The sequence below is a fragment of the Pogona vitticeps genome, chromosome 15, assembly GCF_051106095.1.
Source record: "Pogona vitticeps strain Pit_001003342236 chromosome 15, PviZW2.1, whole genome shotgun sequence".
Taxonomy (NCBI): Eukaryota; Metazoa; Chordata; class Lepidosauria; order Squamata; family Agamidae; genus Pogona; species Pogona vitticeps.
In genome coordinates this window covers 9,059,477-9,200,915 of record NC_135797.1, presented here as the reverse complement: position 1 = coordinate 9,200,915, position 141,439 = coordinate 9,059,477, and the positions used below count along the sequence as shown (strand labels likewise).

Here is a 141,439-nt window from a genome sequence, read left to right as displayed (position 1 = left end):
TCAGAAGCTGGCTACCTCTTACAGTCCTGCCCTTGTTTTGGCTTGCTTTGGCCTATCGTTATGCTCTCATTTAATTGTCTTGCTTATTGGGTTTCAAAGCATTTAGGCAGCTTAACTGCCGTCATTATTTCCCATTTAGGAAGGAAGAAAGGGCCGTGATCATTAATGCGTGATGTTTAGTTTATCCCCGTGCAGAATCTTGGGAGTTCCGGAACAGAAGGTTGCAGCGCCCTGAAGACAGCGTTGGGATGCATCCTGCACAAAGCACAGAGCGCAGGAAAGCATGGGTTTCTGGTTAGTTGTATCCCCCCAGGTGCCTTTCTCAAGCCCTGGAATGTGCACATACTGTACAGACACAAACCAGGTAGGATGGCCACTGACCCCTCTCCGGGATGGGGTGGGGTGGAGAGACGTGTGTCACCCAAAAAAAAAAAAAGGGGGGGATAAAGAGAGTACTGATTCGCTGCAAGCTGCATTTTCTAGTTGGTATGTCCAAGTGCCAAATTCAAGGGGAAAAAATATAAATATATAATTTAAACATGTCTGACCGGAGTGGGGAAGTCAATACTCAGGTGACTTGTACACCTGATGCTCAGATGCTCTCTGTCCAAGCACAGCTAAGGAGAGATTGGCCGCATCCAGGTCCCTAAATCTCCTTTTTTGCGGTGCCCTTTCTTTAAACCAGGATTTTCTCTCTGAACATTTCTCTGTCGCTGTCCACGCTTTGGCAACATCCAGTCTGGACTACTTTAGTTTGTACATGGGGCTGCCCTTGAGGACGGTTCAAAAATTTGGTCGACCAGACCAGATGGGCGGGATAGAAATCAAATAAATAAATAAATAAAATTATGCTGAAAATATAGCAACTGGGCTCTGCCACATTTGCTAGGTCTGGCTCTGAGCTATCATGATCAGGGAGGAAAAAAAAAATACAGTTTGCTGTCGTTTAGAGGGGCTCCAACATTTATAACAGGGGTGAGCAACCACATACAGAATAATGTTGTCGGTTCCCTCTGATCCCACGTATGGCGGTCGCTGGCCTTTGAGTTTTGGCAAGCAGAGAAGAAGCCCCTGTCCCTCTGGGGAAGCAAGACTTTCGAATCTTAGCCTTTACTTGTGAGCTGCGTGACTCCCTCCCCAGGCCTTCATGGGTGGCGCATGGGGGGGGGCGCGTGTGGAAGATACATGGGGTCTCCCTTCAGGCTCAGCTGCAGCTGCAAGAAGGTAAGGAGGGACCCTCAGCAGGAGCGGAGGCAAGCAAACAACGCAGTCATCCTTGAATGAATGCCTCCGCCCATGAACAACGATCATGCGCTCTCCGACCACAGGAACGGCGTTTTCCTCTCTTTGCTTACATTGGCACAGATCACGCATTTCCGTTCCCTCGCCCACTTCGCGAGGTGCCCAAAGCCGTCCCCACCTTCTCTTATGGGGCCGTGTGCCCTTCCCTGGGCGGCCTCAGCCATGCGACACGTCCAGTAAAGTCAGAAACAGGGCACACCTTCCTCCCCCCCCCCCAGGTCAGGCTCCCTTGCCCTATCGCTTCCCCAAACGACAAATAGGAGAGAGGTGTAGCTTAAACAAACAAACCAAACAACCCGAAGTGAGATCCTTTTCTTCCCTCAAAAAGTATGTCTCAGGTGTGTGTGCACCTTTGCTCAGAAGGAAAGCGCATGTTTTGCCAATTGCGCTTCAGGGTCTCCGGTGGAAATGGGTCAGGCCGAAAGTGAGAGCAACCTCCCCTCTGTCCCTCAGATCCTTGACATCTGTGTTACAGAGTTTTGAATGTTGGTTAATCTTTCCTAGCTGTGCAATAGAAGTGCAGGGATTCACAGAGCAGAATAGCTTCAAGTTCCCCGGAGCAGTCCACCCCTTTTTCTCATCAACTGACACTTACAGTCTCGACAACTCACTCTGAGACATTAGTAACAGAAAGAATAAAAAGATTTTGTTACTTACAATAGAAAAAAAAATAAAACAGAGAGCTAACAAACCACGACTGTTTTCAACAACAGACTTCAACAGACTCTAGAGAGGGGGAAAGAACGGAGCAAAAAGGCCATGCTCTCCTTGAATTCAGAGGCAGGGAAGGAATGAGTGATTAGTGCTGGATAGACTGACAGTTACCCCAGTCCAGAAAAGGTTCCTCCCAATCACACCTTCTCCATGCAGCTTGCGAGGTTGTAAAAACTCCCAACAACCTGCAGGTAGAAATACAGTGGTGCCCCGCATAGTGACGTTAATCCGTTCCGGATTACAGTGGGGTCTCTACTTAAGAACGTCTCTACTTAAGAACAATCCAACTTAAGAACAGCTCCATTTGCTAAATTTTGCTTCTACTTGAGAACAGAAATCCAAGATAAGAACAGGGAAAAAAAACCTTTCCTGCTCTTTTTCAACCTTAGGTCATCTTAGGTTAAAAAAAATTCTCCCCCTAGCGGTAGAGTACGTATTAACCAGCTTTGCATTAGTTCCTATGGGAACTAATGCTTCAATGTACGAACGCACCTCTACATAACAAAAAGACAGCCAGAACGGATTAATTGGTTTTCAGTCCATTCCTATGGGAAATTTTGCTTCAACTTAAGAACGTTTCAACTTAAGAACACCATTCCAAAACGGATTAAGTTCTTAAGTTGAGGTTCCACTGTAGTTTCTATGGATGGAAAAGAGCAGATACGGATTAAATGGTTTTCAATGCATTCCTATGGGAAATGCAGATTCAACATAAGAACTTTTCAACTTGAGAACCACCTTCCAATACGGATTAAGTTCTTAAGTAGAGACCCCACTGTAATTGTCGCTATCCGGAAACATCGCAATGCGGGGGGGGGGAACCCCATAGAAACACATTAAACTTCCTATGGGGCGAAAACTCACTGTTATGCGAAGATCCTCCATAGCGCCGCCATTTTCGCCGCCTCGGTAATCAAGGAAATCACGCAAAAATGGTTGTGGTGGCCATTTTGGGCACCCGACAGCCATTTTGGAACCGCCGACCAGCTGTTCCGCAAACATCGCAATGCGAAGATCGGTAAGCGAAACGCTTATCGATCATCGCAATGCGATGTTTAGGCTATTAAAACATCGCAATGCAATCACATTAGCGATCCCAAAAAATAGATTGCTCGTTATGCGAGGCACCACTGTAATAGCTAATATTGGGTGAGGCCAGGAGTCAGTAACATGACATACTGGGGCCAATGTGGCCACCCAGGAACCCAAATGCTCCCTCTGGAACACTAACTGCCTGGTTCAGAAATCATTTGACTTCATAGAAAGACAGCTCTGTTTTGCCTTCCTTTCTTGACTCACTCCATCCCATGTTACGTCTTCCTCTTTTCCTACGTCTTCAACATTTCCCATCATTATCGTCTCTTCTGGTAACTCTTGTCTTCTCACCATATGTCCAGAAGAACTACATGGGGTCTTTTGATTGGTAAAACCATGCATTTCCTAATTATTTGGAAGCAGTTTGAATTGCTAAGTTGGGAGTCTTGCATCTTGCCAGACCTTCCCTTGATTTGCCGATGTGTGCACACTTGTGGGACACTGCAAAAAGCACAGCCTAGCTTTGGCGCAACAGTTGCTATGGATGCATCCACATTATTTTTTTTCTGGGGTGCTCCTAATCATGCAATCAAATATATGGTGCAATCCATGTGGGCGCATCTTTCTCTGTGTGTTTCCACTCCATGTTACGGGTTTGGAATGCTGAAGGCTGGCACTGAGACTGAGTCACATCAGCCCATGCAAAGAAAGAATAAACACGTTTGACTTGAAGCCAACTTTGCCATTAATTCTGCCACAGTGACTAGTCCTCATTGTTTCAGACCTGTTTGCCTGTCTGTCTGCAGAGGCCAACGTGAGTCATCTGTGCCTCCCGTTGCTTGGGGGCACTTGCTCAGTTTAATTTGCAAGCAAAAAAACGTTGCCAGAAATCCAGACAGAGGTTGGAAAAGTTACCTTTTTCAGACTACAGTTCCAAGGATCTTCCCCTTGTTGTGTGTTTGTGACTGGCCTGCAGAAGATGGTACCTTTCTTCGAACAGTTGAACCCCTGTTCGAGGATGGGGAGGGCAGCCTCTCCCCTCCTTCTCTCCGACTCCAGATCAGCACACAAACCTGTTCTACAATCCCCCCCCTCTGTCTGTCCTAGACAGGCTGAGTCTTGCCTCCTTTCCTGATGATATGCTTGGATTCCTTGGGTGGGGACGGGAGATGGTGAAGGTGTAAGACAGAGAAGAGGAGCAGGGTTATAATTACAGGGCAGCCGGGGTGAGGCACCCCCCCGCCTCCCACACCTGTATTTTGGGTGCCTCCAAACTAGGAATGTAAATCCTCACTTGTCTCATTCTCACGGCCGAGAGTGAGAAGCTGCAATTTTTTCCCTCCACACCTGCCAGGAGGGGAGATACCGTGTTTCCCCGAAAATAAAACAGGGTCTTATATTAATTTTTGCTCCAAAAAGTGCATTAGGGCTTATTTTCAGGGGATGTTTTATTTTTTTTTTCATGGACAACCATCTACATTTACTCAAACACAATCCTGTCTTCTTCTTCTGTTTGCTGCACAAGAGTGGAGGGCGGGGGTTTCACTTCACTGGGGCTTATTTTTGGGGTAGGGCTTATATGACGAGCATCCTCAAAAATCATGCTAGGACTTATTTTCAGGTTAGGTCTTCTTTTCGGGAAAACAGGTTATCTTCATTTGCTGGCCTCAATGAGAGCTTTCACATTTGTTAGAATAGCTTTGGCACAAATAAGGCCCTTTGATTAATAGTTTTGGCTTTGTTCCACAGACTTTGATGAACTTGAAGCGTTAGAGGGGTTACTTGGTCTTTTTTGACCAATCTCCCGATCTTCTGTGCCTGCTCTTTACAGGAGATTGCCTTTGCCAAAGAAACAAGAATGTAGGAAGCAATCTTAAGCTGAGCCATCCCGTTGGTCCATCTGGGTCATTCCTGTTAACTCCGATTACCAGCTGCTCTCCAAGGCTTTATAGGTAGGATTCTTTCCCAGCCCCACCTGCAGATCTTTGATATCTCCAGGTGGTCTCCCATCCACGTGCTAACTTGATTTGACCCTGGTAATCCAACGGAAAACTGGCAAGATTAATGTTTGTAGGAAACGTCTGGTGAGGCACTAGTTTTGCACAAACATTTTCTGCAACCTCGAAGACCTTGAGAGTACCAAAGAGCATCTTATCTCACTCTTATACTGGAGCAGGAGAACCTTGGGAGAAGTGATTTTTTCCCCTTGAGGTGTCATTGTGCCAAAACAGCAGAAATTAACAAGAACAAGGAATCCAGCGAATCTAAAATATTTCAACGCAGGACAGATTAGAAACAAACAAACTTCCTAAACTTCCTATTCCAAGAAAGTGGTTTACTGGGGAACGTTGTAGATGGGAAAAATCAACACCAACCGCTCATATTCTTCACTGAGTTTAGGGGATTCCTAATTATCAATCATATTAGGGCAAACCTCAATGATATTGTATTCTTCACCCTGCTGTCCCTTAAAACTTGGGGACATTTACAACCCGCCTTATCATCTCAGAGCAAAGCCAGGCACCCCGTTAGTATCTGATAGAAGACTTGGCAACGAGATTCAAAGCCAGCCTGGGAGTAGCAAAGAAAAGGTTTTTAAATATGCAATTTACACACTGTCTCCTTACAGATTGAAGAAATAACTTCATACCACGTGGGCTGTTTGTCTTGCACTCTGCAAGACCCGGTTTTGTGCGTTCTGACTCGCAGTTTCTCTGCATGGTCTAAGATGCAAGCCTTCCGCATCGTTGGCTCCCCGAACGTTTAAAACTAGAGATGCAAAGGACAAAATGTAGTGACTTTGGCTTTTCATCTAAACATTAATATAAGCAACAGTTATTACAATAAAATGTTAATGAATATACATGTAATTTTGCTAATAATAATAATAATAATAATAATAGTAGTAGTAGTAGTAGTAGTAGTAGTAGTAGTAATAGTAATAGTAGTAACAACAACAACAACAACAACAACAACAACAACAACAACAACAACAACAACAACAACAACAACAACAACAACAACAACAACAACAACAACAACAATTGTGTGCCATCAAATAGATTCCAAGTTATGGCTATCCTTTCCAGGGTTTTCTAGGTCTCGAATACTCAGGGGTATTCAGGATCTGTCCTTCCAGTGAGCACAATACAGTACTGTATATTTATTAAAACATAAATATACAGTACTGTAGTCTAAAACAAAATGAAAACAACTACTAAATTGCTAAACACCACCCATAATCTTTCAATCACACCCTTTTGGGGGTGTGGCCTTCAAGTAATTAGGAAATCAGAAGAATATTACCCTTGTCCCCACCCCTTTCTGGAAGGGGGGCTCCTGGAATCCTTACAGTCATCTTGGAGGGCTGAGAGAAGGACAAAGAGCAAGGTTATTTTTAGGGACCCTTGTGTGAAATGATGGCCACTAGCCTCAATTGCCAGGTGTTGCATGTGGGGGGGGGAGGCTTAAAAGAGAGTCAGGGGCCGATGACTCTGGTTACCCTAACGAGGTTCCCAAGGATGCCAGTAAATGCCACCAGCCTTGATAGCTGCTAAGTTGGGTTTTGATTCTCTGCCAGTGTTACCCCCCCCCAAAAAAAGAATCGTTTCTGTCCATAACACGCTCAAATCAAAATGGATTTAAACAGAGGACATTTGTCATTCTAACAACATAAAGGTTTCAGAACCGCCTGGACCGTTGTTTTTAAAAAGAGTGAATTATTTAGTACGGTTCTTCTCATTCTTCCCCCATGAAAAGCAGCATTCCCTGTATAGAGAAAAAAAAAAGAAAGGAATAAAAACATGTGAATGTTCTGAATTCCAATTATTTTGACAAATTTCTGCTTTTAATATAATATTCGGACATGAGAGAGAGAGAGAAAGAGCGCAAAGCATGTGCAATTCTGGAAATAGGGCTAGCTGTGGTTTGTGGTTTCTTAGGGGGGAAGGACTGCAACAAAAAAAGGGAAGAAAGCGGGGAGGGGGAGAGAAAGAAAGAGAGAAATGTGAATCCTCCAGCTTGACTTTAGCCTGTCCTTCAGACAGAAACAGGTCCTCAGTGTGGGTGAGGAGGGGGTGGCTGGGCGAAGTGAGCCTCCAGCTGAACCTCTGGAAGAGGCAGCCAAGCCAACGTGGCTTCGTGGTGGATCTTACCAGGAGAAGATCCTCCCCAACGGAGTCATCAGGATGTCTCTTATCAAAGGATTCCTCTGCCCTGTCAAGAAGTCATGGCACACCGTGCTTCTCTGTTGCCCCAGGTCTGCCGAGGCAGCCGTGTGGTCTCTGAAAAGCACAGCCTGCAAAATCAGGCTCCTGGTACGTCCTAGAGAGACCACAACGTTGGGCTCCCAAGCAGGAGGGACTCAACTATGTCTTCTCCTCCTCCTGCTGCTGCTACTGCACAGTGCGTGGTTGCGATGGATACTGGATCATAACAGAAGCAAATATTGAAATCGTTGGGACGGGTTGCCAGGGAACTTGAGCAAATGACAGCACATCAGGCCCCCGGGGCGGGTGGAGCGAGGGAAACCCCATCTCTGCCTACTCACTGGCGGTGCTGACTCAAAAGAGATGTTCAGTAGTAGGACAGCAGACCCGGGGATGCCCAAGAAGTGAGAAATCAGGGAAATGGTTGCAGCGTGACTGGCCGGGACAGCTACCCTTTTTCCTCTCAGCCCTGTTAGTTCAGACCTGCCTACCGGAAGAATTTCAGCGAGGCCAAGGCTTCGTTCCCAAGGGCATCTGCTCCGGAAGGAGGAGGGAAGGAGAGCGAGCAACGTTTACAAGCTCTTGCCTGGCTTATCTTCAAGCTGAAATGGTTCAAAATAAGAATAATAAAAAACACAGGCAAAAGAAAGCAGGGCATCTTTTTTTAGAGTGTTCGGCCCATCTGTTATCCTTTCTGCAGCTCACAATAATTAAAGGTTGTGCTCAAAAACCCAGGTCAGAATGATATGCCTCACCTTTTCCAAATTTATGTGTGACAGGCTCATTTTTCCTCTGGTAAATTATAGACCCGGTTTCTGCCCTTCAGGAAGGCCTGAAGGGCTGTTGTATAGAGCAGGGGTGGTAAGGTTTTCACCCCTAAAGATTTACTTAAACCAATGAGAAAGCAATTCTCTGTGAAAGTCCCCCTGTCATGCATACCCTTCCTCGACATTTTTCTTCGTTCCACCCTTTAGGAAGGGCACCCTTTCTCCCAGTTTAGAAACCGAGGCAGCCGGGCACGGCCTGGTTTCAGGCTCGGAGCTGCTGAGCTGTTGGTCGTATATATTACAAGATAGTTGTGTTTTCCCAACAAATATTCAAGCAAGGCGCCATCGTCACCTCGGCTTTTGAGTCAGTGGAAACTGGAGGAGGAGGATCTTAGCGCTGAAGAGCTGGAAGGGAATCCATAAAATCCAGACCCTCCCAAGGAGAGGGAAACAGAAGCCAGATACCTAAACCTCTAAGCTATCAAGTAAAGCAACACAACATACATCTTTAGCAGCATTAAACAACCTGTTTGTTTGCTTGCTTGCTTGTTTAACACCCTGCCTTTCCTTGAATGGACTCAAGGCTCTTCTCCTCCGCATTTTATCCTTACATCAATCTTGCGCGGTAGGACAAACAAACAAACAAAATGACAGGGCTACATTCACTCAGGGGATTTCCTGCCTTAACGGGGATTAGAACTGGTTGTTTCAAGATCCAGCTGGATGGCATGCTTTGAAGGGTTACTGAAACTGTCCTGATGCGTAGTAGATCATAGGATTGAAGCCATAGGATTTTTTTTATTACTAGTTCGAGCTACGACGTCTCCACCACTTTCCCTGTTCCCTCTCAGTTTAGCTGCAGTCCTCAAAGCAGATGGGGGAGAGAGAGAGTCTTGCAGCGCTGGGAAGCAAAACGCTGTATCTGAGAGTAATTTTGTCTTAAGTCAGCAGCAAGAGCCATTAACTTTACAAAAGACCTGTTCTTCAGTTATCATGGACACGGATCAATCTAGCAGCCTGCATTTCTGAACTCCCTGCCTGGGTGAGGTGGGTATAGGGACTGTCACAATCAGCATCTGTGCTTCCAAATTGACCACTGTTCCATTTTATAGAATGGTAAGCTGCTGGGCTCCATGATCACAGCAGATGGTGACAGCAACCATGAAATTAAAAGATGCCTGCTTCTTGGGAGGAAAGCGATGACAAACCTCAACAGCATCTTAAAAAGCAGAGATGTCACCTTGCCAACAAAAGTCCGCATAGTCAAAGCTATGGTTTTTCCAGTAGCAACATATAGAAGTGAGAGCTGGACCATAAAGAAGGCTGGCCACCAAAGAACGGATGCTTTTGAATTGTGGTGCTGGAGGAGACTCTTGAGAGTCCCCTGGACTGCAAGGAGATAAAACCAATCTGTTCTAAAGGAAATCAACCCTGAGTGCTCCCTGGAAGGACAGATCCTGAAGCTGAGGCTCCATTACTTTGGAGAAGACTCCTTGAAAAAGACTGTGATATTAGGAAAGTGTGACGGCAAGAGGAGAAGGGAACTACAGAGGATGAGATGGCCGGACAGCGTCATCAAAGCGACCAACATCAATCTGACCCAACTCCAGGAGGCCGTGGAAGACAGGAGGGCCTGGCGTGCTCTGGTCCATGGGGTCACGAAGAGTCAAAGAGTCGGACATGACTAAACAACAACAAAGCTGCTGGGGGGAGGGAGGGAGGACAAATTTACCATTTTAATTAGCCTGCCATTTTAAACCAGGTATGTTTCTGCCAATACCCAAACCAAACCCAGCTGCTTTCCAGAAATGGGTCTTTGTAAAGGGAACTGAAAGGAGTGTTGCCTAGAGGCAGGGCGGAGCAGAAATAAAAGCAATGGCTGCTTGGCATAGTAAGTTTAACACTTTCAAGGTCTATGAGGCTATTTGCTTACTATTGATAAATCTTGCAAACACAAATTCACAAAACTGCATTTATATAGCAGACAACGTGAGCAACTGTAACAACAAAACACAACAATTTGTGCATCCAAAGCCTTGGTAACAAGACTAATGCAGGAGTTGCATTAGAAGGTGCAAAGTTCGATTTCAAAGTTAGACTAAAATCCAATCTATCTTCCTCAACTGGGTTGGGTCCCTATAATTCTTCCCAGGAGAATCTTCAGAACCCTTGACTAAGTTAGCGAGAGCCTCAGCAGTCCAAGTAGCAACAGCAGCTCCTGCCTCTTCAGCTCTCCTGGTCTTTTTGAGATTCAAATCTCTTACTCGCAGCCCTGCTCTTTTCTTAGTCCCGCCCCTTTAGGCTGAATCAATATTTCATAGGGAAATATTTCATAAGCAGCTAAGGAAATTTGCAACCCCAAGGTTACTGATGGTCTCTGGTTTGGACAACTTCAAAAGGGGATTAAACAAAATCATGGCAGGTGGCTTTCGATGTCTAAACATCAGGGTGCTTAGATATTCTTCCTAGGGCTGTGTACTTGACCTGGGTTAGGAGGACCTGCCAGGCCTTCTGATTCAACGCAGAGTGTTCTGGACCTGACCCAATTTGATTTCAGCCCTAGAACTGCAGTAACCAGCAAAATGGTGGAATCAATGCATTGGGAAATCAAAATGGTTATGTGGTCTTGATTTTTTGCACAGCTCTTCATGAAATTTGGAGCCACGACAAACCCTCGAGAGGTGAGTCCGTGTGCCAAATTTTAGACAGGTAGCTTTGGATTTATACCCAGTGTGGTGCAGTGGGCAGAGTGATGATGGACTAGGACTCTGGAGACCCGCGTTCAAATTCCTGCTCAGCCATGGAAGCTCACTCTGTGTGGGTGTGTTTAGCAGTTAAAACCACTCCTTAAATGTCTTAAAAGCCCCGTTAGGGTCTCTGTAAGTTGGTTCTGATTTGATGGCACAGAACAGAAGAAGCTTCAGGCATGAGACATACAGTGGTGCCTCGCATAACGAGCGCCTCGTATAGCGACGAATCCGCATAGCGATCCCTTTTCCGGGATCGCTAATGCGGAGGCATTGCCTCGGCCCCAATGGGCGAAACTCGCATAGCGAAGATCAGTAAGCGTTTTGCTTACCGATCTTCACTTTGCGACGCCACGGATCAGCTGTTCGGCAGTTCCAAAATGGCCACCGGACACCAGAAATGGCCACGCGCAGCGTTTTCGCGCCCTCCCCTCGGCGTGAAAATGGCTGCCGGACACAGGAAACTTCGCTAAACGGTGAGTTTTCAGCCGATTTGGAATGCGTTCCAATGGCTTTTTACTTTCCATTTAACGAAGTTTTCACATAGCGAAGGTTAATCCGGAACGGATTAACCTCGCTATGCGAGGCACCACTGTATTTAATATTCCTAGACACACACACACACACACACACACACACCACACAGAAAAACAAACAAACCAGAAGGGATTTCTGCCTGACTCTATGTGTGCCTTAGATGTGAATCCCGTATTGGCCTGCTCAGCAGAGTTCAAGGGGCTTTGCTGAGGAACTTTCCCAATTAAGCCTCCTGTGAGTTAGGTAATAATTAGATGTGCAAATTCCCCTTTCTGGCGCCTGTGTTTCGCAAGTTCAATTCCTGGTTCTAAAGGCCTATGTGCTAGTTAGACCATTGTTTGGGTTAATGCAGGCAAAAGCCAAAAGGGAAGCATCATCGAGGCTGGCAGGGCCACCATGAAAAGGGGCGGGATTGCAGCAAACAGGGCAAGACATTCCAGTTCAGAAACTGGTAGTAATTAGTTACATGCAGCTAGTTATTTGTTGCAGAAGTAGTTACATTTTCTTCAGTCTCAATTTTGTTGTTGTTTAGTCGTTAAGTCGTGCCCGACTCTTCGTTACCCCACAGACCAGAGCACGCCAGGCCCTCCTGTTTTCCACGACCTCCCGGAGTTGGGTGGAAATAAAACCATGAAAACAGATTCCCTTTCCACTAAGAGCACCAAGACCAACAGGGTGTCATCACCAAGCCCAGCAGCCTCTGTCACCGTCCAGCGAAGATCCTCCATAGGGGCGGCCATTTGCGGTGCCTATAAAGCGAGGAATCCATCCAAAACACAGCAGGGAGCCATTTTACACAGCGGGTGGCCATTTTGAAGCCGCCGATCAGCTGTTTTAAAAACGTCGTAATGCGAAGAATTGGTTCCCGAAGCAGGGAACCGATCGCCGTAAAGTGAATTTTGCCTATTAAAACATTGTTTTGCTATCTCAAAAGCGATCGCAAAACAATCATCGTATAGCGGTTTCATCGTTTAACGAGGTAATCGTTAAGCGAGGCACCACAGAACCAGACTGTGGGTGTGAGGGGTGTCGAAGCCAGGGCCTGTTTTTGAAAATGTTCCACTTAGAAGTTTGCTATAACCGGGTCAACGAACTCTACCCAGCCACAAGGACCAGGGGATCACTGCACACAAAAGACCAGCTAACGATACACATCAATCACAGTGACAGATCATCTCTCCCGCTTATCACAACAATACACCCACAAGAAAAACACACTGATCACCATAATCACTCAACCCCCTTAAAAGGACAAAAGCTTTTCCCACCACTATAAATACTCAACTATCCAACAAACTGCACCAGAGCACGGACAGAGTTCTGTCCTCTGAAGAGGCTGGCCACAGAGACCGGCGAAACGTCAGGAAGAACAACCTTCAGAACACAGCCAAAGAGCCTGAAAAATCCACAACCACCATCAGATCCTGGCCGTGAAAGCCTTCGAGAATACATTTTGGAACAGGTCTCAGGAGACCTGGGTTCAGATCCCGACTCGGCTATAGAAGCTCACAGGGCAGGCAGGGTATGGCAATAATAAACCGCTCCTTAGACATCTCACAGAGCTGGAAAAGCAGCTTGCCAGTACATGTCCATGACAACAACAACAACTGTAAACGTTAGTAGTGTTTCTTTTTCTCAGTCAGCTCAAGTGGCATGCCTGCCCCCCCACCCCCGCCCCACTTTATCCCAACAGGAACCCTGTGAGGTAGGCCAGGCTGAAAGGCCCAAGGTCAGGCGAGACTTGGACCTGGATCTCCCAAGTCCCAGAGTGACACTCTAACCACCACGCAACGCTGCCTCTCCTTTTAAGAGTCAACCTAAGCTGGCCAGCCTCGCCACACTTTCTTGTGAGAAAGCGCTGGCTTCTGTCTGAGGCGGTCCCTGCTTGGCCTCCATGGCATCCTTCTTTGCTCCCAAACCTCTTTCCTCACGAACCGTTGATGTTGGTGGCTGGAAAGGAAGCCTGCTAAGCTCGGTCTTTTTCAGGTGATGATGCATCAGGTCCTGATGACAAGGGACCTGGTTCCCAAACGTAACATTATCTCAGCAGCTCTTTTCTCCTCCTTGCGCTGTTCCTAGTCGGCCTGCCTTGAGCCGGCATGTCTGTGAGCTGATGATGTCTGTCCACAGCTCCTGCTCAGCTTGAGGTCTGGACTTTAATCAGCCTTTTCTCTGTTATGACTACAGAGTCAAGGTTCCCGGTGTAATTAGAGACTTTGCCACTGACGAGGGTTTCGCTTAGGCTTCCCAGACTGCTTGGAGAAAGGAGGCTAATTAGCGGTTTCGTGGAATGAAGAGAAAAGAAAAAGAAGTTGAGAGGTATGTTTCGCCCTCTCCCTTACACGTTACCCAGAAAAGTTCATATCTCAAACACTGATAAAAGGAATATTTCCCACTGAACCAATGGCCACCTTATATGTGTTGCAGAAATGCTGAATTTTCAGTTAATTCTTCTAGCAGCCTAGCAGAAGTGCAGAGATTCACAGGGCAGAATAGCTTCACGTTCTCAAAGTAGGCCACCCCTTTCTCATGAACCCACGCTTCTGGGTTCAATAACTCACTTTGAGATGTTAATAGTAGGAAAAAAATTAACACATGTTTCATTTACTTACGGATGAACAGCAAACCTGACAAACATGACTGCTTTCAACCACAGGCCTCAATAGAGGTGGGGAAAGCACTGAGCAAGAGAGGCTCAAATTCCGTTTTGAATTAAGAGGCAGGGAAGAAATGATTGCTTAGTGCTGGATAGATCAACAGTCCCTCCAGGCCTGAAAAGCCTCTCCTAGCAAACCTTTTCCAGGCAGTACCTGAAGTTGCAAAAATTCTAACAGTATGATCGTGTGTCTTTAAAAGATCAAAAAATGTGCAAGTTTTGGAGACCACCTCTCTTTTACAAGAAACACATCACAAAAGGAAGCAGAGAAGTGAATGACAGTGGTTGTTTTAGGTTTTTTTGGGCTATTTGGCCGTGTTCTGAAGGTTTTTCTTCCTAACGTTTCGCCAGTCTCTGTGGCTGGCATCTTCAGAGGACAGCACTCTGTCTGTGTTCTGGTGTAGTGTAGTTGAGTATCTGTAGCTGTGGGATCAGCTTTTTTGTCTTTTTCAGGAGATGGGGTGGTTATGGTGATCAGGGTGTTTTTTGTTATGGGTGTATTGTTGTGCTAAGGGGGGGAGATGATTTGTCACTGTGATTGACTGGTGTCACCATTAGCTAGTCTTTTGTGTGCAGTGATCATCAGTCCTTGTGGCTGGGTAGAGTTTGTTGACCTAACGACGGTAGCTTGATATTAATGCCAAGTAGTTTATGTGGTATTATGCGATCTCTTGACTCTGGCCTCTCTCTTTCCCTTGTAGGAGCTTGTGTGACGAAGACACCTGTGACTTCAAAAGTTCACACCGTTCTTTGTGTCTTTATAGTTGGCTTATCCACTAAGACATCTGGAATTAGTTTTCCAGCTAACCGTTCCTTTTGTATATTTCTTTCAACTACAAAAAGTTGTTGTTTTCAAGAAGAAAAGTAACAATGATTAGTTTTTTTTCCAGTCAATACTAATTAGGCATGGGAACCAAAGAGAAGACGCTAGAAAGTACGGTAGAAAATAATACGATAAATATATGTATAAAGACAATTTTACATTACAGAAATACTGAACAGAATGGGAAAGCTGAAGGAGGGGGGGGGGAGGGCGTCAGGAATTATCTGATGGGAAGGCCTGCCTAAACATCCATGTTTTTAATTGATTCTTGAAAATACCCAGTGAGAGAGCCACGCGAATCTCAGGGGGTAGGTTGTTCCAGAGGCGAGGAGCCACCGCCGAGAAGGCCCAATTTCTTGTCTTCTCCTTCCGGGCCTCCCTCAGCGTTAGGCTCCTTAGCCTCACCTCCTGGCTCGCACGATCAGATTAGACAGGATCCTGACATCATCTGTGCCATCCAAATTTCCTTGTGCTGTCTGGACTATGGTGTACACCTTTCCAGGAAAAAAAATGCATGTCTCTTGCCCCCTGTCTGCTATTAAAAGTTGTGTCCCAAGTATTTGAGGGTGGCTTGGTTTAAAATAGACCATTAGAAGCCATTAGCTTTACAAAAGAGCTGCTCCTAGTGGAGAGGGACAGAGCTGGTCTGTTGATGTGGATTATGGCTATGCTTTGGACTGGAGCAGCCCTTGCATAGCCAACAGAATTGGCCCGACTTGGATCAAGTTTGAATGAGGTGTGAATCAAAGCCGAAAGGCCCCATTTGACTCTTCAGCAAAGCAAAGCAAAGCAAATTTACAAAGCCGTTGGTATCTGGAACACAAATCAAATAGGACGAGGCACAAATAACTTAGGCATTGTTTTCTCTGTCTCCTTTTCCTCAAATGGCCAAACTTTTAAGTTTCCTACTGCGCAGACCTCTAAAACGATCTTGTCTGGAATTTAACAGGTATGGACGACCATCATCCCTCTAGATGTGATATTCATTCGTGCAAAAACAAAACAGAAATTCATGGCCTTTTACATATTCCCAATGGGATACCTCTTAAAGCTCCGAATTGGCCTCCAGGGCCCTTGGAGAGCCCCTGCACAGGCGTAATAAGGATCGACACCCTCTGCTATGGTTTCGGGATTCTCCTTGGTGTGTGCTCGGATGGCGCTTTTTATTTCTCATACAGCTCCAATTCCATTCTTCTGCCGATGGTGGAACAAAAGCTGCTGTGGCTTTGATTAGGCTTCTGTGAATAAAGAGACAAGAACACGAGCCTTGCCCAACGATGGGCTAATCTATCTTGCGAAGCCTTGGCTTCTTGAGTGGGAAGCCACTTCCGAGGCATTGGGAGACCGTGGTCTTTTCCGCTCACCTCCAACCCCAAAGGTTGTGACCCTTTCAGGCCACCTCTCTTCCCACAGCTGATGAAGAGAAGTTGTGATTACCAAAATCATCATGAATTCCCCCCCAGATGTTCCTGGCCTGCAACCCCCATCATCCCTTATCAGCACAGCCATGGTGAGGAATGAGGGGAGTTATAGTTCAACAACTACATCTGGCAGGTCACATGTTCCCTATTCTTGTTCTTATAGGAAATACCTATTTTTCCGTGTATAAGACGCCCCCAACTTTTCTAATCCAAAATTAAGAAATATAAGTGCGACTTAGCAAGTGTAGGGGGAAAGGGATCAAAGCGTTTCAGGATCGCTTTGATCCCTGCTTTCCCCTCCACTTGTTTTTGTTCTCTCTTCAACTTACTTCCGTGTATAAGACGACCCTCATTTTTTAGTCTAAAGATTTTAGACAAAAGTATAGTCTTATACACGGAAAAATACGGTACCAAGAATCGGATCCAAGCCTCTGGTGTAGGGAAGAAACTCCATCCCCTTGCTCCTCATTTTATGGAAGAGAAAATCCTACGTTCTTGCACATGCAACCACTGTGTGCTTTCTAGCATTTGTTTGTTTGTTTGTGTTGTTTTGTTTTGTTTCCCTGTTAGTGCAAGAGCACAATTTCAAGCATACAGTATTAAAAACATTCACTAAGAAGCCCAGATGGTGCAACCCCCCCCAAAACAACAACAACAACAAAACCCCACCCAAAACAGTTTACAATGTAGTAGGACAGGAGATTTAAATAAATAAATTGTGGAGCACTTTATACATAAGAGTTAAAACCTTGATCTGGGGGCATCATGGCTGACTAGTGCAGACGAGCCAGGACTGGAGTGATCGGCTCCAAGTTGTTCATACCAGTTACCCATCTAGCTGCTGCACTTTGGACCTGCTGTAATCCTTGGGCCAGGTTCAAGGGGAGCCCCACCTACAGAGCACCGGAATAGTCAATCCAGGAGACGACCAGGGTTTCCACCGGGTGTCCCCAAGGGAACTCTCATCCAGGCAAGGGCGGAGTTCGTCCAAAAACCTGAGCGGATTGAAAACTGATTGGGACACGCCTCGGATCTGGGAATCCCAAGAAAGAGCTCGGTCCAGAAATTATGGACTTGAACCCTAAACTGGGGGGGGGGGGGAGGAGAGAACCATCCAGTCTAGGGATTAATCCACCCAACGTGTCTGAGGAACAAAATCTCAGTCTTGTCTGGGTTCACTTTAAGCCTCTTTGCCCTGCTCCTTTCCAATATGGAAACCAGGCAGCGTTCGAGCATCTGGATGGCATCCACTGCAGAGGTGGGAAAGGAGAGAGTGTGTGTTGCGTGTCATCAGCCTGCTGGTGACACCTTACTCCAAATCTCCTCCCCTAGCGGCTTCACATAGATGTTGAATAGCACTGGGGGTATATATTGACCACCCCTGGGGCACCCCACAATTAAGGGTCCAAGGGGCTGACAAATCATCCCCAAGCTGACATCTCTAGAGAGGGACCTCAAGAAAGGACCAGCACTATTTCCAGGCCAGCCCCTCTGATCCCCCCCCAGATCTCAGACAGCCTGCCCGGGGGTATCTAACACCACTGAGAAAGCAAGTCCTATCAATCCTGAACATGATGAATTGGGTAGATGCTGTTAAAATCTTTGAAAGCCCAGTTAAATCAAATTATCTCCATCTGCACCAGCTACATTGGCTAGGTGTTGACATTCACAGGACAAAAAGGATCGTGGAAAACGAATTGTTGGAAAAAAAAATCTAACTACGTACTCAAAGGCTTGATGAATAAATTGGTCAGTTTCAGTTTCACCCACCTTCGGTTATTCTTTCACTCAAGTTCTACCCCAGAGTAGGAAATGTGTGAATTCTGGTAAAACTCAAAACATGGGGGATGGGGTTTAGTTTCTGTTTCTATAAGAAATTCTTACTCATCGAGCCCATAAGGCTAATTCATACTGATAGTAAGTCAGAACTGTAACCACTGATAGTGTGACAGGCTACAACTTAGGAGATCTGGGTTCTAATCCCTGCTCTGCCATGGAAATTCACTTAGCTGGTAGAGTGGGTAAAACTACTCCTTTAAAAAAAAACCCTTACCTTAAAAGCCGTACAGTGGACCCTCGACTGACGGAATTAATCCATATTGGAATGGTGGCTGCAGGTCGAAAAGTCTGTAGGTCGAGTCTCCATTGACCTACAATGCATTGAAAACCGATTAATCCGTAATCGTCCGTTTTTGTTCCGTTTTTGTTCCATTTTGGGTATTTTCCGGTCTGTAGGTCGATTCTCCGGCTGCAAGTCGAACCTAAATTTTGCGGCCAGAGAAGTCTGTAACTTGAAAAGTCTGTAAGTCGAGCTGTCTGTAAGTCGAGGGTCCACTGTATTAGTTTGTGTACGCCAGTTTGGTGGCACATGACACATATACACACACAGTGATGTGTTTCCCATACATGTTTAAAGTTCGTGACTCACAGCCATGAATTACTGGGGCTAGCTCAGAAAGGCTACCTATGAATCAAGGTATCTTTCGAGTTTTTTCACATTTTTGCAAGATCATGAAGTATCATTGCAAATCCACAAAGCCAATGATCGGAAAAGGAGAGACGAATCCACCATTACTGCCATTGCCAATAACTAATGACTGTGTGGAAATGATAGATAGATAGATAGATAGATAGATAGATAGATAGATAGATAGATAGATAGATAGATAGATAGATAGATAGATAGATAGATAGATAGATAGATAGATAGATAGATAGATAGATAGATAGATAGATAGATATTACACGAGGGTGTAGCTGTATGACCTGCACTTCATCAACAGAAGAGAGACCTCCCTCTTTCCCTGGATAGGTCTTTGAGATATTTATAACTTACAAACCAGTTGCATTCAAGTCTAGAGGTATTTATAGCGGGTAAACAGAGTAGGTGTCAGGGGAGAAGACTCATTGCTGTGGGACCCAGGGGAGCAGAGGGGCAAGTTTCCCTCCCACATGGGCTACTGACAGGAAGCTTGTGGCCCAGCAACCCACCCCATCACTCCCTACTGTTAGGTGTGATCCCCCCTCCATCTTCTGGAGTGCCTTCTTTCTTTTTACCAAGCAGCTAACATTTGTTAAGGCTTGGTCATTTGTGGGGAGAAGGAAAAGCCCTCTGCTAAAAGTCCCACAAAGCAAAACTTAAAATTGTGTTGCACAAATAAATGTAAAAAAAAAAGTCAACTAGGACCAGCTGCACAGTGTTATGAAGCGATGTGTCTCCTATTTGCATCTCCAGCCAAGCAGGAAGTGTGCATCTACATGATTATTTTATTCAGCCCTCTACATGCTCTTTCAGTCTTCACCCCAAAGATATTCAATGTTTTTCAGACAAACATTAAGTTTGCATTCGGCTCTCTTTCTCTCTCGCTATTTAAGACTTCCTTGTATTTTTGCAACCTAGCAGTTCGAAAGCATGCAAATGCAAGTAGATAAATAGGGACCACCTTGGTGGGAAGGGAAAACGGCGTTCCCTAGTCACGCTGGCCACGTGACAATGGAAACTGTCTTTGGACAAGCGCTGGCTCTACGGCTTGGAAACGGGGATGAGCACCACCCCCTAGAGTCGGACACGACTGGACTAAAAATGTCAAGGGGAACCTTTACCTTTACCTGTATTTTTGCAACAGGTTCACCCTGTTTTGTTTAAATGGGTTGTGATTCAGCACCTGAAGACACTAACACAGGTAGGGAAGAATTGAATGAATACCAGAATCTAGACTACACATTCGGTCAAACTGCTACAAGAGTGAAGCACAGGTACTTTCCACAATTCAGAAGCAGGTGATAGAAGTTGACTTCTGGATGGTCAAAAAGAAAATACTTTAAATGATGGTGCCCTAATGAAGTTTAGAGGAATTCCTTCCCACAGAACATGGTGATAGTGGTCAGCAGCTTAAAACAATCTTGAGAGAGAAATTGATAGGACCCGTTCATGAAGGAGGGTGGGTGTGTTGATGGCTATTAACTACAACAAAATGGGTGTCTTGAGTTTCAGAGAAGCATATCTTCAAATGTCACATGATCAGAAGGACAGCAGTGAGATAACCCTCAGTTTTATATCTTGCTTGGGGGCTCCCTGGAGGAACTGAGGGGTAAACAGAAGGATGTTGTGGCCTGAACTAGTGTGATAATTTTTTATGTTCGTATGTCATCCTATAAAGCACCATCCAAGATGCTATATAAATGCCCAGCGGCAATTTTGGAATCTGAGAGCCAAACATGAAGTTAGGATATCATTAGAAGCAGGGCCCCTTTAAGATATATATATAGATTTAAATCTGTTAATCCTAGCATGACTTTTCATCTGCTCCACATGTCAGAAATTAGTTTGCTTTTGTGATGGATTATTTAGAGGTAAGCCCAGGCTTCGTTTGCAAGTTCCCCTGCTTAGGCATGGAGCTTTGAAGGAATTACGTGTGTTAAAGGAAAACACACTATTAGCTTCTCATGGTCTATTAATGATAACATATAGTTTGAGCCAAAGATTCTCATCATAATACTCACAGTTTGGCTAACTGAGAAAATCCAGACATCCAAGCAACTATGTTAATCCATACCACCATGCCATTTCTTTTTCGTGTCTACCAAGAAGAAGACTTTTATAAAACTAATGGCTCTTGATGCCTATTCAAGACCAAGCAATTCCGAAATACTTTGCATTACCAAAAAGGAAAGCTAGCAAAATAGTCTGGTGTTGGAAAAACAAATCTCTTACCAGCTAATGTGAGAGGGGAACAGGGAAAACCTGAACGAGGTAATGGAGAATTTCGTTACCTCTATCTGTGAAGATTCTCAGTCATTCAGGTGAGGTTATTTGGAAGTTGTGTCATGGCAACGGGACTTCGTTCTTGTTAGGTTGAAACATTTTGCTATTCATTCAGTCTGAGGAGAGTTGGTAGGACACCCCCTGATCGATCCTCCAGGTTGGTTTCACTCCCCCCTGGTCTGGATAGGCTGGTTAGATGGAGAAAGGACTGGGGGGTGAGGGATAATCCCACCTCTGCAGTTCTTCTCCACCCATTGTTGTGGGTCACCCCCTACAAATCGAAACGCCTTGTTGCGTCGATTCAAACCCCACTATAACACTGTGTGTAAATAATATTTTCCAGTTACAAAATCTTGTAATTTAACTGCTTTTGAAACACAGGCCGGCTGTGTTTTTCACATGATGTCTAACAAATGAGCAAGCAGTGGACACAGAATTAGGAGAAAGCAAACTCAGCTAGCACAGACTTGAAATAATACCCTCAGACTATGGGAAAATATCTGCCTTTGCTGAAGTGAATGTTTTTCTTTAAGGTACACTGTAGTGCAATTCTCACACAGGATGCCTTGCAGAATTACAATAATAAAAAGCTTCCTGCCCCAGGTTCCTTGCAGTCTAAAAGTTCACCACACAGCAGGCATCAAAGGAAAGGCAGGATTGGATGAAGGGGCAGGAATTTTCAGTCTTGACTTGGGAGGAACTTCCGTGACCCTTGGAAATTTGCTACGTGTTTCCCCCGAATGGGAAGAATATAACAAAAGTGATCAGGTAGAGCAGCCCACCCCCATTTTACTATTTTTCCCCCATCCCAGTTTTACGGTGATCTGTGAACAATATTTGCACGCTACCCTGTTGCAATGCCTTCTGGATGCCATGAAGTTATTAAAACAATCATAGTGCCATGAAATGATGGAAGGATGGAATTCGAAGGGCCTAAAAGGCCATTGATTCCAATCTCCTGCTCAGTGCAGGAATCCAAGTGAAACGGAGAGAGGGTTGTCCTATTTCCTCTTGAACGCCGCCAGCGTTGGACTGCTCTTACTACTTCCTGAGGTCATTGGTTCCATCGTCGTGCTGTTCTAACAGTTAAGCAGTTTTTTTTCCTGATATTCAACCTAAATCTGGCTTCCTGTACTTTGAGCCCATTCTTACGTGTCCTGCACTCCGGGATGATCAAGAACAGATCCTGCTCCTCCTCTGAATGACAACCTTTCAAGTATTTGAAAAGTGCTATCGTATCTTCCCTCTGTCTTCTTTTCTCAAGGCTAAACATGACGGGGTTTTTCAGCCTTTCCTCCTAGGGCTTGGTTTCCAGCCCCCCCCCCCCGATCATCCTTGTTGCTCTCCTCTGAATGTGTTCCAGTTTGCTGGCATCCTTCTTAAAGTGTGGTGTCCAGAACCGGACACGGTACTCAAGATGAGGCCTAACCAGTGCCAAATAGAGGGGGACTAGCACCTCTCAGGGTTTGGAGGCTATGCATCTGTTAATGTGTTCTAAAATTGCATTTGCTAAGCTGGCATTTAATCTTTCAGTGGTCTCATGTAGAACTTGCGGGCAGTAAGAAAAAGGCATCATTCTGGAAACTGACAAAATCTTATTGTTCAGATTTTGGTTGAATATCAGGGGGAAAAACTCCTAACAGTTAGAGCAGTAAAACAGTGGAACCAATTACCTTGAGGTGAGGCGCTCCAACCCTGGAGGCCTTCAAGAGAAACTTAAGACAACCGCCTGGCAGATCTCCTTTGATTTGCCTTCCTGCCTTGAACAGGGGGTTGGGCTAGATGACCCTGTAGGTCCCTTCCAACTTCATGTATCTATGATTATTTAAGAAATTCATTTAATCCAGGAATGGGCCAATGGTCTATCCGCTTGCCCGTGTGGGTTCTACTTCCTTCATGAGAGCCCCACAATACCAGAAGCAGGCATTGCTGAGCTTATGGGCAGGCTGGAGGGGGGGATGTTGATAGTAGGCCAGAATATTCCCCCCAAAATCATCCTGGCTTCAGGATTTGGGGTCCAAAGCCCAGGATGGAGGTTGGGTACTCAGAGAACTAACTTGTGACATTAAGGTTTCATCTGGTTTTTTTTGGGGGGGGGAATGTAGCATCAGTGGCTTTTCTCCATCTCTACAGACCAGTCCTTCTTGACCGACTTTTGCTGCTTCAGATGTTCCTCAAGTCCCGGCTGGCAATGCCAAAGGTCATGGAATCGGGGAATTGAAGTCTAGAACACAGGGAAGAATAAAAGTTGGGAACCACTGGACTTGAGAAAGAAAAGGCTGCCAATTATTCAGTGCCTTCTCCTGTTTGGCTGGGAGGAGAGGCCCCCCAGGAAGATGGTGGTTCCTTATCAGAAAATGTGGGGGCTTTAGGTGATAAACTAGGCAAACCCTGTCGGTTGAAGCCAAATGGGGACTATCACCCAGCTGAGAATAGGGTCTCTTCCCACCCTGCATTTCTCAGGTGACAACCACGATGACAGAGGAAGATGAAGTCCTCTGTGTCAAGACAATCATTCTTGAACAAGGCTCAGGTTTTAAGATCCTGCCCTGGGAAGCTATTTAAGATATTTTTCAGGGTCAGATAAAAAAAAGTGTACAAAAATGCAGTAGCAAAGGGTGTGTATGTGGCTCCCAAAAGCACAGAATGGGCTCCCAATGCTGACCAAGAAGGAAAGGGTTAAACTCCTTCTGAGTACAGTATTCCCTACCTGGAAAACCCTGGACAGGGTGGCCATCGGTCAGAATTGACTCAATAGCACATGATTATTTAGGAGAGCTAAAATGGTCCGCTTAGGGCTCTGCATTTTTTGCTGTTAAAAGTAGGAGTGCCAGAAGAATCTGTTAGGAAACTTTATAAGGCAATGTTGCATTTCACGTAATAGGGTCTTTAGATATTTTGGTTAACATACCAGCGCTTTACGCTTTGATCAGTTTCATAATATTTGACCTGCTGCTACAGTACTTTTTCTATTGCAGTGGTCCCCAACCTTGGGCCTCCAGATGTTCTTGGACTTCAACTCCCAGAAATCCTGGCCAGCAGAAGTGGTGGTGAAGGCTTCTGGGAGTTGTAGTCCAAGAACATCTGGAGGCCCAAGGTTGGGGAACACTGTTCTATTGCATCCAGAGTGGTCACATTGTAACTGCCTCAGCTGATATACCCTCAGCAATGATAAGGAAGATAACTCCTAATGTGATATTTATTTTGACAATCTTGGACTAAAATAGGGCACTTTTTTTTAAAAAAATTGCCCGATAAAGAGATGTAAAAGCACACATATCCACTGGCAGGACTTGCCAGCCAGTTTCGAGACAGCCCACCCACCCTGGTTTTGAGGAGGAAAGGCTCCCTGCTTGCTGGGGGACAAACGGGGGGGGGGGAGTCATTTCCAGGACAATCTGCTTTTTGGAGCACTGTTGGGGGGGGGAAGAGTGAAAAGCTCGCGCTCTCACGGAGAAGGCCGGATGCTGGAACAGCTGGCTTGGGCCTAATTTTCAGAAGGACATCCTGACCCCCTCTTTCGTTGCTTGGTAAAACTTGCAAATGCTCTTTTGGAGCAAGGGCAGATCCCATCATCCTTTGACAAGTATGTTCATAATGAGGATGTGCCCAGGTTCTGTGTGCAGGATCCTCCTGGAACACTGCCTTCATTGCAAAAATGACTCTGGCAATTTCATTTCGAAACTTTTCTCCTTCCAGCCTCCTGGAAAATTTATTTCCGGATGACGGTTTCCAGAATCCTCAGTCTAGCCAGCACAGCTAAAAAGGATAATTTTTTTTCCTTGTTCTTGAGTTCTCCGATCCTCCTGGAAGAGCTACTTCTTTGGACTCCAAATACCAACGCAGAGGGCCACAAAGATATAGTCTCTGCCCTTCTGGTTGGAACCGGGGCTGTGAAACGTTGCTTTTATTATCATCATCCTAACTCCATCCTTTGCAAGCTCTAGTTGGGAACCACCTGGGAATGTGACTTTGGGGAGGATCGCTTCCATTATTTCCAGACGAGGCTGAGAAAAAGAGACTCCCTTTTTCTCAACACCTGCAAAACGCGTAGGGCCAGTCCGTCTTAAGGGTGCCACAGGTCTCTTCGCCAGTCTCTGCTGCAGGACGACTACCTTGGAGTTGTAGACAAAAGGAGCGCTTCCACGTTCTCCTTCCTCCTGGAAACGTTCCTTCGGGGACCCCCAAGTCCCACGATCCCCCACCCCACACCCGGGCGGGGCGGGGGGGGAGGCTGGGCTTTGTAGTCCTCCTCCTCCTCCTCCTCCGGCGCGCCCGCGTGTGCCTGGCGCGGAGGAGCGCTCCGGCGCTGCCTTGGCCCCTCCCCGGCCGGCCAGCCCGCCCGCCCCACGCCCAGCCCGAGCCCGAGTTACAAGAGCCCAGCCCTGGGCGGGGAGGGTCCCACTCGAGGCGCGCCTGCTCCGCCGCCGCCGCCACCGCCGGGATCCCGTTCCGGACGCGCCCGCCGCCGCCAGGATTCCAGGGGGGCCCCCGAGAGCCAGGCTTCGCACCGACAGACCGGGGACGTCGCCTGGCATGGCGAGCTGAAGGCCACCGGTCCCCCAGGTATAGTACTTTGCCCGCCCGCCTGCCTGCCTGCTGGGGGGGGGGGGACTGGCTGTCGGGGCTGTCTGGAATGGGAGGGGGGAGAGAAGAAAGGGCGAGGCGGGAGGGGGGGCAGCGGGCGGCCGAAAGGGACCAGTGCAGTGCCGTCGACGGGGGTCGGGGTGGGAGCCGCCGTATCTCCCCCCCCCCCAGCAAAAACTCGTGCAAAAGTTGCAACCGTCCAGGGACGCTCTTGAAATGGGCCAGGTCGCCCTTTAACCCCCCCCGAACATCCCTGCTCTGCAAGGGGGGGCCTCCTCCCTCCCCGCCCTCGGGGAGCCCCCTCTGTCTCTCTCCCCCCCGCCTTGGCACCCTCCGGGCAACGCCCTTGGCACCCAAGGCAGGATGCGGGCGGGCGGGGGGGGGGGACGCGCCGGAGGTTTCTCTGCAGAGTTGAGGGAAAGTTGGGAAGGGGCCTTCGGGGAGGAGGGGGGCCCCCGTCCTTTCCGGGGGTGCTGAGAGTGGCCAGGCCCCCGAGGAACGGGGTCGGTGGCCGGGGAGGGGCGCCTCGTTTTGGCCGCCCGCTGGCCTCGGCTGAGGAAACCCAAGTCCAAAGGCTGGCGTTGAGGCGCCTCCCCGTCGGGGCGTCGGGAGTTTTCCAGCCCCCCAGGAGAGAGAGTGTGTGTGGGGTGTGTGTGTATGGGGGGTTTTATGACTCGTCCCCCCCCCAGTAGGACTCCAGGGGTGCGTGTGGACGGGGAATGGGGGGGGAAGCCCGGCGCTTGTTTACCCGACGACGTGGGTTGCTTTGGGCTGGGGAAGGGGGGGGGGCGGCCCTCGGAGGAGGAGGGCGGGGCGTCTGTGGGGCGAGGGGCTGGGAAGAGTTGGGGGGCTACTGGGGGCGCGCCCGCCGGACGGACAGGGTTGTGTGGAGAAGAGGCGTCGGGGCGCGCCTTGGCGCTCGAGGCGTTGGCCGAATCCGGAGTGACGCCTCTTTGGTGGGTTGTGGGTGTGGCGCGACACGGCTTTGGCACGCTGGAAGTTGAAGGAAGGAACGGACTCGGCTGCCCTTTACCGGCGGTGGGATTACTCTGAGGTAAGGAGGGAGCTGGGCGCGGCGTTGCCTCTTTCGCAACCCGCCTTCCCGGCGCGCTCCTGACCGGAGGGGCTCTTCTGCGGGCTTATTCCGGAGTGACTCCCCTTTCGGACAGCTTCCCCCCCCCCCCGGAGGTCGGTCTTTCCCTCTCGGGGCGCCTCAGCCCCTCCTGCTTCGGATCCAGCCCCTGGGCGCCGTGTGGCTTCGCTTCCCGTCGAGGGGGAGGGCGGAATTTGGATCGAGTCCCTTAAACTTGGGGGAAAGTGGAGCAGCGGCCGTGACGGGGGGGGGGGGGAAGAGTTTGGGACGCTGGAAGTATCCGAGACCGCCTTTTTTTTAATAGCTCCTCCCCCCTCCCCCACCTTCCCCCCTCCCCTCTTGGCCCCCCTCCAGCAGCCTCTGGAATGCGGTGGTTGGAAAGACTGACTAATACGGAGCAGCAGGCTTTGGCGCTGGCGAACGGCAGCGGGACCGGGCTGGGGGGGGGGAGAGAGAGAGAGGGCGAGGGAGGGGCCCGGGCCGCCTTCAAAAGCAAGGGAGCTTGATCTGGAAAAGGGGGCAAGTGTGTGTGTGTGTGTGTGTGTGTGTGTGTAAAATGGTGAGCAAGGGGGGCTGCCTTGCTCCTCAAGCGTGCTTTGCAAGACAGATCCGTTTCAGAAGTTTGTCTGCTGGGGGGGGGGAACACCCAGACTTGACACTGGTGTGCAAAATTGGACCGCATCCCACCAGAGGGGAGTGTTTGTGCTGCCTTTACACTGTTCACCCCTAGGAAAGACCCACATGCAAAGGAGGGGGTGCATGCATCTGGAGTGACTTTGGTGGGGGGGGAATTTTGGGGGCAGGGGGAACCTAGGAAACTGCACAGAATTGCAAGGGGTGTTTGTCACCTGCACACTCTCTGTGGTTCCTAAATGCCCCCCCCGCGCAGAAATATCTGGACTGTAACTCCCAGAAGCAGAACAGTCAACCAGTCCAGGCGATGTTGTCCCCAAAACATCTGGAGTCTCCAATTATGGAGCCACTGCATGTGTGGAGCTTTTCCTGGGGGAAGCTGAGGATCTGTGGGGAAAGGTGGGGGTTTGCAGGATCTGGTCTTGTTAGCTTCTAGGGCAGGCCCCTCCCTGAACGTCCCATGTGGAGCCTTGCAAGGAGCTAGGACGCTGTGCAGAGTTCCTTGTGGGCCTCGTAAATTTTTGACATTTTATTTATTTAAAACATGAATTATTTGGCCAACTGGCAACGCCTCTGGAGTGGTTTATAAGCACGAATACGAGAGCAGTCCATAAAACCCTGAAGCACAAAGTCACAACTATTGCAGCAACAAGCACTGCAGGTCTTGACAAATCCGTGGCCTTTTTTTGTAGCGAACGGGGTGTGTCTTGTCTGGAGTATTTTTGAGTTGGAGACGTTTTTTCCTCTCTCCTCTGCGCCCTGGGTCTAGCAGTGGCGTTTTTAGAACCATATGGGGCAGGTGTGGAAAATTTACACGGTGGGTGACTAGCAGCGAAGTTTTTTGTGGGTTTTTTAAAGAGCTTCTTCTGGTTTTGGTTTTGAGGGACCTATATAGAGGTGTGTGTGTGTGTGTTTGTGTGTTTTCTTGGCACTGAGCAACTTGACCTGTGCAGCTGCAAAACTTTGTGGCCGACTTGTATTATATTTGTAATACTTCTGTTGGAGGCATTGCTCTGATGAGTGGAAGCTGCAAACATGGTTTTCTTCCTCCCCCTCCTCACTTTCATCTTCACAACAGCCCTGTGAAGTAGGCCAGGCTGAGAAAGAGCCCCAGGTCAGACTGTTAATGTCCGAGCTCAGAACTTGGGCCTTCAAAGTTTCTGCCCAGCGGTCAACCCGATACACTGGATTCATATACTGTATGTCTGTTCTGCTGTGAGCGCTCCCCTTTGGTCTGTGGCTCGCCATTTTGGAGGGCTGGACTGGATGCATATTGGGACAGACCCTCTCATCTCAGTTGAAAACTCCAGGGATGGGGAGGGAGAGAATCCATGCACAGATTCCTCCCTTCGTTTGTGGGTCTTCTGCAGGGCCACGGAAGAAGCTGCCCCAACTTCTCGCCTGTTCCCGCAAGGAAGCTTATCTCTTGCTGGACTCCTTGGGCGAGGAAGAGATTCGATTTGCAGAAGCGGGCGTGGGCTTTTTCTCCTTCAGGTCGGGCAGGCTGGCGCGTACTGGTTCTGTCGCTTTCTGGAGCGGCTTCCGCCCTTGCTCTTGCTGGCTCATGGGTTTTGCCTGGGTGTGGCGCCCGAGCAGAAAGCTAGCACAACGGCGTGTGTCGCCAGCCGCCAGCTACTTTTCCGAGGGAAGCTTCTGAGTTGGGCCACAAAAGTTTATTTCAATTTAGTTCACACCAAACATTAAGTCCTCTACAGCTCCCCCCCTTTTTTTCTTTCTATCTTCCGTGGCAGACATCCCAGGCTGGCTGGCACAAACTTGGTGGGTTTTCTGCTTCAATTTCCATTGGAACAGTGGCGTCTAAAGAGAGATGCTGGTGGGATGGGCATGGGGGCAGTTCCCTCCTCGTGGCCCTTGCTTTTTAAAATCTTTTGCTTTTGTGCTTGAGACAGAGGTCCTGAGGCGCCCTTGGCCAACCATTGGGGCAGAACAAGTTTACGGGCAGTGAAAGAGAACGGACAAAAGAGTGAAAAAGAGGCAGCTCCTTCTGTTTCGAGGGGGGAGAGATTCATGAGTGGCACCAGCCAGCGGGGATAAGCTGCTTGACGCCGGGCCCGTGGGGTGGGACCCCTGCCCGCATTGGCAAACAGGGTGGACGCTTTATTCTTGAGGCGGACAAATTTCCCAGTGCGCATCCCTCAGGACGTCTCTGCTTAGGCCTAGTACACCTTGAAGGGCTCAAGATTATTTTGAAGTGTTTGTTGATGTCATACAAGGTGGGGGCATTTCTTAATCAAAGGACACTCTATTCAAAACCCCGACGTGCTGGTTTTCATGATGCAAGCAATCAAAACCTGGAAACCCGGACATGCTTGTTTTCGTTATGCGGGGAATTAGAACCCTGACATCTTTTTATTATGCTTGGAATGTTGTTGTTTTTTTAAAATTACATATATATTGATGTGGAGGAATATTAAGTTACTTGAGATGACAGATGATGTGTAGCCTAGACTCAGGTTTATATGCTCAGGGTGTATTAGTTTTTTTTTTAATGCCTGTTGCAAGAACTTCTATGGCTGGGATGTTTGTTCTGTGAAATGTACCCAATTCATCCTGAAAGTTGTCAGAAGTTCCCCACACACCATCTGGATGACATAAGATTTGTCGTGATATGACCAGTGACAGAGACCAGGACTGAGGATTTCGGGGGGCAAAATGTCTCCTGAAAGAGGCAGATTGTTCTGTATTGGCAGGGGTGTGGTGGTTAGAGTCTAGCGCTTTTTGGTTGCTCCTGAGGTTGGAGGCGGTGAAGGGAGGGGCAATTCCCATCTGATCCCTTCCCCTTTTTTTGCATTTTTGTGGATGCATTTCCCAGTAAATCCCACACTTTGAAGGCTAGTGAAACCTCAAGGGGTGGGGGCGGAATACAAAAGCGCTACAAAAGGGCCATCTTGGAGAGCCCTAAATGGTCATGAGTTTGGAAGGACGGGAGTTGATCAAGGGAGCCTTCCCGATGCATAAAACCATATCAGGTCCTCCTCTGACTCCTTCTTCTTGATATTTTATTTCCCTCAACTTTGCATTATGTCTCCCCCCCTTCTTGTACCTAAGGCTGGAATTCCATCACTCCAGGTTTTGTTTTTGTTTCTCCTGATTGCTGGTGTTCCTCCGATGTTCTCGAAAGCACGTGGCGATAATTCGTCTTTCAGCTGTTGCCCCTGTACTGCATGTACCTTCGCTGTGCGGGTTCCTTGAGGGCACAATTAGAGGGACATGCAGGGAGATTCAGGAGGTTACATTCGTTTGTGGTCATATAGGAAGGCCTTTTCCACTAGAGTATTTCTAAAAAAAAAATAGGTAGGAATGGGAGCGGACACAGGGCTGTAGGAGAGGCCGTTTTTGCGGGTCTGAAACCAGATCTTTGATTCTCAGTTTTCCTCCAAAAAGGTGTGCCTTGCACAGGCCAGAAAGGTCAAGCACTCTCGGGCTTTGTGCGTTCTCTGTGGCTTTTGCAAAAATCGATTTTAAGAGTTTGAGAAGTCCTTTGGCCGTCTCCAAAGGGAAGGCAGCAGCCGCTTCTGCGCTCACGTGGTCGCTGCACGTGAGGTTGGGGGGGGGGATGAATGCGTGTTCCTCAAGGAAACGTGGTTGGGAGTGTGTTGCAGGGGCTGGTTCATCCAGGATTGCTGTCCCAAGTTTTTTTCGTGGATGCTGTTTTGGAGAGGGTTGGCTTAGATTGCCAGTTAGTTTCATCTTTGAAAAAGGGTGGCCGGGTGTGTGTGTGTGGATATGGGCAAGAAGAAACCAGAGTGACGTTGGGAGATGCTCGAGATCCTTGGCTGTAAGGGAGAAGAAGATGGCCCCGGCGGATGGATATAAAAGTTCCTGAAGTGAGAGAGAGAGGAGGGAGGAGAAGGAATCTGTAGCGGGGAAGTCATCGCCCTGGGGACATTCAGAAAGAATGAGCTGGTCAACCCCTCTTAGTCATTTCTCCTCCCCATTCAGAAACATATGATGAGTAACGCACAAAAATTCTGCTGAATTCTGTGATCTTTACCCATTATGTAGATCCATTCTCTTCAACCACCCTTGGTGGCCCTAATTGGTATCGTTTTTTTACAATTTTTTTGATAGGGTGTTATGTGTCGGTGCACCGTTCCCATTTTTGGCAAGACCACCGAAGCCTTTTCTTGTGCCGCTTGTGTTTAGTTGCCCTGCAGGGCTTCTGGGTTTTTATTGGCTGGCACAATTTCAGATATATCATTGTGGCCATGAGAGCTAGAAACTTGATTCTTTGTTTTTAAAGGAGCAGCAGCAACTGGAAATCTCAGGATGGTGAATTCCCTTTCTTTGCCTTCTTTCTTCACCTTTGAAAACGGCTATTAACAAGTCATTGTACAGCCTGCCGATCCCTTTATCCTCACAATTAAAAGCAACAAACCTTTATTCTGTAGGACTGAGGAATTTACTTGTTTGCTGAGGGTGTGTCGAGGGATCTGTGAACTTCTGCTCCGTCCTCTTTCTTTCTGCTCCCTTCTGACAAAGGAAGAAGAGGCTGCTTTCTTTACCTTGTCAGAGGGCAAACAACTACAACATGATTTTTCCCTTTCCCCATAGAGGCGGAGGAATCTAGTACTCAGTTGAGGCCATAAATCTGAGCCTGAGCTACTTCCCCTCGCAGCTTGCATAACTGCTTGATCTTCCATGCAGAATCTTTCTACGTCCTTGCATGGAGAAGACCAGCAACTCAGTTTGCATGATCGTGTGATTTTCCATGCCAAATCAAAAAGTAGAAGAGGTGATGCCTTTATTCGTAGACCACTAAAAACAAAACATTCAATGTAAGCTTCCGTGAATAAAATTCACGCACGAAATCAGTGTGTACATCCCTGCATGTGGAAGGCTGGCAGGTCAGGAAACAGGTTCCATCTAACTTCCTCATCTGCTAGTCATCAGTATTTTATACAGTGGTGCCTTGTTTAGCGACATTAATCTGTGCAGGAAAAAAGTCGCTAAACGATTTAATCGCTAAGCGATTTTAAAAAGCCCATAGGAACACATTAAAACGCGTTTAATGCGTTCCTATGGGCTAAAAACGTACCTGTAAGTGAAAATTCTCCATAGCGGTGGCCATTTTGGGTGCCTCTAAAGCGAGGCAAAACAGCGGTTGCCATTTTGTTTTTCTGGTGGCCGTTTTGGAACCGCCGATCAGCTGTTAAAAAATGGGCGCTTTGCCATGATCGTGTCCCCGCGATCATCACAAAGCGATTTTTACCCATGGGGCCATTGCTAAGCGATTGCTCTGGCGATGGCAAAAAGTCCATCGCTAAGCGATTTCGCTGTAAAACGGAGCGATCACTAAGCGAGGCACCACTGTATATTGGTATCAAGGCATCATTGCAAGCAGATAAGTTTCAGTCCTGAAGAGTTTTCAAAAGAGAGCCTCTGTGTTGCTCTTTGAAGAAGTTTGAGGCTGTAAACTTTCCGCCCTGACAAAGGGCAATCTTTTGTTTTGGCAGCTTCCAAAAGAAAGATACATTTCCCCTTGATTTTTTGATTTTTCCTTAAAACCTCAGCTCCTGTATATGAAGAGAATTGCAGTCACTGTGGTGTGCTTTTCACACTATCCGTTCAAATGATCATGTCTTGGAGGTTGAATACCTGTATATTTGCAGCAGTAGGGCTAAGAGCATGGTGTGTGTGTCTGTGGCAGGTTGAGAGCGAAGACAGAGAGAGGGTCAGTCTCAATAGGGAGAATTATGTCCGAGGAGAAATTTAGTGCTGTTACAAGGAGGGCTAAAGCAATGGAAGACATCTTTAGGAACTGCCTGGGCCAGATATATCTTCATCCACCACTTCCACTGGAACTTCTCCAATAAAACCCAAAGCCCCCATCTTGCCCTCTTACTTTTCGGTACGGAGGATGCCAAATACGAATGTTTCTGGCCCTTACGTTTTCCAAGGAAGGAGGTGGAGCGCAGTTTCTAGAACGTGAACGTGGGTTTTTACAGCTTTTCTTAACCCCATCCCAGTTTGGCAGCTTGTGGTTTAGCTGCTCTGAGTTTGCAGTTAATTTTTTAATTGTTTGTTGTGTTTTGTTTTAGTGTCGGACATCCGCAGACCTCCCGTCTCTTTTGCATTTCACTGGCCTTTGGAAGTAAAGCAGAACGAAAAGGGTTCCAAAGTTTCTTAAAGCCCGCTATGCCACGGTGGAAATGAATCAGACTGCATTCCTCCATTGGGTGTGTTTGAATGATCTCCTTGCGCCCCCGTGGTAGAATAGCCCACTTAGGCAGAGGTCAGTGGCTTAGATCCCAAGGCCAGAACATCAGATCATGCAGAGATGCAACAGGCAGCTCCTCCAAGTGTGGGATCTGTGTATGACCTTTGGGGAGTTTCTGCCTCTGTTCTGTGCCTCTTCCCTCCTTGCCTTTGTGTCAGCGGAAGGGAGCAAGTGTTATAATCTGGCCAACTCTGCTGCGCCCATTGGGCCATCTTCCGGGCATCCGTATCCCTGTTTCAGGATTTTCTGCCTACTGCATGCTCTGCTTCATGAGTGGTTGACCTTGGCCAAGGTGACTTAATCAAGGATGGCAGATAGTGAGGACTGTATTCCCCTGTACCAGAGGGTAGGAAGAGCTGCTGGGCTTCGGCACAAGAGCAGCAAAACCTGCTTATGAGAAAACAAAACAAAAAAAGAGCCACCCATGTTTGTCCAAACAGCGATTGAATGATGCAAACACCGGCTCTGTCAGTACGGAATGACAAATGGAGACCAGCCCTTGCAGTTACGAGAGTCTTGTGGTTGTGTGGTTGGGATATTTGAAGGATTTATCTGTTGGGCTTGTGGACTTTTGCTGGCAGTCAAATTCCTTACAAGATAAAGACACTTAGCTTGACTACTGCCACAACTGCCTTGATTGGGGCTTCCTTTGGAGACTACACCTCAGGCAGAAAGTGGTTCCCTCCTTCTTGCTTTCTTTTTTTATTATTTGTGTAGTATCGCCAACATACACGAGGTGGAACAGAACAGTAGACTAATACAACATGCTGTTTCCAAGCATGGCCAAACATACTTCTGAGAAGCCTGCAAGAAGAACCTTCAAGGGGCTAGCCCTGTATTATTTAGAGATTTCTAATGTCATGCATTTTGATTTTTTATGGTTTTAGTTGTATGTTTTGCCTAGTTATGTAAAAAAAACCCTGAGTACTGATCTCACTAAGTTGGGCGGTCTATAAACTAACTAACTAACTAACTAACTAACTAACTAACTAACTAACTAACTAACTAACTAACTAACTAACTAACTAACTAACTAACTAACTAAGATAGACTGTCATTGGACCTGAAAGCTCTATTTACCCGTATTTTTCGCTCCATAAGACGCACCTTTCCATAAGACGCACCAATTTTTTAGGAGAAGCAAACAGGAAAATATAATCTGTTTTCTTCACTCCATAAGACGCACAGACTTTCCACCCCCCTGTTTTATGGGGGAAAAGTGCGTCTTATGGTGCGAAAAATACGGTATATCGTGGCTGAGTTGTTGTTGTTTTAGAACAAGGATGTACTATATGAGGAACGTTCTTTGTTTTGTGTATCCGGAATCTGTAGCTCTTGGCTTTTACTGCATGACTTGCGTTCTCGTTTTGGGAGTGGGTGAGATAAAGATGGGGGGGGGAAAAAAAGAAAATATCTTATTTTCTTTACCCTGTGCTATTGGAAGAAAAAGAAGATGGCCTTTGAATTTGGCAGTGGCCGGGCACAAGGCATGCTTTCTCGAGACATCAGTTATGATGCTTGAGAACCTCTTAGCATAGAGAGGGAGACGCTAGGAACTTAACAAGCAAGGTTTGGCGCACGTCAAAGGAGTGAAGGAGGAGACGGGCCACGAGAACTCTGGGGGTGGAGCAGACGGCGTTGGCGTGCGGCTGGAATGTTGGCTTGCCGCCTTGAGCTCTTCGGGCGGTCGGTCGCACTCTTCCCTTGCTGGTCCCTCTTCTTAAATCTCCCGATCGGCCTCTTGTTTTCTTCTTTTCTTTGGCTCTGGGACGCATCTCCCAAGAGCTGGGGGCTCCCCGAGAAGAGGGGGCTGACTCCGGTGCGCTGCCTCTACGGCTGGTTCGGCTGGTCTGCCCAGTGCCCGGGGAACAAAAGTGTTCCTCCACTGCCAGTCCTTCAGCAGGTTTTGGGAAGAGGCAGGCTGGGACAGGTGGAGGCAACAGAGATGTCAGGATCTGCCTGGGCCAGGTTCTCACGCACTCAAGCCATCACCAAGAGGCGTGTGCTTACACAAGGAGAGCTTCTCTCTCTCTCTCTCTTTGTATGTACCTATGCATCTGTGTCTCGCACCCTCACAGAACTGGAACATCCATGATACAAACAGGAGGTGTTCGCTGTATGTGTGAACAGAGCACTTGCTTGTGTTGATATTATAGACCTACATGGTCTTGTATGAGCTATCTTCTTCTTCTCTCTCTCTCTCATTTTTTTTTCTTCACCAGAATTACCTTGGGCCATCTTGATGTGGTTTCTGATTTACAAAGTGGGGATCTTTTTTTTTTTAAACCAGTTCAGGTGCAGTTTGTGTGTTCAGATCCGAAACTGAGCCTCCCTGAGGTCCCTAAAGAGGGGCTTAGCCCAGAATTGGGCATCCAGGGAAAGGCGCAAGGCTGGTTTTGCGCCAAAAATCCGCCTCACGACAATAGCTTTATTTGGCCCGAATAGGATGAGCTCTTTGTGGCTAGAATGGAGTGGGTGAGGCTTGAGGTAAGAACACAATGTACTCCGTGTGGTTTCTGAAGATGTAATGAGGACGAAATTCTGGACACCAAAATGCCATTTGGGTATATGAGGTGTTTTCCTGAATGTTGTTGTTGTTGTTGTTTCAACTTAGTGCTTAGAGCACTCTCTGGGTGGTTTACAAAATAATTAAGCAAGGAATTATACCTATGGTTTTGTTTGTCTTGAGAGGGTTGTGGGATTATGTGGCTTTAGCTGTTGGCCTCAGGTGCCTCAACGCTTGGGCTGCCCCATCACTCCTACAGCAGTGCTTTGTGATATGAAATTGAGAACTCTTATTTACGACAAATTTCTCTTGATGCATAGTTATGCAGCTCTGTTCCTTGGTACCTCCATGGAGAAAATATTGCATGCCTCAGCTTGGAAATTAGCATGGAAAATTAGATTAGTTGTAGAGGTTAATGGTGTGGACGATAATTAAGGATTGCATACAGTCTGAGCTCTTTGGTAAGTGCTAGGTGGCATCCGCCAAACTAGCCAGTCAAGGACGCTGCCTTTGGGGCGAGGGTGTTTCCGCAGAGGTTTGGACCCAATATCAGGGAGCCAAATTCACTAAGCAACTTTAGGTCAATGAAGATTTAACTGCAAATAAAAGGTGATCTGGTGCATTGTCTGAATATTGGTTGCTCCTACGTTTTCTTAAGCCATAAACTTATCATGATGATGATCACAATTGTTATTTTCTTCACATCATCATCTTCGTCTGAAGGTTTCCGTTCTGGAGAAGAAAAGTTACAGGACAAGAATCCAGAGAGAGAGAGAGAGAGAGTCTCAAGATAAAATACATAGGTAAAGAGAAAGGTTCCCTTTGACATTGAGTCCAGTCGTGTCCGACTCTAGGGTGTGGTGCTCATCCCCATCTCCAAGCCATAGAGCCAGCATTTGTCCGAAGACAGTTTCTGTGGTCACGTGGCCAGTGCGACTAGATATGAAACGCCGTTACCTTCCCATTGAGGTGGTACCTATTTATCTACTTGCATTTATATTCTTTCGAACTGCTAGGTAGGCAGGAGTAAAATACATACATGAGTTATGAGTTAAAAACACATCCCAATGAACTCAATATTAGCCAATGTTTCTTAGGCCATTATCACCAAAGATTCTCAGAAATTTATGCGGCCTTCCATAGGGAGGAGAGAAGGGCCCAAAGGAACTGGAAACAACCCACTGGAGCTAGATGTGAAGGTGAGGCCAACTCTCAGGATGTTGTCTCCTTCCCTCCAAAAAACGGACAGGGCCTTATTACACTTTAGAAACTGCCCAAAACATTTCAGGCCTATCAGTGCCTGGCCTCCTTCAGGAGCAATAATTAAGCAAGGTGTAATGCAGACATCTTTCCGTCTGGTTCTGATCACAAAATTACTGACTTTTTGGGGGGAGGGGGGTAACTTACTGAGAGTTTCTCTCTCCTTCCCTGAGGAGCAGAGAGTAGTGTATTGCTCTCCTCCCCCCCCCCACTTTCTTAAAGGCTATCATTTTCAGAGATAATCATTTTCAAAGACATTCAGAGGGATTAAAGGAAGGATAGCTCCTCTCCCACTCTTTCCTTCCAGGGTCACCTCTAAACAAACAGTATTTCAAGAGATTTTTTGGCCTGTGTGTGTGTGGGGGGGGCATTGCAATCCAATCTGTAAGACCTGTGGTGCAGAGTCATCCTTGCACCACCCGAGCTGCGATCTGGCTTCCAGATTGCTTTCAGCTATGTTCCCATGGTCAAAGCTATGGTTCCTCATAGTGAAAGCTATGGTTTTTCCAGTAGTGATGTATGGAAGTGAGAGCTGGACCATAAAGAAGGCTGACCACTGAAAAATTGATGCTTTTGAATTGTGGTGCTGGAGGAGACCCTTGAGAGTCCCCTGGACAGCAAGGAGAACAAACCTAGCCATTCTAAAGGAAATCAACCCTGACTGTTCACTGGAAGGACAGATCCTGAAGCTGAGGCTCCAATACATTGGCCATCTCATGAGAAGAGAGGACTCCCTGGAAAAGACCTTGATGTTGGGGAAAATGTGAAGGCAAGAGGAGAAGGGGACGACCGAGGATGAGATGGTTGGACAGTGTCATCAAAGCAACCAACATGAATTTGACCCAACTCCGGGAGGCAGTGGAAGACAGGAGGGCCTGGGCGTGCTCTGGTCCATGGGATCATGAAGAGTCGGACACGACTTAACGACTAAACAACAACAACAATGTTCCGATGGGCAGCCTGTTGAGGAAGAACTGCTTAAGGACTTCCCCTTTGCTTGAGCTTTGGGGCTGTCTCAGATGTCTCCTCTTACATTGGTAGAGCTGCAAAACAATGCTTGAGCGCCCCCCCCCCAATTTAAATTATTTTACCTAGTTATGAAGCATGCATGCCCACAGCAGGAGCATCAAGGTGCTGGCTTTGTGACAGAGTTCGAATGGATCCTTGCATTCAGGGCCCTGAGAAAGACAAGAGTGTAATTATTCTATTTATTTTATATATTTTTACCTCGCCTTTCTGCTTAAGGAAAGGTCCTAGAGCCGAGGAAGCCTCCAGCTCCCTGGACAGTGTACCCCCTTTTTATTCTTCTCTGCTCCCACTTCTCTCCTTGCTGAGCGGCGCCAACTCCCAAGCAAATGGGTTTGGAGAATTCTTGGGCTTCAAATGCTGTTTTCAAGGCAGCTCATATGACTTTGGTTTGGTGTTCCTCTGGCTTGCCAACAGAACAAAGCTATAATTTCTCCTCCTCTCCCACACACATCTTGGCTTTCAATTCCTGTATTGACTGGAGAGAGGTGGCCTGCCTCCGAGGTGAAAGGAACAGGGTCTGGCTTGTTTGGGGGAGCTTGGCCTCCATTGCCTTCCCTTCAGAAGTGACCTGCCTTTGAATGCACCCCACAGATGTTAAGGCCAGTTTTTCTTTCTCTAAATAGGGAGCAGAGCATTCCCAAGGCCACGAAGCTTTGTGAATTCCGGGGAAATCTTGTTGGATGAAAAGGTTTTGTTGGCCATGCGGCTGGGGCATGATGGGAGTTGTAGTCAAACACATCTGGGGGAAAGCCAGATTGGAGGAGGCTGATCTAATCCAGCGTCCTGCGTGGGGCAAGGTCTGTCCTGCGCCTCCCAAGCAGAGTTGGAGCATTTGTGTTCCTTAGCTACCATCCACGGTATACTATTCTTGAACAAGGAAACTCTAGTTATCTGCGGTGTTGAATAAACATCTCTTTGACTGTGATGGGCAAGCGTTTCCTCATGAATGTATCATCTCATTCCCCTTTGAAGTCCTTTAAAGTGGTGTGCGCTGCAGGTTAAACCGCAGAAGCCTTTGTGTGCTGCAAGGTCAGAAGACCCGCCGTTGTGAGATCGAATCCACGCGACAGAGGGAGCTTGTCCCAGCTCCTGCCAACCTAGCTGTTCGAAAGCATATAAAAATGCAAGTAGATCAATAGGTACCACCTCGGTGGGAAGGTCACAGTGTTCCGTGTCTAGTCGCGCTGGCCATGTGACCACGGAAACTGTCTATGGACAAACGCTGGCTCTATGGCTTGGAGACGGGGATGAGCACTGCGCCCTAGAGTCGGACACAACTGGACTCAATGTCAATGGGTACCTATCACCACAGGGGAGTGACTGTATTTTACTAAAGCTGAAGATAGTAATAACTGAGCAGCCCAAATCAGTTGCTATTTTAGTTTCTTTTTATTCATTTAATTAATTAATTATTAATTAATTAATATGCCGCCCACACTACCCAAGGGTCACTGGGTGGCTTACAATACTTTAACTACAGTAAAAAGATAAAAACAATTAAAATACAGTACAATTAAAAACACAGTGCTCTAAAAATTGCCATCAGGACCCACAGTTGATATTATTTCCAGAAGAAGTTAGCAATCAAATCATACTAATCAATCTGGATTTGAGGTATTTGTGATAAGAAAAGTATGGAGGAAGAAGCGTTGAGGAAGGAACGATACGGAAATGTCCATTTGTTCTAATAAAGTGATGATGTGGGATTGAAGACCCAAAATCTGTTATGCAAAAAAATGCTGGTATCTCAAGGCTCCAGGACACACCCGATTTCCTCCAGGCATTGCTGAACTAAATTCCCATCAGCCTTCTGATGTTGAGGCATAATTGATATGATAAGACAAATCAAAATCTGGAAGATCTCACATTCTCTGGCTTCTGCAGTGCTATTTAGAACCCAGAACCTCCAACATTCATGCAGTAGTAACACACAAACAAGGACTGTTGTTGTGCTCATTGCTGGCTTTATTCTTCTGGAGCACAGATGCCCTAGGATGGCTCACATCACAAATGAAGCAGGGCGGGAATATCTGATATCCCCCTCTCCCCATCGTTTCATTTCCCCAGCCATTTCTGCAGAGTAAACCCAGGCTTAACGACACGAGACAGCTTGCGCATCTGTAAATCTAAGCCTTAGAATCTCTGCCTTCTCTTTAATAATCAGGAGGCAAGTTTCTACCTCTTTGGATTATTGAAGCATTTTGAATTTTTTGGTTAAATTCCTTCAGCTGTGCAGCAAAAGTGCAGGGATTCACAAGGCAGAATAGCTTCAAGTTCCCCAGAGTAGTCCACCCCTTTGTCTCATTAGCTGGCACTTAAAAGTCTCAATAACACTGAGCTATTAATAGTAGAAAGAATAAAAATGTTTCATTTCATAAAAATACCTTTTTTTTACTTACCACTATGAACAGATCAACAGCAAACAGACTGTTTCAGCAAGAGACCTCATCAAACTTTAGAGAGAGAGGACGCTCTTTGAATTCAGAGGCAGGAGGTAACTGTTGGTTAGTGCTGGATAGATTAACTGTCACTCCAGACAAGAAAGGTCCCGCCTACTAGAAGCGGCATGCAAGGTTGCTCAAACCTCTTTAACAGTGATTACTGTAGAATCCTAAGGAATTCTGATTTTAAAGTCTTAGTGTGCACTCTTCGGTGAAATTTCAGATACTGCGGAGAACTTTCTACAAATATCGATGACATGTTGGGTTTTCTTCTGAACACCTTGCTCCCTTGCAGGCTGGATAGCTCGGTGGTTGCAGTATCTGGTTGCAAAGCCAGAAGTTGGGAGTTTGATTCTCCCGCTGTGCCTCCAGGGTGAGAAGAGCCAGCCTATGTAGCCTTGGTCCAGCTGAGCAGTCCCACACCGCCCCTAGTGGAAGGGAAGGGTAAAGCACCTCTGAGGGTTTTCTAAAATCCTGGAAAAGGTTAATCGTTAGTCAGAATTGACTTGACAACACAGTACACAATACGTACATTATTTTATAGATGTTAATGAGCAACAGAGGATCAATCAAGACTGGTCGTTAGAGCTTATCTGCCTCTCTCTTGCATGTGTTTTCTGGCTGCTTTTTGAAGTAGAGGTGGTTTTGAATTTTATTCTGTTACCACAGTTGACTGGTTGGGAAATTGGAGTAAAATGAGAATCTAGATTCTAGAGAGTCTGCTATTAACCCGGCATCTGTATCTCTGGCTCAGCCTAAATTCTGCAGTCAAACCCAAAATGTTTAGGTTAGAAATTGGTGGGTGGGTTTAGGACGATTAGGGTTTAGACCTGAAGAACAGAGAGTACTGAGGAAAAACTGTGAGGTATTGATAGGGATATGATGATGGAAAAAAGTTACACCAGCTGCTGGCACCACACACTTTCATCCACTGGAAAGCCCCACATCAATTCTTTCCCTATTTATGCCCCTCAAACAGACAGTTGTCACAACATTACATATTTCCATGACAGCGATGAGGTCTAGAAATTTAGAAGCAAGATCTGAATAATAAATGAAACCCGGGGAGGCCTCTTCTATTCTGCCGGCTTTTGTGACGTGCGTTTTGCCGACTGTCTGATCTTGTTCTTTCAGATTGTGAAAGCACCATGTGATTTTAAGAGGTGGGGTTCAAATGGGTGGCCAGGTTTGCCAGCCTCCACAGGATGTAGATAAAATGAATAAAACTGCTCTTATGCAACTGATAACCATCAGCAGTAAATCGCACCAGACATAATGTGTCAGAATTAATTAACACAGGGGGGAAAATGTCCCGCTGCTGTTTTAACATTTTGCATGTGAAAAACAGCGATGTGTTCATAACATCTGTATTCTTAGGCCTGGAGTTGCCACTTGAACCCTTTTCTGCCTTCCAGAGTTGCTCAAGGCTGAAGAGCCTTGTCTGTTTGTGGTATTAATTGCACCATAAGAGCATGCCTTTCAGTAACTGGAAAGCAAATGTGGTTTTGTTCTTAGGTTCACATGTGCTACTAGAAAACTGTGATTGCGCTGTGTTATTATTCCTGTAAACTGAGTCTGTTGGTCCATGGGCGGTCCGCGTCTCTTTTGGCAAAGGAAGTTGAATAGTTAACAGAAGATCTCTTGATAAACAAGAAACACCCACCTCTGGCTCCACAGCCATCTCCCTAAAGCACTGAGCTATCCAGCAAATTCTCTGGCCTTTGAAAAAAAGACATCCATAACAACGGATGGAAAGTCATAACCGCAGCAGCCAAGCAGAAATTTGTACAGTATGTAAGGGAGAGGAAGAAACAGCATTTAGCAGTCGCAAAGAACGCGTAAGAGGCTGAGCAGGCAGTGCATTGCATCTCCTGCATTCTGATATACAAAGGAAACCAAACCTGGTCATGCTACCGCTGAAACCCTGTGTCAGTTTATTGAAATGGGCCAAATCCCCTGTTCAATATCAGGCTTAACAGCTGGTCTGCTTTGTGTGGCCCAAGTGTATGGTTCATGGAGGTGCCTGGTCATTTATGTGCCCTAGTAGACTGTCCCTCTGCCGGGAATGTGGCTTTCGACATGCAAGCTAATTTTTCCAAAAGCAAAAGGAAGATGGCAAAACAAGAGAAAAACGGTGACGGCTTGGATGCTATTTCTTTGCAGCCACCCCCAGCCGATGCTATGGGACAGGACATTTCCATATAATCTCCTTTGAAGATTATCATTTTAATTTTAAAAATAATATTCTAAAATACTGTGTTTTTTTAAATGCAGAGATATTCTCCAATCGAAAACAAGATGTTCCCCCACCTGTAAACTACTAGGCCAGCGATGGCGAACCTATGGCACGCATGCCACCGCTGGCGCAGAGAGCCCTTTCTGCAGGGATGCGAGCCATAAGCCGCCAGATTGCTCCCCCCCCCCCCCCGGCAGCCACACTTCAGGAGGCGGCTGCAGGGGCGGATCCGGAGTAGCTGGTCCTGGCAGTGGATCCGGAGTGGGGTCTCGAGGCACCTCCGTGCCCGGGATTCCCCCTTTTCCCACCACTTCCAGTTCTGCTGCTGTCCTCTGCCTGCTGTGTTCCCCCCCTCCCCCCCAGTTTGGGTACGCGAGCCCAAAAAGGTTCGCCATCACTCTACTAGGAAGTGCTTCTAGAAGCGGTTTGGATCTCACCTAACAGCTTTTTAGGGCCGCTCTGCCCGAGAAGCCCATTTAATAACTGGTCAGTACAGGATGTAGTGGATGGATTAGGACTCTGGAGAGGCACCCACTTGGCGGTCGAAGCTCACTGGGGAGGCGGAATGAAAGCCACTCTTTACGTATCTCACTTACTTTGAAAGTCCTATTAGGGTCGCTGTAGGTCGGATCCGGCTTGACAAGCACGCGCACAACGAATCAAGGCCAAAAGATTCCAGCCAAAGGGGCTGCACTTTGGTGCTTTCCTTTGGTAAGAATGGCTGGACAGCTCAGACGCTTAGGAAAGGTTTGGAATTCGACTCCATGATCCATAGGAGTGTTGGCCCTATGGAGGATGCTCCAGAATGGAGTGGCTGGTGTTCAGTTCCGGACCTGCCTTGTGCTGCCAGATGGACACATACCCCCCCTTTCTAGAGGTAGACCATTTGGTCTGCATCGGCTGCCACTTCCAATTAAGCCAACAGAAAACAGAACAGGCCCAGCATGACATAAAGACCTGCATCCGGAAAGTCAGATCGGCGGCGTGTACTTTGGAGAAAACACTCTGTCCATAAGGACGTGTGGGGAGGGAGGGTAGGAAGGACGAACACGGTTGAGATGAAAAGGGAGTGTTTAAAACAAATGTGTGATCTGGAGATTACACTTATTGGAAATCACCCTTCCTTGTTTGCAAACCCAACCCAACCTGTGTGTGCCTTTCCATACTTCATATCCCCTGTCATGAGAGCTAGAAACCTGAGTTCCAAGTTGAAAGCTAGAATTCATTGTACCTTCTCTATACCATCTGATCTTGCAGCCAGACATTTATGACTGTTTGTTGCACAGATTGGAGCAGCAACACACTGATGATGCTCCGAATCGAATCAGGAAGTTCCCCTTCCCTGGTACAAATAATCGCCACTCCCATGAACTGAGCAGATGATCTTTAGGGCAAGCAATTTCCCCCTTGCCTTACTTTTCCCTCCACAAAAAGGGCATTATAATACTGGCCTCCCTTAACGGATTGATGTCAAATTTGCAAGAAATCAACAGATGTGGTGTTCTTAGGCTGGGCAACTTCTGGAGAGCCTGAATTTTTCTGCAGTTAATTTCTGCAGAGGCTCAACAGTGCTTAATTTTTTGCATGCAGTTAAGCTGCCAGGGATGTTGTTGCCACTTTACTGAGACCCCATATTGCCCCAATATGGGAGTTCTGAGCTCAGGAATGACTAAAATAGATATGGGCAAAGTACAGCTTCTGTGGGCCTAAATGTAACTCTCTAGTCACCCTCTCCAGTCCAAAAAAGTTTTGTTTTATTTTGTTTTATCTTTAGAAAGGAGCTGTAGGATGGCAATTTTGCCTTGTTTGGGGTCCCCGGGCTTACTTAGTTCCTGTGCCACTCCTTAAAATTTTTTGTATTTTATAAAATTGGCCACTAGGGGGTGTGAGAGGGCTTTTCCATTAAAAAATAACTTTTTTTTTTTTAAAAAAGGGGACATTTTAAGGACTAGGTTGGCTAGGACTGGAGGTGTAGCAGTTTTCGGGCCTCTGGAGATTGCCCAGCTCTGCATAGGATCGGGACCTGGTGACCGGAAATGACACGGTGTGGCTGAGATGGCATTTTCTGAATAGGGTGAGTCTTGCCCCCTTCTGTCTCTGTCTTGCCTTAGCAAAGGGAAGAGTAGCAGCTCATTGGCAGAGCAGGCCCTTTGCATGTGGGCAGTCCCAGAGGTGGGGCAGTGTCCCATCATCCTCCACCTAGCCTGCCTGTGCCCAATGGGCTTTACAGTCCAACGTGCCAACAGAATCTCAGGTTGGGAAAGGCTTGGGTTAGATAACCAGGAGGGCCAGATGAATCAGTTGCTTAACACCATATAAGGCAGCTTTGTGGGATCCGTGGCGTAAACAGGCCGGGCAGCTCTTTCCCGGTGCCTGCTTGTTTCTTTATCTTCCGGCCTTGCGAGCAAGGGGGGGGGGAGAGAGTATTGGGTGGGGCAGCAGAGGAATCTGCCTCAGCAGGTCCCACGGCTGAGATGTAAAGGCAGAAGGGATTGTCTGGAACATTGTGGAGGCTTAGAAGCTTCAGTGGGGTTTGTCCGGGGTGTGTTTCAGAGTCATAGTGGGGACCCCCCTTCTTGCAAAATATTAAAGCTGCTGCAAAATGAACGGGTCTTACTTACTAGACCCTGAGAGCAGCCCATTTTCCTTCCCTGGACCTCTTAAAATGCCGACAGGTCACAACAATCCAATTTATGCCATTTACTAGGTCAGCCCTCCGGTTAGGTAGCTGTCAGGCGCAGGTGGAGGTGGCATCCAGCCGCTGGCCTCTCTGACTCTTGTTGTCTAATCTGGGATTTTCCTCCCTCTCTTCCCCCCACCCCCAGATTCAGCCACGCCAGGGGTGGGTAACCTTTAGTTCTCCAGACATTTTGGATTCCAGCTCGGATCACACCTCACACTTGATAAATGAGGCTGCTGGGCGTTGAAAGTCATCCACCCCAAGTCAGCTGTTATTGCAGGGGAGGCTCCCCGCGGTTGCTGGAGGGCCGGGATGGCTCGTCCCCTTAGGGCTCACGGGCTTCGTCCCACTTCTGAGACCTCTCGGGAGCGTGAATGTTTCCCTGCAAGTCTAGGGACGCCCGCTTTTGCTCCTGGGTTTGCCCACCACTGGCTGCTGCGCCGGCCACCACAGGCGCCAGCTGCTCGTATTGGGGAGGAGTCTCCATCGGTCTTAGCCAGCGTAGCCGGGGGTGCACGGAGTTGAAGTCTAGCCCGTGGGGTGCTGCCCGTTGTCCATCCAAAGGTGACGGTCAAAAGCAGCGCAGATGCTGCTTAGGGGCTGGGTTGGCGTGCTATAAATATGTACGTACACACCTCCATACAAAATTGTACTTACAGGGACTGTTGGCCTGTGTCTTTCGTGCAACACAGCTTTCGTAGGAGATGGTTTGGGTTGGGCAGGGTGCTTTACCTATCCCCGATATATTTTTCACAGTGCCTTATTAGCAAAGAAAGAAAGAAAGAAAAAGACTGTGTGTGCAAATGAGGCAGCTGGTATATCCAGGCCCAGGGGAACACCGTCCCTCGCTTAGAAATCTGCTTGGAAGGCAATGAAGCCTGGTGAGCTTGACTAGATAGGGTGAGGTTCCCGGTGTCCCCCCCCCCCCAGTCCCAGCGTAAGGCAAGTTTCCTCCCAAAGCTGACCAGATTCCCAGTTGAATCTTGTGTCGGTATCGGGCAGGGAAATGTGGGAAGCAAACTGATTTGGGCAACCAGGAGATGATCTATTGCTATTTTAGCAGGCCCAGGGCAGGAAAATGGGCGGCTGTCAGTGTCTACTGGGACCTATTCTGCTTTGTTGTGCCTGCTTGCATTGGAGAAATACCGGAGGGTGCAATTCCCGGAGTTGGAAAACTGAGGGAGGGAGCCACCTCCCTCCCCCTTTTAAGTTTTAGTTGCAATTCCCCCCCCCCCGCCCTTCCTCTCCTCGCTGCCCAGCCTTCTCAAAAAATGCTAACATTCCTTTACCCTGACATCATGTGGCAATCAAGAGGAAAGCCAGCAATGTTAAGTAAGCTTGTATGCCTAAATTCCTTGCCTGGTTGTCCGTCATGCACTCCCTGTCTGTTTGTATGTCCCAGAAACAAAGCGTGGAAAAAACTCAGCTGGCTGAAGGGATTCTGGGAATTGTGTTCCAAAATATAATTTCCCCACCCCACCAAACGTCCTATACTGTATTCCCAAAAGTAATGGCAACAGAAAACGGGGAGTGTTTTAAATGGGAGCATTTCTGCCATGTCGTTCTGGTGTTGGTCGGTCATGAGAACAGCCCCGTCTGTGTAACCCTGCTCCCCGTTTCCCAAAGGGCTGACCAAGACAGAGCCAGATGCCTCTGCGAGATGCTCACAAGCCAAGCACGGAAGCCACAGACTTCTCCTATTAATGCATGTTTTGTGTTCTTATCAGACAACAAATGAAGCGACACACACATGCTAACTTTCTGTGTGAACATGGATTGCTGTCTCTCCTAGCTGACTAAACGTAGAGACCTGCCTTGTTTCCTTTGCAGGCCAGGATAGTAAACCATAGTTAATTCTTCACTTACGAATCCTGGCTTGTTTGGGAGCCCCAAGCCATTTTTTCTGAATCTGGGCTTGTTCAATGCACCACTTCTGGTTCCGTGGTTGGTTTAGCCAGTGGGTTTTGCTTCCAGATCCAACGTGTACAGAAGGACTGCCTCAGGCTTTCTTTCTTTCTTTCTTTCTTTCTTTCTTTCTTTCTTTCTTTCTTTCTTTCTTTCTTTATTTATTTATTTATTTATTTATTTATTTATTTATTTATTTATTTATTTGACTTATATGCCGCCCCATAGCGCTACAAGCACTCTCCGGGCGGTTTACAATTTTTAATTATACAGGCTACACATTGCCCCCCCAGCAAGCTGGGTACTCATTTTACCAACCTCGGAAGGATGGAAGGCTGAGTCAACCTTGAGCCGGCTACCTGGGATTTGAACCCCAGGTCGTGAGCACAGTTTTAGCTTGCAGTACAGCGTTTTAACCACTGCGCCACGAGGCTCATCTTTGGCACATTAAATTCAGTTAGGCCTGCTTCAGAATAGTCATGTACTGGACTCCCGTTCAAAGTGCACATGCAAATGTTAGTTTTAGGGAGGAATGCCTATTAATGCAAAAACAGAATGGTTATATACCGTATTTTTCGCACTATAAGACACACTTTCCCTCCACAAAACAGGGGGGTGAAAAGTCTGTGCATCTTATGGAGCGAAGAAAACAGATTATTTTTTCTTGTTTTCTTCTCCTAAAAATTTGGTGCGTCTTATGGAGAGGTGCGTCTTATGGAGCGAAAAATACGGGTATGTAGAAATATGTGCAAGTGATACAGATACACCAAAAACAGAAGAAAAAATAGAAGATAAAGAAGACGAGTACAGTGGGGTCTTGACTTAAGAACGGCTTGAGTTAAGAACATTTTGACTTAAGAACCACTCTCATAGGAAAATATTGACTTGACTTACATACTTAGATTTGAGTTAAGAACTGAAAAAAAAAAACCACGCGGGAGGCAGGGAAAGTGCAAAATTTGAACTTTCAGTTAACTGTTGGCCAGTGAAAAGGGTGCCTGTCTGCTTCCTCACTCCTCCCAGCGTTTAGAGAGTGGATTGGGAGTCTTCAGACTGCCTGGTACTGCCTGGACTGTCTTTTCCCTGCCTTCCCTGAACCTTTCTTGACCTAAGAAAAAAAAGAAACAAAATATCCCCCTCTAGTGGTCGAAGGTGGAATAGCAGCTTCCCATTAGTTTCTATGGACGGAAAAGAGCAGATACGGATCAAATGGTTTTCAGTGCATTCCTATGGGAAATGCAGATTTGACCTGAGAACTTTTTGACTTGAGAACCGCCTTCCAATACGGATTAAGTTCTCAAGTCAAGACCCCACTGTATTGTGGCCCAATTTAAAGGCTGACTACCCTATTTCAATGTGAGCTTTCATGAAAAGTCTACTCCCATCTTTCATTTTTTAATGGAGTGGCAAGAAGCAGCCGGAAGTCTCCAGTTTCTTCTCTCTGTGGGTCCTGATCCTTCCAGACGTGGGAAAAGGGGGAAAGTGGAAGAAAGCGTGGTATATGGTCTTATAAAAAAGGACCTCCATGTGATCTCCTCTTGCAAGCAGGAAACCTCCTCCAAGCAGCCAGCCATAGGAAGTTTCCTTCCCCATCAGGACGAAGCAAAACACGTGGACAAGCTTTGCGTATTCTGCAGTGACTCTGATCTTCGCTGTGTTTTGGAGTGTGTTGTTAGACGGCATGGTGGACGGGGATTAACTGAAACCGTTCTGCTCCTATCCTTCTTTTGTGTTTAGGTCATTTTGGAGCATCAGTTAATAACTGCATCCGCCTGCCATGCTGGTGTCTACAGCAACAATTAAAAATGTCCAGGCGGGATAAAGGGATTACGGCTTTTGCCCAGAAATGAGGCGCGTGGCTTCTGGTGCTCATAACACGCAGTTCTGTTGCCTTGCTTTTTATTCTGTCTCGCCGCCCTTGAATTCTTAGTCCTCCTCCCCACCTCATCTCAGAAACGTTCCAATCTCTGGGTATTTCTTCGCTTCTTCTCGTCCTGAAATGTCCTGCTTTGTGAGATGAGGCCGTTGGATGAAATGGTTTAATTGGAGATCTAAAAGGGGTTTTCCAAAGTCCGTCACCGAAAACTCTTGAGCGGACCTAGCGGTCATGAGGTCATGCGGGTGTTTTCCTCTGGTTTAAGAAATAGTTGTCGGACCAGAAATAGAGAGCAAGGATAACCAGGTGAGTTTTCAGACCGGAAGGCTATAAACAGTGAGATTCCTAAGGATCTTTACTTGCTCATAAATTATTAGGAAATAGGGGTGAGGTGGCTGAGTTTGCTGACAACACTTGATTATTGAGGATCAAGTTTTGCGGAGGTGTGTCAAGAAGAGAATTGGTTTTGTATGAACAAATCTTGTGCTATGTAAAGTAAAACCCCATAACCAACAGTAGATGTTTTAGTTCTTTTTTTTGTTTGTTTTGAGAATCAGGAAAGTCAAAAGCGTTACTTTTCTTTTCAAAACTGTAACTATGTAAGTAGCGAACTGCTTTGAAACCAGAACTAGCTTTTGTTTACCATTCTCTCTGTCTCTTTTTATTCCTTGGCTGTCTGTGTTTGGTGAGTAAGTTATGATTTCTTTCATTGTTGTTAGCCAACCAAAATAGTGCTTTGTCACTAGATAGGTGGGATAAAAATGAAAACAAACAGTCTTTCTATCTGTCTGTCTATCTATCTGTCTGTCTGTCTGTCTGTCTGTCTATCTATCAACTTCTTCATCTGTCCGTCCGTCCGTCCGTCCGTCCGTCCGTCCGTCCGTCCGTCCGTCCGTCCGTCCGTCCGTCCGTCTGTCTATCTATCTATCTATCTATCTATCTATCTATCTATCTATCTATCTATCTATCTATCTATCTATCTATCTATCTATCTATCTATCTATCTATCTATCTATCTAATCTTTTAAAAAATAACTTTCCAAACAGGGGCTGACCAAGACAGAGATTGTGAAGTTGTATGGTGTCCATCTAGAGTGTGGTTGATATGAAAACAGGAAGTGCCACTCTGTATAAAAGTAGAAAGTGATTTTAAAAAAAGATGCTAATATGCCACTGTCACAGTATTAAGCAATGATGTAACTTCATGTGAAATATTATGTACGGCTGTGGCTGCCGTAGCAAAAAAAAGTATATTGAGGGGCTGGAAAAGTTTCAGGAAAGGGCAGCTTAAAAAAATTCAAGAGACTCAGATCACACCCCTCTTGAGGAAGAGTTAAGAGATTTATCTCCTAGCCTCAAATATTCATTTATTTTGTATTCTTGAAGGCGTTCACTGCCAGGATCCGATGGTTGTTGTAGGTTTTTCGGGCTGTTTGGCCGTGTTTGAGGTTTTTCTTCCTAACATTTCGCCAGTCTCTGTGGGGCCAGAATCTTCAGAGGACTGGAGTAGGAACTCTGTCCATGCTCTGTTGCTGTTTGTGGGATAATTGAGTATTCAGTTATTTTAGGGAAATAATAAAAGCCCCTTCCCTGTTTTAGTTGCTGTTTTCTCTCCATTTTCCAGCATGTGTTGTGAAATGGGGAAAACCAGAGCAAAAGCTTGGAAGTGCTAATCCGGGGGGAGGGAGGTTGTTTCCTCCTCTCTTGCTGGCTGGAAGATTCTGGAAATTATAGCCCAGAAATGGAAAAATATGTCCAAATTCTGCCTGGAACTAGATGATGCTCTCCAAAAATGGCTGGTTCGTGGATTTAAACAAAGGTGGCATCATCGGGGCACCTTGGGTTTTATGTTTTAAATACATCCCTAGCATATGATTTGAGGAAGGTGATGCAATGAACGAGTTGGAAAGAGGGTATCATGGGTGGCTTGCGGTCTGTGGTTTGTGGTTTTTGTTTGAGCCGCACGCACGAGAAGAACCCCCTCGAGCTGGTTGTGAAAGCAGCTCTTCTTTACACAGGTGTAACAGCCTGGATTGTCCTTCGTGGGCCCTGCCGTGTGCCTCTTTTTGGGGGGGGGGCAGGGGAAATGAGCCAGGTATCCCAGCCAAATGGATCCCTAAGGGGTGTCCCATCCGGCTTCTGTCACCCTAGGGAAATTCTGGAAGCCGGCGCTTGGCGTGCTCCAGAAAAGAGATCCATAGTCGTCAACTCTGCACAGAGTTTTGAAGCACTTTTAGAAACTTCCAGATGTGTGGCAGACCTCAGGTCTTTGCAAATTCTTGCTGCCGTAGATCCTTTTTTTTTGGGGGGGGGGTTGCAGAGAGCCTCTTTCCTGGCAGGATTTCTTTTTGGAAACAACGGTGACGTGTACTCTTGCTCAAGGGCTTTTTTTAAATAATTAGCAGCGTCTGTAATGCTTTCCTGAGAATTCCATGTTAGATTTTCCTGCTAGGCTATGAAGGCTGATCTCAATGCAGGAATCCAGATCATGGCAGATTGTCTTGTTCTCTTCTCGATGGATAGGGATACTCTTCTTGGGGGGGCTGTATGAGGGTGATTCTTACACAGAAGGGACATTTTAAAGGAGCATTTTAAAGCCACTCTTTCTGGGGCAGTTAGACACTACCCTTTCTCCATGACTGATCGCACCCGAAGATTGGAAACAGCCTATGAGCAGGATGAAATAAGGCTACTGCTTTCCTCCCTTATGCAAGGGCCCTCTTGAAGTGGACAAACTGCAGCCCCCCCGAGAGGTCCCCTCTGACGGAAGGAACAGAAGCATTCAGCATCTTTATTCGGTCCTATATATTTCAGAATAAAAACTGGTAGCATATTCTCACACACACTCCTCAGAGTCACCAGCCATCACTGAGTGGCCGGGGACAGACAGACTGTAAATACAGATAGCTCCACGATATTTCTAGTTATTTAAGTGGCAATCCTATACTCTCTAATCTGGGCATTCAGTGTGATTTATCTCTAGGTATATATGTTTAGAATTGCGAGTCTTTTAATTGTCCTAAATATTGATCCATTAAAATTATTCTTACTATGCCAGAAATAATTTATCCCAGAGCCTTGGTACTTACTGGAAACCTGGAACAGGCTTGCTTCTTTGAGCAGCCAAGTAAATTTCTGCCCATAAGTATTTTTTTTTTAAAAAAATCAATCCACAAGTAAGAGAACAATTGGATTCTTTCTTTCTTTCCCAACTTTGAAAACTATAAATTTAGGGGCAGGTTCTGTAATATCACATCACAGAGGGGTATCACCGTTGCCTTGAAACCCTTTGTAGATGAAGGTTTCTGTCTTTACCAGCACTTGGCTAAGGAAAATAAGTTTGTTTTATATATATGAAAATAAATTTGTTTGTTCTCTCTCTCTCTCTCTCTCTCTCTCTCTCTCTCTCTCTCTCTCTCTCTCTCTATCTATCTATCTATCTATCTATCTATCTATCTACGTATCTATCTATCTATCTACTCCTTCCTTGTCTGTCTGTCTGTCTGTCTGTCTGTCTGTCTGTCTGTCTGTCTATCTATCTATCTATCTATCTATCTATCTATCTATCTATCTATCTATCTATCTATCTATCTATCTATCTATCTATCTATCTATCTATCTATCTATCTATCTATCTATCTAATCTATCTATCTATAAATCACCTCCCAAACACATCTTGCCAAAGGTGTAAGCTGTGAATTTCAGTGCCCTCCGACCCCAAAATTTGGAATGTATTTCTATTTGTATTTCACAATTTCTTCTTTATTGCAAAATTTCCGGACTCTGCTGAGAGTTGGCTGGGGGCATTGTTTTCTGTGCCAGGAATCCTTTCCCTTACGCTATCCAAAAAATAAATGAGGACATGTAAGCATGGACAGAAAGTTTTAAGTTAGCAGAACGTGAACATTTGCAAGCCTGGGAGTGGGGAGAAGGAACATGGATTCTACCCTGGAATATCTTCTACTCTGGCAGTGACTTTGCGCCAGAGGAGGAGAGACCCAAGTGGCCTTGTCTGCCTTCCTCTTAATTAACGCAGAGCATAAACTACCATAAAACTTGTCCTGCACAAAACCTTGTTGCCTAGCTTTTCTGGGACACCTTCTGGTGGGTTGTATCCCCTTGATCAGAAACGCTCGTCCCCTGCACTGCTCGCCTTGAAATCAACCCCCTGGGACTCTTGGCCAGCCCCACGAGTGGGTTCTGGCTGCGCCAAGCAGGTGGTAGAAGAGTGAGCGTGGGAGATGAATGAACTCTTGAGCAGAGGGTGTGCCTGGAAGGGGCGGAGGAGTCTCACTGCTCTGCCATCTTTCCAGGTAGCCTTTGTTGTCTTAAGATGGGGTTACCTGGGAGTTTTCTTTTGTTTCAATTATTCTTTTGTTCCTCTGTCCTTCTTTATGCACCGCACACGTGTGACTGTATATGCCAGCAGGATTTTTAGTCTACTATTTGAACCACTGCTCCATGCACCCAAGAATGCTGAGGCTTTAGAGTCTTCTCTGGATGAGGCTTTATCGGTAACAGATTTCCCTTCTTTCGTTTCTTCTTGGTGGCCATGCTAGGGAGAGATGATGGGAGTCCAGGAAGGAACCTTTTCGGTGCTGTATGGTGGGAGTGCCCCCTCTGTGCAACATCACGGACGACAACCCCCTCCTGAAGAGCATCTGTTGTGGGACAGCCGCTTCCCTTGTTTGCTTCTGGGTTTTCTTGGGGTTCATTGCGAGCAGATATGGCTGCTCTGTTTTGACGGTTTTGTCTGCCAGGTTCAGCCGGAGAGTGGCTGTCCTCTGTGACATCCCAGGAAAGTTATGCTGTGTTTTGCTGCTGCTTCTCCTCCCCACTGCCCCAGGCTTTTCCAGTTAATACCCTGGCTATCCCAAGAAAGCCTAACTTGTAGCTTGCAAGGCAAAGCAGATGGTGCTAAAAATATAGAGAATGCAAACACGTGGCCGACCTGCGAATAGAAGCAACTGGTGCAGGAGCTTGTGATTGGCATAGCTCCCTGGGATGGCTGGTTTCCTCTTTCATAGCTGGGGATGGACAGACATTTGAAAGGGCCCTGCCTTCTGCCAAGGCCTTAGAGCAACTGATAAACAATTTCCAGGTGTTCCTTTCTCACACTGGATTAGGACAAGATTGTTCCGAAAATAGATAATCCAGAATCTGGAAGTGGGGGGTGGGGGGACAAAGTAGCTGGATCCAGATTGGAAATTCATCTCAGCAACCATGAGGACTAGAAGTCTGCAAGATAAGCAAAAACTACGATGATAAGAAATCATTCTGGGCCAGAAGGGCTTGTGGTCAGAATCTTAGAAGAAGAATAGTCTTAAGACATCCTGAAATCAAGCAGTCATCAAGACTCGGACTTTTCTGTCTCCTTAGAGCACTGGTTCCCAAACAGGGGGGTGCGTATCCCTCCCATGGGGGTTTGAAGGAATCCAAAGGATGTATCTGGCGGTGATATTTTTGTTTTCAATTTTAAATTCCATATTAAAAGTATTGTTAAAACAAGAGTGGGGGTGGGGGATTATGGCACAGAGGAGGCGGTGAGGCGTGGGGTTGTCTCAAAAATAAAAAAGGAAGCATGAGGCTGAAAAGTTTGGGAACTCTAGACCAGATGTTCTTGGATAAAACTCCCAGAAGCCTTTGCAACGAGCTGTGCTGGCCAGGATTTCTGGGATGGCAGTCCAAAAACATCTGGGGACCCAAAGTTTGGATGTGCGGCTGTTTGATGCCCTCCCATACTTCCACTAGGTTTTCCACTTACTTGCAGGGGCGAAATTTCACTCCTTTTCGTCAGAGTCGCTAAAATAATCAAGTTCAGAAGCCTTTGACTCAGCCTTAGCTGAAGAAAAGGGCTGTGTTTCTCAGACATCTTAACCACAGCCCTGAAGCAGTGTGGGTGGCCGGAATTAATAGCAGATTCCAGACATCAGTCGTTGGTCACTAGCAAGCTGTTGCCACATCTTGTGTTCCTCGGCTTAAGGTGAGGCATGTTTGGGCAGGTGGGGTGGAGTAGAAAAACTTGCATTTCTGCTGGTTTCAAATTTCCCGATGGTATGAAGCAGGTAACATGGCAAGAAGATGCGTGTGAGCTTGTGACCCCTGAACAACTCACTGGGACTGGCCTTTTTCTTAACCTTGGAAATACCTAGATGGTTGCACCATAAGAGAACAGCTTGTTCCTGCAGGGTTATCGGTGAGGGAGGACTCTGGTGAGCCCTAAACCGACCATCTAGAGCAGTGGTCCCCAACCTTGGGCCTCCAGATGTTCTTGGACTTCAACTCCCAGAAATCCTATCCAGCAGAGGTGGTGGTGAAGGCTTATGGGAGTTGTAGTCTGAGAACATCTGGAGGCCCAAGGTTGGGGACCGCTGATCTAGAGAAGAGGCTGTTGGTGGCCACTCCTAATGTGAGTCACTGTTCTGGCTTTACTCTCTGTAGGATGCATCTCTGGGGCTCCTCTAAGGGCAAGTGGTTCTTCCTTATCTATATTTTCCCAACATAAACCTTTCTGGGTCTGAGTGTTTAGTGCACGAATTCAAAACCGGCCGCTTTTGGATGCAACACCGTGCTGTCAGAGTGAAAAGACTGGGGTTCAAATCATTCCATTCCCCTGTGAAGCTCGTTGGAACAAGACCTGGGGCCAGTTGCTGTCTTTTCTCCGTCAGCCTAAATTAGCTCACAAAGTTGTCGGGTTGGGTTGATAAAAAAAGAGACACGGAGAAAGCCCTATAGGTTGCCTTGAGCTCCTTAAAGACAAGGCAGGAGATGTTAAGGTAAATGCAACAAAAAAAAAGTGGGTTCCATTTCCGATCTGCCGTTCCCTGCCTCTTTGCTTTGTGGTTGCTAAAATGTCAGCGCTGGCTGGTTGCAAGAACTCTGCAAAAGTTTGCACGGCCTCACCCTTGCTTCTTATCCAGCCTGTTTGTATGTGTGTGTGTCTGTGTGTGTGTGTTGTGAGTCATCTTTTGTAGACAGTCACGCCCAGGTTTCAGGCTCCTCTCCAGAGGAACAAAGCTGGGAGTGGCTCTTTTGTCTCCACTTTTTTCCCAAGACTTCAGCAAGTATAAAATGGTTGCGGCTTTTTTTTCAGGATGTTAGATGGTAGCAAGAAGAGCCCACCCTGCAGAATTGCTTTCCCATTTAGTTTAAGGACGCCACTAGCTTGCAACATTCTGGCTTAAATTCTCTGGGAATTCCTGCGCTCCTCTGGGAGACAAATCTTGGACTGAGGCAGCACTGGAGGAAATGCCATTTTATTACTATTATTAATACACTTCTTATTTTTCGGCGTTGCTGGAGGCAGGCCAAAGAGTCAGTGTTTGCAAGCTTCCTTTTTACAGTCATTGTTTTAGCTTTCAATATTGTCATTTAATGCAGGAAGCTCCCTTGGGTTCTTTTAAAAGAAAATGGTGGGATACAAATATTTTAAATAAATAAACATCAGGAATGAAGTCTTAAAAATTGGCGGGGAGATGGCTTGTTTGTAAAATCACTGATTTTTGGATTTCAGGAAGCAAATTCGCAGTGATTGGCAATTGTTTTAAACTGATAACCAGAGTTTTTGGCATGGAATTAATATGAAGAAGAGGATGACCTGTTCATGCTCCTGTATTTTTTTTTTCATTTCTTGCCTTAATGTTGGTTACTTTCTAATTTTGGTCCTTTCTGTACTTTGGAGGTTGGTTGTTACTGGATGAAGTTGTTTGCTGAGCCACCCTCAGAATCCATGAATTTAAAGCTTGACCTCCCATTCCTACCTACTATGTCTAGCTGACACCTGGTGTTTGCAAAGAAGCCAGGGCCAAGGGAAACGGGTTGAGCCAGGGCCATTGAGAGTGAGCAGGGCTGGGAATGGAGCACTAGCACTGTGACTCACGGACCTTCTTGTTGCATCATCTCTGGCAGAAGCAGCAAATGGCCTGTGGGAGGGATCTCACCATCGAAAGTCCCTGCAGCGGCACAAGACCTGGAGAAACTCCCCATGTGTAACAAGGACTGCTGTCACTTTTTTCACTGGTTCATCTTTCTCTTCTTGCTTAGCTATACTATCCAGGGTTTACCCCGATTTGGGGTGGATGTTTTTTCTTCATTCACTTCTGCCCTCATCGGGGATCCTTGCCTCCTCTTCCTCTCTGACCTCACAAGGAGCTGCCCCGGTGGCATCATTCCCTGGTATCGGATTTAACCCCGAAATGTCAGGAAATCATTTGTTTGCTGCTAGACCACAAAGTCCCCCTACGAGGAAATTGTAGTCGAGGCATGTGCTTGACACAGGGTTCATTTACCTGGAGCGTTTTGAACCCTCTTTCCTCACTGCCCCCAAACCCACCTAGAATGTCGTAGAAAGATCAATGGGTCACACTTGCTTAGAGGGGAGTTGGCGCAGAAGTCCTCCACGGGAGACCACGTTGCGGGAGGTTGCTCTAATTGCCACACCAGCTTTCGGTAGTGGTTTTAGACTTACAGCCTCCTGGCAGACACATCCAGCCAGGTTTGAGGTAATAAATATGGCTGCCCCCCCCTCCTTTCCTGGGAAGTCTCCTTGTCTTTAAAACCTATAAGGAGTGGTGACTCTTGGGCATGCCACATGTTTTGGATTACAACTCCCACAGTATTTTATCCTTGGCAGTGCAGGCTGAGGATTCTGGGAGGTGAACTACAAAAAATCCAGAGTGACATGACCAGGAAGATTCTACTAATATCCATCCATCCATCCATCCATCCATCCATCCATCCATCCATCCTTCCTTCCTTCCTTCCTTCCTTCCTTCCTTCCTTCCTTCCTTCCTTCCTTCCTTCCTTCCTTCCTTCCTTCCTTCCTTCCTTCCTTCCTTCCTTCCTTCCTTTCTTTCTTTCGTGTCAGAGCGTTGCACAACTTAAAATTATGGATGTATATGAAATATAGGTAAAATTTAAAATCCAATTGAAATGATAAGATAATTAGACTGTTTTTGACCAGAATCGGGCTATTTCAATAGCATCATCTCTGCTATTTTCTAGATCACACATTTTTGTTGTTGTTTATTCGTGTCCGACTCTTCGTGACCCCATGGACCAGAGCATGCCAGGCCCTCCTGTCTTCCACTGCCTCCCGGAGTTGGGTCAAAGTCATGTTGGTCACTTCGATGACCCTGTCCATCCATCTCGTCCTCTGTCGTCCCCTTCTCCTCCTGCCTTCACACTTAGTGGGGCGTAAATTGCAGTGCACGTAATGAATGCACTGATTGAATTTCTCCACAATCACAGAAAAATTGTCCTGCATCCAACTAGTCCCATTTTACCTGATTATTCTTTGATTGTCCTACTTCATTTCCAAGTCTATTAAGGCAGCAATCCCCAACCTTGGGGTTCCAGATGTTCTTGGACCACAACTCCGAGAAGCCTTCACCACCACCTCTGCTGGCTAGGATTTCTGGGAGTTGAAGTCCAAGAACATCTGGAGGCCCAAGGTTGGGGACCATTTCCAGATGGTCTTGTCCTGGTGGGAGACACTCTTCAGCCTTCCTCCATTTGCCAAAGTGTTTTGTTTTTAATTCTCCATAGCTTTAGCCTAGTCTGTTCTAGTTTTGTATTTAGAACTTGAAATGTGTGCAAAAAACCTCAGCTTGAAAAGGTATATTTTCCCAACTCTGGAATCTCTATTTTGATCAGTAGCTGCCCCTTTTGAGTACACGTGTTGCAGGTGGGGGAGATTTAAATTTCAGTTCACTGAAGATTGAAGAATGTAACAAAAACCCCAAATTGCCTGTGTAAGAAGGAAATTTAGGTTTTAAGAACCTCTGACCATAGGAAAAAGCAACATTGACAGATTTTCCCTTTCTTAACAGAGAGTGAGGTTATGCTAGACTGTTCTCGAAGGCTTTCAACAACCATTATGCTAGTTGGTTGCATCAGACTTTCTGCTCACCAAGGGTTATATACCGCAATATATCTAGTCTGTCTGGTGCGGTAAGACCCTGCTCATTTGGAACAAAATCCCACTGAAAGTCTGGGACCAGGAGCCTTTCGGAGCAGAAGGCGAGCTGAAATTCTCATGCAGGGAAACTTGATCCCATCCAGGCAAGTGTTAAAACAGATGTAGTGCCCCTTCTGGGTTGCACATAACGGAGTAAAATGTGAAAGAAATGACTATATAATAAGGAAATCCCACAGTCAGTTTTGTCCCTGCGAGTGCTGAAAACCTTCCCTGTGTGGAAAGTTTGACAGCAAAAAGCTACATATTTGTTTGAGAGGTTTTGCTGCACTCACACGGGGAAGTTTTCCACCCACCACCCTGTTGGCAGGGAGTGGGGATCAATTCGTACCAGAAGGACCTAAACGTGGGGCTAATGTGCCGCTTTGCACCCTGGGCTTGCAATCTTTTGCTGAGTCTATTCCTCATAAACCATTTTTTTCTTGCAAAACAAGCAAGCAAACAAATCCCCTACACATAGGTGGATTTGGAAGCGTGCAAATCGGAGCAAGATCTCGGCTTAAAAATAAAGTTGTGGTACATGGAGGAGACTGGTTGGATAGCTCAGTGAGTGAAGTCTCTGGCTGTGGAGACAGAGGCTGGGCGTCTGAAGGGCTCACCTGTGTAGCCTTGGGCAATCTCCACTGTCCCAGAGCGCCGCTAGACGATGACCTTGCAAAACGACAAATCTGCATGACAATGAGGTTTTGCAATCGCTATAACGATTCACAAAACAGTGTTTCCAATGGGCAGTTTTCGCTGGACGATGTTTGGGTTCGTGCCTTGCAAACTGCAAGACGATGATTTTGGCACTGATCAGCGCTTCACAAAACTGGTGTTTTGGGGACTGATGCTTCGCAGGACAGCCATTTTAACAGCTGATCGGTGCTTCGCAAAATGGCTTCCCTATGGGCGATCTTTACAAAACGACAACGATTTTTCCCCATTGGAATGCATTAAACGGGTTTCAATGCATTTCAATTGGGAAACGGTTTTCCCAAGACGATGTTTTCACAAGACAGCGATTTCTATGGAACGGATTATCATCGACATGCGGGGCACCACTGTACTATCATCGACATGCGGGGCACCACTGTACTTCTAAGTACCCTAGACCCAGGAAACAGTGGGAAAAGTCACCACAAATCACAATCAACTTCATAGCATGCAGTTATTGTTATTACATGGAGGGCAGGTCTGTCAAGAGCTAGTGGATACTACAGCTAAATGGAACCTCCAGAATAAAGAGGAGTCTACCTTCGAATATGGAGTACTCTCAAGATATGAAAGGAGAGATCTGTCGCCTTCATGACTCCAACCAGGACTGGATCCACCACAAAGCAGGCTGAGACAGCTGGGTTTTGGTGTTATGAAAAGGCAGCAAACCGTTAGTTGTTTAATTTGTTATGATTGTATTTGTACTGCTTGAGACAGGAAGGAGATGCTTGAGGAATTTTCTGTCTCCTGTGCCAAAATAGCTTGCATTGCTTTGAGTATTTTGCACCTTAACACGGGTTGGTGTTAGTGGGCTGGGCTTTTTTTTTTTTTTTTTTGGGCAACAACTGTTGTGAGTCTGGATGAATCCTACCACAGAGTGGCCAGGCACAAAAGAAGACAAGATTGCTATGTCTTGAATAGTTGCGCTAATTCAACAGGGATTTTCAACAAGTGTTCAACTGTTGAAAGTGCTGACTCCTGGTGTTATTTCTTCGCCCCACCAGTCTTTTGCCATTTTCAGACCATTAGGGTTGTTCTTATGAAATGTGGACTTAAATGCATTTGAAATAATCCTGCAACCAAGTAATTTGCTAGTTAGTTCATACTAAAATGTGAAAATCAGCCTTTCCTTACCTTCCCCCCCCCAGCCAGCTTCTAGTCCTAATTTCTGAGACTCCCCCCAATCCCCTACTTGCCCCCCCCAAGCAATGTATGTTCCTTAGGGTTTGTAAGAAGTTTTGCTCCAGCTAGACCACTCATGAACTGTATGACACCTTTCTCCTATGCGCAGTTGGAATATTTGTAAAAATTCCGTGCCATCACAAGTAGCCTAACATGTGAAATCCAAGTCTTGTAAAGTAGCAAAAAGAATGCTTAGTTATATAATATTTTTCAATATTTTGCCCTACATTGGTCACAGGGCTAACTATAGCCAGGTTTTGTATTTCTGGATGGAGTTTACATTCCTGATAAATTCCATGTTTCAAAGGATAAGATGGGGGTGAGGGGGTGGGGAGACAAGACCTTCTTCTAAAACCTGTGCACTTTGCTTATCTAGACCAGTAAATGAATTGCCTTTGGAGCTAGGACTGCAAAGAACTGGCAGCAGGAGAATTAAAATGTGTATTTTGGACTTTAGCTTTCCACCAGTAGCTTTGTCTTTTGTCGTTTTCTGGGTGTGGCAGCAGAGTTTGTTCCAAGAGCCCAAAATTCATTGACGGTGACCAGTAGGCTGAACAAATCAGCATTTTCTCCTGCCTGAGTTTTTAGGTTTTGCAAAGAGAGCCCTGTTTTATGCCCGTGTGGCTCCTGGCTTCCTTGAGCAGAAGGAAGTTCCAGGAACAGCTGCAGGCAGCATCTGCTTCACCACAAGCCCAAGCTCGTTGGAGACGTGAATGTGTCCATTTGTGTTGGTGGGACTTTGGCACGAAGCAAGCAGGAATCGGTGTGAAGGAGCAGTGCCGAACACCGAGATAGACAAGTGCTGTTGTGGTCTCTACAGTTACATCATTCTAGCTGTTTAACTCTCTCAGCATTCCCTGAAAATACGATGGAGAGTTCTGAACCTTAGTCCTGGCTACAAATCCCAAAATTGAAAAAGACAAAGCCGGGCGAACCCCTCAGGCTTTGGCCACTAAATTTTTTAATAATAATAAATCATGTGCCATCATGTCAATTTTGGCTGACGGCGACCCTTTGACCTATAGGCATCCTTCAGTCTCGAGAGACGATGGCTGCGTGCTCTGTATCGAGGACTTGAAACAGCGTCTAGTGTGGCTGAGGAGGCCGATTCGAGAATGACAATCCCTTCTACGCTGAAGACAGATACAATCCTTACCCTGTCCATCCCCCTGATTTTGCTGCTTTTGTGACTGCCTCTTTGCCTCTGCCTGCTGGGCAAGGGTCTCTTCAAATTGGGAGAGGCCGTGATGCAACGGCTGCCTCCAGGCTGAACGCTCAGAGGTCAGGGTTTCCCATCTGTTGATCTGTCCATTCCTAAGGCCTTCAGATCCTGCTTGCAGATGTCCTTGTATCGCAGCTGTGGTCTCCCTCTGGGGCGATTTCCCTGCACTCATTCTCCATACAGGAGATCCTTTGGAATCCGACCGTCAGCCATTCTTATGACGTGCCCAAGCCAACGTAGACGTCGCTGTTTCAATAATGTATACATGCTGAAAATTCCAGCTCGTTCTAGGACTACTCTGTTTGGAACTTTGTCTTGCCAGGTGATGCCAAAAATCCATCGGAGGCAACGCATGTGGAAGGTGTTCAGCTTCCTCTCCTGCCGTGCACAAAGGGTCCAAGACTCGCTGCAGTCCAGGAGTGTGCTCAGGACACAGGCTCTATAGACCTGGATCTCGGCAGAGATTACTCAGAAGTGGGGGGGGGGGCATCCTGGGACTGTGCAGCTTGCCCAAGGCCACACAGGCTGGCTCTGATTCACAGGAGGCTCAGCGGAGAATCGAACTCGCAACCTCTCCAAACAAGTGAGCTAGTGAATCTACTGAGGAATGTTCAGTAAATGAATGGAAACATCCCTTGGCTGTTTTCACGCTCCTCTCCCTCCCTCTCTTTTGAAAGCATAAAAACAATCTTTTGCAGGGTGTGTGTCAGATCACACTCTCCTCCACCTTTTTCTTGTGCTTGCATCCATGCTTCAAGATAGAGTGGGTGGGAAAACAGTGCCTGTAGCCTAAATTGCTAGTAGTAACCGGTGCCGCTGACTGTACCTGTCGGATGAGCACACACCCTTCGTCTATAAGGCTTCATGAAATTACTTTGAGATCAGCCAGTAGCGCTGCTTCACTTCCCCTCAGTCAGCTTCAAAGCTTGTGCCTCTGTTTCCACTGTTGCAGGATTAAACCTGCTACTGGTTCCCCAGCTCTTAAACTGAGTGGGCAGGCCATGTCTTAGCCACCCATAATGGTGTAGTGATTAAAAACTGAATTTCAGTTACTCACCATAGTCACACTCCCATGGGATTGATTTATATGAATAACCTTATTTTAGTTTTTTTACCTCTCTGTTGGGGACAGGTCTTTTGTAAAACTAATGGGTCTTAATTGCTATCAAGATCAAGCCAACCCCAAATACTTTGCCTTGCAGCAGGAATCCCTACCACTACTTTAGCTGTCAGGTAAAACACACACACACACACACACACACACACACACACACACACACACACACACACACACACACACACACACACACACACACACACACACACACACACACACACACACACACACACACACACACACACACACACACACACACACACACACACACACACACACACACACACACACACACACGCTCCAGCCCTGTGAGCCCTCGGGGGTGTGTGTGTGCGTCACTGTCCATTGAAGGAACAGCTGCCCAAAGCAGCTGAACTTTGGAAAGAGCTGGTTTGGAAACCTCCTGGCCTGACCATCAGTCAGGATTATTAGCAGGCAATCCCATTTTTCAAACTTTTGTCTCATCCTTTGGTACACAAAGCAGAGACTGCTGGAATTGCGGGCTGCTCATTTCCTCCCTTATCGCATTGCTTTGTTTGCCCTGCAGGTTTTACGGTGCTGCAATCTCCCTGTTTATTTGCAAATTGGCCTTCGCCCATCGTCACCTAGCATGGGCGCTTGGCCCATTAAAATTTCTCAACCCACTTGCCTGCCTCTTCCAGATATTTACATTTGCTTCCAATCCTCGACGTCTGTCCCCTTTCCTTAGGATTGTGATTTCCACATCATGTTGTGGTTGGTCTTCTCTGGCACTTGATACCACAAGCTGTCTCTTAGAAAGATTTGTTGTTGTTGTTTAGTCGTGTCCGACTCTTCGTGACCCCATGGACCAGAGCACGCCAGCCTCCCGGAGTTGGGTCAGATTCATGTGGGTCGCTTTGATGACCCTGTCCAACCATATCATCCTCTGTCATCCCCTTCTCCTCTTGCCTTCTCATTTCCCCAACATCAGGGTCTTTTCCAGGGAGTCTTCTCTTCTCATGAGATGGCCAAAGGATTGGAGCCTCAGCTTCAGGATCTGTCCTTCCAGGGAGCCCTCAGGGTTGATTTCCTTCAGATAATGGATAGGTTTGTTCTCCTTGCAGTCCAGGGGACTCTCAAGAGTCTCCTCCAGCACCACAGTTCAAAAGCATCCATTCTTCAGCGATCAGCCTTCTTTACATTGCTACAGGAAAAAAACATAGCTTTGACTATTCGGACTTTTGTTGGCCAGGTGATGTCTCTGCTTTTAAAGATGCTGTCAAGGTTTGTCATCGTAGAAAGATTTAGGGGGGGGGGCTATTTGCTCAGAGAGGTGTGAAAGACCACTTTGTTTCTGTTTCCACAGGGCAGACCCATCTTCCTTTCAGGATTAGCAATTACATTTTTTTTCTCATCTGTTTTCCGGATATAAGAACACGGGAGCAGCAACCTGAGGGGTGGCAGGCATCGGTTTCCCCCAGAGCTGTTGTGGCCGCATGAGTCCTGAAGGAACTGGCAGTGACTTGGGTTTTTCTTTTGTTTTTCTACATTTTTGTTTTGTTATTTTTCTTCTAAGTGCCCTGGCCTTCATTTAAAAGTCTTGGTGGCCTTTAAAGACATTGAGGAGCTGCTGCTTGTGGTGGAACAAATATGGAGAAAGAGTTGAAGCATGGAGGCTTGACGGCCCATTCCTGAACTTGCTTCCTCCTCTCGTTGCGTTCAGGGGCATTTAGGACTAGGTGGGAGTGGAAGCACACCCAGGTTTTTGCGTGCAGATGTATCGTTTGCATCCAGCATCAGGTTCCTAGGGAGCCAGTGTGGTGTGTAGTGGAGAGAGTGTTAGCCTTGGACTCAAGGCCTGGGTTCAAACATCCGTTCAGCCATGGAAAGTCACTGGGGGAAGTTGCAAAGGTAAACCTGTGCTTGAACCTCTCACGTACCTTGACAACTGGATTAGGGTTTCCATAAATTGGAAATAACTTGGCACATGTGCAGCTCCAAGAAAATAAGTTCCTGCCACTGGGGGGGAAATCTGCTAAAATGGGGAGGGGGAGCCCACTGAAGCCCATCAGTAGGAACCCTGTGGCTTAGGCTTTAGTTCACCTATCTTTCTTTATTTGTATCAGAGCATTGCACAATCTAAAATTAATGGAAATTAAGATAATTAGACTATGTTTGGCCGGAAGCAGGCTACTTCAGACCCGTTAGCCAGTTGCTTTTATACGTCTGGTGGGGCATAAATTGCATGCATGTAAGTGCTGCACTGATCGGATTCTCCACAGTCACAGAAAATGTGTCTTGTATCCAAGTGGCCCCATTTTGCTTGTTTAGTCTTCCTATTTCACGCCAAAGTCTATTAAGGGACTTCCAGATGGTCCGACCAGAGTCTTGTCCTGGTGGGAGACACTCTTTAGCATTCCTCCATTTGCCAAGGTGTGCAATTTTTTGGTTCCCCGTGGGTGTAGCCTAGCCTCTTCTGGTTAATATTTAGAGTTTGAGATGTGCGCAGAAAACTTTTATCTGATTTCAGCCATCATCTGGGGAATTGGTGTCCATGAAGTGGGCAGGTTTAATGCTGTGTTATGTCCCTCCTGGCATACTTCCAGAGGGACAATGCCAGCTAAACAATAGACTTTTTCAACTGGGGGGGTAGGTTTCAGGCAGCCAGTAATAAACCTGCATGATTCATTAAGAGCGACGTTGACTTGTTTGGTGTGCGCTGATTTTTACCATATGGCATAACATATTCTGCTGTGGAGTAACCCAGAGACAAAACTGTTCTTATTGTTTGTGGGTGCACCACCCCAGTCTGACCCAGCCAGGTTCCTAAATGTGTTATTTCTGGCGGCAACTTTCTGTTTTGTGTTTAAAAAATGTGTTTTTGTAGATCAGGGTTAGAACCCGGGTGATATCTAAATTCCTTGGGTTAGGGAAATGTTACAAAACCTTTCCCTCCCAACTGAAGAGTTTCTTTTCAGCTTCTCTGTTCTTTAAGTGGAAGGCACAAACCTGTGTTTTAAAGCAGTGGCCCCCAGCCATGGGGCTCCAGATGTTCTTGGACTTCAACTCCCAGAAATCCTGGCCAGCAGAGGTGGTGGTGAAGGCTTCTGGGAGTTGTAGTCCAAGAACATCTGGAGGCCCAAGTTTCGGGAACCACTGTTTTAAAGGGTTGGATTTCAACTGAAGGGCTCACTTATTGATGGGCCTCCTTTGTCACCGGAAGGAAATAGAGTCCATGCACCAAGACAATTTAGTCAGTCCTGCAAGAAGGGATCTAGCCTAGCCTTTTCCTTGATGTGCTAGCTTTCTGATCTAGAAGGATTCAGCGTTTGTTATCTGTGTTAATAGATAAAAGAACATCAGTAATACGAGCGGTGACACGGGTGTGCTTCAGACAGATGACTGATACTTCTTGCCTGATGAGATTGATAATGGTCTCTCACCAGAGAAGGCTTTTGTGCATCATAAGGGGGTTTGGAGCAAAATGACACCGCCAGTCTCAGGAACAGACAGCACTCTTTCCACGGGACATTACCGATCTGTCCCAGAAGAGCCTCTGATACATAGATCTTAACTGAGACTCAGTACAGATTAGGCCGCTTGGAGATTTTAAGTTGTTTTATTATGTTTTTAGGATGATGATAATACATTTTATGTATTTATGGTTTGTTTGTATTTTGGATACTGGTCCTTGACCGCAATAAAGATCTGTCTACCTGTGTGTCTGTCGGTCGGTCAGTCTTATCTATCTATCCTCAGGTGTTTTAGATTTTTCAGAAACAGTAGAATATTTTGATCCCTGATGTGTGGGATATGATGGAATTTGTGGTGGGGCAGTTCTCTTGGCCCGCAGCTCTGTAGAAAAACATTTCTTCAGGGGTATTGTAATTATCTGGGAGTTTCCAGATCCGAAAAGCACATAAGCCAAGTGTGTTGATTTATTCAGGGCCGCCCGTTTAATACACAGGCCTTCGGCATTTGGAGTGCCGGAGGTGAAATAGTTTGAATGGAAGTCATGCCCCACCACTCACTAGTTCCTGAGGCTGTTGCATCTCATTGTTTAAATAACAGGGTAAATTTTTTAGTTTCATAGATTTCCAAAATATATGACAAAATGAAATCATTTCACCTTTATTTGTGGTTGTAAATTTCAGTTACAAGATGAAAAGGGCAAAACATTTAAAAATATTAAATCTTCTGAAATAAATATACATGTTAGCATGAGTTGCATAATGTGTTTATCTTTGAGCGTCTACGAGAGATTTTGAGGTGTTGCTTCTGCTGGTGACTTACAAGATCAGAGAGGCTGAGTTTGCTAGGCATGTCTTGCTACACTATTTTCTCTTACGCAGAAACTTTATCAAAATGATGGCTAGATTTTTAATGAAGTCTTCGAATAGATTGCTTGGATTTTATAATTCTGTAAATAAGAGTAGCCAGTTTGCAAAAAATTGTAAACACCATAAAACTGGCTAAAGGTTGATCTTGTGTTTTAGAGGCTGGTTGTTAGTCATATTTATGCTGCTTCGTGAGCTCAGTAAATACAGTGGTGCCCCGCATAACGAGCGCTTCGTTTAACGACGAATCCACATAGCGATGTGTTATTTGCGATCGCAAAAGTGATCGCATAACGATGTTTTAAATGGGAAAACATCGCTTTGCGATGATCGGTAAGCGTTTCGCGTAGCGATTATTGCATAACAATGTTTTAAGAACAGCTGATCGGCGGTTCCAAAATGGCCGCCGGGTAAATAAAATGGCCGCCCGCAGTGTTTTCACATCCTTTCCTCACTTACCGGGCAGCGAAAATGGCAGCCACATGGAGGGTTTTCGCAGAATGGTGAGTTTTTTGCCCATATGAACGCATTAAATGTGTTTAATGCATTTCTATGGGCTTCTTTGTTTCTCATAGCGACGAATCCATATAGCGATGATTTTTTTGGAACGGATTATCGTCGCTATGCGGGGTACCACTGTACTTTGACTATATTTTTATGTGAGGCTGGCACAAAAACCTGGCTTTTGTCAAAATGTTTAACACTGCTTTCTTATTTCGCCAATGTGCAGAAAATTCCCCCCAAAGTTTTGGTACTGTTAGATTCCAGCCAGGTATAGCTAGGAAAGGGGTACATGAGGCAGGGCCCTGAGAATGTTTACCTTTTTTAAAAAAAATCACGTTTATAGGTCAGAGTATTCAAAGTCATTCCGCCCCACAGCTAAAAACAGTAAGCATTCAAATATTTAAAAAGAATTAAACAAACACTATTTTAAAACAGCAAATTAACTCAATACTAAAAAAATTTAAAAACAACAAGGCACAATATCCATTAAAAAAACTATTTCAGCCAGGTGAAAGCCTGCCCGAAGAGAAAGGTATTCATCTATTTGTGGAAGGACAGCAAAGATGGGGACAGCTTAGCCTCTTGTGGGGGGGAGTTCCAGAGTCTGGAAGCAGCCACAGAGAAGGCCCTCTTCTATGTCCCCCAAAAATGTGCCTGTGTAGCTGGTGGGATTGAGAAAAAAAAGACTCCCCATCACAAAATGTCTGCCTAGTCTGCATTTCAAAAATTTCCTCCGGGGTACTAGAGAGAGAATATAGCCCTTTATCTAAGATTATAAATTAGATTATAATAATTGCACAGACGAGGATGCAGTTTAAATAGACGCAGCCCCTTCATTGCCTGACTGTGTTTAATCGGGAGTGTTAATCAGGAAAACTGAACCCTATAGAAGAAATAAGCAAGGTTTCATGTGAAAATATTGCCCTAACGGCCATTTGTGCGTGGCTTGTGAAAGTTCTCTCACACTCACATGGCACTAAAATATATGTATCTTACACAAGATTCTAAAAAGCACCTTTTCCGGGGGGGGGGAAGGCTTCATTTGTTGCACGTGCAAACCCACGGCAGGATATTAGAGAATAAATGAATACGTAGTCATTTTTCTCAGCCTTGCAGGGACTGTGTACACACGTGCATGTTTAGGTGTATGAAAAACAGAACATGGGGAGGGTTTGGCAGGACCACAGAGTTAAAGAAAGTTGTTGCTTGCCATCTTCTCAGGCGCGTGTGGACATTACAGTCTGGGTTCAGATGTTGGCTCGTGAAGTTCCTTTGGATCGGCCCTGAGTTTGATGTCAGTGGAGAGCTTTCTGTAGCATTCTCTCCCCCCACCCACCCACCCCCCAGGCACTCCATGTCCATCCCTGTCTGGGCTGCTCAAGTTTCAGGCATGACCTGAGCATGCATGTCTGTAGCCGTTTGGAAATGGAAAACTTTTCTTCTGGCCTCCTCCGAAAGCTGGCATGAGGCAGAAGGCGAGGCACAGCAGCTGGGGTGGGCACTGGAGCTAACAAGCGTGCAAATCGCCAGTCGGCGCTGCCCCCTGGCTGTGGTTTTTGAAAATTATGCAGTGTGTCCAGTTGTGCTGCACCCTTCTGTCATTCCTCATAAGAAGGAATTTACCATATTTTTCTGTGTATAAGACGCCTCCATGTATAGGACGCCCTCCACTTTTCTAACCCAAAATTAAGAAATCTAAGTGGGGCTTAGCAAGTGTAGGGATCAAAGCGCTGCAGGATCGCTTTGATCCCTGCTTTCCCCTCCACTTGTTTTTGTTCTTTCCTCAGCTTACTTCCATGTATAAGACGACCCTCAATTTTTATACTAAAGATTTTAGACAAAAGTATAGTCTTAAACATGGAAAAATATGTTAGCTCCTTCCCATTCTGCACACCAGATGATAGATTTATGGCAGTTCCAATTTGTTGTTGTGATTGTGAAGAGGAGCAGATAATCTTTTGGCTGTACCAGTTCAGGCTGCGACTGGGGTATAGCCGATGTTTTGTACACAGGCTCCTCTCTTCAAATTTTCTGATCAAAAGGCTCCCGTGACATGGAATGGGTGGGGAAAATCTCTTCTATATAATATTTGCCAACAAGATCAGTCCACCTCAATTATGTATGGTCACTTTGTCTTTCGCCTCAGACCGCATTCTAACTGGGTGGACAAGAGGGACAGCCCCAGAGTGCCACCGGAAGGAGCGGCTGGTAAACTACTTCGGAGTACTTTACATGCGGAAAATCCTGGAAAGGATTGCCATAAGTCAGCATCCACTGGATGGCTCACAATAAGTAGAAGGAACAACAGTATTATTACAATGTTAATCTTCTAAAGGATTTTTTTTTTACAACTGTGATGTTTAAAATGTTTAAAAATCACCATAAATCTAAAGAAACATAATGACAGAATGCTTGTAAATTTATCAGTCTCTTTTTAAGAAGAGAGTGTGAGGTGGGGGATGTTTCTATTCTGTTGGGATTGAGGTTCTTTCCTAGAGCGATTGTGGGATGTTGTTGTTTAGTCCTTACGTCGTGCCTGACTCTTCGTGACCCCATGGACCAGAGCATGCCAGGCCCTCCTGTCTTCCACGGCCTCCCGGATTTGAGTCAAATTCATGTTGGTCGCTTCGATGACGCTGTCCAACCATCTCGTCCTCTGTTGTCCCCTTCTCCTCTTGCCTTCACACTTTCTCAACATCAGGGTCTTTTCCAGGGAGTCTTCTCTTCTCATCAGATGGCCAAAGTACTGGAGTCTCAGCTTCAGGATCTGTCCTTCCAGTGAGCACTCAGGGTTGATTTCCTTCAGAACGGATAGGTTTGATCTCCTCGCAGTCCAGGGGACTCTCAAGAGCCTCCACCACCACCACAATTCAAAAGCGTCAATTCTTCGGTGGTCAGCCTTCTTTATGGTCCAGCTCTTACTTCCATACATTGCTACTGGAAAAACCATAGCTTTGACTATGCGGACCTTTGTGGATCCCACAGATCGTGGGATACAAGATACTAAAGACTGAAACAGAGAACTATCTTTGGACAATAACTTAGATATGTGATGTAGGACCAAGAGTGACTATAAAAACACCCCCTTTGTTTGTCCCCAGCATGTGGTGTTATGAGATAGATTGCTCCAGAACATGGAGTTTCCATGTTAGTGGTCCCCAACCTCAGTACAGCCAACTCTGATTGGCTATGCTTCTTAGACCCAGCAAGATCTCTCCCTTACCCATCTTACTTGGTCCATTTCACTGGAGATGCTGTAAATTGAAACTGGGACTTCACTCTGCAAAGCCCAGGCTCTGCTACTCTGCAAGTGTGCCTTAGTGGTTTGAGTGTTGGATTAGGACTGAGGAGACCTGGGTTCAAATCCTCACTTGGCCATGAAACCTTCTGGGAGATCCTGGGCCAGTCACGTTTTCTAGTCTGACCTACTTTTCAGGGTTGTTGGGAGGAAGGAGAGCCATGCCCAACTGCCTTGAGCTCAGGGAAGGAATGATAATAATAAAATATAGTGGTGCCTCGCATAGTGATTGCTCCGTTTAATGAAGAAATCACTCTGAGATGATGTTTTTGCGATCGCTTAGCGATGGTCCCTATGGGGAAAATTCGCTTTGTGATGATCGCAGGGAAGCGATCATCGCAAAGCCCCCATTTTCAACCAGCTGATCGGCGGTTCCAAAATGGCCGCCCGCTGTGTTGCCTCGCTTTAGAGGCACCGAAAATGGCCACCCCTATGGAGGATTTTCGTTTAAGATTAGGTTTTAAGCCCATAGGAACACATTAATGGCATTTTAATGCGTTTCTATGGGCTTTTTAATATCGCTTAGCGATTAAATTGCTTAGCAGCGATTTTTGCTGCATGGATTAACATCGCTAAGTGAGGCACCACTGTAATCATGTGCCATCAAGTCGATTCCGACTTATGGCAACCCTTCTCAGAATTTTCCAGGTAGTGAAAACTCAGAAGTGGTTTCCATTCCCTTCTTCTGGGATTGCCCTGGAACTCTTAGCTTGCAGGCTGGCTCTGCTTGAAGGAGGCCCAGTGGGGAATCAAACTCTCAACCTTTGGTTCCACAGCCAGATTACTAAATCACTGATCTATCCAGCTGAAGGAAGGGGAAGATATAAAAACACCTAATAAATAAATGCACAAATAAATCTGTGGTACCCCTCCCCATTAGCTTTTCTTCTTATATTATGGAGCTTATAGCAATGTTGGTGATTCTTGCTCTCTTTGTACCCTTCGAAGTATTTTGTACCCCAGTACTGTAGCTCCTTGTTTAGTGTCCAGGGTAAAGGGAGTGCAAGCACATTCAAATTCCTGCCAGCATATGTACCATACCTTGCATGCTTGGGCCCTGGGAGCAGCTGGCTGGCATGTAGCATGCTCAGCCAATGTAGAAGAATGTGAACATGCAAGAAAGAGACACCCAGAGAAAGGGAGGGAGTGGTAAGGGAAGAGGGCTGCTATTAGTCATCTTTTGCCCACTTACTCACATGACCTGTATTTTATGGTTAAGTTCTGCAGGCCAGAGTCCTAATACTAATTAACATATGCATATGAACAAGATATATAAGTCATTAAGGGAGCACTGGTTCTGTCTGCGATCACATCCTTGATCAGTACAGGAATGCAACCAGTACACTTCTCCCTTCAACAATGTGGGAGTTAGGGCAGCCAGACCTCTGTGTAGTTCAAAAACTGTATATACTGTATTTTTCTGTGTATAAGACACCCCCATGTATAAGACGCCCCACACTTTTCTAACCCAAAAGTAAGAAATCTAAGTGGGACTTAGCAAGTGTAAGGGGGAAAGGGATCAAGGCCTTGCAGGATCACTTTGATCCCTGCTTTCCCTTCCACTTGTTTTTGTTCTCACCTCAGCTTACTTCCGTGTATAAGACGACCCTCAATTTTTATTCTAAAGATTTTAGATAGAAGTATAGTCTTATACACAGAAAAATATGCCCCCTAAAACTTAACTTCAAAGCATAAACAGTTGATTAAGATGCACATGCACATAGAGACCACTTCTCTATCAGGAGTTCTCTTCCATAGTATTAACAATCCTTTCCATAAAATACCATGTGTAAGGAGCCTTAAAGGTCTTTTTAACCTCTTGATCTAGAGACAGAATTATTTATTTATTTATTTATTTATTTTATTTTATTTCTATCCCGCCTATCTGATCATATTAGACCACTCTAGGCGGCTAGAGTGTATATATGTATATACACAATTAGAGATGTTGTGTCTGGGGGCAAGTAACCACTTTGAGGCCTTCGGTGTTTGAACTCATACCCCTAGTTCTGGGTGGCCAGGGGCGCAGAATTTATTGAATTTTGTTTGTTTATTAGAATATTTATTTACTTATTGAAAAAAAACTGTGTAGTGTTCAGACCCATGCAATTCAAGGGAGAATTGTACCTTAATTATAAGCAACACGGTGCCACCAAGACTTACGTAAGCAGTTTGCTTTGTGCAAACGTAAGTCAGCAGTTGGATTCTGGTCACTGTGCCATTAGCTTTGAAACACACTAACCTTCTCATCATTTCAGGAACATTACAGTGGTGCCTCGCAAGACAAATGCCTCGCAGGACAAAAAACTCACAAGACAAATGGTTTTGGCAATGGGGTTGATGCTTCGCAAGATGAATTTTTTCCATTTTTTGTTCCTTCCTCATGTTTGCTGATTTTTAAATGTTTTTCTATGGTGTTTAAAAAGTTAAAGTTTTTTGATTGAAGTTTTTAAAATCATCTGCACAATATGTATGGCTTTAAAGAGCACTTAATAAACCCTTTGTAAACAAAATTCGACTTTGTTCTGACTTTTTTTGCCCATAGGAACGCATTAATTAGATTTCAATGCATTCCTAAGGGAAAATGCATTTCGCAGGATGAATTTTTCGCAAGACAACATTAACCGCGGAACGAATTAAATTCGTCTTGCGCGGCACCACTGTATTTTGTTAGGGCCAGTGCTACCATGAAACAGAGAGACATGCATGCTTCAGGCAGCAACAGGAGGGTGGCTGGCAGTAGCCAAAATCAGGAACTCTGGTACATGAATGGTAAGCAAGACTTTTCAAGATGTTGGCATTTAGGCTCCACCTTAAGACAGGGCAGGGGGCTTTTGGGCCCCAGCTGAGGAGGCAAAATGTCTTGAGACGGTACCAAGAACTGGAAAGGCTAAAGAGAAGGGCAACAGTTGAAGCACCTTTCCTGTGAAACGAGCAAAGTGCAATGTGTTTTATATTAGAAAAATATGACGTTGTTGTATATTCTGGAAGATGGATCAGAGAAATTGCTGGTGTAACATGGAACTGAAAGGCATGCAGACTGAATCTTTTCCTCTGGACTTTTTTTATTATTTCTAAAGCAGTTCAAACATTTTTAAAAGCCATTTTAAAAACAGTTGTAATGCTCAGGTTCACTCAAAGAATTGGGCATAGTCAAAGACAAGTAAAAACCAGTGTTTTTTCACACTGCATGTGATCAACTGGCTGCGCATGATGGGGCAGAAGCCAGTACTGGGTTAGGAAAAGTTGCCCAAACATATATCTTAGTTTGGCAGTTTAAAATCTCAGTTTGTATTGGATTAACCAATATCACTGTAGAAAAGTGTGACACTTCAAGCCCCATGGAACAGTTTCATCAAGCAGAATGCAAAAGCTGCATCCTAGTGGCTTTATCAAAATATTTTTGATTATTTCTCTTTCAGCATTCCTATTTAGTGCCCTCTGGGTCTTGATAGTTTTATCTGACATTGTTGGCAACCATTAAAGCCTGCTTTTCCAGCCATCAATAAGCAGACTTCCTTTTTTAAAGGGGAGAGGGAGGAAAGAAATAAAAGCTGGTCTTCTCAAGAGACTCAGTCCTGTGCTTGAAAGAATTCTGATATTTTATTTTAATTTTTAAAACTTGCCTTAATATGGATTCGTGGGGTACGTCCACAATCCTGGGCATTGCAAGTTGTCTCCTTTAACAGATTTTGTTGTAAATTCTCTTCTAGATTGGAAACTTCGGACGAACATTACCAAAGGATTGGCAAGTGATAAGTAAGGAATTCCTGGGGCGGTTCCAGCCTGGATCAAAGTCCTAGAAAGGTAAGAAAGGCGTAACGATGGCCCTGCTTATTCTTGCTTTTATAGTATTCTCATTTCAGCGGTACCTCGGTTTATGAACACCTCGGTTTACATAATTTTCAGTTTACGAACCGAAATCCATAGAAAATAGTACCCCCATTTATATTTTTTTTCCTCCTTTTCCCCCACTGTATGAAAGGGTTTCCCCAAAATGGGGCTGGAGATTTCTAGTGCTGCCCCATTCCTAGCACAATCCGCGTTTCAGTTTATGAAATTTCTGCATTACGTAAAGTTCCGGAGGACGCATTAATTTTGTAAACCGAGGTATCCCTGTACAAGGATTTCAAAATAAGCAGTATCAAGCTTGGGCTAAATTAGTTTTTATCAGACTTTTCACCTGGTTAAAGAAATCTTAGCAGTTTAATCATCTCCCCAATTTCATTTGCTCATGAAATTTGGATATTGTATTTCATGCCAGTGAAGGAATAATCCTGAATGGCAGCTGGGAGAAGGGGAAAATTTGTCGTAAAATAATAAATGCAAGTGTCGTCCAACTTTAGAGGTAACGTTTCTTGGGCCCTAAGAGTGGAGCCCCCCGCTATACAGTCAGCATTTTCCAGCTTTGATTCCTGCCATCTCTAGTTCAAAAAGAATCAGGCCCTGGAGATTTACTTACGAATCCGCTGGGCTGGAATGAGGCAGCTTCCTCACCTCATTTTCTAAATTCTTGTTCTTATTAATTATATGTATACATGGATATATGTTTGTCTACTTCTACCTGCATCTTCTACTGTATATATTTTGCTCCAGATAGCGAGGAGCATGTTTTTTACATTAATCAAGTGGTTTTTAATGCATCATGCAAACAATACAAACCAAACGTTAGAACTTGTTAGAACTGTTTTCGTTTGCTAGTTTTAATAATCAGCCTTTTTAATTATGCAATTTTGTTTTGCTTTTAATACTGTTTATTTTAATATTTAATATTATTGAGGAGAAAGGTGGGGGGGGTATAAATATTTCAAATAAACAAACAAATCCTTAGTTTTTGCAACACTGCAGAGCACTAAAGATGTGTTTTTATGAGCAATATTTTTTTGATTTGCCCAGTGTAGTGCAGCTGGTCCTTGGCCTGGACTTCGGATATCCAGGTTCATGTTCCAGCTTAGCCTGGAAACATGGCCTTGAACCAGTTGGCCTCACTCTAATTTAATCTGATTAAGTTTTTCTGTGAGAAGGGGTGAAGCATCTACAGCCTCCGAATGCCTTGAAGCTAAAATGGAGTAAAAATGAAAAGTGTACAGTATATACAGTGGTGCCTTGCAAGATGAAATTAATCAGTTCCGGGGTTAATGTTGTCTTGCGATATTTTCGTCTTTCGAGCTGCGGTTTCCCATAGGAATGCATTGAAATTTAATTAATGCGTTCCTATGGGAATTTTTTTAAAAAAGTCACTTACCAGTTAGGGAGCTGTGCAAGCACCATCAGAGGACTGGTGCGGGGGGGGGGCTCACCCGGATCACTGCCTTAGGAGTTCTCCCGGGGATTCCCTTGCACCATTGGAGGACTGGCGGGGGTTCCTCCAAGTGGCGAGCGGCGTTTACACAGGCTTGTCCAGCACCATTTTTGAAGATTGTGCCCTTTCTCCCTGCCTTTGGTAAGGCTCCGAATGGAAAAAGGCTTTCTTTTTTTCCCTTTTCCGTTCAGAGCCTTACCAAAGGCAGGGGGAAAGGGCGCGGTCTTCAAAAATGGTGCTGGACAAGCCTCTGCAAGCCCATTCGTTGTGTGAAAAATGGCCATAGGAAGAATTGTCTTGCGGGGCACTAAAAATCTTGCGGGACCCATTCGTCTGGCTAGTTTTTCATCTGGCGAGGCAATCGTCTTGCAAGGCACCACTGTACTCTGTGTACACATCTGCTAGATTTGTAGCTTTTTTGGGTACGGAATTTGGATTTTCACAGGGTGGAGCTTTATCTGGGAACCCAAAGTTTTCACAAGTAGCAACCTATACAGTAAGACCCCAACTTAGTGTTCAGGACGTGTTCCAAGAAAATGAAGCACTAGCTTTATCAGTGTTAAATGGAATAATTCAACATTGTGCTGTATGCCAGGAGTTATGGAGGCCTTCTCTACCTCCATTGTGGAGCTGTTACACAGGTCTCCATGTCCACCAGGAGCCCAGTCTACTTCCTTCAGGTAGATAGATCTCTCACTGAGCACCACAAAATGGCTGCCTATGTATGTGGGCTATGATGAATCAGCGCTATAAGGGGCCACGTTGTTATTGGCAGGCTCTTGTTTCTCTTTATTTCATTCGGCCTTTGTTTGTTTTTTCAAGATGGAGAAGGAGGAAGAAGAAGAAACACGGGAGATTCTTCTCCCGGACTGGGAAGGCAGTGGTTCTCACGGTATCACCATCAATCAGACAGAAGAAGGTGTTTTTGTGAAACAGGTTGACCACAACTCGCCTGCTGCCAAAACAGGAGTTGTGAAAGAAGGTCAGTGGGCTACTGTGTATAGTTTTTGGCACACCTTGAAGTTATAAGCTACCTGCAAGGAGTTACTTTTATTAGTAATGAGAGAGTAATGAAGAGTTACAAGTAACACAACTGCCAATACGCCATTACTGTTATTGGTAGTCAGGGTGTAATGCAGTTAGATTTCAAAAATAGCACATGTTGGGATTACGCAATTTTGCTCCTATGTCAGAGTTTTCTAATTCTAAAAGTTGCTCTCAAATGTCATTCTTAGGCATTCTGACAGATTTTTTCCCAGTTCAGTGCTAGGCTTTTTTTCTTTTCTTTAAAGACGAAAAGCAACAAAAATTAATAAGTTATAGGAAAAGATTGCACAGTATTACTGATACCTAGCAAAGTAAATCACACTGGAGTAGGCCCATTGAATCAGTGGGTATTTGGGGATTTCCTGTATGAGTGAATTTACCAGCTCTCCATAGATTCAATGAGCTTACTCCAGTCCCACTTACTATGCTAAGCAACCGGGTTTCAGCTGGTGAATTGCTTCTAAATTGAAAAGCTTGTGTGTTGTATGATGATTTTTAGTGGTCTATAAAGGTATCACCTATTTTTGCATTTGAATGTTACTTGGTTCGGAGCACACAGCTATCCTATACTTCAATGCTTCTAGAAAGCAGCTTTTAAAGCTCTAATGTTTGGCCAGAGAAAAAAGCTATACCTTGAAGATTCTATCTGTCGCTATTGTTTGCTAATAGAGGGCATTGTCTTTATAATAATAACAAAGACTCCTGTGACATGTTGAGACTCACACATTTATTGTGACATAACTTCTAAAAGGTATAGCTATTAATGCTGTGGACATTCTGTAGCTCTTCAGGAGTTCAAAAAAAATTCAGTAAATGGGCTTGAGTGAATTAATATTTTAATGTAATAATAAAAAGCAAAGGCCAGGTTTGTTTTATTCTGTCATTTTTCTTGCCATAGACTCATTTTGTTGCCATGGATTGAAGACCTGTCTATTGGCACTTGCTTTGCAACAGTACTGTGTTCTCATGACTTTTTGCCCTTTGTTTAGCAAATTTGATGACTGCTTTCTTTTCACTACTATAAGCAAAGCAAAGTGTGCTGCTTATATACTGCCTCATAGCTTAAAGCAGTCGCTGGGCAGTTTACAGTTTATTTACGCAGGCTACACATTGCTCCTAACAGCAAGCTGGGTATTCAGTTTGCCAGCCTTGGAAGGCTACGCCAACTTTGAATCAGCTACCTGAACTCAATAGAATCGATCACAGATCGTGAGCAGAGTTTTGATCGCAGTACTGCAGTTTAAGCACTGTGCCACAGGACTCTTATAACAAGTTTAGTTTGAAAAAATTCAAAAAAATATATTTCTCCCTCTCTTTAGAGTTGGTCTGTTTGGGGGAAAAAAGGCGGCAGTTTAAAAAGACTGTTGATTTGATGTCTCTCACATGCAATTATGTCTCTCGCGTGCAATTATGTGCAATTTCAGTTCTGAAAAATCAAGATTAATCGTATAAACACAGTCCTCTCATGACATGCCACAAAGAAATCTATAATTTTAGAGCTATGATTGTGGTTTCACGAGAATGAGATACTGAAATAATTTGATCATTTGGAGTTGAATATAGAATTCCTCCTTGAAATATTTTCTCTCAGTCTACATGTTTTCCCCCTGCAATAGAAAGCTATTTTCTTACTGTATAATGAGGTACAAAATTTATTTTTGACTTGAAAGACGTGCTTGTCAAATATATACCAGAATTTAAATAAGTGCTAAGAGTTAACTCGTAGGACTGCAAATTATTATTATTATTAAACAAATATGTAATTGATACTTGGATTATGACTCCGGAAAGTTGAAACATGAAAGTTAGGAAGAAAGAGCAGAATGAAGAAGTTGTTCTTTAAAAGATAGCTTCAGATGTGGCACTCTGTAGCATGAGTGGAAAAAGGTTATTTATTGTACGCTGTGCCACGTCCTGGCAGCCATCTTGCCAAGTGGTTCATGTGGGCGACAGTCGCACCTCTTGCAAAAGCTCCCAACCTTTGCTACACCATCTTGTGGGGACTCACAACCCTTTTTTAAAAACCTGAACATGTGATGATGCGGTTGCTTCTTTGGGGCCTAAAGGTCTTAATCCAGCCATCCCAGGTTAAGCAGAATGAATTGAGGCCACCGGTTCTGTTTGCCAAAATTATTCGCCATTTAGTGTGCTACTATTATAATTTAAGTCTTAGGGAGAGGAACTTAAAAAATAGGATTCTGTGCCTTTTGTGCCAAAATAAAATACCTCACCTTATCCTTATTCAGGAATGTCTTTAAATGTCCAATTGTCTCAAAATACATCTAGGCTGAGGTACAAGACAAGGTTGCCCCTTATCTCCAGTACTATTTACAATGATAATTGAATTATTGGCACAGATAATTAGAGACGATAAACAGGTTAGAGCGATATATAACCAAGAAAATGGTAAGATAAATTTATTTGCTGATGACACGTTATTAATAGTTAAAAATCCAGTTGAAACAATTGAAAGGCTTAAATTACATTTGAAAGAATTTGAGAGTATAAACGAGGTTAAGGGTAAATTGGGGAAAGTCAGAATGTTTATTGTTAAATCACTCGGATGAGGAGAAAAGAAAAATGAAAATAATATTTGAAGGTAAAATCAGAAATTTTATGAAATATTTAGGGATTAATGTCACTTGGAATTTACAAGAAATAATTAAAATAAACTTGGATAGATTTTAAAAAGAGATTAAAGGAAGGATAAAATAATATCAGAAATTAAAGATTTCATGGTTTGGTAGAGTGGCATTACGTAAAATGAAAATAATTCCTAAATTGAATTTTATATTTTGGATGCTTCCTATAAAGATTACAGAAAAACAACTGAAAGAGTGGCATATAATGATAAATTGTTATTGTAATGGAAATAAATGAGTGAGGATTAATAAAAAATTATGGTATGTTACACAAAAAAAGGGAGGTCTTGGATTACCTAACGTAAAATTATATAGCAAAGCAGCTTAGAGATATCCCAGATATAATTAAGGGTAATAAAAATTTAATCTGGACAGAAATAGAAATGGAGGGTAAACAAGAAAGAGTGGAGGGTATATTGTTTAAAGAAAAAAATGGGAGAAGAGGTTAAAAAGATTAATAATTCTTTCCTTAAAAATATGTTAGAAAATTGGGGAAAAAATTTAGAGGTTTGTTGAGTCCACCGATCTCTCCTCTATTCTCAGGTGGTGGAATTAAAACGTCCAATTATATGACTCTAAAAACTGTGCAGGGAGTGAACCGGATTTTAGTCTTCTTAGGCACGTCTGCCTGCCTTCATGTTTTTGTTGGGACTCCAAGCCCTGTCCGAACCACAACTTATAGACCCCCCTAAAATTGTGCTTCCCTCGGAGAAAGGCTACGCTTGGAAGTTTCATGGCCGACCACCGGCCTTGCTTTCTGAGGGGAAAAGAGGCTGCCATGGTGCTTGTCACCTCCTGGGTCCACAGGCTCTGGAAAGGGCTCTTTGGGGGACCTTTATTTCCCCCAGTGGTAGGGTTGCCAGACGACAGGCAAAAGGAGGACATGTCCTCCTTTTTAGCTTAATGTCCTTCGTCTGGCAGGCAAAGATAAAAACCTTTAAAATGTCAGGCGTTTGCATATTTTATGTTAGAATTTTAGATGGGAGGGGGAGAGGTGGAAGGAAATTTTGGGGGGAAAAGCCTCCATTGAATTGATTTTTATTTTTTAACATGACTTGGTTGGTTCACTAGGAGACATTTATTAGCAGCTATTGTAATAAAATTGTATTGATTGCAGAATGATTCAAATGAAACATTCAATATGTCCTCCTCTGCCCTCTTTTTTCTCTTTCCATGTCCTCCTTTTGGTACCCATGTATCTGGCAACCCTACCCAGTGGGGATGTGGAGGGGCTACCAGGGCCCCCACTGCCTCAGGCATGGGGTAAACATGAGGCTAAATAAAATAAGAACATATGTGAAGGAGGGTGGAATTTTTTCTAGCCCTTCTCTCACCTCTCTGGAAAACTCTGTCCTGAGGTAATTTTTTTCCTCAGTTGTGCTCAATAAACATAGTAGGCCTCAGAGAGGCGAAAAAAGTATCTCTTCCTAGGACGTGTTAGTTTAAATGTCTTTTAAAAAATGGGATAAGTGGGATTTAAAAACAAAACAAAAATCAGTGGAGGGAAAATAGAGACCTCGTGGAGGCATTTAATTCTTACTTCCTTTCACTCCATTTGTGTATTGCCTATTACTGTCTTCTTATTATATTTGTTTTAAATCCTTTAAATTGTTTTCCATTGACTTTTATATTGTTTTTATCATCTCCTACATTGTATTGTTACTTTATTATTCTTCGTATTTTGTTACAGGGACATCGTCAATGTAAACCACTTACATATGTTATTATATTTAGGGATTTATATACAGGTTATAAATAAGCAAATTGACCTGTCAATTACTGTTACTCACAATGCTAAATGACACCTACAATTTCAGGTGTTTGTTTGTTTGTTGATTGATTGATTGAGTGATTGATTTGCCTTTTCTGTGTCCCACTTCTGTAGCTACATGATCTCTGGGCGAGGCACAACAATCAAGCAGCAATGCGTGCATATTTTTTAAAACAACAGAAATTTAGCAGTTGTTAACAGACACAAAAAGCCTATTCTGCTGAGGGAGGAAAAAGCCACACTGAGCTGGTGCCATAAAATAGATAATGTAGGAGTTAACCACAACCTGTAGGGCCAAGCTTTCCAAAACTAGCAAGCTACTGCCAGATATATTGGTATATCTCTGAAAACAAGTTGCTGGATATCAAGCATTGCTTTGTGGGTTTGCAAAAGCATTTTTGTAGTAAAATGGCTGGCTGTAACAACTGCTGCATTTCAGCTGCTGTTTTTCTAAAATGCATACAGGTTGCTCTTTGGTATATCTCTGAAAACAAGCTGATGGAAATCAAGTGTTGTTTTGTGGGTTGCCAAAGCCATCTTGTTGGCAGCTGAAGAGAGACAGGATGAAATAAGTACGGGAACAGGAATATGTAGTCCTCCGGATATTATTGGACTTAAGTTGTCATCTGCTGCAGCCACTGTAGCTGATGATGAAAAGTGATGGGAGTTGAGGACCATCAACATTTGAAAACCATGTATTCCCTATCCTGGCCTAAGCCATCTCATCTTGCAGGGCTATTTTAATCTTTAATATTTCCATGTCTTTCTTTTCCCCAGGGGATCAGATAGTGAGTGCCACAATTTACTTTGACAACTTGCAGTCCGGGGAAGTTACAGAGCTCCTTAAAAATGTAGGCCACCACACAGTGGGCCTTCGGCTACAGAGGAAAGGCGACCGGTCTCCATTGCCAGGACAGTCTTGGTCCCATGATGTGTTTACCCCGAAAAGTCCAGAGGTTGTTCTGGTGAGTTTACAGCAACAAAGGTGTCCTTCCTCGGGTGTTATTAGAAAGAAATTGAATGGGATGCTTAAGGAACTTGGAAGGAATGAGACAATCTCAAGCAGTCTTGGGCTTTGACCATAAAGGACACCAGAGGGAATTTTTATTGAAATTAAGATGGCATTCAATGCAGCTCTGTCTCTATCGGTAGGCAAGGGCTTCAAAAAGGAAGAGGCTGGCAGATGGCCGTTGCAGTCCTTTGGCTGCTCCTTCTGAATGTCCCAACGATGGCACTTTCTTGGAGGACAGAATTTTTATGCACCACTTAGCCTAATCCATTAGTCTCTTGTAACTGGCCCACTGTCCTCAGATGTAATTGAGGACACACTTCCATCATCAGTACTGGAGTATTTAGTTAGTAAACCAGTCAACTTCTGTGTAAGGATTGGGAAAGGGGCAGTGTCCTGTCCTTCATGCAGCAGAATTATTTTAGGGGTGGTCCTGAGTGTTCAATAAGGCAATTGGAGGCAGATACTCATAACATTAGTTATGAAAAGAGGACCTGATTCTCATGAAGGTGGTCAGCCTGTGCCAAGATGGGACAACTTGAGATTATTGACTAGAACTCATAGAACTATAATAAAACTACAAAGCAGATCTAATTTTACTATGATTGCTGTTGTTTGTTCTGTTCAGCATAGATGTTAAATCTGCATTGAGATAATATTTGGTAGTAAGCAGCCATTCCTTTTCTGTTCCAGAGCGGAGATGATGAAGATTACAGACGGATTTATACGACAAAAATTAAGCCTCGCCTTAAATCAGAAGATGGTATGGAAGTGGAACACACAGGAACCCAGAGCAGAACAATCACGGTCACCAAGAGAGTTACTGCTTACACAGTTGATGTCACAGGACCTGAAAGTGCCAAAGAGATTGACATAACCAGTCCAGAGTTTAAAATCAAGATTCCAAAACATGAACATACCCATGTTTCAAAAGCAGAGATTGAAACAGAACCTGGGAAAACTGTCATCAAGATACCACATATGGATTTGTCAGGGAGAACTAGCCAAGTAAGAGACTCCCATGTTGGGAAGAGGGAACCTTCTGAAGTTACATCTTCTGGACCAACTGTTGAATCACCGTCAAAGAAGCTGGAATTTGGCGTTCCTGGTATTCATGTAGATGCTGGTATTCATGTTACAAGGCCTGAAATAAATGGGAAAACAGGGGATATAGACTTAAAAGCAGGGGTTCCAGATATCTCAGGTCCTAAAATACAAGGTGATGTGGGAGGGTTGCAAGCGGATTTGTCACTACCATTCTCCAAGGGTCCTTCTGTTGGTATTTCAGTCCCCCAAATTCAAGGTGAAAGTAAAGGAAATATCACATTTCCTTCAATGAAAATGCCTAAATTTGGTATATCAATTCCAGTTTCTGATGTTGAAGTCCCTCAACTTGATACAGCTGCACCTTCAGTTACAATCAAAAGCTCTGAAATCACACCGCCGCAAATAGATATAAAAGGACTGAACCTGAAAGATGGGGTGAAAATGACCTCTCCAACTTTGGAAGGCCCCAAGGTGGATATCAAAGGGCCAAAAGTGGATTTTGGGGCTCCAGATGTTGGACTTGAAGGGAGTGAAGGAAAAATCAAAATTCCACACATGAAACTTCCTAAGTTTTCTGCATCAAGCCCTGCTGTGGATGTGACTGTTCCAGAAGGGAAAGTTGACATTTCAGGGCCTCAAGTGGTTATGCAAGCGCCAGATGTGACTCTTGAAGCACAAACGAAAGGACACAAATTTGGCAAGCCTGAAATATTTGGTCAGACACCTAAAATTTCTATGTCAGACGTTGATTTAAACCTCAAGGGCCCTAAAGTGAAAGGAGCTGCTGATATTTCAGGGCCAAAGATGGAAAGTGCCTTGAAAGGACCTGGCATGGGCATTAAGGGGCCCAGACTAGATATCGAAGTTCCCAATGTTGACCTCAAAGGTAGTTTGGAAGGTCCAAAAGTCTCAGTGCCTTCTTTGAAAACATCTCCAGTAAAAGTAGATATGCCAGATGTGAAGGGGATGATAGGAAAGGCTGATGTGGATGTTTCTGTGCCAAAGGTAGAAGGTGGTATCAAGGGACCTCAGGTTGATATCACAGGCCCTAAAATAGACACAACTGCACCCAGCTTTGGCATCAAAGGACTTGGAGGGCAACTGAAGGGTCCCCAAATCAAGACTCCACAAATATCCATACCTGACATTGACCTGAACTTGAAAGGTCCCAAAATCAAAGGTGATATAGGTGATGCATCCATTCCGAAAGTGGAAGGAGAATTAAAAGGCCCAGGGGTTGACATCAAAGGTCCCAAACTGGATGTCACTGCCCCAGATGTAGAACTTCATGGACCAGAACTCAAAATGCCCAAAATGAAAATGCCTAAATTTGGAGTGCCTGGCTTTAAAACTGAAGGTCCTGATGTAGACATCAGTATTCCAAAGGGAAGTGTTGGCATTTCTGGTCCCAAGGTTGACATTGAAGCTCCCAGTGTGGACATCAAAGGCCCAGCGGGACAGCTAAAGGGCCCCCATGTCAAAATGCCAGAAGTACATGTCAAGACTCCTCAAATATCCATACCAGACATCGACCTAAACCTGAAAGGCCCGAAAATCAAGGGAGACGTGGATGTTTCCATTCCTAAAATGGAAGGAGAATTAAAAGGCCCAGCTGTTGACATCAAGGGTCCCAAAGTGGACATCAGTGCACCGGACGTTGAACTTCATGGCCCAGAACTCAAAATGCCAAAACTGAAAATGCCCAAATTCGGCATGCCAGGGTTCAAAGCAGAGGTTCCAGATGTAGACATCAGTCTTCCGAAGGGCAACATTGACATTTCATCTCCAAAGGTAGAGATAGAAGGACCAGAAGAAAAAATTAAAGGTCCCACATTCAAGATGCCCCAAGTGCCTGATGTGGATCTGAAGGGGCCCACACTTAAAGGTAACATCAATGTTTCTGTGCCAGAGGTGGAAAGTGCTTTCAGAGGACCCCAGGTGGATATCAAAGGCTCTAAAATGGACTTCCCTGAACCTGGCATTGACATAAAAGGCACTGGAGCACAACTCAAAGGTCTTCATGTAAAGACTCCACAAATATCCATACCTGACATTGATCTGAACTTGAAAGGCCCCAGGGTCAAAGGAGACATAGATGTTTCCATTCCAAAAGTGGAAGGAGAATTAAAAGGCTCAGGTGTCAACATCAGCAGTCCCAAACTGGATGTCAGTGCCCCAGATGTAGAACTTCATGGACCAGAACTCAAAATGCCCAAAATGAAAATGCCTAAATTTGGAGTTCCTGGCTTGAAAGCTGAAGGTCCTGATGTAGATGCCAGTCTTCCAAAGGGAAGTGTTGACATTTCAGGTCCAAAGGTGGGCATTGACGCTCCCAGTGTAGGCATCAAAGGTCCAGCAGGACAACTGAAAGGTCCTCATGTCAAGATGCCAGAAGTACATGTCAAGACTCCTCAAATATCCATACCAGACATCGACCTGAACCTGAAGGGCCCGAAAATCAAGGGAGACATGGATGTTTCCATTCCAAAAATGGAAGGAGAATTAAAAGGCCCAGCTGTTGACATCAAGGGTCCCAAAATGGACATCAGTGCACCGGATGTTGAACTTCATGGCCCAGAACTCAAAATGCCAAAAATGAAAATGCCCAAATTCAGCATGCCAGGGTTCAAAGCAGATGTACCTGATGTAGACATCAGTCTTCCAAAGGGCAGCGTTGAAATTTCAGGTCCAAATGTAGACATAGAAGCTCCCAGTGTGGGCATCAAAGGTCCAGCAGGACAACTGAAAGGTCCTCATGTCAAGATGCCAGATGTACATGTCAAGACTCCTCAAATATCCATGCCAGACATCGACCTGAACCTGAAAGGCCCCAAAGTCAAGGGAGACATGGATGTTTCCATTCCAAAAATGAAAGGAGAATTAAAAGGCCCAGCTGTTGACATCAAGGGTCCCAAAATGGACATCAGTGCACCGGATGTTGAACTTCATGGCCCAGAACTCAAAATGCCAAAACTGAAAATGCCCAAATTCGGCATGCCAGGGTTCAAAGCAGATGTCCCTGATGTAGATGTCAGTCTTCCAAAAGGAAGCATTGACATTTCAGGTCCAAAAGTAGATGTAGAAGTTCCCAGTGTGGACATCAAAGGGCCAACAGGACAGCTAAAAGGCCCCCATGTCAAGATGCCAGAAGTACATGTCAAGACTCCTCAAATATCCATGCCAGACATCGACCTGAACCTGAAAGGTCCCAGAGTCAAGGGAGATGTAGATGTTTCCCTCCCAAAAGTTGAAGGAGGATTAAAGGGCCCAGCTGTTGACATCAAGGGTCCCAAGATGGACGTCAGTGCTCCAGATGTTGAACTTCATGGCCCAGAACTCAAGATGCCAAAAATGAAAATGCCCAAATTCAGCATGCCAGGGTTCAAAGCAGATGTCCCTGATGTAGATGTCAGTCTTCCAAAGGGCAGTGTTGACATTTCAGGTCCAAAGGTAGACATAGAAGCACCTGGAGTGGACATTGAGGGGCCAGAAGGCAAAATTAAAGGTCCAAGATTCAAAATGCCTGAAATGCATATGAAAACACCTAAAATATCCATGCCAGACATTGATCTGAATCTAAAAGGGCCCAAATTCAAAGGAGATGTGGATGTTTCTAGACCAAAGATAGGAGGTGAACTCAAAGGTCCTCATGTTGACATTGAAGGTCCTAAATTGGATGTTGATATTCCTGATGTAGAGATGGAAGGTCCTGAAGGAAAAATTAAAGGTTCTAAATTCAAGATGCCCAAGCTAAATATTAAAGGCCCTAAAATATCCATGCCAGATGTAGACCTGGACCTAAAAGTCCCCAAAATGAAAGGTGAAATGGATGTGACTGTTCCGGAGATTGAGGGTGATTTGAAAGGACCACGTATTGATGTCAAGAGTCCGAAGCTTGATGTGGATCTCCCGGATGTTGATCTTGAAGGTCCAGATGCCAAGTTGAAGATGCCAAAAATGAAGTTACCAAAGTTTGAGATGCCTGGCTTCAAAGGTCCTGATGTTGATGTGAGCCTTCCCAAAGGAGACCTTGAAGTTTCAGGACCAAAACTGGATATTGATATGCCCAATGTAGACATTGAATGTCCAGAAGGAAAAGTTAAAGGACCTAAATTCAAAATGCCAGAGATGCATTTCAAAACACCCAAAATCTCCATGCCCGATATTGATCTGAACTTGAAGGGACCCAAGGTGAAAGGAGATGTTGAAGTGTCTGTCCCAAAATTAGAAGGAGAATTGACGGGTCCGCAAATAGATATCAAGGCCCCTACAGTAGATGTGAGTGGCCCTGATGTTGATCTCAAGAGTGAGGGGAAGCTGAAAATGCCAAAATTGAAGATGCCACATTTTAGTGCCACAGGACCCAAAGTTGAAGGCCCCGATGTAGATCTCAGCTTCCCAAAAGGAGATGTAGATTTTGAAGCTCCTGAATTGGATATTGAAGGTCCTGATGCAAAACTGAAAGGTTCAAAATTTAAGATGCCCAAACTAAATATTAAAGCACCTAAAATCTCCATGCCTGATGTAGACTTACATCTCAGAGGCCCTGGAGCAAGAGGCGAAATGGATGTAACTGTTCCAAATCTTGAAGGAAATATCAAGGGCCCCAAAGTAGACATTGAAGCACCTGATGTTGAAATTGAGGGTCCAGAAGGAAAGTGGAAAGGCCCTAAATTCAAGATGCCTGAAATGAACATCAAGGCTCCAAAGATCTCCATGCCCGACATTGATCTGAACCTGAAAGGCCCTAAAATGAAAGGAGATGTGGATGTCTCCTTGCCAAAGGTTGAAGGTGATTTGAAAGGACCAGAAATAGACATCAGAGGTCCTAAACTGGACATTGAGGCTCCAGATGTTGACCTTCATGGGCCAGAAGGAAAACTGAAAATGCCCAAGTTCAAGATGCCCAAGTTTGGAATGCCTGGATTCAAAGGAGAAGGACCCGATGTGGATGTAAGTCTCCCCAAAGCAGAGCTGGATGTTTCCCTTCCCAAAGTTGACGTTGAAGCACCCAGCCTGGACATTGAAGGTCCTGAAAGAAAACTGAGAGGGCCCAAGTTTAAGATGCCCGAAATGCATATCAAAGCTCCAAAGATCTCCATGCCAGATATTGATTTGAACCTGAAGGGGCCTAAACTGAAGGGGGATGTTGACGTGTCAGTTCCAAAACTGGAAGGTGACCTCAGAGGCCCAGATATTGATCTCAAGGGTCCTAAAGTGGATATTGAAGCACCTGATGTTGAGATTGAAGGTCCTGATGGAAAGTGGAAAGGCCCCAAGTTCAAGATGCCAGATATGCACTTCAAAGCACCCAAAATCTCCATGCCGGACTTTGATTTGAACTTGAAAGGTCCTAAAGTGAAAGGAGATGTGGATGTCTCTGTGCCAAAGTTGGAAGGTGATCTGAAGGCCCCTGATCTTGATATCACAGGACCAAAGCTAGATCTTGATGTTCCTGATGTTGAGCTTGAAGGTCCCGAGGGAAAGTGGAAAGGGCCTAAATTTAAGATGCCAGACATGCACTTCAAAGCACCCAAAATTTCCATGCCTGATGTGGATTTCAACCTGAAAGGGCCCAAGATGAAAGGAGATGTAGACCTTTCTGCTCCCAGCCTAGAAGGTGATTTGAAAGCACCAGACATTGACATCAGAGGTCCTAAACTGGACATTGAGGTTCCAGATGTTGACCTTCACGGGCCAGAAGGAAAACTGAAAATGCCCAAGTTCAAGATGCCCAAGTTTGGAATGCCTGGATTCAAAGGAGAAGGACCCGATGTGGATGTAAGCCTCCCCAAAGCAGAGCTGGACGTTTCCCTTCCCAAAGTTGACATTGAAGCACCCAGCCTGGACGTTGAAGGTCCTGAAGGAAAACTGAAAGGGCCCAAGTTTAAGATGCCCGAAATGCATATCAAAGCTCCAAAGATCTCCATGCCAGATATTGATTTGAACCTGAAAGGGCCTAAACTGAAGGGGGATGTTGACGTGTCAGTTCCAAAACTGGAAGGTGACCTCAGAGGCCCAGATGTTGATCTCAAGGGTCCTAAAGTGGACATTGAAGCACCTGATGTTGAGATTGAAGGTCCTGATGGAAAGTGGAAAGGCCCCAAGTTCAAGATGCCAGATATGCACTTCAAAGCACCCAAAATCTCCATGCCGGACTTTGATTTGAACTTGAAAGGTCCTAAAGTGAAAGGAGATGTGGATGTTTCTGTGCCAAAGTTGGAAGGTGATCTGAAGGCCCCTGATCTTGATATCAAAGGACCAAAACTAGATGTTGATGTTCCTGATGTTGAGCTTGAAGGTCCCGAGGGAAAGTGGAAAGGGCCTAAATTTAAGATGCCAGACATGCACTTCAAAGCACCCAAAATTTCCATGCCTGATGTGGATTTCAACCTGAAAGGGCCCAAGATGAAAGGAGATGTAGACCTTTCTGCTCCCAGCCTAGAAGGTGATTTGAAAGCACCAGACATTGACATCAGAGGTCCTAAAATGGACATTGAGGCTCCAGATGTTGACCTTCATGGGCCAGAAGGAAAACTGAAAATGCCCAAGTTCAAGATGCCCAAGTTTGGAATGCCTGGATTCAAAGGAGAAGGACCCGATGTGGATGTAAGCCTCCCCAAAGCAGAGCTGGACGTTTCCCTTCCCAAAGTTGACGTTGAAGCTCCCAGCCTGGACGTTGAAGGTCCTGAAGGAAAACTGAAAGGGCCCAAGTTTAAGATGCCCGAAATGCATATCAAAGCTCCAAAGATCTCCATGCCAGATATTGATTTGAACCTGAAAGGGCCTAAACTGAAGGGGGATGTTGACGTGTCGGTTCCAAAACTGGAAGGTGACCTCAGAGGCCCAGATGTTGATCTCAAGGGTCCTAAAGTGGACATTGAAGCACCTGATGTTGAGATTGAAGGTCCTGATGGAAAGTGGAAAGGCCCCAAGTTCAAGATGCCAGATATGCACTTCAAAGCACCCAAAATCTCCATGCCGGACTTTGATTTGAACTTGAAAGGTCCTAAAGTGAAAGGAGATGTGGATGTCTCTGTGCCAAAGTTGGAAGGTGATCTGAAGGCTCCTGATCTTGATATCACAGGACCAAAACTAGATGTTGATGTTCCTGATGTTGAGCTTGAAGGTCCCGAGGGAAAGTGGAAAGGGCCTAAATTTAAGATGCCGGACATGCACTTCAAAGCACCCAAAATTTCCATGCCTGATGTGGATTTCAACCTGAAAGGGCCCAAGATGAAAGGAGATGTAGACCTTTCTGCTCCCAGCCTAGAAGGTGATTTGAAAGGACCAGACATTGACATCAGAGGTCCTAAAATGGACATTGAGGTTCCAGATGTTGACCTTCATGGGCCAGAAGGAAAACTGAAAATGCCCAAGTTCAAGATGCCCAAGTTTGGAATGCCTGGATTCAAAGGAGAAGGACCCGATGTGGATGTAAGCCTCCCCAAAGCAGAGCTGGACGTTTCCCTTCCCAAAGTTGACGTTGAAGCACCCAGCCTGGACGTTGAAGGTCCTGAAGGAAAACTGAAAGGGCCCAAGTTTAAGATGCCCGAAATGCATATCAAAGCTCCAAAGATCTCCATGCCAGATATTGATTTGAACCTGAAGGGGCCCAAACTAAAAGGGGATGTTGACGTGTCAGTTCCAAAACTGGAAGGTGACCTCAGAGGCCCAGATGTTGATCTCAAGGGTCCTAAAGTGGACATTGAAGCACCTGATGTTGAGATTGAAGGTCCTGATGGAAAGTGGAAAGGCCCCAAGTTCAAGATGCCAGATATGCACTTCAAAGCACCCAAAATCTCCATGCCGGACTTTGATTTGAACTTGAAAGGTCCTAAAGTGAAAGGAGATGTAGATGTTTCTGTGCCAAAGTTGGAAGGTGATCTGAAGGCCCCTGATCTTGATATCAAAGGACCAAAACTAGATGTTGATGTTCCTGATGTTGAGCTTGAAGGTCCCGAGGGAAAGTGGAAAGGGCCTAAATTTAAGATGCCTGAAATGCACATCAAGGCACCCAAGATCTCCATGCCAGATGTTGACTTGAACCTGAAGGGCCCCAAACTGAAAGGAGATGTGGATGTTTCAGTGCCAGAGGTTGAAGGTGAATTGACAGGACCCAACATTGACATCAGAGGCCCAAAAGTGGACATTGACGCACCCGATCTTGAGCTTCATGGTCCTGAAGGCAAGCTGAAACTGCCCAAATTCAAAATGCCCAAATTTGGAATGCCTGGTTTCAAAGCAGAAGGCCCTGAACTAGATGTCAATCTTCCAAAGGGGGACATTGATGTATCTGCTCCAAAGGTAGACCTTGAAGGTCCTGAATTTGATATTGAAGGTCCAGAAGGCAAGATTAAAGGTCCTAAGTTCAAGATGCCTGAAATGCACATCAAGGCACCCAAGATCTCCATGCCAGATGTTGACTTGAACCTGAAGGGCCCCAAACTGAAAGGGGATGTGGATGTTTCATTGCCAAAAGTTGAAGGTGAATTGAAAGGACCCAACATTGACATCAGAAGCCCGAAAGTGGACATCGACACACCAGACCTTGAGCTTCATGGTCCTGAAGGCAAGCTGAAAATGCCCAAATTTAAAATGCCCAAATTTGGAATGCCTGGCTTTAAAGGAGAAGGCCCTTCAATGGATGTGAACTTACCCAAGGGTGAGGTAGATATTTCTGCTCCCAAATTAGACATTGAAACTCCTGATTTGGAAATAGAAGGCCCTGAAGGAAAATTAAAAGGCCCCAAGATTAAGAAGCCTGAAATGCATTTTAATGTCCCCAAAATTTCGATGCCTGATATTGACTTAAATTTGAAAGGTCCAAAATTAAAAGGCGACATAGAAGGTGACATCAAAGGTCCTAATGTTGAACTGAAAGGGCCAGACATTGATGTGGAGGCACCAAAAATAGATATTGAAGCAAAGCCAAAGAAGTCAAGATTTAAGCTTCCCAAATTCAATTTTTCTGGGCCAAAGGTTCATACCCCAGAGGTTGATGTGAAACTTAAGAAACCAGATATTGATGTGTCAGGTCCAAAAATTGATGTTCAAGGTCCAGATGTTGACATTCAGGGAAAAGCAAAAGGTTCTAAATTTAAAATGCCCTCCTTGAACATCTCATCACCAAAAGTTTCAATGCCTGATGTGGAATTAAACTTAAAAGGACCTAAATTAAAAGGAGACCTTGATGTTTCTGCTCCAAGCCTGGAAGGAGATCTTAAAGCTCCTGACATTGAAGTCAAAGGCCCCAAATTGGACATTGATGTTCCAGATGTTGACCTGCATGGACCAGAGGCCAAACTAAAAATGCCCAAGTTTAAGATGCCTAAATTTGGAATTCCAGGAATCAAAGCAGAGGGACCTGATGTGGATGTAGATCTTCCCAAAGCAGACATTGAACTATCAGGCCCCAAATTGGACATTGAAGCCCCTGACATCGAAGTAGAAGGCCCCGAGGGCAAGATGAAGGGCCCCAAATTTAAAATGCCTGAAATGAATATTAATCTTCCCAAAATGTCAATGCCAGATGTAGACTTAAATTTAAAAGGCCCTAAACTAAAAGGAGGTGTTGATATTTCTACTCCAAAACTGGAAGGTGACCTGAAAGGTCCAAATGTTGAGATCAAGGGTCCAAAAGTAGATGTTGATATTCCAGATGTTGAGATTGAAGTCCCAGAAGGAAAACTGAAGGGGCCCAAATTTAAAATGCCAGACATGCACTTTAAAACCCCTAAAATCTCCATGCCAGATTTCGACATGAACCTAAAAGGCCCTAAAGTAAAAGGAGATGTAGATGTTTCAGTTCCAAAGCTGGAAGGTGACTTGAAAGCTCCAGACATAGACATCAAAGGCCCAAAATTGGATGTTGATATCCCAGATGTTGATATAGAAGGGCCTGATGGAAAACTCAAAGGACCTAAGTTCAGGATGCCTGAAATGCATTTTAAAGCTCCCAAAATCTCCATGCCAGACTTTGACATTAATTTAAAAGGCCCCAAAGTAAAGGGGGACATGGATGTGTCTGTACCAAAATTGGAAGGGGATCTAAAAGGCCTTGAAGCTGACATCAAAGGTCCAAAACTAGATGTAGATGTTCCAGATGTTGAAATTGAAGGCCCAGAAGGAAAGTGGAAAGGCCCTAAATTCAAGATGCCTGAAATGAACATCAAGGCTCCAAAGATCTCCATGCCCGACATTGATCTGAACCTGAAAGGCCCTAAAATGAAAGGAGATGTGGATGTCTCCTTGCCAAAGGTTGAAGGTGATTTGAAAGGACCAGAAATAGACATCAGAGGTCCTAAACTGGACATTGAGGCTCCAGATGTTGACCTTCATGGGCCAGAAGGAAAACTGAAAATGCCCAAGTTCAAGATGCCCAAGTTTGGAATGCCTGGATTCAAAGGAGAAGGACCCGATGTGGATGTAAGCCTCCCCAAAGCAGAGCTGGACGTTTCCCTTCCCAAAGTTGACATTGAAGCACCCAGCCTGGACGTTGAAGGTCCTGAAGGAAAACTGAAAGGGCCCAAGTTTAAGATGCCCGAAATGCATATCAAAGCTCCAAAGATCTCCATGCCAGATATTGATTTGAACCTGAAAGGGCCTAAACTGAAGGGGGATGTTGACGTGTCAGTTCCAAAACTGGAAGGTGACCTCAGAGGCCCAGATGTTGATCTCAAGGGTCCTAAAGTGGATATTGAAGCACCTGATGTTGAGATTGAAGGTCCTGATGGAAAGTGGAAAGGCCCCAAGTTCAAGATGCCAGATATGCAATTCAAAGCACCCAAAATCTCCATGCCGGACTTTGATTTGAACTTGAAAGGTCCTAAAGTGAAAGGAGATGTGGATGTCTCTGTGCCAAAGTTGGAAGGTGATCTGAAGGCCCCTGATCTTGATATCACAGGACCAAAGCTAGATCTTGATGTTCCTGATGTTGAGCTTGAAGGTCCCGAGGGAAAGTGGAAAGGGCCTAAATTTAAGATGCCAGACATGCACTTCAAAGCACCCAAAATTTCCATGCCTGATGTGGATTTCAATCTGAAAGGGCCCAAGATGAAAGGAGATGTAGACCTTTCTGCTCCCAGCCTAGAAGGTGATTTGAAAGCACCAGACATTGACATCAGAGGTCCTAAAATGGACATTGAGGTTCCAGATGTTGACCTTCACGGGCCAGAAGGAAAACTGAAAATGCCCAAGTTCAAGATGCCCAAGTTTGGAATGCCTGGATTCAAAGGAGAAGGACCCGATGTGGATGTAAGCCTCCCCAAAGCAGAGCTGGACGTTTCCCTTCCCAAAGTTGACATTGAAGCACCCAGCCTGGACGTTGAAGGTCCTGAAGGAAAACTGAAAGGGCCCAAGTTTAAGATGCCCGAAATGCATATCAAAGCTCCAAAGATCTCCATGCCAGATATTGATTTGAACCTGAAAGGGCCTAAACTGAAGGGGGATGTTGACGTGTCAGTTCCAAAACTGGAAGGTGACCTCAGAGGCCCAGATGTTGATCTCAAGGGTCCTAAAGTGGATATTGAAGCACCTGATGTTGAGATTGAAGGTCCTGATGGAAAGTGGAAAGGCCCCAAGTTCAAGATGCCAGATATGCACTTCAAAGCACCCAAAATCTCCATGCCGGACTTTGATTTGAACTTGAAAGGTCCTAAAGTGAAAGGAGATGTGGATGTTTCTGTGCCAAAGTTGGAAGGTGATCTGAAGGCCCCTGATCTTGATATCAAAGGACCAAAACTAGATGTTGATGTTCCTGATGTTGAGCTTGAAGGTCCCGAGGGAAAGTGGAAAGGGCCTAAATTTAAGATGCCAGACATGCACTTCAAAGCACCCAAAATTTCCATGCCTGATGTGGATTTCAACCTGAAAGGGCCCAAGATGAAAGGAGATGTAGACCTTTCTGCTCCCAGCCTAGAAGGTGATTTGAAAGGACCAGACATTGACATCAGAGGACCTAAATTGGACATTGAGGCTCCAGATGTTGACCTTCATGGGCCAGAAGGAAAACTGAAAATGCCCAAGTTCAAGATGCCCAAATTTGGAATGCCTGGATTCAAAGGAGAAGGACCCGATGTGGATGTAAGCCTCCCCAAAGCTGAGCTGGACGTTTCCCTTCCCAAAGTTGACATTGAAGCACCCAGCCTGGACGTTGAAGGTCCTGAAGGAAAACTGAAAGGGCCCAAGTTTAAGATGCCCGAAATGCATATCAAAGCTCCAAAGATCTCCATGCCAGATATTGATTTGAACCTGAAGGGGCCTAAACTGAAGGGGGATGTTGACGTGTCGGTTCCAAAACTGGAAGGTGATCTCAGAGGCCCAGATGTTGATCTCAAGGGTCCTAAAGTGGATATTGAAGCACCTGATGTTGAGATTGAAGGTCCTGATGGAAAGTGGAAAGGCCCCAAGTTCAAGATGCCAGATATGCACTTCAAAGCACCCAAAATCTCCATGCCGGACTTTGATTTGAACTTGAAAGGTCCTAAAGTGAAAGGAGATGTGGATGTCTCTGTGCCAAAGTTGGAAGGTGATCTGAAGGCCCCTGATCTTGATATCAAAGGACCAAAACTAGATGTTGATGTTCCTGATGTTGAGCTTGAAGGTCCCGAGGGAAAGTGGAAAGGGCCTAAATTTAAGATGCCGGACATGCACTTCAAAGCACCCAAAATTTCCATGCCTGATGTAGATCTTAATCTGAAAGGGCCTCACATGAAAGGGGACGTGGATATTTCTGGACCAAAACTTGAAGGAGATCTGAAAGCTCCTGAAATTGATATCAAAGGCCCGAAGTTGGACGTGGAGGCTCCTGAAGTTGATATTCATGGTCCTGATGGGAAAGTAAAGTTCCCAAAAATGAAGCTACCCAAATTTGGCATGCCTGGTTTCAAAGGAGAAGGACCTCATGTGGATGCAAATCTACCCAAAGGAGAATTAGAATTATCAGGCCCAAAAGTCAACATTGAAGGCCCCAACTTGGACATTGAAGGACCAGGAGGGGAGCTGAAGGGTCCTAAGGTCACCATGCCTGAGATGCATTTCAAGACACCAAAAATATCCATGCCAGAGATTGATTTAAATCTAAAGGGACACAAAGTTAAAGGCGACGTTGATGTCTCCATTCCCAAGGGCAACTTAAAAAGCCCAGAGATTGATGTCCAAGTACCAGGAATTGAAGTTAAAGCTCCAGAGATCAACTTGGAATGTCCAGAAGCAAATATTGAAGGGCCGGAAGGAAATGTTAAACTCCCCAAATTTAAGATGCCAAAATTTGGGTTTGGTGGAAAAAGCCCCAAGGCAGATGTGAAATCTCCAACCCTGGATGTCACCCTTCCAGAAGGTGAACTGAATGTTGAATCCCCTGACATTGCCATTTCTGGGAAAGGGAAGAAAAGCAAGTTTAAAATGCCGAAAATCCATATGAGTGGACCGAAAATTAAAGGCAAGAAGCCTGGCTTTGATGTGAGTGGAGAGGTAGATGCAAGTGTGAAATCTCCAGATTTGGAAGGAAGTGTCTCTGTCCCTGAAGCAACACTGAAAGGGGATGTTAACATCAAGTCACCCAAGGGAAAATCTGTTTTTGGGAAACTCTCTTTTCCTGATGTTGAGTTTGATATAAAATCACCTATGTTCAAGGCGGATGCTTCTTTGCCTAAAGTGGAAGGAGAAATCAAGACACCAGAAATAGATGTTTCAATGCCAAGTATCAAAGCACCAAGTCTTGACGTTACAGTTCCCACCGCAAGTGCCAGTTTGCCTGACGTTAACGTTGGCGGTCCTGACATCAGCCTTAAGAAACCAAAATTCAACCTTTCAGGTGGAAGTGTTGACCTGGCTGGTCCCAAATTGGAAGGAGATCTTAGAGCACCCAGCATCAATGCCAATGTTAGTACTCCTGACATCAGCCTGAAAGGTCCATCAGCGAACTTACCATCTGTGGACCTTTCTGCTCCTTCCATCTCAGCCCCTGATCTTGATGTTAACTTGAGAGGACCAAAGCTAAAAGGTGATGTTGACCTCCCCACAGCAGAACTGCAAGGCCCAGAAGGAAAGCTGAAGTTCCCAAAATTTAGCTTTCCAAAAATTGGGAAACCGGGCGTGAAACTAGAGGTTGCTGATGTGGATTTTCAAGGACAGTTGCCCCCTGCAGGCATCAAGGTGTCAGCCCCAAGTATTGAAGGAGGTGCAAGTGTTCCTGCAGTGGATGTAAGCTTGAAAGGACCAAAATTAGGAGGAGACCTGGGTCTTTCGGGCGATGTCAAAGGTCCAAAGATTGGATTTGGCACACCAGGGGTTGATGTTGGCAGTTTTGAAGGAAAGCTGAACATGCCCAAGTCTTCAGGCCTCAATGTCAATGTGAATGCGCCAGACCTCGATGTGAAAGGGCCGACAGTGAAAATGCCCTCTGGGGGAGGTATTTCTGCACCTGATTTTGATGTGAATCTGAAAGGACCAAAGATTGAAGGAGATCTTGGCATTTCTGGTAGCATTACGTCCCCCAAGGTGGCTGTTGAGGTACCCAGTGTTAACATGGACGGTTCTGGAGTTGGAGTCAAACTTCCTTGCATGAAACTTCCCCAGTTTGGCATCTCTGCCCCTCAAGGTGAAGGAATGAGTATTTCAGGACCACAGATCAAAGGACCTGAAGTGGATTTCAGAGGGCCTAACATATCTTCCCCAGACTTTGATATGAATGTGAAAGGACCAAGTTTGAAAGGAGATGCTCAGATTGCTGGTGACATGAAAGGTCAGCAGATCAGAGTGGAAGCCCCAGGGGTGAAAATGTCTGGCATGGGCCTGGATGCAGCTGCTACTGGTGTTGGTTTGAAAGGGCCTTCACTCAGTGCATCCGCGCCAAAAGTTTCTGGAACAGACTTTGATGTCAGTTTGAAAGGGCCTAAAATCAAAGGTCTTGATATTTCCGGAGATGTCAAAACTCCAGAGTTAAGTGCTAACATTGAAGGCGGAGGAAGCTTTCAGGTTTCTGGACCAAAAATAGGGGGTGATCTCAAAGGTCCTAAGTTGGAGATCAAAGGTCCTTCCGTTGGAGTGAATGTTCCACAAGGCCATTTAGAAAGCCCGTACGGGAAAGTGTCATTCCCCAAAATGAAAATACCCAAGTTTGTGGTTTCAGGGCAGGAGCTAACTGGGAGGGAAGTTGGGGTTGATGTCGAGTTCCCTCAAGCACCACAAGCGAGCCTCCATGGTGGGACCGTAAATGTCGAACTGGAAGAGCCTGATATTAAGCTTAAGAAATCTAAAATAAAAATGCCAAAGTTTGCTTTCTCAAAACCTAAAGTCAAAGGCAGTGTGGGTTCCCCTGAAGTCTCCGCATCCGTTTCGGGAGGCGAAGGTGAGCTAAAGGCAAGTCTAGGTTCCTTGGAAGGGGATGTGGATGTAGGTGAAGGGTCTGCCTCTCCAAAAGGGATGTTCTCCTTCTTTAAGACCAAAAAGTCGCGGCACCGCTCATCGTCCTTCAGTGATGAGCATTCATCCCATTCAACGCCAACCGGCACGCTGGAGCATGAGGGAGACAAGGGCAAGCATGCCAAACTTAAATTTGGTACCTTTGGTGGGATAGGTTCAAAAACTAAAGGCTCCTATGAGGTAACAGGAAGTGATGATGAAACAGGGAAGACGCAGGGAAGTGGGGCGCTACTCGCATCCAAGTCCCGTCTGTCATCCTCTTCGAGTAACGACAGTGGGACTAAAGCCGGTTTACGAATGCCGGCAGTAGAGTTGACGGTAGCGAAGAAGAAAGAATAAAATGGAGGATTCTCATGTACATAGCATCTCTGTATATATCTCCCTCTGTGTGTATATAAATTTTCTAGCTCAAAATGCTCAGCAATAAAACAGGCGATGCCCTGTGGAACAGTAGGCCTTAACCACAAAACAACTACTGTTTGACTGTGATGGGGGAAGCGTCCACCAACATGATTCTGTCCTCACTAGATATATATATATATATATATCCGACAGACGCTGGTACAGTTGGGCTAAGGTCCCAAACTGGGGCAGGACAAGGCTAGATGCCTAATAATATGTAGAATGCACCGTCTTGTTTCCCACAGGTGGCTGTAAGAACTGTTGTGCCGAATGTTTAAAAAAAACAACAGCGCATACTCACCAGAAAGTTGCTTTCCTAACTCACCTTTATCATTCTGAATGATTCATAAGTATCATTTGTACTGGGGCTATTGCTGAGAGAGGAGCCGTTGTATTGATTAATCAGTGCAAGAGGAAGTATGGAATTATGTGATATTTAAAGCCGTGCCATAAGGAAGATGGGTGTACAGTTACTTGGACGTATTTTGGAAGTTTTCTCTTTTCGGGCTTTGGGATTGCGCTTTTTTTACGCTGAGAGCTTTAGGTTTACTTCGGCAAGCTTTTAAAAAATATATATAAATATAATTTTCAATTTTGATGAATATCCAGTGTTGATCTATGAAAATGTGTCCATTTTAGCTACTTTTCCTGCTTTTATCTGCAAGGAGGATTAAAATTGTTCTCATTGAAAAAGTAGATGTATTAAAAAGGAAAGACACTGTAAAAATATATGTATATAGATACAACTGAGATATGCCAGAATGGAAGGTTCACAATAGGTCTTGCTTTACATTGCCTCAGAAAAGACAGACTTTGAATTAGTTCACTAAGGGACAAAAAAAACATTTTAATAAATTTAATAAATAAATTCAATTTATGTATATAGGTTTTGCTTGGTTAAAGAACATTACCCTTAAATAAACTGAAAACGATTTTATATTTGTGGCATCATCTTAGTTGTCTCCATATATTATTTTTATACAGTGGGACAAAAGGTCTCTTAGCCGTGGAGCAAAAAAAAAGTTTGGATAATAATGTTATTCCTTCTTGACCCACGGATGCTATTTGTTAATTTTTTTTAACAAATGTATCTTAGTTTTAAATAAAACAAAACCATACAAAGAAAATCCTTTCAGCACTTTAATGGCAAATTAATTGAGAATGTATGGAGAATGACCTTGTAAAATGCAAATAAACTGTTTATTAACCTTTTTTGTCTGCAGCATTTTTTCTTCTGCAAGGTTCTGTCCACCCCTTCTTTTTCAGCAAAGTCATATACATGTGTTGTTCTGTAAATATAATTTTAATTTGACAAATTAATACAATAGCCAGAAATACTATTTATTCAAATCCCTGTTTGGCCATGGTAACTCACAAGTGAGGCAGAGGCAAGACAGTGCTTAAAAAACCACTTCTTGAACATTTCACAAACCCCAAAACCATGTTAGGGCCACCATAATCAGAAACAACCTGAAAGGCACATTGCCCACAAGAACAAATGTCAACTAGGTGTAATAAACATGAAAGTGGAGAACATATTTTTCCTTGAAATTGCAGCCCCTCTTGAAGCTACTTTAGGAAATGTGCTACATTCTTGGGGTTTTGCACTCTGAACAACAGTTTTCCAACAAAGGATCATCCTCGGGACATACCTTTTAGGGTCTTGCTACAGTGAATGAAGTGCAAATACAATTCTCTATGAATCTGGAAAACCAAGCTGGAGCGATTTATTTAAAATACTTCTATGTTGCCTTTCTCCTAAAGGAGCTGAAGATCTTCAGAGTCAAGGGGCATCTAGATAAGCTTTTAAAAGCATAAAGATGACCCACCTCCCTGGTGGACCAACTATATTTTCTACCACAGGGAATGGTGCAGAAGCCCAGTTTAGCAATTCTTGATAACCAGGGTGAAACCGGCCTGAAATCCCACGTCCTTGATGGGAGAAATAGATGCACAGATATATCACACTTCTGCTATTCTGCAGGACATAAATATGTTAAAACCTACTTAATTGTTGAGATGCGCTCTTGGGTTTACACAAACCAGAACAATTTACTGTTCAGCACCTTCCAGTTCTTTGGTAGATCATGAAGACTGAAAGCAAAAATGAATTCCCTCATCTGAGGAAAAGAGCAGCATCTATGAAAAAACGGTTTAAAAATTGAATGTTTTTTAAAGTGTACAAAATGGTTTACATTCATGACAATTTTATTGGCTTTAATTTGTGTTTTAAATCCTCACTCGTGACATTTAGAACCCTGAGTTTCGGGTGTAAATGGGCTTATTTTGTTTTGCAATTTTGTGCAAAAATTTGTATGTGTGGCAAGCAAACCTAACAAAAGCAGGTTTCTTTCCCCTTCTACTCTTGTGAATGGGAGGAACGGCCCCTAGTAATAAAAAGTCTCGTCCCATCATAACTAAGTCATGAAATGCTGCAAAGAGCCTCCCAATGGACTAAAGGCACGGCTAAGAATATGCACCTCTGCCAACCTGGCAACTGTAATAGGCCACAACTCCCCCAACCCACACAAATATAGCATAGAATGGCCCTCCATTACACAGAAAAAAGGAGAGGCCACCCATTTCCATTCATGAGAAGGATGATATAAACATGATAACTGGAATCTGTTACGGGAAAAGAACGGAGGTAGAACTGTGCCTGGAGATGCTGAACAACCTTCAGGTCCGGAAGGATTTAAACTGGGATTGGCGAGATCTGGGAATCCATTGACTTTTGGCACCTAAAACTCCCTGAGACCAAACAGATCCACCCCATAATAAGAACAGGCTGATGGGAGAAGTGAGACTCTGCAAACACCTGGGGAGGGACCCTTTCCCCAAAACAAGCCTGCTTGCCCTTGACATTGAGTCCAGTCACGTCCGACTCTAGGGTGCAGTGCTCGTCTCCATGCCAAAGAGCCAGAGTTTGTCCATAGGCAGTTTCCATGGTCACGTGGCCAGCGGGATGCCGTGACCTTCCCACCAAGGTGGTATCTATTTATCTGCTTGTATTTTTACATGCTTTTGAATGGCTAGGTTGGCAGGAGCTGGGACAAGCGACGGAAGCTCACTCTGTTGCATGGATTTGATTTTATGTCGGCTGGTCTTCCGACCTTGCAGCGCAGAGCCTTCTGCGGTTTAACCCGCAGCGCCACCACGTGCCTTAGTCTTTGTTTATCACCCCCCTATCTACCAACCACAACTCCCCAGGTAACATATAAATAATTCAAGCAAACTTTAAAAAAGAAATTAAAAACAAAAGCATTCAAAACCCAGATTTAAAGCAATTACAAAGCAGACCCCAAACGTGATCAAAAGCCAGATTAAAGACCATCACCGTATTAGCGACCAAAAGTTATCTGGAACAGTCCAGTTTTAGCCTTCCAGTGGATGAGAGTTCCACAGCTTCTGTGGTGGTGGTGCTGAGAAAGCCCTGGCTTCCGTATTCACCAATTGTGCCTCTTGAGAGGGTAGAAAATGTAACCGGAACTTTGCTGAGAATCTCAAGCTGTGGGTGTGCTATGGAGGTCTCTAAGTGAGGGGCAGGCAATGCGGAGCCTCCTGAGATGTTCTTCAGACTACAATTCCCATTGTGCATGGCCCAGCATACTGATTGGATATAGAATACTATATCTACCCACCTGCAGTTTGCAGGATAACTGAATAATCTCCAATAGCCAGGCACACTGTACTAACAAAACAGAATGCACATATAGACAATATTGTAGATGGATCCATCACACAAAGGCAACGTGTGGTATATATGGCACACGTACATGCATGCACACACTCTCTGTGTTGGTTTTCTTTGCAGTCTGATGTGTGTTTTCAGTGTATCTCTAAAGCACGACAGAAGAAAAGGGGTTTGCTAATTCACCTCCACAAGGCAGGAGGCATTCAGAAGTGGGCAAAGGCACTGCAAACAGGATTCCCTCTGTAGTGGCCGTCTGGAACACAGCTCCCCCACCCCCAAAAAAAGGAGGAAGGGCAGGCCTGATTTTCATGGACTACTTCAGACTGGGCATGTGTGTTAAGAGGGGCACGGTCCCATTTTTAGAACCAAGACGACAAAATCCAAAACCTTAGCTGGGAGATTTCTTCTGTAGGGAGTCAGCAACCTGCAGCCTATGGGCCTAATTCAGCTTGCTGAGTGTTTGGAAGTGCACCTCCCTGAATCCCAGCCCCTAATGGAGGTGGGGAAGTTCCACACTATACCAAAGCGAGCAAAGTGGGACATGCAAGAGTCCCACCGTTGTCTCTGATCCGTGATCTGAGATTCCACAACCCAGCACTTCCTGGGATCTCAAATTAGAGGTGATGGGTGTGAGCACTCTGACCCTCTTTCTGCACAGAGATGGAGAAGAGGACGTCAGTGAAGTAACTTCCCCAAGGAAGAGAGGGCTGGGATTCAGCCACCGGGATGTGGCCCAGCTTCAGGGATGATTTCCACACTACCAGATCACTGCAGTTCCCCAGCTCTGATCCACATCAGGAGCCGAGGATCTCCAGCGCAATTCATGCCATTTCCTGGATCTTGGAGAAAGGCAGCTATGACCACTCATCCACCCCATTTCTTTCTTCTTACAAAAATAAGAATGTCCCCTTGACTTTTAGTCCAATCGTGTCCAACTCTACGGCGCGGTGCTCATCCCCATCTCCAAGCCGTAGAGCCAGCGTTTTGTCCAAAGACAGTTTCCGTGGTCATGTGGCCAACGTGATTAGACACAGACTGCTGTTACCTTCCCACCGTGGTGGTACCTATTTATCTACTTGCATTTACATGCTTTCGAACTGCTAGGTTGGCAGAAGCTGGGACAAGCGACGGGCGCTCAATCCGTCACGTGGATTCGATCTTACGATGGCTGGTCTTTCCAACCTTGCAGCACAGAGGCTTCTGCTGTTTAACCCGCAGCGCCACCACGTCCGTTTACAAAAATACATTGTTTAAAATCCTAAAATTTCCTCCTGCCCTCTAGTGGCCAAAAATACATGTATTTTTTAAAACTAAGAATGAGATATTGGGACCTCCAGAACAGGACAAAACTCCCACTAGTGGGAACTTTTTCAGCCAACCCCCTTTTTTTCATCCAGAATTAAATTTCGATGAATTTCTGGTTGCTTTCGTTCTCGTGATGATGGTGGGGGAAGTGGCTGATGCACATTTAAACAGCACCTGTACGAAAACGTACACTCTCCTCTCCCAACCTTATTTCGCCAACCACAGCTTGGCTCTGTAAGGGGAGAAACCCACAGCCATAAAAGCAGGAGGAGAACTATGCGGAGGCCAGGTCCTCCACACTCTTTGCCCAAAAGTCAACTGCAGATCTTCTCTGAGAACTCCAGAAGAGTAACTTTCTCCCGCTTCCCTTCCACAAGCAGGCCGTCGGTCCTGGCCGTCCGCGGGCTGCAGTCCTTGAAGGAGCTCTTCTGGAAGACGACCCTCCCTTCCGTCACGGCCAGCCCATGGGCCCGGCACAGTTCCGCGGCCTCCTCAAGGTCATCCATGGCGAGCAGCCGGGCCAGACGAGGCAAAGGGTAACGGCAGTTCCGGGCACTGAACCCAGAGCTGAAGGTCATCAGGGCCAAGCGACGGACGCTGCCCAGATGCTGATGGAGGGCGCAGCTGGGCAAATAGGGCAGTGCCCGAGCCAGGCGGAAGAAGCGGGCAAAATTGCGCTCCAGGAAAGCCCAGTTGATTGCCAGGGCCGTGCGGAGTTCAGGGGAGGCTCGGACTTCCTCCGGGAGCTGAAGGGTCTGCCAGAGAGCTTCTATTGAGCCTGTCGGGAGAAAGGTGTGGGGGGGGGGAAGGGAGGAAGAGGGAACAGAAGGTCACAATGGCTAAGAGCAGCAAACAAGGTCCACCATTATGGTCTGGACGGTGGCCCAGACTCGTCCTTTCTATCCCCTCCAGTGGTATACTGGAAACATGGCCCTACTTTCTCAGCACCCGTGGCTACGACATCATCCACTCACCCCCCCTTCAGCTTCCTTCATCCTTTGGATCTTAGTGGCAATCCTCACAGTTCGTGGAAAAACCATGGACGTTACCAACAACATAGTAACTGCCACAAGCGATCTCTCTTGTAAGGCACCGTACTGGGAGGCTGGCTTGGTCTTGAATGGGCAAACAAGAGCTATTGACCTTGTCAAAGACATGCTTTTATTTTGCTTATTAGTTGCTGGCACTTCTGGCCTCTCTTTATAGCACGATAGCAGTTACATAGAACTGTTGCAACGACCCTCTGCATGTGCAAATTTACCACTGCAACACCGTCAAAGTTTCTAATCTCCGACTAGTGAACAAGGGTGTGACTTAAACCAGATAAGATCCAACACCTAATAACACCCATTTCTTTATATGCAACACCTCTCTTCCTTTACTTTTTACGATAGCACAGAATCATGGAATCGTAGAGCAAGTGAGGTGGGGAAGAGGGCCCATTAGGCGATTGAGGCCAAACCCCCTGCTCGAGGCAGGAATCCAAAGGAAAGCAGATCTGACAGATATGGTTGTCCAATTTTATCTTAAATGCCTCCAGCGCTGGAGCGCTCACCACCTCCAGAGGTTATTGGTTCCATTGTCATACTGCTCTAACAGTTAAGAAGTTTTTTTTCCTGATATTCAGCCTAAATCTGGCTTCCTGTAGCTTGAGCCTATTATGTGTCCTGCACGCTGGGATGATTGAGAACAGATCCTGCCCCTTTGCTATATGACTACTCTTCAAGGCTTTGAAAAGTGCTGTATCTCCCCTCTGTCTTCTTTTCTCAAGGCTAAACATGCCCCAGTTCTTTCCGTCTTTCCTCCAAGGACTTGATTTCCAGCCCCCCTGATCATCCCAGTTACCCTCCTCTGAACTTGTTCCAATTTCTTTGCATCCTTCTTGCAGTGCTGTGTCCAGAACTGGATACAATACTCAAGATGAGGCTTAACTAATACCCAGTAAAGAACTAGTACCTCTGGAGACTCTACTGTTAATGCAGCCTAAAATAGTATTGGCCATTTTTGTAGCCGCATCGCATGTTGGCTCCTATTCAGCTTGTGGTTGACAAGATCCTTTTCGCTTTTAGTATTGCCAAGCCAGGTACCCCAGCCTTCTCTTACACCTGCACTGCTTACTTTTTAAATCTTGCCTGAACATGTCTCAAAAAGCTGCAAGGGTTGGTTGGCCTAAAAGTACCACCTTAGTATTAGTTTTTGTTGTGAGCCCACATCTCTTGTCTCCATATCTGTGAAGATTCTCAGCCCTCCAGGTGAGGTGATCTGGAAGCTGACTCATGGCAACTGGACTTCTTTCTTATTTAGGTTGAAACACTACTCCTTCAAGTAGCTTCTTCAATCTGAGGAGAGTTGGGAGGAGATCCCTGATACAGTGGTGCCCCGCATACCGATGATAATCTGTTCTGGATTAATCGCCGCTATCCGGATTTGTCACTATGTGGGGGGGAACCCATTAAACTCTGTTTAATGTGTTTCTATTGGGGGAAACCCGCTATGTGGGGAATCCTCCATCTGGCCGCCATTTTCGCTGCCCAGTAAGCGAGGGCAGGGCACGAAAATGCTGCGGGCGGCCATTTTCTGCACCTGGCGGCCATTTTGGAACCGCCGATCAGCTGTTTTCTAAACACTGCAATGCAAAGATCGCTAAGCGAAATGCTTACCGATCATCGCAATGCGATGTTTTGCCACCTAAAACATCGCAATGCGATTGCATTAGTAATCGCAAAAAACGCGTCACTATGCAGATTTGTTGTTAAACGGTGCGCTCATTAAGCGAGGCACCACTGTATATAAGACCACTATTGTTAACAACTGCTATCGAAGGTCTGCATAAGTGGGATTATCCCTCACCCCCCCAGCCCTTTGTCCTTCTAACATGCCTATTCAGAGCAGTATTCAGACCAGGGGGGAGTGAAACCAACCTGGAGGATCGATCAGGGGGGTCTCCTATCAATTCTCCTCAGACTGAAGGAGCTCCTTGGAGGAGCAGCAACACACGTTATCCTCACAAGCCAGACGTCCAGTTGCCATGGCCCAACTTCCAGACCACTGCCTCTGCTTTTGCTTTCACGCCCTGCTTTAATGTACTATATTCTCTGACGTAGGGAGGGCCACGCTCTCAGCACCAGGGCCCCGAATCCTTTCGGCTGCAGACCTTTTAAGGCAGTGGTCCCCAACCTTGGGGCCTCCAGACGTTCTTGGACTACAACTCCCAGGAGCCTTCACCACCACCACCTCTGCTGGCCAGGATTTCTGGGAGTTGAAGTCCAAGAACCTCTGGAGGCCCCACGGTTGGGGGAACCACTGTTTTAAGGCATTTGTAGACCAGGCCAGTGAACCTGAGGGGTGGTTCCCTCTCCTTGCTCCTACACAACAACCCCCTAAGGTAGGCTCCCCCTTGGCCAACTCTTGAGTAAGTCTGTTGGCTGATGATCCCCCTTGAAAGGAGCCTGATGGGACCTGGAGTCCTCCCTCACCCAGGTGATAGAGGAGGAAGAGGGCTTGGAAGCGGGCCTGGCTGGGCAAAGGGGGTCCCCCTTCCTCCTCCTCCTCCTCCTCGGCCTGGCGGTAGGCGCGGCGCAGGGCGGCGAAGGTCTCCTGGACGTGGCCCCGGTGCAGGTGGGCGTCGAAGCCGCCGGGGGCCTCCTCCAGGCGCTGATGATGATGATGATGATGCCCGGCGTGCAGCAGGTAGACCAGGGCCCGCTCCAGGAGGGCGGCGGCCGGGCGGCCGGAGAGGCGCTGCACCGTCACGTCGAGGCGGACGGCGCGCAGCCGGTCGGCCACGAAGGCGCCCCGCTCCCAGGACGAGACCCGGCCCGCGGCGGCGGGGGCGCCTTCCTTCTTCTCATCATCCTCATCATCCTCCTCCTCGGCCAGGGCCAGCAAGTGGCGGACGGTGGCCAGCAGGACGGCCGGCGGGCGGAGCTCCGAGGGGGGCGGCGGGGGCTTGCCGGCGGCCGGCCGCGAGTACTCCTTCACCGCCCTCTCCGGGTCCGGCCGCCCCGGCGGAGGGGGCGCCAGCTCCAAGCGGTGCAGGCGGCCCTGGCGGCTCCGGAGGGCGAACTCGGCCGGAGGGCACATCCGACGGCAAGTGCCCACCACCGGCACTGGCACCGGCGCCTCGGCCTTCTCCGCCTCAACGGCTTCCTCGGGAGTCGGGAGCCTCCGGGCGCACGGAGGGGGAACCCCGCCGCCGCCGCGCCCCTCGCCCGCCTTCCTGCCCCGCCGCCGCATCGGAGAGAGAGGAGCCCCGAAGGCAGCGAGCGCAGCCGGGCAGCTGGGTCGGGAGAGCGACGCGTGGTCGGGGGGGGGGGCGAGCCATTCCCATCAGCCCCGCCCCCCCGGCTGAGGCATCATGGGAGTTGAAGTCCAAGAGAGGGAGTCCCAAGGTGGAGGGAGAACGTTAAGCCCAGTAGGAAAAGAGGAGCCCCCCCCGACGTGAGAGGGCTCGACTCCGGAAGGAAGCCACGGGGAGGCCAGAACGAGCCTGGCAGCCGCAGAACCCCGGGGAGGAGGAGGTCGTTCCCGGGAGAGGGGGACTCCAGGGGTCTGGAGGGGCCCATTCCTTGCACGCTGTGCCCCCCCCCGTCCAGGGCAAGAGGGGCTCGGGGGGGCGCCTTCCTCCACCCTCTCCCTCTCTCTAGCTTCAACCTCCCCCCCTCCAAAAATAAGAGGGTCTGAGGGGGATCCCTGGCCTTCTCCGATGGGGTCTGCCCCCACCTCGGGGTCTCCCCACGGACCTTGCAGCCGGAGGCAGATCCGTTCCCAGGCTGGAGGGAAAGCCTCCCCCTTCTCCACTCCCACCGCCCGAGTGGAGATTCGAACCCAGCACTCCAGAGTCCTAGTTCTCTCATTCCCTCCACTGCACCCACACCCCGCATCTTGTCATGCAATCTATAAGTATGATAAATAAAAAAAACAATCCGGACTCTTTCTTCTCCCCCCCCCCAAAAAAAAAACACAAATGAGCGCTCATTGTCTTGACTCGCATATATGCACGTTTAAATAACCCGGAGTCCCTCGGAATATTATTTCTCCTCCTCCACGAAACAGGAAGTAGAATTTAGGGGGGGGAAAAACGGCATCGCATCTCTTTGCATGGCTATTCTTTTTTTTTTAATTGACGGCTATGAGCAATTCTCCCTCCTCTTTTCGGTGCACGCTGAGGCTAGGAGAAAGAAAGAGCTGTATAGGGCTCGGAATACGACCGTTGAGTCTCGCCTCTACTATTTTACAACTCTAGGCTGCAAATGCTAGGTCCCCCTCTAAGCCTCGTTGGTCTTCTCCTCCCAGGAGGAGGGGACTCGGCGCTGAATGACAGCGGAAACAATAAGAGGTGCGGTCTGTGTCGCTTTCTATCCTTACGTCAGGTTCCATGCAGGCAGTGGGAAAAATCACCTCCCCGGCGAGGCAAGAAGAAAATATGGAAATCAGTATAATTTCACACCATTGCGTACATTGAAGATGAGCCCAATATTCTGCTCTGTGGTTCTTAAAGAACTGCAAAAACGTGTTATGTTTATTTATTTTTTTGGTCCCTTGACCCCGCAGATGGCGCGTCGCTTGGGAACTAAGAGTTCTGAAGCGCCCTATTGAGAAAGAGCTGTACCTCTTAGGGCTGCAAGAGCCCACGGCATTCCTGATTGGCGGAACCGGTTTGCCTACCGGTGTAGGCGGAGCCAAAGAGTCCCGGCCGGTGGCCGGGCGGAGGAGGCGAGTCGGTCTTCCGCGTGATGGGGCTGCTCAGCATCCTGAAGAAGATGCGGCAGAAGGAGCGGGAGCTGCGGCTGCTCATGCTGTATCCTTCCGCGGGGCAAAAAGAAGGGGCGCGGGCGGGGCGGGGGAGGGGGGGCAACGATGGCGGCGCCTGGGCTGGGTTGTTTTTCCTGCTTGGTTTGCTCCAGGGTGATCAGGGCCCAAGCGCATTAGGGTTAAAACCCTCGGGCTTATTTTGAAAGCGAGCCTCAAAAGAGGTCGAGAGTACCAGGAGAGCATGTGCAGAGTGCCTTTGCCTTAAGCCCAGCTCGTGACATACATTCGCAGTCAAGGCAGACACGTGTGTGTGTGTGTAGACATGGAGGCCTGGCCTTTTTAATTTTTATTTATTTATTTTTATATTTATATCCATGTCTACACACACACATATACAGTATATACATACATACATACAACATACGTATGTATGTATGTATGTATGTATGTATGTATGTATGTATGTATGTATGTATGTATGTATGTATGTATGTATGTATGTGTAGATAGATGATAGATGCATGCATGCATGCATGCATACATACATACATACATACATACATACATACATACATACATACATACATACATACATACATACATACTCTTGTTAAAATTCCAGAGTCCTTTAAAACCGAGGTCGTCAACCCCCCCCCCGCCCGGTCTGTGGCCCGGTGTCGGTCCATGGCCTGAGCCGGACCAGACCGCGGAGACAGACCTCCCGCCCCCCCACAGCATTCTATGTATTTTATCCAAATCATAAACAGTCCGGTCTATTTTTGGTGCCGTCTTCTTCAGCCAGGCTAGGGCTAGTTCAGTGAAGTCCTTCTCTTTGGATCCCAAATCCAGAATTCCTTTCAATCTAATATTATTATTATTCATACCAACCCCCCCTTCTTCTTTTTCCCCCTCCTAACAAGCAGTTCTTGCATGGGGCTTTGCCACCTTTCTCTTAGCCTCTTCCTTCTCGTCCTCTTGCACTCGTGACCCTCCCTTAACGCCTTCCTGCCTAAGGGGCCTGGACAATGCTGGCAAAACCACCATCCTGAAGAAGTTCAATGGAGACGAGATCGACACCATCTCGCCCACCCTGGGCTTCAACATCAAGACCTTGGAGCATCGAGGGTGAGGCCACCCCCTACCTGTGCAATCCACTCTCCCAGGATTTTTGCTCTCTCTCTCGAAGCAACAATGACCAAATGGAGGCTGTCGCCCTTCGAGTGCATAGTGGAAAGACAATAATGCTGGGGAAAGTTGGGGGCAGTAGGAAATGAGGAGGGCCCTGTGTGAGATGGATTGACTCAACAAAAGAAACCACAGTGTTTGGTTTCCAAAAGCCGAGCAGGAGTGTCAGTGACAGAATCTTTTGGATGTCATTCGTTCGTAAGTTTGCTATACGCCAGAAGCAAACTTCACAGAACGTACTGGTTGTTGCAGAACAGGATAGATTAGGCATTGCAAAAGTTATTTTTGACTACAGTTCCCAGCATCCCTTAACCTACGCTGGGCTGGAGGATTTGGGGTATTGTAGTCCACAAAAGGGCCTTTTCTTTGCTCTGGGACGGAGCGAGGCCTCCTTTTGCCCCCTTCCCCTGGCCCACCTCTCCCCTCTCCTTCCCGCTTAACAAGGCCTATCATTCCCCCCCCCTGCAGGTTCAAGCTGAATATGTGGGACGTGGGGGGCCAAAAATCTTTGCGCTCGTACTGGCGGAACTACTTTGAGAGCACGGACGGCTTGATCTGGGTGGTGGACAGCGCTGACAATCTGCGGCTAGAGGACTGCAAGCGGGAACTGCAGAGTCTTCTGGTGGAGGAGGTAGGGGGACCCGGGGGTGGCTCTGTGCACGTTTATTAAGAAACACTGTACTTTTGGAGATAAATGGGGTGAAAAGGGGTACAGATCGGTATTATTGGTCACCTAGTCCCAAGGGTGCACAGGTGGGAAAAGTTCAATGTGCATTGCGTGTAGTCACCACTGGGTCTGTATTTTAGTTTTAATTTTGTTATTTGTCCCTTTTCCGTTTAACAATAAAATTGAAAAAAGAAACACTGGATAAGGCTAAAAGGGGTAAAGGTCCCATTGACACCTATGTTCCATTGTACTTAAATGCCAGAGGGAGATGCGGAGAGGGCTTGGCGGGAAGGATGAAGGATGATAATATTGGCCCTACTGGATTGAGTTGCTGCAGGGTGGTTTCCTCTACACCTGTTCAAATGCCTGTTTATGAAGAACAATGAAGACTAGAAACTTATTTTAATTTTTTAATGGGATGAATCATAACTAACGGGGTAGAACTCAGATTTTGCCAGGATCTCTAGCCAAGAAACGAAGGGGAGCCATCAGGAGTCAAGGTTGACGGCGCTGGATATAACAGGCCAACGATCTGACTTGGTGTTAGCCAGGCTACTTCATGTAACCTGTTGTTTCTCTCCTGCTAGCGCTTGGCTGGAGCCACTTTGCTCGTCTTTGCCAACAAGCAGGACCTGCCAGGGGCCCTGAGCTCCAGCGCCATCCAGGAGGTAAGAACCAAAGGCAGGATGGAGGAGAGAGAGGCACGCAGGACCTGCAACTGCTTGGAGTGGTTTGGCATCCAAGAAGTGCCTGTAATGCTGTCTTCTGGGCTCCTGATCTTCCTTCAGAACAACGTTCACGGGCGGGGGGGGCTTTCCTCTTATTGCCACAACGGCTGCTGACTCCCAATTTCAAGTGTGCTGGGAATCTGGTCTCCACGTATAAGACTATACTTTTGTCTAAAATCTTTAAGACTAAAAATTGAGGGTCGTCTTATACACGGAAGTAAGCTGAGGAGAGAACAAAAACAAGTGGAAGGGAAAGCAGGGATCAAAGCGATCCTGCAGCGCTTTGATCCCTTTCCCCCTGCACTTGCTAAGCCCCACTTAGATTTCTTAATTTTGGATTAGAAAAGTGGGGGTATCTTATACATGGGGTATTTTATCTGGTTCAAAACCAGGAACTCGAAGTGTTCTGGACTGGCCAAAGTCACCCACCTCTGGAATCTGGAAGAAATAGTTGGGTGTGAGCAGAGTGTTTAGAATGGATTTTTTCCAGATGGGCGATATAAAAATCAAATAAATAAATAAAATAAATTAAGCTTGAGTCCTGGCATAGAGTCAGGTCAGTCTAGTTTCCTGGTCATCTGTGTAGGCTTTGACACAAGATTTTCAGAAATCCTATTTTTCTCCCCCCCCCCCATTCCTCCCCAGGCTTTGGATCTGGACAGCATCCATACCCACCACTGGTGCATCCAGGGCTGCAGCGCTTACACCGGAGAAAACCTGCTGGCTGGCATTGACTGGCTGCTGGATGACATCTCCAGCCGGATATTCACAGCAGACTGAGCCGGAGAGTGGATGCTGGGTATCCCACCCCCCTCCACCATCACTGCTGCCCCCTGTGTGGCTAGTCACATGGCGTGTGCTTTTTCCAGACAACCGCACACCTTGTGCCTGAATGGATGGAGTGTGGTTCTTTTTGGATGAATTCACTGCACTGGTGGCGGACAGAAACCAGAATACTGTGGACGGGTTGGGCTCAGGGCACTGTGCCCTGTGGAGGAACGGGGAAAGGGCACCGTGGGGTCTTGCCAGCTGCCCACCTCTGTCCTCCGTGCGAGCCTGTATTAAAAGCTTACTAATAAAACCGCTGCTGTGATCCAGAGCTATAGCATATTTATTGATTGTTGTTGTTGCATGCCATTAAGTCGCTTCTGACTTAGGGCAACCCTATGAGTGAGCCGTCTCCAAAATGTCTTGTCCTTAACTGCCCTGCTCGGGTCTTGCAAATTAAATCCTGTGGTTTCCTTTAGGGAGTCAGTGAATCTCGTATTTGGTCTTCTTTTCCTGCTGCCTTCTCACGTTGTGCCCAAAGTAAGACAGCCTCATTTTCGACAGTTTTGGCCTCCAGAGAGAGTTCAAGCTCGATTTGATCTAGGACCCATTTTTGTTAGTCTTTCTGGCAGCCCAAGGGACCCGCAAAGCTCTCTTGCAAACGAAATATGATTCATTTGAAACCACATTTCAAAGGAATCAGTTTTCTTTCTGTCAAGCTTTCTGGACTGTCCAGGTTTCACACCCACACAGGGTGATGGAAATCTTATTTACAGTGATAATCCCACTTTTCCTCCAGCGAGCTGAAAAGTACATGGCTTCCTGCCTCTCCCCCCCCCGACAGCCCTGCAAGGTAGGCTGATATGAGAAATCAAAAGAAAGTATAACTTGCTGAAGGTCACTCAGTTTCATGGCTTAGTGGGGACTAGAATCTTGATTTTACTAATCCTTAGGCTGCCTTTGGAAAGATTAACCATGTCGACTTGATGGGGCTGGCTGCAGCATGATCTATTTTGTCTCCTTGGCCTGGGCAAAATGTTCCTCAGGCAGTGGATCTCCCATAATTTAGGGGCTGTGGGGCAGATCTTCCTTTTGTAGGTCTCGAAGCTGCTTTCCTTGCTAACCTGGAGATCCAATTTTGGCAACATGCAGGAGGTGGCCACAGAGGAGCCGTCCGGCTGAGATTTTTCAGGAGGATAACATTGTAACCTTTTTTAAAAAAATTATTTTACTAGAATTACACAACCTGAACCTACTCTACCACACAGAAAAAAAGAAAAAAAGAAATTACAATAAAATAAAATACACTTACATATCACACAGTGCCACATTGTAACAGGAGCTTAATCCAAAATGAAAACAAAACCCACCAGGGGCAATGATTTTATTTGCTGTCACGGAAGCTCACGATCTTTTATGCTTTCCATTAGGCTGAGTATTTATTTATTTATTTCATTTATACCCCGCCTATCTGGTCAATTATGACCACTCTAGGCGGCTTACAACACACACTATAAAAAACAATTAAACATATAACATAGCACATAACAACTAACAGTAAAACAGAGGGAGGGAGGGAGACATAAAATTACCTCAGGTGGACTTTTCTGATTCTTCTCCCCCCCTTTTTTCTTTTTTTGCAAGGGGTATCATCTATTGCAGGGGTGGGCAATGAATTTCTATGAAAAATCTGAACTGTGTTCGGGGGCCAAACCAACTTTACTTAAAAATAAAATGAAACAGTGATGCCATGATTGTTTTTATTTTAAACTTGTTAATCTTCACAAATACTAAAGAGTTTTTTCGTGGTATGTTAAAGATAAGCAACTGATCAACTTTTGACAAAAAGCTATAAATGGTTTTGATGTTCAAAACTTCGGGCCGGACAGGAGCGGCTCGCGGGCCGTATGTGGCCCTCGGGCCGCACTTTGGCCATCTCTGATCTGTTGCAATACATCCCAGTCTTAGGTCCCCAGATGTTCTTGGACTACAACTCCCATAAATCCTGGTCAGCGCAACTCGTGGTGAAGGCTCCTGGGAGTTTTAGCTGAAGACTTTAGGAACCCTGGTCTAGCTCAGCAAAAAAAATAAAAATAAATTCCTGCAGAACTCAAAAGCTGTAATGGTCTTTGATTTGTTTCTAACACAGATACTGCTTTATAGTGGGTTTTATGTTCACACAAAAACCAGCATGCCTTTCTTGAGGGGGGGGGTTATATTCAGGACTGTCATCAAAAAGACCAGCATGAATTTGACCCAATTCGGGGAAGAAGTGGAAGACAAGGAGGGCCTTGGCGTGCTCTTGTCCTTGGGGGTCACGAAGAGTCGGACACAACAACTAAACAACAATATTCAGGATATAACTTTCCAGCATCTGGCTGACTATGTTAATTAACGGACATCGCCTCTGACAGGACTCTTGCTTAAACTTTTTTTAAAAAGGATTTATGTGGAATAACTTCATTTGATTTATTACGTTCCATTTTTTCCTCCAGTTTGGTCAAAACAGTGTGTAGTTCTCTCTCGCCCCATTTTTTTTTCTTCTCAACAAATCTTGTGAGTTAGATTAAGCAGAGGAATGTGGACCGGCCAAAACTTCACGCCAAAATGCAGAGTCAAGTCTGGGTTTCTGTGGCGTGGCACTTTTCAGTGAAGGGTTATTTTAATTTAATTTTTACCCCCACCTTCCTCCTTCAAAAGGTGGGTTTACCTCAAGAGGAAAACACTGTATTAATTTAAAAAAAAGCAGAAAGGAAAAAAATAAAAGAAGAAAAGGAAAAAAAGATGAGAGGAACTAATATGGAGCTACCTTGAGAAGTACAGGGAAATAAAAGTCTGTGCTAGCTTTTATTTATTTATTTAAAATATTTTATTCCGCCTTTCTCCTCAAAAGGAACCAAGACGGCTCTTACATCATTAAAAGGACAATATTTAAAAGTTTTCATTAACTGGATTCTTAACATTCCTGGCAGTTATTATTTTTTAAATTAAAAACAGCATTTTTGATTTTCTATTTTTTCTTTCTTACACTGAAAAAAAAAGAAAAGAAAAATAAGGATTCATAAAAAAAGAATGTATTTCTTTCTTATGTTTTTAATCCCACTCATTTCTTCTCAAAACAGATAGCATCGCTCATCATCCAACCCTCACTGCCCCAAACTTTAACTTTCCTCCGGCGCCCAAATATTAACTCCCGGTCCCCGACGCGCCGCCACGCGGGTTGCACTTTGCAGACGCTCCCTCGTCCCGCGTCTCAAGCTTGGCCGGGAGCGAGGCTGGCCGCGCATGCGCCCGGGGAGAGAAGAACGCCTGACCCGACCGGGCGCCGAGGAGGAGGACACGCCCCCCCCCGGTGTGGTGCTCGCCGGCCTGCGCCTGCGCAGAGGGGGCGGCTCCGGATTTAAAGGGGCCGCGACGCGAAAAAAGGATCCCAGGGATGTCCCGGCGAGGGAAGGAGGAGTACGAGCGGCACTACACGGTCACCGAGCCCCGCATCCACCCCAAGGGCTACACCGAGTACAAAGTGACGGCCAAGGTGAGGAGGGAGAGCGAGCTCCCCCAGGGTTGAGGGGGGAGGAGGATTGGGAAACTCCGCCTTGCTAAAAGGGAACGCGTGCCTTTGAGCATGTGCAGAGTTCCCAGCCGCAAAAAGACTCCAGGGGTGCCCCCACCGCCCCCCCACACACTTTGCACGAGGGACTGGGGGGGCACCCCTTCTCGCAGCACCTGTGGGTGGGGACGTGGGTGCCAAGCCATTCCCATGCAGGTACGCGGGTGGAGGATGATGGTTTGGCTCTTGGACGCCCAGACACCCTCCTAGGGCATGGCTGGGGAGGGGCGGGTGGACCTCCGGGAATATGCATGGCAATTACTGGTAATAGACCACTAGGCACCAAGGAAGCCTGGAAGCCCATCATCCTTGGACACACCACTCACTTTTTCTGCCCATTTTCCCCTTCCAGTTCCTCTCCAAAGCGAAACCAGAAGATGTCAAGGAGGTAAGTCCCAACTGGGGAGTGGGAGGTGGGAAGATGCTCATTTATCCCTGGGAGGGGCTCCTCATCATGATAGTACCTGCCATCAAGTCATCTCTTGAGTTATGGAAACCCTTTGCAGGGTTTTTCTGAGTATGGTTGTTGTTTAGTCGTTTAGTCGTGTCTGACTCTTCATGACCCCCCCACGGACCAGAGCACGCCAGGCCCTCCTGTCTTCCACTGCCTCCCGGAGTTGGGTCAAATTCATGTTGGTCACTTTGATGACCCTGTCCAGCCATCTCCGTCCTCCGTCGTCCCCTTCTCCTCTTGCCTTCACACTTTCCCAACATCAGGGTCTTTTCCGAGGAGTCTTCTCTTCTCATGAGATGGCCAAAGTACTGGAGCCTCAGCTTCAGGATCTGTCCTTCCAGATCCAACCCCTTCCAGGGTTGATTTCGGAGTACTGTATAGAAGTGGTTTAACTCTTCCCGTCTTCTAGGGGGGCGCCCTGGGACCATGCAGCTTGCCCAAGGCCACCCAGGCTGGCTCTACTCCCAGGAAGCCCTGCTGTGGAATCGAACGCCAACCTCTGGCTCGGCAGCCAGGTGCCTGAACCACCGCACTATCCAGCCAGGAGGCCCCCAGCCATATTGCCTGTATTTAGTCCCCCCCCTTTCTTCTGATGACCCCAAAGCAATGTTCTTTTCTGCTTTATCTTCCCAATAACCCTGTAAGGCAGGTCAGACCGAAAGAAAAGAGACATCCCAACAGGCCCCAGGATTTCATGAGGGCTAGAAATATTCTTCTACTTCTGAAGCCAACACCCTTTCCAGGGTGATTCTGGCAAAGCAGCGGATGCACCAAAATGTAAACTAAACGCTCAAGAGATGCACCACTGTACAGTCCAAAGTCAAGTTTTATCGCATCCCAGCCTGGTGGAGTTATTTTGGCTCAGGAAGCAGAAAATTCCACAACTTTCCAGAGAAGTAACTGTGTTTCAGGATGTATGAAAAAGCAAAGACAAAACAAAGCCTTTCGTCATGATGATGATTTCTTACAATTATACTCCGCCTTTCCATGAATACACAGGGCTCAAGGCACCATACGTAGAGAAAACAGGCAACACCAAACTTTACTTAAAAATTAAATAAATAGAAAACTGAATAAACTAACTTCACTTAAAAAAACATTATAGTCAACTAAGGGCATTAAGTCATCCAAGTGACCAAGACGAATTTGACCAAACTCCAGGAGGCAGGGGAAGAGAGGAGGGCCTGGTGAGCTCTGGTCCATGGGGTCACAAAGAGTCGGACTAAACAACAAAAAGCACATTAAAATCAGCAAAGGTTAACATTCGAAACAGGGCAAAAATTGCAGGGGTAAATTAGACCTCGCATGCCACGTCCTTCTTAAGTTCAGCCAGAGTGGACACAGAACACATCTCAGAGGGGAGAGCATCCCACAGGCTGACACTGCAAATGGATTTATTTTAGTGTGAACTTTCTAGGGATTAGGGTTCCCATCCCCAGACACAGCCAGGCATTGTTTCCACAGAAGCTCACACTGAATTAAACTCGTGGAAATCGCCAGGTCAGCTGCACTTTCTTAATCTCATGAGGAGAGGGAGTTGAGAGACACCGCGAGTTGTGTCTGGAGTGCCTTAACACGAATCGGGAAATACAAAGAATACATTGAAAACAGGATTTGGGCAGTGCTTTTTTTTGTCGTTTAACGTGCCGTCAAGCCACCTGCAACTAACAGAGATCCTCTGAACGAGTGGCCTTCAAAATGCCCCGTCTTCAACATCTCTGCTCTTGTAAGCTCAAACCTGTGGATTCTTTTAGGGAGTCTGTCCATCTCTTATTTGGGTCTTCCTCTTTTCCTGCTGCCTTCCACCTTTCCTAGCCTTATTCCACAGAATCCTGCCTCCTTATGATGGGCCCAAATTAAGGTGTCCTCAGTCTCAGAAGTTTTGTCTCCAGAGAGAGTTCAGGCTTGATTTGATCTAGGACCCCCTTGCTTGTCTTTCTGGCAGTCCAGGGCATCCGCAAAGTGCCTCCTTTCGAACAAATCGATTTAACTGTCCGGCTTCCACTCCCTGTGCCTGGCAACTGGGAATGCAATCGTGTGGGTCAGGTACGGGAAGACGGAACGGAGGCACCTGGGGCGTAGGTGTGCAGAGGGCCGGCACAATCCTTAGACTAAAGGAGGCCTTTTTTTCAGGCAGCTTATAACAGGAGGCGGCAGCGGGACGTCAGAAGAGAATGCCACGTTTTTACAATGGAAGATGCTGTTTTCCCACCACTGTATCTTGATTCAGCTGTAAAGTCATGTCGGCTTTTATAGATGGGAGGGTCTGAAGGCCAGGGGGGGGGTGATACCTGGGCCAGAGGGGGCTCTGGTAGCAGAACGTGGTTTTTTTTCCAGCAAGATCTTTTCCCATCCCCATCACAGATTGTGGTCTGGAAGCGATACAGTGACTTCAAGAAGCTGCACGGAGAGCTGGCCTACACTCACCGCAACCTTTTCCGACGCCTGGAGGATTTCCCCGCCTTCCCTAAAGCCCAAGTCTTTGGTGAGCAGCCGGGGTGGTCATCCCTCCTCCTCCTCCTCCTCTTCTTCTTCTTCTTCTTCTTCTTCTTCTTCTTCTTCTTCTTCTTCTTCTTCTTCTTTTTCTTCTTCTTCTTCTTCTTCTTCTTCTTCTTCTTCAGGGCATGAGATATCTTTTTAATTTCTTTTTTTAAAAAACGAATTTTTAAGAAGGGGGGGGCAAAGCGATGGCCTGCCAATGCTTCTGGACTTTGATTCCCATCAGGTCTATCCAGCGCGGTATATAGAACATAAACATATACCGATGGTGCGTCTCTCTTTCTCCCCCCACCCCGCCCCGCCCGCCACTAGGACCTCTAGGTGGCAACACAGACTTTTCAGAGCTTGGCAAAAGTTACAGTTTGGGACTACAACTCCCAGGATCCTCTGGTCAGGGATTCTGGAAATGGCAGTCCAAAAGAATCATTTTTTTTTCTGCCCCTGGAGAAGAGAGTCTAAGAAGCCAGCAAAGCTGGGAGATTGTCTACCCCAAAGTCCTTCCGAAACCATTTGGCTGCCAGATCAGCGAGGTTAATACCCAACTGCCGTGCCCTGCCTATCCCAGACGCATTTTCCTTTGGCATAGAAGAAGCCAGAAGACGAGATAAATAATTTAGTGGGCGTGAGAAACCTTTTTTCTTTTCTTAGATGGGGTTCCTCTTTTGTGCTGGCAGTATGAACGCGAAGGCTTCTGTGCACAATTAAATGTACTTATTTGGTACCTTTATTTGATACCGTTCTGCTTTGAGCCCAAGGCTACATACATGCGTCTCTCCTGTGCCCTTTTCTCTTGAACAACAACCCTGCAAGGTAGGTACCTTTGATTCAGGACATTTCATGGTCAAGTGGAGATTTGAACCTCTATCTCTTAACTACTATGCCACACAACCTCAGAGGTTAAGCCTCAGATTACGGAGATATGGCAACTGGCTGAACATCTTCGGTTAAAGCTTTAGAGGTGTGCAGATCTGTGGACGCCTCCCTGGCTGGGAGCCGTAGTTCCAAAATGACAAGTCTTCGCCCCGCCAAGTTCTACCAACTGTGAACCGCTACACCATTGAGCTCACGGGTCACGATCCAAAAGATCACCGCCATGTGGATCCTAAGCAACTAGCCACGGGGCCAGCCACGGCTGTGGCCCTTGCTGCTGCTTTGGGGTGTGGCTGGCCCTGTCCTTAGGCAGAGGGAGGCACTGGCCTCAGGGGGTGGATAGTGGGAGGTGGCCGCAGGATGTTGGAAAAAAAAAGATGTGTGCTGAAACGTGGGCTGCCTGGCCACCCCATAAGCCAGCAAAATCCCGGCACCTTTTCGGTATGGGTCTCTTCTTCCATGCAGGCCGGTTTGAGCCCGAGGTGATTGAGGAGCGTCGGAAGGCCGCCGAAACCATGTTGCGCTTCACCGTAAACATTCCAGCTTTGAACAACAGCCCTCAGCTGAAGGAATTCTTCCGGGTATGTGGGGTTGGCGGGTTTCTGGTGGGGAGAAGGCAACCCGGTTGACTGAGGGAGTAGAGCAACTCTCCCACAAGGGAGAGGTTGCTTGCAATGTTTGGAAAAGAGGCCAGCTTGGGCAGAGACACCCACCGAGAGATTTATAAAATTATGCACAGTGTGGAAAGGAAGTAGATTGGGAGGGAATTTTCACCCTGTCTCTCGGCCATCTCTGTGGGATGATGGACTGCCGCTGAAAGGTGGAAAAGGCAGGTCGGAAGAAAGGACTTACTCGTTCTTTCTTTATACAGATCAGAGAATGGCACAATTTAAAATTCTGAGCATGTCAATGAAATGTAGATAAAATTAAAAACAAATTGAAATGTTAAGAGAATGGACTGTTTTTGTCCAGAAGTGGGCTACGTCAATAGCGTTATCTCAGCCATTTGCTAGATCTCCTTTAGTACACATGGCGGGGCCTACGTGAGTTGCCGTTGCATATAAATGCTGCATGGATTGGATTTCTCCACATCCATAGACCATTTTGTTCAGCATTCGGGGACTTCCAGATGGTCCAGCCAGAATCTTCTCCGGGTGGGACACATTCTTCAGCTTTCATCCATTTGGCAAGGTTGAATGCTGAACAGCGTCTCTCGCCCTTGGGGGACTGTGGAACTCACTGCTGCAAGACTGGGGACAGCTGTGAAAGGAGCCAGAATATATTCACGGAGGTCAGAGCCACTGGTGGCTAGTTTCTGTGATTCACCATCCAGTTTAAGGAAGTGTCGCTTAGGAGCTGAGCTTAGAATCCTGTCACACGCCTTCGCGCACAGAATATAATCCGTTACAAACTGCCCTGATTAAAGGCAATTTCGTGGTGCGCAGAACTTGGACACAACATGACCAAGCCGCGTGCATCCCAAAATTACCAAAGGAAGCCTTATCCGGCAGCAATTTATTGCCGCAGCTGCTACGATCACCGTGGTGCACATGGAACCGCACAACAGGATTTCAGCGTTTATATCGGTATCTGGGAGGCTGTCTTAAGGGCGGATTTCCCTTTGGGGGTATCTTAGTGTCCCCTCTAGAAACGGAATATTCTGCTAGAGAGACTCGCCATCCAGTCCAAGAGTCTTTGTGCCCTTACCTTTCTGTCTCCTGCTCTGGGTCCCCTGCTTGGAATCCTTCAAGTAAGGGTGGGGGGGGTACTTGGAGGCCATTTTTTTCTTTTTTTTTTAAACTCCCAGCACCGGTGGCGGGGCCACAGGCAAAGCTTGGAAACCAGAACCAGACGCGTTCAGAGGTCTGCTGCCAATTTTCATTTTCGATTAGGTGGGTTTCCTCGGTTTAATGAAGAGAGGCCACTCCGGGGAGCTGCTCAGAGCAGGAAGACCTGATTTGGCTGTGTGGCTTGTCACGACCTTTGGGTCTCGTTCTTGGTTCCTAAAGTGGGGCAGGCGTCTGGCCTTGCTCTCCCTGTATGTATGTGGGCCTCGGCTTCTCTCACAGGGGACTGGATGCCCTGAGTTCCGTTCCTGCTGGTGGTTCTGTCTTGCAGGGTGGGGAGGTGAGAAGGCCTCTGGAGAGCCCCGACCTGCCGTCTCTGCCTCCGCCCCTGATCCCAGTGCCTTCGGAAGGGGTAGAGCCGGCAGAGGATGCGCTGGGATCGGTCGCTGAGGAGGGGACCCTGGATTTGAACCCGGACCTGTGTGGGGCCACCGACGCGGTGGACCAGGGGGGTAGCCAGGAGCCCAAAACGGAGGAACGAGGTACGGCCTTCAAGCGCTCTGTTCCTTGAACAAGAAGAGGTAGCTGTGTTTGTCTGTGCTCACGTTTTGGGCAGAAACAAAAGAAAACTTAAAAAATAAACAGCATTGTGGCACCTTAAAGACTAACGGCTATATTTTAATGTGAGCTTTTATGGGCAAGCCTGCTTCTTTAGACATACTATTCTTGCGTCCCACTCTTCGGCCTGGAGAAGTGGGCTTGAGCCCTAAAAGCTCACATTAAAATATAGCAGTTAGTCTTTAAGGTACCATAACATTTTTGTCTTTTCTTTTCCTTTCCTTTTGTTTTTTTGCCCGACATTCCAGCAAGAATGGCTGGAGACCAGTTTCCACCCCCTTCTCACCTTGTGTTGCGGCCGTTTACCTTCTGATGAGAAAGTAGCATTCTGCGTATGTTTATGGGTACTCTTGCCGTGATCCTAAAACAAGCTGGAATTTGCTTTGCACCGTTTACCTAAGGGCCGTGGGGATGAGGGTGAACGCATGCGCGGAACAGAGAGGATTTGGGGAGTTGGCTCCTGCCTTTCCTTCTGCCTCTCCCCAGTTCACAGCCCCAATTGTTGAAATTTGGATTTGCAAACTACAATTCCTAGGCTGGGGTGAAGAGAAGCATTGGTCCCCTTCCTTATTATCTAGGATCCACATTGGGAATGGAGATGCTCCAGACCCATGGCTTCTGAACACCAAAGCCCCCCCCCCCACCGCCTCCTCAAACAGCCCGCCTTAGGATGCTGGGGGGGGGGCTTCCCGGTGTTGGTCTTCGGTGCCACCAGGTCTTTTCTGATTCAGGTTGGCCTGCTCACAGTTTTCCAGGTCTGTGAGATAGTTAAGAGTTGGGGTACTGTTGCCTCACCCCTGAGTCAGCAGATCCTGTGGCCAAGCAGGGAGTTGAAATGGCTGCCGTTGGGGCTTCCTGTATCCACATTTAAGATTGAGAGCAGGAGGAGACCCACACCCTGAATGACCCCCCCCCCCCCCAAGCAGTAAAATATGACCCCCTTGGCCATTTTTATGCCGCCACCCTTCTGGACCTATTTTAGGCTGCAGGGGGAAGAGGGGAGAGAATTGTCTTCGAATCGCCATTTCCTCTCCTAAAGACTTCTCAGATCATGAATTGGCCACTGGAGGTAGTGGGGTTCCTCCTCCCCCTCTCCCCCCCCCAGACACCAGATGGAGTTTGCAGCCCTCCGAGATGCAAAGAAGGCAAACATCCTCCCCAGGTCTGAAAGAAGGCAAACATCACCCCCAGCTCCTTAAAGGCTGCCCGTCCACACTGTAACCAGTGCACTCCCGGGCTGACCTTAAGAGCTGCTGGCCAATGGATTTAACAGCCCAGGAGCTGGCAGGCTGGAGAAAGGTTGCAAGAGGCTGACCTGTGCTTTCCTGGGTGAGGGCTACCTGTCTTAGCTGTAAGCCTGCACTAGGTTCTTATTCTTTTCCCTGTTCCTCGTGCTTTACCCTTCCGATGGCCTGGCACAGGGACGCCTCCTTTGCCCACGAAGCACCACCACGACAACGACGACGAGGCCTTCGACGCCCTCTTTGCTTTCGGTGGAGACGACGAAGAAGGTGGGGAGAGGGGGGCAGGATCGCCTTCCCGCTGCCTCTTGTCCGTCCAGGAGCTGGCCCTCTTTGACCCTTTCTCCAAAGAAGGTAGGTGGATTTGGGGGGGGGGTGTCGTGGTACAGCAGCGTATAAATAATACAGAGCATGTGAAGCCAGATGTTATGGCTTCCTCCCTGTTGTGCAGTCGTGAATTTGGAAGTGCTGTGTTGCTCCTATGGAGAGCCCCCACAGCCATCCTACTTTTTAAAGAGAATCCAGGCATGCAGGCAGCTGGAGAAATAGAGGAGCGGGCTTTTTGTAAAGGTAATGGATCTTAATTGTTGATTCAAGACAAAAACACCTTCAAATACATGGCATTCCAAGAGGGGTAGCTTCCAACCTTATCCTGTTTCTGGGAAAACCAAGTTATCTGCCAGCTATGAAAAAAAATGCAGCCAAAGAAAGCAGGAAGGCAGGAAGGGGGGGCAGATGATGTCATAGTCCCTGCTACTCCAACCATCCAGTGAGCACTGGCTCCACTACCACATTGGTTCCTGGCCCCTGGCTCAGTGGAATGAGGACTAGCTAGGCAACCAAATGGGGGTTGATGGTTTTTGTTCTTCTCTTCCCAAGTTATGCCCTTGTAAACCGCTCTCTCTGTTACCAGCCATTCAGCCGAGAGTGTTTTTTTTCGGGAATCAAGTGGTTCAATGTTCCGTCTGCTTTTTCCTTTCTCGCTCAGCGTCCACGCCTGCCCCCCCTTCTCATGGGGAAGAGCTGGCTGCCCTCACCGCTGCCTTGGACCACGAACCAGCGCTTTCTGCTCCTAGTCAGGGACTGGGGCAGGCAGCCCAGGAAGGAGCAGCTGAGCCAGACCCGGGCGGGTATCTCCCCCTGGCCACCGAGCGCATCCGGCGTGCCCTAGAGAGCGAAGCAGCCCAAGACTACAAAGGGGCCTTCCATGGCTACCGCAGCGGGGTGGACCTACTGCTCCAGGGCCTGCAAGGTAAGGTGGGTCATGGAAGGTGTGGTCGGCTTGGCCACCTGGACCCTCTTTTCACGTTAGAGACAGGGGGCAATGCTGGGGCATTGGGGAAAGGTAGCTTGCTTTTGTTGGCATCCATGCTGGGTTTTTATCCGAACTTGGGAGCTATCGAAGTCGCTGGCTGTTGGGCTCCAAAATAGCTTCAGCACTTTGTGAAGCCCAGATTAGAACCTGCAGCAGATTTAGCACCCCATGAAATTGGAGTTGCCTCTGAGGGGGGGGAGTAGCAAGACTTGGGCGATAAGTATTGGGGGGGGGGTCCGATGTAAAGCTGTAAATACCACCAAGGTTCCTTTCCAACTGTGGGGATCTGAGCCTCCAGGGGCCCCTCCCAGCTTTGTCAAAATGGCTACATTCCCACAACACTGGTGTAAAGCAGGAATGGGGGTCCTGGGGTGATTATGATCTTCCTAGGACCCAGATATGACTTTCAACTCACCTAGTCCCAAGCTTGTTATGAGATACAGGCTCACTACCTGGACGTTAAATTGGGCCAAATAAAAACCCCATTGAAATCCTTTAAATGCGTTCCAATGGGCTTAAAACTCACCGTCCAGCGAAGATCCTCTATACGGTGGCCATTTTCGCTGCCTGTATAGCGAGGAATCCATCCCTAAACACAACGGGGAGCCATTTCAGTTACCCGGCGGCCATTTTGAAACCACCGATCAGCTGTTTAAAAATCATCGTTTTGCGAAGAATCGGTTCCCAAAGCAGGGAACTGATCACTGCAAAGCGAAATTCCCCCATTTAGACCATCGTTTTGCGATCGCAGAAATTGTCGTAAAGTGGATTCGTCATTATGCAGGGCAATTGTAAAGCGAGGCACCACTGTACTGGAAAGGCTGTCCTACAGAGGAGGGGCAGGATTGGTTCTTGATCATCCTAAAGTGGAAGGACGTGCAACAATGGGCTTTGGTTACAGGAAGCCAGATTTTAATCGAATATTTAAAAAACCTTCCTGTTAGAGCAGGAAGACAGTGGAACCAATCACCTTGAGCGGTGGTGAGTACTCCAACCCTGGAGGCCTTCAAGAGAAACTTAGACAACCACCGGGCAGATCTCCTTTGACTTGGATTCCTGCATCGAGCAGGGGGTTGGACTTGATGGCCTCACAGGCCCCTTCCAACTTCACTATTCTGTGGTCCTATGGTAGTGACACAGATTTGTATGTTTAGACCTAGAACTTCCCAGAATTCCCCCAGAGCAGCAGAGCTGTGTGTTTCAGACTAGCATTTCCCAGAATGAATTCTGGAAAAATTCTAGATCTGAACACAGAAACCTATACATCTCTAGTTAGGAACATCCCCCTCATATAAGGCCTGGCTGAGCTCCTCGCAGCCTACAGGACACTTTTCATGACAGTGTTCCGTGTAAACAACCTTCCCCTTTTAAGACTTGTGCAAAACCTTATAAAACAAACCGTTGCTATAGATTTTATGTGGAAAGAATACTGTTGGGACTTTGAGGGGTGTTGACCCAAAATCTTGAAAAGCAAACAAACTGCAGAACACAAAGGGACCCTGTGGTTCATCATCTGATCGGCTTGTTAACACGGTTGGGCGACACCACCAATGTTGGGGCTGGTGCTACAAAATTTCCGGCATAGGTTTTGAGGAGGCGAAGTGTAGAGGCTCGGCTAACTGACAAGACCAGTAATGGGCACGGCGGGGTTCATGTCTAGCTCCCTAACTGATGTTTCCCTGCTTTCAGGGGATCCTGATCCAGCCCGTAGGGAGGCTGTCAAGAAGAAGACGGCTGAGTACCTACAGAGGGCAGAGGAAATATTTCAGCAACATCTAAAACATCTGCAGCTGTGAGCCATGTGGTTGCACACCCCAGCGTATGTACACAAGAGAGATGGCCCTGTGCCAGCTACAGGCGCCTGGTTCCAGCGGGCTAGAATCCATTCTGTGACTGGCCTTCCCTCTCCACGTAACCCATTTTTGTTGGGTATTCCTGTAAAATACGTGTTTGTAAATCTTCTTCCCAGTGACCCTCGCTACCTTTTTTTTCAAGGCCTTTGAGCTTCCGCTGTTCTTTGGGTGTGCCCGTATTTGTCATGCGCAGGTATGGGTGCGAGACGGCAATCGGAGCTACAGCCTTGCACAACAACCCCACGTAGGACATCATCTCCCAAACATCCCCAGACAAAGTGAAGTCCAGGCGTCATCAACTATAATGGGCCGGAGGTGGAAGGGAGCAAATTTTCCTTAAATCAGCCATTTGTGGGCTACGCCTGATCTAGAAATGATAGCAAATGGCCAAACATGTTTTAAAAGAAGCTGTATTTTGATAACACAGATACCTACTTCCAAGTTTAGATCTGGGGGAGGGGGGTGTTGGGCTCCTCCACTTCATGCCAAGGCTGCATTTTCTGAAAACCTCCGGGTACTGAAATAATCACATGCCACCAAGTTGATTCTGAGTTACGACAACCCTTTCCAGGGTTTTCCTAGGTAGACATATTCAGAAGAGGCTTACCATTTCCTTCCACTAGGGGGAGCGCTGGGACTGTGCAGCTTCCCGAAGGCTATCTAGGCTGAATCTCCTCTGGGTGGAGGCAGTCTGGAGAACAGAATTCCCAAGATCTAGCTAAACAAACTACAGTGGTGCCTCGCATAGCGACGTTAATCGGTGCAGCAAAAATCGCTGCAAAGCGATTTTGTCGCTATGCGATATTAAAAAGCCCATAGGAATGCATTGAAACCCCTTCAATGCGTTCCTATGGGCTTCAGACTCACCTTAAAGCGAAAATCCTCCATACGGTAGCCATTTTCGCTGCCCGGTAAGTGAGGAATCCGTCCCAGAAAACAGCAGGCGACCTTTTTTTTTACCTGGCGGCCATTTTGGAACCGCCGATCAGCTGTTAAAAAATCATTGCTTTGCGATGATCAGTAAGCGAAACAGGGTACCGATCATCACAAAGCGATTTTTCCCCATAGGGAACATCGCAAAGCGATCGCAAAAAGTTAATCGCTATGTGATTTCATCGTTAAACAGGGCGCCCGTTAAGTGAGGCACCACTGTATTTGTTTGAAGCACCAGTGAAAGTCATTGGAGTGCTGGTGTGTGTGTGTGTGTGTGTGTGTGTGTGTGTGTGTGTGTGTGTGTGTGTGTGTGTGTGTGTGTGTGTGTGTGTGTGTGTGTGTGTGTGTGTGTGTGTGCGCACAATTGGCACCTCCCACCCTGGTGTAGGCCAGCACCCTTGGGAAACAACAGGTTTGGGAAATCTGCCCTAGAATCTCGATACGGGGAGGATTTGTAAGAGCCTTCATTCACCTCCTCTCTCGCTCCTTTCACACAGCTGCTTCTGGGAAGCCATCGTGGAATGGAAATGCCTTCATTCGTCCTGTTCAGAGCTCAGAAAAAAATATGTTATATTTAATGTGTTAAATCATTACTTTTTCATTAAACAGGAGCAGATGCCACTGGTGCATTGAAATTGACTTTTATTTCCAAGGGCTGGTCATGTTTGAGTTAGTCCTTTCAAGATCTGGAGCAGAATGGAACCACAGACCTCTTTTGTCACTTCCTTCTCCCACCTTGGAAACTGTATCACAGGCCAGGAAAAAAAACAACACTATGATTGTGGTGGATTTTCAATTTTTATAAATCCACACAAATCTCTCTTTTGTTGTGTACAGTAGGACCTCTGTAGCCATAGGATCAGTATCCACGGTTTCACCTATCCATGGTCCGAAAATTTTAAAAATATTAAAAGAAAAAAAATCCAGAAAAAAATATTTTCACATGTATTACCAGAACAGGTCACTGGATGGAGCCAGAGACCATGCTATGAATACTTGTTAGTGAAGAATACACTGGTGTCCTCTAGTGGCCAGTTCCAGTAATGCATGTGAAGAAAAATCTTTTTTTCTTTTACCATGATATTTATAGTGTTCACTATTATCCACGGTTTTCAGTATCCAAAGAGAGGGGCTTGGAACCAATCCCCTGTGGATATGGGGGTCCTACTATATTCTTTTGTGCTTCCTGCCCTGCACGGCCTCAGATGGTCACAAAAAGGGAGGCTGGACACAGGAAGAATGACTCTCTACTTAGAAGGAAGCCGCACTGAATTCCATAGATGCTTGAGTTAAGCATGTGCTAGATGTGCTAGGTGCAGGCTTTCCAGATCACTGGGCATACATAAGTGGAGAGTACGAGAGAGGCGATCCTGCCAGTTTTCATCTGGTTTTTATGTTCGCACCTTGGAAGAGGAATCAGGAACATGTGGCTAGGAATGGGATTTTTTAAATTTCTTAAACTACAAATCCTATAATTCTTGGAGTTTTACCTGAAAAACCTTATATAGACAGACATGCGGCTGACCTGGAAGAAAAGCTGCAACTTGGAGAGCTTTGAGAATTAACTTGGCCTTGCTCTGCCCACCTTCCTATTCAGAAAGGAAGCTCCCAAATAGCACGGGGGCAGGAACAAGAAGCTTGGGCAGAGGCCTTTTCTCCAGCTCAGCTACATTTAGGTGTCTCTCTCTATATATCAGGTATAACTCCCAGAATGAAGAATTACATGATTTGTAGTCCAAGAAATCCAGATGTCCCATCTCTACATGTGACCTTCTAGATGATGCTATTATCTTTGTTCATTGGCTCTCCTGCCTAGAGCTGATGGGGACGGGAGTCCTCTGGCAAATATCTTTGCCTTAGAGTAGGGGTTCCCAATCTTGGGTAACCCAGGTGTTCTTGGACTGCAACTCCCAAAAGCCCTTGCTCACTGTGCTGGCTGGGATTTTGGGGAGTCATCATCCAAGAACATACGGGACCCCAAGGTTGGGAACCACTGCTTAGAGGCTTTTTTTTAGATAAAGTAGTGCAGTGTAGGCTTGTTTTATACAGTGGTGCCTCGCTAGACGATGATAATCTGTTCCACTGAAATCACTGTTTAGCGAAATCATTGTCTAGCGGAAAGCATTTCCCCATTGGAATGCATTGAAACCTGTTTAATGTGTTCCAATGGGGAAGAATTGTCGTTGTCTAGCAAACATCGGCCATAGGAAAGCCGCTTTGCGAACCCCCGATCAGCTGTTTACATCGCTGTCTTGTGAAGCTTCATCGTTTAGTCGTGTCCGGCTCTTCGTGACCCCATGGACCAGAGCACGCCAAGCCCTCTTATCTCCAGTGGTCAAAGGATCACTTGCGAAGCTTACGTCCCCAAAACACCTGTTTTGCGAGCGCGGAGGGAGCTGTCAAAATCATCATCTAGCGAAAATCGGTTTGCGAAGCAGGGACCAAACATTGTAATCACTGTTTTGCGAATCACTATAGCGATCACATCAATGTCTAGTGAAAAAAAATGTCATGCGGGGTAACTGTCTAGCGAGGCACCACTGTACTTAATTTTTTTTCCCAAAGGAAAAGAAATTCTCCATTTTTCTTAGAAGTTGGTCTCCACCTTGATGATAGCAGAACTTTGCCAACGGCCCCGTTGGTCTGTTGTTTTAAGGAGCTGTTGTACAGCAGTAACTTTGGGGGCTGTCCCTCTTCCCTTTTGCATTTTCTTCACTGCCATTTTGGATTAAGGGGCAGGAGTGAGGCTGCTACAAAGACATGTTGGAGAACTGGGTAGCCACGTAGCCCTCTACAAGCTGATGGAGGATCACAACCGCAGTCCACCAGTATCTGGGAGGGTCATATACACTTTCCATCCCTGATTCAGAGAAAATTCTGCAAAGTGGCCTCAAGGTGGAGCATCTGATTAGAAAAACCTTTGCAATCCTCAGCACTCTCTCATTCAGGGAAGGTGGGGGCCTGTTTTTCCTACCCAACACATGCAGTGAGTGACCCAGCCCATAGAGGGCTACACCTCAGCCTCAGCATCTAGGGAGCTTCACATTTCAGATACAGCAGGTACAAAAAGTGGCTAAAACAAGAGGTTGAAAATGTTAGCCAAAATCCTGTTCAGCATGTTCTGCCTGCGCAACAGGAATGGCGTTATCATCTGTGGTAGATTGCTGCTGACTTAACACTTTTTCAGTGTTGGCATGCATGCAACTTTGTCTCATTATGTGTGAGCTGTGCAAACCCCAAAATAGAAAAATGAAGTCTTTAATCGTGGCAATCTGCCACTGACAGTGACGTCATTCCCCTTGCACAGGCGAAGCTGCTCAATGGGATATTGGCCATAATATTTCAATTTCCCCTACTCCTTAAGTACTATAGTATTGAGCACTGGGGGGGGTTAAGTTTTTTGAGTCCTTCTCTCTCAAAACCATTCCTCACTTAAGAATCTTGGCCACTCTGAAACTTTCCTTCTAGGGTGCGCAACAGATGAGCCTTGCAGTGTAAAAAAAAGGTGTCGTTTATTTATTTGTTTGTTCGATTTATATCCCACCCATCTGGTATATTCTACCACTCTTGTTGATTCCACGCCGGTCTTGAACCTCCCAGAATGGTCACCTCTAAAGTTAGGCACAGTCCAGATCTGGTTCCCAGATCTGTTACACCTGCCTTTGAGGAAGAAGAGTTAACGGGGACCGAGAGAGGGACCCCAAGAAACTCACCAAGGGGTTTGGTCCAGCTTCAGCCGGACTCAGCTTTCACCTAGTGCAACGGTCCCCAAATTCGGATCCCTAGACTTTGTTGGACTACAACTTCCAAAATTCCTGGATGGCACAATCGGTGGGCAAGGTTGCTGGGCGTTTCAGTCCAAGACCGTATCGGGACTGCTGCTCTGCTGCCATCGCCCAGAAACTGCCCAGGCGGCTAAATGGAGGGGTCCGCGGGCCTCTCCATCCGGGATGACTGATGTTTCCAGGTATGTACTGGCACCGCCTTATCCTATCCACATGTCCCCTCCTCTCTCTCTCTCCTTTCCAGTGGTCAAAGGATCACTCCCCAACCCGGCAGGAGAAAAGAGTGCTTACCTTGTGGGCTCTCCCCCTGCCATGGATCCTTTAGGTCAGACCCTCAGGTTCTGGGTCAAGGAATCCATCAGCTGACTGCTCGGTCGGCCACGGTGCCGTTGCAGGACAGGACAGGTAGGGGACCTAAGAGAAACTGCCCCCTCCCGGGAGGACTGCACATACTTTGCGCCTCTCAAGAGACTCACCTGCTTCATCTCCGTCAGAAATTTTCGACTGTGGTGAATCAGGTCTGTCTGGCTCAGTGGCGGAACGAGTGCTGTGCACAGCACATCAAAAAGGGTCTCGGGCCATACCAGCCTACGAATCCTAACCTGAATGTCCCTTCCCTTTTAGACTAGCCCTCCAACTTGCTGATTTGGGAGGAACCAGCGCCCAGTGGGTGGAACCTCTGCTTGCATGCAACGTCTAATGGAGGAGCTACACTAAGCTACAGCAAGGAAGGATGCCAATGCCTTGCAGCTAGAAGGGTGCTCATGTTTTTTGGACTGAAATCCCCAGAATTCAAGAATTCCAGGAATTGTAGCCCAGAAACCTGAACCTTCCAGGATATAATTTTCACCCTCCCTATCCCCAGAGAAGGGCTTTTTGAGTCATTTACTTGTGTCACTGCCTTCTCTGCCATTGTTTCTTCTTCAAACAAAGAAAGCTAAAGCAGTACCTTTTGGGAGTTGTAGTTCTTCGGAAGGTGTCCTCTATAGCCGTGGTCTCCAACCTTGGGCCTCCAGATGTTCTTGGGCTACAACTCCCAGAAGCCTTCACCACCGCTATTGCTGGCCAGGATTTCTGGGAGTTGAAGTCCAAGAACATCTGGAGGCCCCAAGGTTGGGGGACCACTGCTCTATTAGGGCCTAGTGGGCAGCAAAACTACAACTCCCAGGAAGCACTGATGCAGCTTTTCTTTACAAATCAATAATAGGAAGCAAGTCCAGGAAAGCAGATGGTGTAGATAAAGAATCCTGAAGTCCTTGTCCTGGATAGATTTCTGAGCTAGAATGTCTGGAAATGGTAGCAACATTCTGACAGATAGCAGAAGCCTGACCACCTGGCCAAACGCCTAGAAAACGGCTGCCAGCCAGAGCAGGCAGCGTTGGGCTCCAGGGGCAAAGAAATGAAGGCTCTCTTTGTGTTACCCGACGTGTTATCTCTTGGAAATCTTTCCAAGGCAGATCCACAAGATTTCCGACACCTGATCTTAATTTTGGCGCTCCGAGGGGGTAGCCTCACCCCCACCACGTAGGGGTGATCTGTTAGGTCAATATTCCTTCTTCTCGACTGCTGTTAGTAAACCTGCATCAGGACTTAACAGCAAAAAGGGAGGAGGAAGACTGGTAGGTATTTGTGCACGTTGGTGTTCAGGGACAGCTGAGCAAACATCATATTGGGAGGGAGGAGGTGGGTTTTGGTCCCTGACAGCCTTCCCTGAAACAAACCTATTAGCCTTTAAAGTGCTAAAGTATTTTCCCTCTCCCCCATTGGGATGAAAAGGTTGTGCAGGAGAGAAGGGCAGAAAAACAGCACTGGTCGCACTGCTGGATGACCTGTTGAGGGAGGCCGACGGGCAATGTGTCCTTGTTGGTCCTCCTCGACATCTCAGCTGCCTTTGATACCGTCGACCACGGTATCCTCCTGGGGAGGCTCTCCGAGCTGGGAGTCGGCGGCCTGGCACTTGCCTGGCTCCGCTCCTTCCTGGAGGAGCGCCCCCAGAGAGTGCAGATTGGGGAGAATGTCTCGGCCCCGTGGAGTCTCAATTGTGGGGTTCCACAGGGGTCGATCATCTCCCCAATGCTGTTTAACATCTTCATGAGGCCGCTAGGCGGGGTCATCAGGGGGTGTGGGGCATCGTGTCACCAGTACGCTGATGACACACAGCTCTACATCTCTTTTACTCCAACTTCAGTGGATGCCGTTCTGTCCCTTCAGCGCTGCCTGGACACTGTACTGGAATGGATGCAGTCAAATGGATTGAGGCTGAACCCAGACAAGACGGAGGTCCTGAGGGTGGGTGGCCCTCCCGTCAGCGGCATAGGTGACTCCCTTTCTTTTGGAGGGACGACCCTTTGCCACAAAGAGTGAGGTCCGCAGCTTGGGGGTATATCTGGACCCGGTGCTAACCATGGAAACCCAGGTGGAGTCCGTGGTCCGTTCTGCCTATTTTCATCTATGGCGGATTGCCCAGCTGTGGCCATATCTTGATCGGGGGCCCCTCACTACTCTAGTCCACGCGCTCGTAATCTCGAGACTAGACCATTGTAACGCACTCTACGTGGGGCTGCCTTTGAGGCTGACGCGGAAACTCCAGATGGTCCAGAATGCAGCAGCCAGGCTCCTTAGTGGGGTGAGAAAACACCAGCATATCTCCCCCACCCTGGCTGCTTTGCACTGGTTGCCCATCCGTTTCCGCGTTGACGTCAAAGTGTTAAGGATTACATATAAAGCCCTAAACGGTTTGGGACCTCAATATTTGGCAGATCGCCTCCTCCCACCCAGATCTACCCGAGTCACCCGACATAGCCAGCAGGGACAGCTGAGGGGACTGACGCCGAGGGAGGCTCGGAAGGAGAAAACAAGAAACCGGGCCTTCTCGGCAGTTGCCCCTCGGCTGTGGAACACACTTCCCACTGAAATTCGGCTGGCACCCTCGCTGGGTGTGTTCAAAAACCAACTAAAAACATGGTTATTCAGACAGGCCTTCCCCCCAGTCACCTAAGTTCTTTTCCCCCTTTTTTCTGGTTCTTAATGTTGCCATCTTGGATAATATTAATTATAATAATTGCATTATGTTAGTTATTGTTCTACATTGTTTTAATGTGTTTTAATTTTTGTAAGCCGCCCCGAGTAGACGTTGTCTAGGGGGGGCGGGGTAAAAATTGAATGAATGAATGAATGAATGAATGAATGAATGAATGAATGAATAAATAAATAAATAAATAAATAAAATAAAAACTAGCATAAACGAGATCATCTCCCCCACACACTCTCTCTTTTTCTCTTTCTGCTCCTTTTCTCTCCTTTCTCTGTTCCCTCTTTTTTTCAATACGCCTTCTCCCCACCTGTTCCTCGCTTCTCTTCTGCCCACTCTCTTTCCTCTCCAGTCCTCTTCTATCTCTTTTCTACTCCCCCTCTTTTTTAATTCCCTCTGCCTCTGCTACCCTCTCTCCCTCTTCTGACACCCACTTTTCTCCTTCTCCCTCCACAATTGCTGCTGGGAGACAGATCATTTCCGCCAGAGGTCTGAACCGATTATTTCCGTCGCAAGCTGGGCTGAAGGACAACCTCAGCCGCGCGGCCCTTCAGACGTGTTGGACTTCGGACCCCAAGAAGGCCTTACTCAGCACGGCCCACAGAAGGGGGTCCTGGGACATGCCATCCTAAACAAACACCAGGAGGGCTGGAGTTTATCTGCTTTTCCTCTAAAGCAGTGGCTCCCACCCAAGCCCTGGGCTCCTGGATGTTTCTGGGGAAAACGGCACTGTCAAGCGTTCCAACAGTAGAAAACATCTGGTCCCTCCACCTGGCACGGGGGCAGGCAAAAGACAAGACTGGCATGAAAACCAGCTGAAGCCAACATGCGAGGGCACCCGGCCCAGGGCTGTATCCCAGCAAAAGGAAGAGCAAATGGGCACAAATACGCTGGGGAGGGGGGGGCCAAGAAGCTGGTCTTTACAGGAAACGATGCGACTGAGCACGGCATTTAAAAACAGAAAACCAAAATGAAGCACAAAAGATTTCGTACACATACAATGCCATGCAAAAACCCCATGCTCAGTGTGTGTTACTGCCTGCTGCATATATGTAAAGCTTGTGATGCTACAAACACTAGCCAAAATCCTGTTGTAGGGTTTACACCAGCAGAAAGGAAATGGTGTGACTCAGAAGGGCCAATGGACGCGAATTAAAGAGTCCCCGCTTGGATTCCAGGGCACGTGACACACCACCCAGCGGGTGGTACAATCAAGGACCCAATTAGGGACTCATCGGTTAGCAGCAATTTGCTACTGTGAGTTAAACCCTTTCCTTTCCACCATCATAAGACGCCCAATCCAAAATTAAGAAATCTAAGTGGGGCTTAGCAAGTGTAGAGGGAAAGGGATCAAAGCCCTGCAGGATCGCTCTGATCCCTGCTTTCCCCTCCACTTGTTTTTGTTCTCTCATCAGCTTACTTCCGTGTATAAGATGACCCTCAATTTTTAGTCTAAAGATTTTAGACAAAAGTATAGTCTTATACATGGGAAAATATGGTAATCCCCTAATGGTTTGGGAACTCACAACCTGTCGGAGCATCTCTCCCCGTTTGGCCAGATCGCTCCCAGATCCTTGCTGTTGTGGATGGCCATCCCAAAGGGCAAGGAAGTGGCCCTGACACCTTTGGAAAGGCCTCCTTTTGGAGATCCGGCAGGCCTCCTCCCTCCAGTTTTTTAAAAAACTGCTCAAACTTGAACATTTCAGGGAAGCCTTTAAGAACATCTCCCCCCCCCCCAAATTCATTTGGTTTGTGACCCATGTGTCACCTTTTCCACTGAGGTTTGTTATCATTCCTTAGTTTCGTTTTAACACGCTTATTTATTTGTCTGCATTTCATTGGTTTGTTGGTGACATTTATTATTTTTGTTTTTGTGGTAGGGGGATCTATGTTATTTTGTAAGACCGCCCGGAGTAGCAGTCTCTACTAAGTGGGGTGGTATATAAATGTTAGAAACAAATACATACGGTAATAACTCCGTAACAAGACCTTGGTTGCTGCTCCTGAACTGGAAGAGTATATCGGAGCATGAAATGGTGAAAAGAGGAATTTAATCAGTTGCTTTGATGTGAGAGAAGTTGACAAGGAAGAGAAAGACTGGAAATAGATTGGAAACTTGCCTTTTGTTTGTTTGTGTTAGCAGAAAACTTTCTTTGGTGAAACATTTAGTGGGATACAGTTACCTTGCTTGATTCACAATAAAATTTTAAACTTTAGCCATTTTCAAAAGTTTACTTATCTGATACTTCGTATCTTTTTTTCCTTCTCTCCTGTTATTTGTTATTATTTTCAGTTGTAGTATTTCTGCCTATGGATATTGCATGAATATTTAGCTCTGTTTAGTGAATTTATTAATCATATGGTGATACCAAATAAAAATGTGGTTTTATGATTCAGCTGTCACTCAAGTGAACTCAGCTAGATTTTTTATCGGAAGCTAAGCCCACCAATCAAGTGAAATATGTGCTAGCTTTTCTCGATACAGATGCTACGCTGTAGGCGTTCTGTTTTACGCTTTGCAGCTAGCTTTCATTATCCACCTATTAACTCCCAGATTTCTGGCATTCAGTGCATTTAAGCCCATCTGTAGTTTCTATATCTCAGGGTTGGGAAATCTTCCAGAGAGCCAAGCCTCTATTTGTCCAGCCCTGGATTTTGTAGGGCTACAAAAACGCACACACATCCACTTAATATAGATATATTTTACAAAAATAATTTGCTTTTACAATGAAATCCTTCTTCCACCCTCTAGTGGTCATACGTGAGTTCTATCTACCACTTAGATCAGGGGTCAGGGAACTTTTTTTTTACCCCCCCCCCCAAAAAATTTTTTATATAAGCCAACATTACCCCCTTGATTTGAAAGGAAGGAAATGATACAGTATTTGATGAAACCACCCTTTTTTCAAGCCTTGCCTGTTCCTTTTTTTCATAGTTTTGAGTCAGTCTCTCTCACTCACACACACACATCTGTCTACCCACCCATCCTCCATCCATTTTCTCTATCCATTTTCTCCATCCATTTAAATAAGCTTGATGAAGCCCTTGGTCTCCCACACCTTCCTTCCCCTCCTTAACTTGATCCTTTCCCGCCTCCTGCTTGCCTGCATTCATTTCCGGAGGAAGCAATCATTCAAAGCTCAGGATTGATTGATTGCTCGGGGCTATTCCACAGCTGTAGCCAATTAAGCAGGCTTATCTCCGATCTCTGAATGAAGGGAGGATTTACAAGTGCCTGCTGCAACCAGGAAGTAACAGGGAGAGGTGGCTTACAATCTTAGGTTTGGCTGCAGGGGTGGGAGGGAGGGAGGGGTAGCGCTCTGTTCCTTACCCTCAGGATTTTCACTTTTACCCCATTTGGGGTAATTCACCCCTGTTCCCTGACCACTGACTTAGACGCCTTAGTAACACCTAAATGGGATACATCTGGGAGAAAAGGCCTCAACGGAAAAGCTTTGAGGCTTAGCTAGGCCAAGATCCGTCCTGCTTTCCACCTCAGAAAGAAAGCTGCCAGCTGTCATGGGGGGCAGAAACAGGAACCTTGGACAGATCTTGGAAGGGAAGGAAGGAAGAGAAAGAGAAAGAGGGAGGGAGGAGGGGGGAGAGAAAGAAATAGGAAAGAAGGAAGGAAGGAAGAAAGGAAGAAAGGAAGGAAGGATGGAAAGAAGGAAGGAAGGAAGAAAAAGAAAGAAAGAAAGAAAGAAAGAAAGAAAGAAAGAAAGAAAGAAAGAAAGAAAGAAAGAAAGAAAGAAAGAAAGAAAGAAAGAAAGAAAGAAAGAAAGAAAGAAAGAAAGAAAGAAAGAAAGAAAGAAGCAGGCTGCTGCAATGCTTCCTAGGAATTGTAATTCCTTGGGGGGGGTGCCTCTAGAGCAGTGGTTCTCAACCTTGATTCTCCAGATGCTTCTGGACTAAAACTCCCAGAAGCCTTCAACCCTATGTGTGCCGGCCAGGATTTCTGGGAGTTGTAGTCCAAGAACATCTGAGGATCAACGGTTGGGAACCACCGCTCTAGAGAGCTTCATAGGCAGCATGACTACAACTCCCAGAGAGCATGGCAGTAGCTTAAGCAACAACAAAAAATCAACAAGAGGAAGCAAAGGTCGGAGGACCTGGTGGTGCTAATAAATAACTCACAAGCCCTTCTCCCGGGAGAACGGCAGGTGTGGGGAGTTGGGTTTGTGGGCTGCAGTTCCTGGAAATCTTGCAGAATTTTGAACTGCAGTCCAGAAACACGAACAGCAACACCTCAGGGTGAGCTGGGATCCCCAGGGTGCTGGGAGTGGCGTGTGAGCCCCCGGGGTCCTGCCTCTGCTGCACCGACAGTGGGGGCTTTCAAGCTCTGAACGACAAAGGTTTGGGGCCTACCTGAGCAGGCGTTTGAGCCAGCCTTGGGAGCTGAGGTCCGACACAAGAGTCAGAACCGCCGGACGAGAGCTCCCACCCCTTCCCAACTATCCCGCCCTATTTCCCATCCCTTCCAGAGCCTACTCTAAGAGCGCCGACGAAGGGAGTGGGGGGAAAAGTTAAGATATTCACTCCGGATGGCCTGGAGTAGCTCCACGGTCTCGTCAGCGGGCCAGTGGGCAGAACCGACGTGGCTGCGTTGCTTCGGGGCCGGCTTTGCAGGGCATCCGCGACCCCCTTCCTCCTTCCAGAATCAGCTGTCCACAGAAAGAGAGTCAATGGGGAAAAAAACACAGGGTTACCAGGTGTCTGAGGCCTGATCCAGGCTGGGTATGGGCCAGCCCTGAGACGAGCAAAGCCAAAGAGAGGACAGTCCAGGGTATGCACGAGAGCGCGCGGCGTCGGGTCCGGCAAAGGCTCCCCCCTAACTCTCTGAGCTTGGAACGGCGTTAGTGGTGGCAGCCACAGAGAGCCGAGAAAAAGGGAAAGAGGAAGGACCGGGGGGGGGACAGGGGCGGGGGGCCCTTCACGCCAAG

The 141,439-nt window shown here is 46.4% G+C and overlaps 5 protein-coding genes and 1 long non-coding RNA gene across 13 annotated transcripts in view; 3 read left to right on the top strand and 3 right to left on the bottom strand.

The window, feature by feature from the left end:
* Window positions 1-10,609, bottom strand: part of LOC144584863 (uncharacterized) — a 16,774-nt gene extending 6,165 nt beyond the window's left edge. Inside the window, exons 1-4 of one of the 3 annotated variants that reach the window (XR_013539335.1) lie at window positions 7,206-10,609; window positions 6,358-6,819; window positions 5,702-5,820; window positions 2,807-5,084 (exon numbers count right to left, since the gene is read on the bottom strand). This is a non-coding gene — a long non-coding RNA (uncharacterized LOC144584863). Of the gene's footprint in view, window positions 1-2,806; window positions 5,085-5,390; window positions 5,821-6,357; window positions 6,820-7,205 lie in introns of those variants that run through there. The other 2 variants (XR_013539336.1, XR_013539334.1) reach the window with 2 other exon arrangements.
* A 14,783-nt stretch (window positions 10,610-25,392) lies between these two features.
* AHNAK (AHNAK nucleoprotein) lies at window positions 25,393-101,614 on the top strand. 3 transcript variants are annotated; one of them, XM_072984451.2, is made up of 5 exons: window positions 25,393-25,541; window positions 75,470-75,563; window positions 77,881-78,040; window positions 83,296-83,483; window positions 84,221-101,614. In XM_072984451.2, exons 3-5 carry the CDS (start codon window positions 77,881-77,883, stop codon window positions 100,337-100,339), a joined length of 16,467 nt encoding a protein of 5,488 aa, XP_072840552.2. In that variant the 5' UTR covers window positions 25,393-25,541; window positions 75,470-75,563; the 3' UTR covers window positions 100,340-101,614. The 3 variants fall into 3 exon arrangements, with proteins under 3 accessions (XP_072840552.2, XP_072840553.2, XP_078238149.1); XM_072984452.2 differs by lacking the exon at window positions 25,393-25,541 and adding an exon at window positions 26,380-26,616; XM_078382023.1 differs by lacking the exon at window positions 25,393-25,541 and adding an exon at window positions 27,125-27,174.
* Window positions 101,615-101,729: 115 nt separating this feature from the next.
* SAC3D1 (SAC3 domain containing 1) lies at window positions 101,730-109,700 on the bottom strand. Its single transcript, XM_020814127.3, has 2 exons — window positions 108,878-109,700; window positions 101,730-106,179 (listed from the first exon to the last, which is right to left on the bottom strand). Exons 1-2 carry the CDS (start codon window positions 109,635-109,637, stop codon window positions 105,716-105,718), a joined length of 1,224 nt encoding a protein of 407 aa, XP_020669786.3. The 5' UTR covers window positions 109,638-109,700; the 3' UTR covers window positions 101,730-105,715.
* Window positions 109,701-111,046: 1,346 nt separating this feature from the next.
* Window positions 111,047-114,834, top strand: ARL2 (ARF like GTPase 2). The gene is made up of 5 exons (XM_020814135.3): window positions 111,047-111,201; window positions 112,170-112,280; window positions 112,809-112,971; window positions 113,595-113,675; window positions 114,381-114,834. Exons 1-5 carry the CDS (start codon window positions 111,137-111,139, stop codon window positions 114,513-114,515), a joined length of 555 nt encoding a protein of 184 aa, XP_020669794.3. The 5' UTR covers window positions 111,047-111,136; the 3' UTR covers window positions 114,516-114,834.
* A 3,015-nt stretch (window positions 114,835-117,849) lies between these two features.
* Window positions 117,850-130,304, top strand: SNX15 (sorting nexin 15). Of its 2 annotated transcripts, XM_078382025.1 has the most exons (7): window positions 117,856-118,038; window positions 118,466-118,501; window positions 120,932-121,052; window positions 122,402-122,517; window positions 124,055-124,265; window positions 125,763-125,936; window positions 128,587-130,304. In XM_078382025.1, the coding sequence occupies exons 1-7, from the start codon at window positions 117,940-117,942 to the stop codon at window positions 128,691-128,693; spliced, it is 864 nt and encodes a 287-aa protein (XP_078238151.1). In that variant the 5' UTR covers window positions 117,856-117,939; the 3' UTR covers window positions 128,694-130,304. The 2 variants fall into 2 exon arrangements, with proteins under 2 accessions (XP_078238150.1, XP_078238151.1); XM_078382024.1 differs by lacking the exon at window positions 128,587-130,304 and having other exon boundaries at window positions 117,850-118,038; window positions 125,763-126,453.
* An 8,877-nt stretch (window positions 130,305-139,181) lies between these two features.
* The window catches only part of LOC110090509 (uncharacterized), a 9,779-nt gene continuing 7,521 nt past the window's right edge, over window positions 139,182-141,439 (bottom strand). For all 3 annotated transcript variants that reach the window (XR_012082113.2, XR_012082112.2, XM_072984324.2), the window contains one exon: window positions 139,182-141,160. The gene's annotated coding sequence lies outside the window, so the exon portion shown is untranslated. The remainder of the gene's footprint in view (window positions 141,161-141,439) is intronic.

Excerpts from the sequence above, each read along its gene's own strand:
- AHNAK (XM_072984451.2), top strand. The coding sequence starts at position 77,881 with ATGGAGAAGGAGGAAGAAGAAGAAACACGGGAGATTCTTCTCCCGGAC. Across the intron at positions 78,041-83,295 it reads AACAGGAGTTGTGAAAGAAG|GGGATCAGATAGTGAGTGCC; the intron begins GTCAGTGGGCTA and ends TCTTTTCCCCAG. Across the intron at positions 83,484-84,220 it reads AAAGTCCAGAGGTTGTTCTG|AGCGGAGATGATGAAGATTA; the intron begins GTGAGTTTACAG and ends TTTCTGTTCCAG.
- SAC3D1 (XM_020814127.3), bottom strand. The coding sequence starts at position 109,637 with ATGCGGCGGCGGGGCAGGAAGGCGGGCGAGGGGCGCGGCGGCGGCGGG. Across the intron at positions 106,180-108,877 it reads CTTCCTCCTCTATCACCTGG|GCTCAATAGAAGCTCTCTGG; the intron begins GTGAGGGAGGAC and ends TTCTCCCGACAG.
- ARL2 (XM_020814135.3), top strand. The coding sequence starts at position 111,137 with ATGGGGCTGCTCAGCATCCTGAAGAAGATGCGGCAGAAGGAGCGGGAG. Across the intron at positions 111,202-112,169 it reads GAGCTGCGGCTGCTCATGCT|GGGCCTGGACAATGCTGGCA; the intron begins GTATCCTTCCGC and ends TTCCTGCCTAAG. Across the intron at positions 112,281-112,808 it reads AAGACCTTGGAGCATCGAGG|GTTCAAGCTGAATATGTGGG; the intron begins GTGAGGCCACCC and ends CCCCCCCTGCAG.
- SNX15 (XM_078382024.1), top strand. The coding sequence starts at position 117,940 with ATGTCCCGGCGAGGGAAGGAGGAGTACGAGCGGCACTACACGGTCACC. Across the intron at positions 121,053-122,401 it reads CCCTAAAGCCCAAGTCTTTG|GCCGGTTTGAGCCCGAGGTG; the intron begins GTGAGCAGCCGG and ends TCTTCCATGCAG. Across the intron at positions 124,266-125,762 it reads GCCCAAAACGGAGGAACGAG|GGACGCCTCCTTTGCCCACG; the intron begins GTACGGCCTTCA and ends GGCCTGGCACAG.